General features: G+C 56.6%; 13 protein-coding genes, 1 long non-coding RNA gene and 1 pseudogene across 17 annotated transcripts; 10 read left to right on the top strand and 5 right to left on the bottom strand.

The window, feature by feature from the left end:
• Window positions 1–7,240: 7,240 nt before the first annotated feature.
• Window positions 7,241–19,256, bottom strand: TMEM8B (transmembrane protein 8B). The gene is made up of 15 exons (XM_030969467.1): window positions 19,139–19,256; window positions 18,370–18,439; window positions 16,823–16,881; window positions 13,375–13,564; window positions 12,103–12,310; window positions 11,833–11,966; window positions 11,439–11,698; window positions 10,828–11,183; window positions 10,432–10,528; window positions 10,100–10,223; window positions 8,653–8,795; window positions 8,290–8,468; window positions 8,058–8,204; window positions 7,867–7,983; window positions 7,241–7,741 (listed from the first exon to the last, which is right to left on the bottom strand). The coding sequence occupies exons 1-15, from the start codon at window positions 19,254–19,256 to the stop codon at window positions 7,385–7,387; spliced, it is 2,559 nt and encodes an 852-aa protein (XP_030825327.1). The 3' UTR covers window positions 7,241–7,384.
• A 13-nt stretch (window positions 19,257–19,269) lies between these two features.
• Window positions 19,270–23,713, top strand: TAF1C (TATA-box binding protein associated factor, RNA polymerase I subunit C). Of its 2 annotated transcripts, XM_030968724.1 has the most exons (14): window positions 19,270–19,467; window positions 19,555–19,648; window positions 19,788–19,897; window positions 19,989–20,084; window positions 20,167–20,237; window positions 20,324–20,571; window positions 20,646–20,756; window positions 20,869–20,992; window positions 21,103–21,174; window positions 21,278–21,413; window positions 21,507–21,635; window positions 21,783–21,957; window positions 22,084–22,221; window positions 22,506–23,713. In XM_030968724.1, exons 1-14 carry the CDS (start codon window positions 19,336–19,338, stop codon window positions 23,681–23,683), a joined length of 2,814 nt encoding a protein of 937 aa, XP_030824584.1. In that variant the 5' UTR covers window positions 19,270–19,335; the 3' UTR covers window positions 23,684–23,713. The 2 variants fall into 2 exon arrangements, with proteins under 2 accessions (XP_030824584.1, XP_030824583.1); XM_030968723.1 differs by having other exon boundaries at window positions 19,270–19,648.
• Window positions 23,714–23,956: 243 nt separating this feature from the next.
• On the top strand, window positions 23,957–25,582 carry HINT2 (histidine triad nucleotide binding protein 2). Its single transcript, XM_030968893.1, has 5 exons — window positions 23,957–24,013; window positions 24,827–24,985; window positions 25,072–25,176; window positions 25,254–25,326; window positions 25,423–25,582. Exons 1-5 carry the CDS (start codon window positions 23,960–23,962, stop codon window positions 25,512–25,514), a joined length of 483 nt encoding a protein of 160 aa, XP_030824753.1. The 5' UTR covers window positions 23,957–23,959; the 3' UTR covers window positions 25,515–25,582.
• Window positions 25,583–32,143: 6,561 nt separating this feature from the next.
• Window positions 32,144–43,577, bottom strand: NPR2 (natriuretic peptide receptor 2). Its single transcript, XM_030969181.1, has 22 exons — window positions 42,848–43,577; window positions 37,871–38,070; window positions 37,673–37,786; window positions 37,268–37,403; window positions 37,082–37,176; window positions 36,866–36,998; window positions 36,665–36,749; window positions 36,458–36,578; window positions 35,873–35,947; window positions 35,634–35,711; window positions 35,406–35,510; window positions 35,068–35,139; window positions 34,831–34,990; window positions 34,602–34,757; window positions 34,354–34,522; window positions 34,095–34,241; window positions 33,801–33,924; window positions 33,612–33,680; window positions 33,355–33,529; window positions 33,170–33,268; window positions 32,987–33,078; window positions 32,144–32,818 (listed from the first exon to the last, which is right to left on the bottom strand). The coding sequence occupies exons 1-22, from the start codon at window positions 43,575–43,577 to the stop codon at window positions 32,765–32,767; spliced, it is 3,189 nt and encodes a 1,062-aa protein (XP_030825041.1). The 3' UTR covers window positions 32,144–32,764.
• An 11,404-nt stretch (window positions 43,578–54,981) lies between these two features.
• On the top strand, window positions 54,982–56,427 carry MSMP (microseminoprotein, prostate associated). The gene is made up of 3 exons (XM_030969138.1): window positions 54,982–55,093; window positions 55,735–55,843; window positions 56,238–56,427. The coding sequence occupies exons 1-3, from the start codon at window positions 54,982–54,984 to the stop codon at window positions 56,425–56,427; spliced, it is 411 nt and encodes a 136-aa protein (XP_030824998.1).
• Window positions 56,428–57,309: 882 nt separating this feature from the next.
• On the bottom strand, window positions 57,310–68,969 carry RGP1 (RGP1 homolog, RAB6A GEF complex partner 1). Of its 3 annotated transcripts, none has more exons than XM_030968857.1 (9): window positions 68,815–68,969; window positions 67,349–67,488; window positions 63,921–64,057; window positions 63,474–63,557; window positions 59,776–59,925; window positions 59,550–59,696; window positions 59,048–59,175; window positions 58,631–58,808; window positions 57,310–58,408 (listed from the first exon to the last, which is right to left on the bottom strand). In XM_030968857.1, the coding sequence occupies exons 2-9, from the start codon at window positions 67,462–67,464 to the stop codon at window positions 58,185–58,187; spliced, it is 1,164 nt and encodes a 387-aa protein (XP_030824717.1). In that variant the 5' UTR covers window positions 67,465–67,488; window positions 68,815–68,969; the 3' UTR covers window positions 57,310–58,184. The 3 variants fall into 3 exon arrangements, with proteins under 3 accessions (XP_030824717.1, XP_030824715.1, XP_030824714.1); XM_030968855.1 differs by lacking the exon at window positions 68,815–68,969 and adding an exon at window positions 68,360–68,486; XM_030968854.1 differs by lacking the exon at window positions 68,815–68,969 and adding an exon at window positions 68,100–68,202.
• GBA2 (glucosylceramidase beta 2) lies at window positions 68,590–82,659 on the top strand. Its single transcript, XM_030968853.1, has 17 exons — window positions 68,590–68,780; window positions 72,550–72,641; window positions 72,840–72,955; window positions 73,058–73,276; window positions 74,103–74,342; window positions 74,686–74,788; window positions 76,069–76,222; window positions 76,490–76,615; window positions 76,718–76,902; window positions 77,239–77,343; window positions 77,981–78,088; window positions 78,568–78,719; window positions 78,871–78,977; window positions 79,122–79,264; window positions 79,594–79,709; window positions 81,477–81,668; window positions 81,752–82,659. Exons 1-17 carry the CDS (start codon window positions 68,590–68,592, stop codon window positions 81,977–81,979), a joined length of 2,577 nt encoding a protein of 858 aa, XP_030824713.1. The 3' UTR covers window positions 81,980–82,659.
• Window positions 82,660–86,106: 3,447 nt separating this feature from the next.
• LOC115915563 (avidin-related protein 4/5-like) lies at window positions 86,107–88,214 on the top strand. Its single transcript, XM_030969052.1, has 4 exons — window positions 86,107–86,178; window positions 86,273–86,480; window positions 86,876–86,996; window positions 88,111–88,214. The coding sequence occupies exons 1-4, from the start codon at window positions 86,107–86,109 to the stop codon at window positions 88,163–88,165; spliced, it is 456 nt and encodes a 151-aa protein (XP_030824912.1). The 3' UTR covers window positions 88,166–88,214.
• A 582-nt stretch (window positions 88,215–88,796) lies between these two features.
• LOC115915708 lies at window positions 88,797–89,581 on the bottom strand. Its single transcript, XR_004061511.1, has 3 exons — window positions 89,528–89,581; window positions 89,241–89,425; window positions 88,797–88,904 (listed from the first exon to the last, which is right to left on the bottom strand). It is a non-coding gene; the product is annotated as an uncharacterized LOC115915708 (long non-coding RNA).
• A 374-nt stretch (window positions 89,582–89,955) lies between these two features.
• On the bottom strand, window positions 89,956–99,443 carry LOC115915788 (non-lysosomal glucosylceramidase-like). Its single transcript, XM_030969465.1, has 6 exons — window positions 99,419–99,443; window positions 98,461–98,549; window positions 91,401–91,619; window positions 90,324–90,563; window positions 90,077–90,174; window positions 89,956–89,980 (listed from the first exon to the last, which is right to left on the bottom strand). The coding sequence occupies exons 1-6, from the start codon at window positions 99,441–99,443 to the stop codon at window positions 89,956–89,958; spliced, it is 696 nt and encodes a 231-aa protein (XP_030825325.1).
• Window positions 99,444–102,887: 3,444 nt separating this feature from the next.
• Window positions 102,888–104,962, top strand: LOC115915787 (avidin-related protein 4/5-like). The gene is made up of 4 exons (XM_030969464.1): window positions 102,888–102,974; window positions 103,069–103,276; window positions 103,672–103,792; window positions 104,908–104,962. The coding sequence occupies exons 1-4, from the start codon at window positions 102,903–102,905 to the stop codon at window positions 104,960–104,962; spliced, it is 456 nt and encodes a 151-aa protein (XP_030825324.1). The 5' UTR covers window positions 102,888–102,902.
• An 11,316-nt stretch (window positions 104,963–116,278) lies between these two features.
• LOC115915536 (avidin-like) lies at window positions 116,279–117,558 on the top strand. Its single transcript, XM_030969008.1, has 4 exons — window positions 116,279–116,350; window positions 116,433–116,646; window positions 117,066–117,186; window positions 117,516–117,558. The coding sequence occupies exons 1-4, from the start codon at window positions 116,279–116,281 to the stop codon at window positions 117,556–117,558; spliced, it is 450 nt and encodes a 149-aa protein (XP_030824868.1).
• A 1,391-nt stretch (window positions 117,559–118,949) lies between these two features.
• On the top strand, window positions 118,950–119,882 carry LOC115915786 (annotated as a pseudogene).
• Window positions 119,883–122,662: 2,780 nt separating this feature from the next.
• Window positions 122,663–124,625, top strand: LOC115915591 (avidin-like). Its single transcript, XM_030969103.1, has 5 exons — window positions 122,663–122,737; window positions 123,623–123,690; window positions 123,756–124,030; window positions 124,381–124,501; window positions 124,592–124,625. The coding sequence occupies exons 1-5, from the start codon at window positions 122,663–122,665 to the stop codon at window positions 124,623–124,625; spliced, it is 573 nt and encodes a 190-aa protein (XP_030824963.1).
• Window positions 124,626–130,340: 5,715 nt separating this feature from the next.
• Window positions 130,341–132,155, top strand: LOC115915616 (avidin-like). The gene is made up of 5 exons (XM_030969137.1): window positions 130,341–130,390; window positions 130,540–130,627; window positions 131,142–131,355; window positions 131,776–131,896; window positions 132,056–132,155. The coding sequence occupies exons 2-5, from the start codon at window positions 130,550–130,552 to the stop codon at window positions 132,153–132,155; spliced, it is 513 nt and encodes a 170-aa protein (XP_030824997.1). The 5' UTR covers window positions 130,341–130,390; window positions 130,540–130,549.
• Window positions 132,156–133,630: the final 1,475 nt, after the last annotated feature.

Below are 133,630 nucleotides of genomic sequence, written 5' to 3'. Positions count from 1 at the left end.
GTATTGGCATCAGGAACAGGACAAGGCTCTTGAGCCTTGTGAAATCCTTCTCGTAATCTCCCAATATTGAAGGAGAGGTGTAGCAAGGTGGGTGTGACTCCCCCCAGCACCTGTGCACACACCACCCCTGCATCCTCACCTCAATCCTCTCTCCCAGGCCACTGGATGCCCAAGGAGGGGCCTGCAGCCACTCGGGGAGGGTGTCCAAAGGGATGGATGCCACTGGCTTCTCAGGCAGCCCAGCTGGCCTTTGGCCCCTTCTCTACTGCACTTTCTTTTAAAATCATGATGTTTTTCAATGGAAATGGAATCACTTTCGCCAGCAGTTCTTAGTTCTTCATGTGCGGAACAGAAGGCAATGACAGAATTGTTTAGACTCATGGATGTGACCTGAAGGTCTCACGCACCACAAAACAGCACCCAGAATCTCCCCCACCAAACAGCCATCCAGATGAGATGCAGCACAGCATGGATTAAGCAGAGGTGTAATTCCAAAATCCAGAACTTAAGTGAAGCAGGAGAGGGTGTCTGAGGACAAGGAGAGGAAGCTGCTTTGATGTGTATCAGGATGTTTGTCTTGATATCAAAAGCCCTAGTTCTCTTTTTTAATGAAGTGGCTCCTCCCTTTGAAGTGGATCCTCCTGTGCTGTGCATGGCTGCAGCTCAGGGAGATCCTGCAGAGACTTCACCCTCCTCAAATGTTAATTTTTCTCTTGCAATTTGCCTGAAAACTATGAGACCAAAGTGAAAACTCAGGGATGAGAGCAGCCAAGCCGCCTTTGGACCTGCCAGACAGAGGAGGGGGTCAGACGGATTTTTGAAGGCAGGTTGAAGGCAGGGTGAGACAGAGGACAGGGTCAGACGGATTTTTGAAGGCAGGTTGAAGGCGGGGTGCAGGGAGATGCTGTGCCTGGGAGTTCTTGGCACGTCCCTGCAGCACCGACAGCCTCGGGGTGTACAAACATTTATGAGGTCCCTTGAGAGGAGGTGGGTGTTGCTCCAGGTCCTCCCCCACCACAGGGAGGAAGCCTCCAGCTCAGATTATCCATCTTCCCAACAGGAGACGGCTTCATTAGTTAATTAGAACAACAATCCTCATGGGCTCATCTGGGATTTGCGGTTGTGCTGGCAGGAGATTTGCTGACTGCAGGCAAGCCCTGGGGCAAAGCTGCTCAGGAGGACTTGGCACACGGAGCCCTCAGGGACTTACCTCCCTTCCTGCTGAGCCAGGAGCCTCTGGATTGCACTTGTTCCAAGCCCATTTAATTTTAGCCAAAAACATTCCTCTTCAAAACGCAGAGCCTTGTGTTTTAGCTGTGGAGGTGATGAAGCATATTTATGTAAAGTAAGAATAATCTGTAATATTCCTCCCATTGTAGGCGCCTCTCTCAGTCCAACAGGAAGCTTCAATATGATTTCTCTAATGCAGGCTCCATTGAGAGCTCTGTTCACACATAACAACATATTGCCTAGCACTTGGGGCTCAAGGGAAATTTTAGTGGTAGTGTTTGAGTGGGGGGAAATGATTTTTAAGGGAAAACTTTAATCTGCAAGCCATAAAGGGAACAGTGGCTTTTCGTCTATGGACAGTGTTCTCAGCCTCTGCTAACTCGATTTTATCTTCCTCTGCAGGCTTGCTTCTTAAGATAAATTTATCCAGGATTGCATTTGATGTAACAGCTTGATTTCTGTTGGTGCAAGGCTGATTTCTCACAAGAGCAACTGCCTTAATTTCCTACCAGTTGACAGCAAGTGCAGCTGCATTTTGTACTCGTAGACTTTGTCCTTGCAATCCCAGCCCTTCCTCTGCTCACCAGCCAGGATGTGCCAAGGCTGCTTCTTCAGCATCACCCCTCTGTGGGCCGTAGATGCCTGCTTCAGGGATACAAACACTTGGCTTCCTTGTCCTAGCAGAAAGAGCTGGCAGGACTCACAGATCCTACCCCAAGATTCATCCAAAGGGGTAAATCTAAGCTGCAGCACTCTGATGCACCCCGGACATCCCCAAACTCTCATTGCTATGGCAACAATTTAACAAATTTAGCACTGCAAAATTATTTGCAATTTTAAACTGTTGCCAAGATCTTCCTCAAAGGCTCTCTGCGGGTTGTTTTGCTCTATTTTTTCATGTAACCTTCCCCCCCTTTCATGTGCTCTTCATTTTGGCACAGCTCCCTTCCTTGAGGGATGACCTTTCCCACCCATTTACTCACTCCGCTCCTTGGCCATGCTGGCCTTGCAAATCTTGTTAAAGGACGTGTTCATTTACTGGAAGTCTCCAGCATGCGGATCTGAGCGGTTCTCATGCTGTCTGCAGGCAGTCTGCCCCCCTGGCTGCTCTATTAATTTCTCTTAGCAAGTTCCCTGATTTCTATGCAGTTCCCTTGATGAAGTTAAGCACGACTCAAGTGGTTTTTCCGCTCGACAGAGCAGGTCTTCAGCAGCCCTCTTCTAAATTGCCGGGGATAAAGTCCTGAGTCCAGCCCCCCCGCAGGTTTCCCCACCAACCTCTCCAAGAAACTCAATTAGCAGCAGCTGAAAATCGTGATGCTTTGCATCACCAGCACATTTTCCTGATTTCCCATGTCTCAGTGTCCCCCTTTCCTGTCTGCTGCTCCCTTCCAGCCATGTGACCATGGTAGCTGCTGTTTGTCCCTTGACACATTCCCTCTGCAATGCTCTGGTCCCTGTGGGTACAGCCAAGCCTTTGTCCCTCATCTCCACGGCCCCTGCCCCCCTATCCTGATGCCAAGCTGGGCGTGCCCTGCCACCCTTGTGCTCCCTCACTCCTCCAGGTGTTGTGGCATCATGTGCTGCTGAGACAATGCTGGCTCTCCGTGCCCTGGCCCCCTGACACCCCCTTGTGCCTGCTCTGGGCTGACTTTGCCACGCTCAGCTCTGTCTCAGTTCTGTGGGACAGGTATCCACGGCAGGGTGTTTCCCAGGAACAGGGCACTGGAGCTGGATTTTCTCCCAGTGTATCTCCCACTTGTGAGTGCCTGGCTCCCAGCTGCTTGTCACCCAGCGTGCAGCAGACTGGGGCTGAAGCTCTGAGGGGTCCCTGATCCCCTCCCCTGAAGTTTGGGGATGGCAGCTGGGAGGATGAGACCTGGAGCCAGGGCACGGGGAGGAGGAGGGGTGAGCAAGCAGGCTGTGCATGGGCTCCCCCAGGGAAAACAGGGTCCCTTTGCATGCACAGAGCTGCTCCCTCAGGCTGCCCACGGTGCAGGCACTGCCTGCAGGGCTGAGGGACAGCCAGGGACTGAGCAGGACAGGCAGGGCTGGTGCCTGTGAGCTGCACGGTGGTGCCAGGCGAGGGTGATGGATGGGGCTGTGTGGGGAGGGCAGTCAAGCCTTGCTACTCTGATGAGAAAATCATCGAGTGGCTGCAGGGTGCTTCAGGCAAACTGCAAAAATAAGAGAGCAGCCAGGGCATTCTCTGAGCCCTTCATCATCCCCGGAGCAGCACAGTGACAGCCATGTCCGGCCAGGGAGCAAGCTCTGTCTGTATCCACCGTGGGATTTACATTGGCTGGGGTGCAAAGGCTTTGCCTCCCTGGGTCTGGCGGCACAGTGAGCAGGAGGGCTGAGGACTCCCAGGGCAGTTCCAGGGGATCTGTGGGAACCTCTTGACCCGGGGTTTCATGAGGATACAGGGAGAAAATGCTGAGGCAGGGACAGCAGGGTACCATGTCCCTCCCTACACACCTGCCTGGGGACTCACCAACCCCCAGGTGACAAATCTGGTGACACTCCTGCCCACCCTTCCACCCACACCTCCCAGCCACGGCGGTTAGCGAGGGGCACAGCACCCCTGTGCACCCAGACAGACCCCAAAACCTTGGACCTCTCACCAGCCCCCACCCTCTGCTTCCTGACCAGGCACACGCGGGCAGGGAGAGGAGGAGGAGGGATGCCGGGTGCTGCCTGCGTGCGCGCAGTCTGCTGCAGGGCTCAATAATTCAGGCCTGACACATTAAAGTTGCATGGCATGCAATTGCCATCTGCAACGACACACTGCGTCAGGGCTGCTGGGTGATGAGCGCGGACAGGAGGCGCTGGGCGGGCAGCGGTGGGAGGCTCTGGCAGCCCCCGAGGAGGGCAGGGTGAGGGCAACAGGCGGAGCACCTCTTTAACGGGGGCTGGCGTGGGAGGAGGTTGTGGCAGGAAGCACACCACCAGTGTTTGGGATGCATATTTCCAAGAAACTCGTGCTGGAGCAGGGAACGCTGGCACAATGGCACTGACAGCCCAGGCAGGATGGAGCAGGGATGCAGCAATCAGGGTGATACTGCTCCCGGGGCTGCTGCCTCCTTGTGCATCCCCTGTGTCCACTGCATCCTACCTGTCAGGACAGAGGCTGACAGAGACTTATGCTCCCCCACACACGAGTCAAAAACTATACCCAGCTGTGTGTGTCCCCAGGTCCCTGCCAGCACCTGACCTGGCATGGCTCGAATCCCCGCCATCCCTCTCCAGCACCGAGGAAGCAAAGCTCCTCATCGGCTGTTCCGGGAGTTGGTTGCCATGGGGATGTCAGATGTACCTGGCTGTTATAGGGATACTGTTGCCATGGTTATGTGGTTGCTGTGCCTGGCAGAGGCAGGGATGGAACATCGGGAAAGCTGTTTACACTGGGAGGGTGGGACTCACAGAGACCCCAACTCTCTGAGCAGGAGGGGAAGGTGGGAGAGTCCAGCCTTCACCCTGAGTGCCTCCTCAAGGGGCAGGGGCTGGAGGCCATGGGGAACCATGACAGAAAAGCTCACTAGCCCCACAGGCATGGACACAAGGCATGACCTTGCCACAAAGGGGAGGTAGCTGAGGGAAACTGGAGTCCCCCATGGTGTGTCCCAGGGAGAGGTGGGAGAGGCACACATAGCCCCTGTGCTGGGTGTCCCACAGGAGTGACTGCTTCTCCATGCTTGGTGCCTGGAGCAGGGAGCAAAGACTCTTCCTGTCCTGCAGTACTGTGTGTTCTGCACTTGCACTGAGCTGTGCCCAGAGCTAGGCAGGGGAATGGGGTTCTTCCCGCCCTGGGACTGGGAGATGAGGTGAGAATGGTGATTCCCAGCTCTCAGCAGGCAGCCCACGGGCCCCCAGGGACGAGCTGGTCTGGCAGAGAGTGCCTGGATTCCCTCCAGGGCCGCTTGGCTGAGCTCCCCCCTGGGCAGTGCGGTCAGATGCGTGGCCTGTCCTTGAGATGAAAAATGCAGTTGCTGGTTTAATTAAAAGGAGAGGGAGCTCTGAGCTGCACCAGCTGCCCAGAAAAGCAGAGTCTAGCAGAGCTGGTGTGTGGCTCCTCCAGGCTTCCCAGGCAGCTCTCCTGGCTAAAACCCTTGCCCACCTCTTCCAGGACCCCTCAAGGGTCCAGTCCCATATGTGCCACCCCCGTGGTGTCCGCTGTGGGGCAGGCAGGGGCTGTGCAGCTGCTTGCACAGGGACAGCTCATCCCACCACTGGCTCTGTTATTGTAGAGTCTTCACAAATTTGACAAGCAGGAGGTTTGCACTTCAGCCCTACAGCAGTGAGACAGGGGATGAGGGATGGGTAAGGATGCTCCATGCAGCCCTGACACCTCCATGAAACTGGGGTGCATTGGTGTAGGACAAGCTGGTGCCCAGTGTGTGCTCCACTCCACCTCTTGCTGATGTGAAAGCTAAAGCTGAGCTCCTCATCCTCTGGGGGCTGCTACTGCCAGTGGGGTGCAATTGGACTTAATTAAAAAATTAATCCTTAATCTGTCACCTGGCCAGACAGGACATTCAGTATGGCAGAGAGAGGGCTGGAGGATGAGCTCAGGGGAGAAGGAAAGAAGCAGATGCGGGTTCCCCAGTCCTTGTACAAAGATGGGGCTCCTGCCCAGGCTGCCCAGCACACTTCCATGCCAGGCTGGCTCCCCATGGGCGTAGCCCCACCAAGGCCCAGAGACAGAGGCAGCAAACCCCTGAACTCACCAGCACTGCCATAGTCCTCACCAGCTCATCCCTCCTCCTGCTCTGCCAATCCCATCCCCACAGTCCCCACAAACCCCCACAAAACCCCGAGCCCACCCTGCTCTGGCCAGCTGGGGCCCAGCTCCCAAGAAGCAGTTTTAATTAGATTGCAATCCTATTACATAGCTGCCTGCCTGCCTGCAGTTGCTAATCCTGTTAAGCATCCAGTAAATCTCCCTGTGCCGGGCTCTGTCCCCAGGGGTACAGGGAGGGGGGCTGCTGGCGGGTGGGCTCTGCTCAGCCAGGATGTGGCTGGGAGGATGCAGAGCTTTGCCTCAGGATTCCACTGTGAAGACCCCTGCAGGGCTGAGGAATTCTCAGGAGATTGGGGAAGTCCCCAGAGGGGTGAGAAGTGTCAGTGAAACTTTCCCTGTCCTCCCTGGACACCTCTGAGGTGCTGATGCAGAGTGAAACCCCCTGTCCTTAAGGCACACACGCAGCCCAAGAATGTGTCACCATCCCATGGTCACCACTGGCTGCAGTGGGTGCTGAGCCCACAGGTCTGACCGTGAGCCCCACAAGGAGCAGAGGCTGAGAAAGGGCTGTCCAGCTGGGTCACAGGGTGCTGCCCATGCAGTGCCCTCCCACTGGAGCCCAGTGCCCTGCAGAGACAGCGCTGGGGGCAACAGCAGGGACACAGGGTCACTAGCCTGGTGACAGTGACGTGTGGGGTGCTGAGGCAGGCTGTCCCAGGCACTGGGGTGACACTAACAGGCTGTGGGCTCCTGGGGATGTGGCCTTTGAAGGCAGAGGCCTCTCAGAGCTCTGCACTGCCATGGCAGGCAGCAGCAGCAGCACCCAGTGACACTTACCCCCCCTACAGCTGTGGGCTCACCACAGTCCTGCAGGCTTAGAGAGGATCCTGGATGCCCTGGTATAGCACAGCTGGTCCCAGGTCAGAGGTGACAGCCATCCTGTGAGAGCACAGTTCCCCAACAAAGACATCCCAGCCTTGCAACCTGTCATGACAGCAGCCAAAACACTACAGCCTCTGCTCCCCACCTCCTGCCAGCCACTTTGCTCTGTTGGAGCTGCATCAGCTCTAGAGCAGCCACCACGAAGTGGCAGCTCTGACTGAGAGCCAGAGACTGTTGCCATTCCTCCCCTCCACACCGAACCATATCCCCTCAGCAACTCCATGGCCTGGCAAAGAGAGGAGTGTGACCTAGCTCAGATTTGAGACCCCACAGCTCTGCCCCAGACTGAGCCACAGCAACCCCTGGAGACAAGTTCAATCAGGCTGTAATTGGAAGAACAGGTTGGCACAGGTGGCTGTGTGCCTGTCCAGAGGAGTCCTGGCACCCCCAGAGAGGGGTGGCCAGCGAAGAGAGTGGGTGCCGAGCCCCACAGGGCTGCTCTCCAGGACAGAGGAGTCTGAGCTGGTGCCATCAGCTGGTACAAATACTGTTGATGGAGGCCACTGCGGGGTCGACAAGGCCCAGCTCCTCCTGCTCGTTGACGCAGAGCTGGTACCCACAGCCCTTGCGCCGGGGCAGGGGCCCCAGGCGCCGGCTGGGCTTGGCGCGGGGCGGCAGCAGGAAGCCGACGCTGCCGGCGATGAGCAGGTGCCAGATGCTGTGGATGTAGAAGTAGTTCTCCTCTGTCTCCACGAAGGCGTAGAGCAGCACAGCCGCCGCCGCGATCAGCGCGCCCGGGCACAGGTAGAAAGCCCAGCGCTTCCAGGTGGGAGGGTAGCAGTGGCGGCGACGGATGGTGCGAGCCGTCTGTGGTGGGGAGAGGACAGGCTGGAATAGGACACACAGCAGGGACAGGCACGACCTCTGTGCCATGGTGACACACCCCTCAGGAGCCAGGGTTCATGGGGAAGGGTGAGGGCAGCAGGATGGGGACATAAGGGACATCATCTTACCCAGGCGACGGCCATTATCCCCAAAGCGAAAAGGCTGGGCCCCAGAAGGTTCCAGAGCCCGTGACGGTCCATCTGCAGAGCCATGGACAGGAGCATGGCCCCCAGCAGGTACAGCACCTGTGGGGCAGTGGGGCACCCATGAGGATAAATCTCTCCCATGCCTGCCCTGCATGCTCCCTCCCCACACTTGCCTGCTTGACTATGGGCTGGAGCCGGGCCATGGCGATGACAGTGACCCAGACAGACATGAGAGAGCCCAAGAAGTCACAAAACTGCAGCACATCATACTCCATGATGCAGAACACCACAATGCCCGGCTGGTCGCAGGCATGGTAAAACTGGGGTAGAAGGGAAAGGCTGTGAGATCTGCCCTGCACAGCCCCAGCCCTTCGCCTGCCCCTCAGCTGCCCCACACACACTCACAGTGGAGAAGAACATGGTGAAGATGTAGACAGCAGCTTCTAGGAGGTAGTGGCTGCGGACAGCAATGGCCACGGGAGGCACAAACATGACATTGCTGAGGCACAGCAGCAGCGTGGAGAGGAGCTGGAAGCCGTAGGAGAAAGCCTCAGCGTTGTCCGTGCAGCCCCAGCCGTTCCAGCCTGTGACCAGGGAGAGCTGCCATCACCCCTGCAGCACTCGCAGGGTCTGGGGGGGTGAGCAGGGAACCCCCTTTCCAGCACCCTGCAGAGACCTGGCACGAATGGACTGCTGGGACACGAGCGGTATCCAAGGGGAAGGGAAGGGAAGGACGCAGGGTCTGTGGGTGCTGGGCTCAGCTCTCACCAGCCTTGCACTCGCAGGCAGCGTACAGGTAGTTGTTGGTGCGCAGCAGCTTGCACTGGCCGTAGATGCCGCAGTCGTTGATGCAGGGTGAGAGGTAGGCGCGCAGGTACACCTCAGCTGTCACGTTGGTGCAGGGCTCAAACCTGCGGGGTGGGAGAAAGGGGTCAGCCCTCACCCTGTGCCCTTGAAGAGCTCCTACCTCTAACAGAGCCACCTGTCTCACCCAGACCTGGCAGGTGATGGGAGACACTGGGACTGGGCAAGCTTGAGAATGAGATTCTTTGGTGCTGCGTGTGGTAGCTGAGAGCTGGTCCCCAAGGATCCTGTGTGCTTCAATTGTTTGTGCCAGCCTGAGGGAGCAGGAGGAACTGGCCATGCTTAAAGCCCCTCTGCCTTTAGCAGCACACCCAGCTGGTTCCTATTTCATTTGGCTTTTGCTGTGCACACACTACGCCCTGCCCTGCAATGGCCATGTGTGAGCCCATCGGGGAAGGACTGACTGTGGCTGGCAACTCAGCGTGAACTAGAAACACAGCAGAGGAGTCAGAGCAGGCACACCAACCCCACTGCCCTGGCCTGCCCCTGCACAAGGCTCTGGGCACTGCCAAGCACTCCTCAGCTCCAGCACACCAGGAGCACAGGCAGCCCCACAGGCTGACAGCATGTGCCAGATGCTGTCTGGGCACACACAGGCACCCCAACATGCACACAGTGCCAGCTGCACGTGGGTTTGCTGTCCACTGACTGTGTCCTCACACAGTCTAATCTGCACATGCATGTGTGCAGAACACACACAGCCCTGACTGCTTCAGCAAAGCCCTGACTGCTTGTGCAAACCAGAACATGCACAAAGAGCTGGCTGCACATGTGCACCCAAACATGCATGCAGCACCATCCGCTCTTGCGCATCCTTGCACGCACAGACACACACACACCAGCCTCACTCTTCCACAAGGCTCCAGGCAGACACAGAGACCAGGAACAGAGCCACAGCAGTCCCTGGAGATGCTGAGCAGAGCCCCAGCCTGACCAGAGATGGCCCCTCACAGGCAGAGCAGAGCCCTGTCCTCCCAGCGACAGCCCGGTCCCCTCCCAGGCACGGGCACAGATGGGCCGTGCCGCGGACGGGGGCGGAGAGAGAGGCGCTGACAGATGCCCGGCGCTCGCGGGCTGACAGGCACTTCCTAACCGCGAGACAGAGGGAAGAGCCGCGGGGACCCGCAGATGGCCAGGCAGACGCGAGCCGGAGCCATCCGTGCCCACGCAGCACTCGCACGGTGACACGCGGTGACACGCGGTGACACACGGCCCGCAAAGCCACGTGCACACAATGAGCAGAGACAGCAGCGCAGGGCACAGGCGCGCCCACAGACCCACGGCATGCACAGGTCACGGCGAAGACACCCCCCCTCGGGGCACCGAGGGGATGTGCTGCTGGGGCTCTTACCCGTGCTCCGTGGCACAGAGCGAGCGCAGGCTCAGGTACCAGCTGCCGGTCTGGGGGTAGGGGATCCGCAGGCGGCTGAGGCTGGCTGTGGCATTAACGGAGAGCAGGAAGCCTGCCAGAGACTCTGTGGGCCAGAAGAGCTCTGGGTGAGCAGAGCAAGGCGCAGCCCCTTGCTCTGGACAGAGCCGGAACAGGGACAGGGTACCCTGTGCCAGGCTCCAGGGCCACATGCCCCCATGGTCTCTGCAGCCTCCTCCCACCCAGCCTCTTGCCAGACACAGGGGTTGTGACCCCATGGACATGGCAGGATGGACAAGCACAGCCCAGCCTACCTGTCTCACAGGTGACCGAGGTGTTGTCACCAGATGTCAGTGGGACTCCATTGTTCAGACACCCAAACACTGTCACGTTCTCACCACACAGGGAGCTCTGATGGCAGAGGAGATGGCCTTAAACCAGTGCCAGGTGTGTCCCCTGCTCTGACAGTACTTGGATCCCAGCACACCAACTAGCAGTGCCCCAACCCACTGCCCTTCACCCAAGAACACCCCAAACCTGGACCTTGGAGCACCCTAATCCATTCTCCATCACCCAAAAACTTCACAACCACTGCCTGTGACCCCAAATCTTGTTCTTTGCCCTGCTGCAACCTTGATATCACCCATCTCCCATCCTGCCCCCCATCCCAAGCCACCCTGCCCCCCCCAGGGTGTATGTGGCCACCTCACCACGTTGAGCCGCAGCTCCAGGTTGAGCACCCCACCACTGTCCAGCACTGGAAGGAGGTTGATGACGAAGACAGCGGGGCGGTCAGGCGGCACTGACACGTTGGGCCCGAAGAAGATGTAGAAGTGGACAGAGAAGGTGTCCAGCTCGTTGCGCAGCGTGGGCCGGACGGGCCAGCACCGCTCTTCGGTGTGCAAGGTGACAGGGATGGGGAGCGGGTGCTTGGTGTCGTTGGGGCTGGTGGGAGGAGGGCTGTCCCCCAGCGCCAGCCCGCCCGCCGAGCCAAAGGAGTGGGGCATGTTCATGGAGGCGCTGGAGGGCAGGAAGGCCGGCCGGGCCAGGCTGGGTCGGGAACAGTCTGGAGGGACAAAGCCATCAGCCTGGGCACCATACAGCCCCATCCTAGTCTTAGTTCCCAACTTTCCTTCTTGCCCACCGTTCATCTCCATTTCCAACCCAGCCCCAACACCTCACAGCACTCCCATCTCAGCAGAGCTATAACATGTGTAACCCTGTGCCCAGCTGCAGACAGATCCTGAGGGCATCCTTTAGCCCCCACACCAAAGCAGAGTCAAGACCATGCCTCCATCCACACCTCCACATGCACCCTCACCTGTGAGCTGCACGGTGACCTGGAAGGAGACAGTGCCCGGCACTCCAGGGTGTTTCTCCACTAGCACGTAGTACCAGTGCTGCCAGAAGGGCAGGTCCTGTGCCAGCTGGCAGGGAGTGTGTTCCCGGCAGTCCAGGGTTGTGGAGTTGTGCAGGGGGGGAGCCTTGGCCCGCACACGCAGCCAGAGTGGGCAGCCCTCGGCCCCGCGGCACCGCAGCACCTCCACGAGCACTCGCGATGTGTAGCTGGGCACAAAGACCCTGCGGGACAGCAGTGCCAAGGTGTGCCCATCACTATTCACTAACAGGGTTGGAGGGGGAAGCCAGAGGGATGGGACACCCCCATCTCCCCACCCTGAGAATGCCCCCTCCGTAGGTGACCTTCTCACACTCACTTGTAGAGGCAGGAGCGGTTGTGGGGGGCCATGCTCTGCTCAGTGACATGACCGGGGTACAGCACAGCGATGTTCACCAGGCGCTGCACGATGAGCTGTGGCTGGAAGAGATACTGGCACTCCTCGTAGAGCCCCTGCAGCAGAGGAGAGTCAGCACAGGGCAAGGGGCACAGGGCACTGCTCCCGTTTGGGACACCTGCCCTGGGCACTGCCAGTCCAGAGCAGTCAGACCCCAGCCCTGCCCCCCCATGGTCCCTCCAGGCCCTTCACCTTAACGGAGATCTTGCCCTCATCCTTGGGCAGGTGGGCAGCCAGGAACCAGTCCCCGGGCAGTGGGCTGGTGACATTGAACACGCCTGTGGTGCGGTTGGGCAGGGTCCAGGTGAGGGTCAGTGCGAAGGAGCCAGGGACGGCCGTGTCCCTGGGGAAGTGCGTGTGCAGCGGGTTAATGACAGAGGGAGCCCCTGAGCGGAAATACCTGCAGGAGAGACAGCAGTCAGCAGGGTGTAGGCTGGGCATCCTGGCAGGGCCAGTGCGTCCTACATGTGGGTGTCTTCCTCTGTGCTTAAAGACATCATGGAAGCTGGGACCTTTCTGGAGACTGAGCTTTCCTGAGTGGGTGTTCAAGCAAAACAGTTCATCTATGAGATGCACAGAAGAGAGGAGCCTGCATTGGTCCTGGGAAGATGAATCATGGGGAGAGAGAGTACATGTTGTCTGGGTTTTGGCTGGGATAGGGTTCATTTTCTTCAGAGTGGCTGGTACAGTGCTGTGTTTTGGATTTAGTATGAGAACAATGTTGATAACACACTGACGTTTCAGTTGCTGCTCAGCAGCACTTACCCTAAAGCACTTTTCAGTGTCTCATGCTCCGCCAGAGAGCGGGTGCATAAGATGTTAGAAGGGAGCATGGCTTGGAGAGCTGACCCAAACTGACCAAAGTAATGTTCCATACCATACAGAACATATTCTGTTCCATATAGAGCCTCCTGCCCAGTGTATAAACTTGGGAGAGTTGGCATGGAGCCACCAGTCACTGCTGGGGGACTGGTTGGGCATCAGTCAGCATGCGGTGAGCAATTGTGTGATGAATCATTCATCCCTCTCGGGTTTTATTTCTCTCTCTCCTTTTTGTTACTGTTGTTATTATTATTATTTTTGTAGCTGTTTTATAATTAGTGATATTGGCATATTTATTTTGATTAGTTAACTGTTTTTATCTCAACCCACGAGTTTTACTTTTTTCCATGATTCTCCTCCCCACCGGGGGAGCAGGGGGGTAGTGAGCGAGCAGCTTCATGGTACTCAGTTGGCAACCTACTCTAGTGGAACGTGTCCCATGGTAGCAGGCTGGAACGAGATGATCTTTAATGTCCTTTCCAACCCAAAGGATTCTGTGGTTCTATGATTCTTTCACTCTATAGGTACACATGCTTGTGCAAGCAAAGAAGCAGGCAAGAGCAGGCAAGCTGAGGCGCAAATCCAGGCAGGAGTGGCAGAGGCAGGCAGGAAGGATACAGGCAGGCTAGGCTGCTTACTCACACGGTGATGCTGCGGTCTGGGCATTGATCCCCAAAGGTGCCACCTTGCTCCTTGAAGGTGATGAGGTTCCAGACGGCGATGACTGTGTCCTCGGGAATGTGGAAGTGGAAGAGCTCGATGCTGGCAAAGGAGCGGAAGGGGCTGAGCTTGCGTGGTGTGCGGGTGAAGTAGTCGGTCACAAAGAGCCCGTCTGCAAAGGACACCCAAGCGGCTCTCAGGAGGGCAAAGGGTTGGGGAGGGGGTTGTGGAGCACCCCCCCAGAGCAGGGCCACCACCCAGGCTCTGATTATGTCACAAGCATCAGCAGTCTGGAGGCAAGAGGGGCTGGGACAGTGCCATTTCAGTGAATGCCCAGGGCTGATGTCAGCTGTCCCCAGCTGTGTCACCCAGCCCTGGCACAGTCTGCATCATTCCTGCTTCAGCACAGCCCCAAGTCCAGTTCACCGAGCTGTGGGCACTGATTTGCAGTAGCCTGAGGAGCCCATGGCCCTGGCTGCTCATGCTCTGCTCCCTGCATTTTACCTGTAATAGCAAAGGGACATTCTTCATGGCTTCAGCTATGCCCTAGTAGGTCAGCTCCCACAGGAACACACCTTCCCCCTCATCTGCCTGCTGGGGAGGCTCAGCACCGAGCCCATCATAAAGTGCAGAGTTTCATCCTTGAGCCACAAGAAGGAGCAGGCAGAGCACTTCCTGCGCTGCCTCCCAGCTCTCCCATGGTTTGTGGAGGAGGAACGGTGCACATATGTGTGCACATATGCACACGTGGGTGCTGTCTGCGTGCACAGCAGAGTGGAGGCATGCAAGCCCACGCCCGTGGGGGTGTGTGCCTGTGCACAGCCCCATGTCTGAAAGACGCTTCCTGCAAGCCCACGGCACAGGTGGGGGCCACCTCCCCCTGACCAGCTGCCTGACAGGTCGATTTTCAGGGATTTCCAGGAGCCTCAGCAGCAGTGAGACAGCCACTTCTTTGTCACAAGGGAGAGCAGGACCAGAGACAGCAGCCATAACTTCACCTACCATTACCACGCTACACCAGTGCCAGCCTGGGAGACCCATCTATTTTTCTCTAGAGACACATCAAGAATGAGATACCCCTCTTCACAGGCTGCTGGAAAGGGGGAGGCCAGCAGAGGATGGGCTGGGAGCAGGTCTGTACCCAGAAGGACTTGTCCAGCATGAAGTGGGATAGCTGAGAAGAGGGTCTGCTTTGCACTAAATGTTCTTGGCCGGGAGTGTGTGCATGTGCTTTTATGCACGTGTGTTTGTGCTGCGTGTGTGCAGCCCCAGCAGGCTGTACACTGACATGCATCTGCTCCCTTGTCTGGAACAAAGGCAGCTCCCCCTCCCCTTCACTCCCAGCCGGCACAAGCCAGGCATGAAACACCTGTCTCCTCAATGCAAGAGCATCGGATCCCAATTTCTCCACCAGGAACCACCTGGTCACTCCCCAGCCCCAAATGGGGACAGCGACCTGTCAGGGGACCCCAGGAGAGTGTTGAACACAACTCCAGAAGGGGAACTGGGGGAAGGACCCGGAGCTAGCCAGTCTCAGCACTGCCCTCCCACGCTCTCTCACCCAGGGCAAGGTGAGGGAACTGGTTGCACGGAAAGGGTCAGTCTGAGGTGGCATGGCAGTGCAGCTGGAGCAGAGGAAAGGTGCTGGAGGACGGAGCAGGATTACTATCCATGGAAGCGCAGCGGATGGAAGGAGAAAAGCCAAAGCCCCTGTGCTTCAGGCCGCCAGCGGCCAGAGCCGCAGGACCCCAGCCCCGCTGCTACAGCCTCGGGTCGCGGCCGGCGGTCAGCACCGCGGACAGCTCCACGGCGGCGGTCAGCACCGCGCACAGCTCCCGCTGCCGCCCCGCCGCTGCGCCCCGGCACCGGCAGCGCCCGGCCAGCTTCCCTCCTTCCCGGGGGATGCCCCCTCGAAGCCCCCAAGTACCCTTCTGCATCTCGGTACTAAGCCAGCTCCCTGCCCCACAGCCTGCTCCTGGTCTCATACCGTCGTTGATGTATCCCCCGCACATCCTGACGCCCCGCTGGACACACACCCCCGCTTCTGCAGGCTGTCCATCTCCGCTGCCCCCTGCACGCACAAAGCCTTCTGCCCTGCATCTGCAACCCCCCGGGCCCACTCACTGCCCACGCACACGCCTCCGTCCCAGGGTGTTCCACTGCCTGTGCACTGCCTGCATCCTCCTTGCATGCACAACTCTGCACCCCACTGCTCATCTGTCTCCATGCCCCACTGCATGGGTACACCGTGCCCCACTGCATGTACATCCACGCATCCCATTCCACAGACATCCAGTACCATCTACAAAGGCACCCCTGTAGCCCATTATGCAAACAGCCCCCTGCACACGCATCTCTGTGCCCATGGCACCCACCTCATGTCCCAGTGTAGGTGTACCCTGTGTCCCATGACACCCCACACCCAGCTGGGGACATCTCTGTACTCTGCAGCATATCTGCCCCAAAGCCCACTGCACGCTGGCCCCATCCCTCGTGCCACACTCACCGTGTCCCATTACAGGTGCACCCCACATCCCAGGATGCCATCCCCCCACAGCTGTGCCTTTGTGCTCCATTCTCACCCGCATCCTGCCCCACTGCATGCAAACCTCACATCCCATTGCTCGTGTAGCTCATCCCAAGCTACGCATTCCAAGCGCATCCCCTGACCCCCACCACATGGCGCCCCGCGCCCCACACCTGCCCACCGCATCTCACCCACTCCCTGCCCCACCGCATGCACACCCCGCATCCCATTGTTCTTGTCCTCCACACCCATCCCAAGCTCATCCCTCTGCCCCGTGACTCACACCTCCAGCCCTCCTGCCCACCGCGCACACCCCCGTGCTCCATTCCCATCTGGCCCCCGCCCCACTGCGTGCACACCCCACATCCCATTGCCCGTCTGCCTTACGCCCACTACACGCTCATCCCGCTGCCCCACGGCGCGCTGTCCTGTGCTCCACCGCACGGACCCCGCGCCCCGTGCCTGCATCCCCCTGCCCACCGCGCACATCCCGGCGCTCCAATCCCACCCCCGCACTGCGCGCACACCCCACATCCCACGGCTCCCGTACCTCACACCCATCCCAAGTTCATCCCCTGCGTCCCGCCGCACGCACCCCGCGCCCCACAGCTCCTGCCCAGCGCACAGAGCCCCGCGTTCCGTCCGCAGCCGCCCCCCGCCCCACTGCGCGCACCCCCACACCCCACGGCTCTCGCGCCTCGCACCCATCCCGAGCTCATCCCTCGCGTCCCGCCGCACGGAGCCCCGCTCTCCGCTCCGCCGCCTCTCCCACCCGCCGCACACGCGCCCCCCGCGGTACCGCCGAGCCCCCGCCAGGCCGGCACCCTCGACGTGCGCTCCCGCGCCCCGTCCCGCGCTCGCCCCACACCCGCGCCCCCGCCCCGGTCTCGCGGCGGCGCTCACCGGCGGCGGGCGGCGGCAGGAGCAGGAGCGGCAGGAGCAGCAGCGGCAGCGGGGAGGCGCTGCCCGCCGCCCCCGCCGCCCCGCCGGGCCATCGCCGCCGCCGCCGCCGCCGCGGCTGCCGTGGGGCGCGCGCCTCCGGCCGCCCCGCCGCGCACCGGCGGCCCTGACGTCACCCGCCCCGCCCACCGGACCGCCTCCCGCCCAGCCATTGGCCCTCTGGCACGTCAATCACCGGCGGCCGCGCCACGCCTCGCCCGCCCCGAGAGACAATTCCCCCCCCACCCCGTTCCCCCCGGGATGGACCCGGCGCTGACCGGGGCATGGGGGGACAGCGACACGGGCGGGAATGGAGATGGGAGCCTGCGGGAAAGGGACACCGGGCAGGAACCCGAGATACGGGCCGGGAACTGGGGCACAGGGCTGGGAACAGGCACACGGCGCTGGGGACAGGGACATGAGGCTGGAACGGAGATGCGAGCCGGGAACGGGAGCACGGGGCACAGAGCCACCGTCTGGGGCAGGGACACGGGCTGAGGGCAGGAACAAGGCGCTGAGAGCGGGAACATGGTGCTGGAACTGAGATACGGGCCAGGAATGGGGTCACAGGGCTGGGGGCAGGGACACGTCTCTGGATCAAGATATGGGCGAGGAATGGGGTCACAGGGCTTGAGACAGGGACATGGTGCTGGGGACAAGGATACAGGCTGGAAACAGAGATATGGAGCTGAGGGACAGGAACATGGGGCTGCAGACACGGACATAGTTTGGGGGAGAGGGACATGGGGCTGGGACAGAAACATGATAGGGGACAGTGATGCAGGTCTAGGGGATAGGGACACGGGCCTGGGGACAGGGATATGCCCTGGGCACAGAAATATACAATGGAGAGGGACATGGAGCTGTTGGCATGCCCTGGAATTAGGTTAAGGAATGGGAGGCAATAAAGGCTACCTATGGTGCTGAAGGTGGTAAGGGCTCCCTATCCCATGGGGGGCGGTGTATGAGGGTCAGGCAGTTTTCTGCCAGTGGCTACCGCCTTCTTAAAGCAAATTGTAACATGTATCCTAGAGAGGAGGTGTTCCTCAGAGAGGGTCTGGGCACCGCCTGCAGGCACGAGGGCATCTTGACTGGAAACAATGTCATCACACTTTCCCAAACTCCCCTGACGTCATCCCCAGACTCCCCGGACATCACCATCCTCCTGGGCCATAGTGGAGGCTGCAGGGAATGCTACTGCTCATGGGAATGCTCCTCTCCCATCCTGTGCTCCCCACAGGGCACCCTGGGAGCTGCAGCAGGAGCAGCCACCCCAGCCTGACTGCCCAGCAACCCTCCCCAGAGCACAGCCTCCCACCAGGCACGGCTGGGGGTTCCCTCCCCAGTGCAGACCACAGCTCTGGGGCCAGTGGCCTCTGGCACAGGGATGTACAGGGACCATCGAGGAGAGAACTGGTCGTGCTCTCCTTAGGAAATGGACAGGGGAGCTTGTCGCCCTTCCAGATACTCTCCAAAGCTCCAGGGTCCCATCAGAGCCCCGTGGGACTAACCTGAACTCTGTGTGGGTTCCCATGGGGGCCTGGGGCCAGGTGGGTCCCTCCAGGGGAGCCAGCAATGACCCTGTGGGGAAGAAGGAGCACGGAGCTGGGGTGGGAGTGGGTTCACAGGCAGGGGTGAGGAAGGGCAGGCTGGGACTGGGGACTGGCACACCCTCAATCTTCCAGGAGCTGCACTTCAACTCCACAAACCCCAGATATTTGAGACTGTCCCATGACCTCACACACCCCACTGGAGTGTGGGGTGCCCCATGGCCACACAACCGGGTCCACGGAAAACCAGGTGTGCCCTTGGCAGGACTCACAGGGGCTTTCACTGCTCTCGAGGGGAGCAGAGGGAAGGAAACAATGACCGTCCTCCTGCCCGTGCCCCGGCGGGATCCTGTCCCGATGATTCTCCAGGGCCGGTCCTGGTCCAGCCCTATCCCGCTGTTCCCTGTGCCCAGTCCTCTCCCAGTTCCACCGCTTCCCCTGCTTGTTCCCGTTCCCGTTTCCGTTCCCCTTCTCATTCCCATCCTGTTCCTATCCCGGTCCCACCGCTTCCCCCACCCGTTCCCATTACCGTTCTTTCGCCCCTTCCCGTTCCCATCCCCTCCCGTTCCCATCCCGGTCCCACCGCTTCCCCCGCCCGTTTCCGTTCCCGTTCGCTTTCCCGTTCCTGTTCCCATTCCCGTGCCCGTTCCCGTTCCCATCCCCTTTTCCGTTCCCGTTCCTATCCCGCTGCCGTTCCCGTCCCGCTCCCTCTGCCGGCCGTGCATTTTACCCTCCGGCCGCCAGGGGGCGGTAGCGCCCCGCGTGGCCGTGCCGCCGGCGGCGCTCTGTCCCGCGCTGTTCCCGGGCGCTGATTGGTGGTAGCGGCAGCAGCGCGACGGTGACGCCATTCGCGGTGGCCGCTCCGTCCCCGTGGGTAGCGGGAGCGCCGGCCCGGCCGCGTGCAGCCCCGTCCCCGGTGCCGCGGCCATGGAGTTCCCGGCCGCGCTCTTCCCCTCATACTTCATCGCCGGCCCGCCGCGGGAAGAGGGTGGCCCCGCACCGGTCGCCGGGTGGGGCGAGCACGGGCAGGTGCTGGAGGCTGGCCCCGGCCGCCTCCAGGTGAGACCCTGCCGGGGACCGGGCCGGCCGAGGGAACCGGCAGGACGCTTAGGGACCGCTCTGACTCTCCCGCTTCGCTCCCCACAGGCGCAGCCGGCGTTCGTGCCCCGCCGCGGCGCGACGGGCGAAAGGTGGGAAGCCGCCGAGGCTGCGGCGGTGCCGGTGCTGCTGCCCAGCGCGGGTGAGAGCCGCGGGAGCGGGAGGGAGCTCGGGGGCTGGGGGGAACGTGCCTGCCGCCTCTGTCGCTGCTGCTGCTCCGCGGTGCTGAGCGGCGTCCCTGTGCTCGTGTGATGCCGAGCGGCTCTGCCTTCTCCCCACAGGCTGCTGGATCCCCTCGCCTGCGCCTCAGGACATCTTGTACCACCGCAGCGGCCTGTGCAGGAAGCTCCGGGCAGGCAAGTCTGCAGCTACTCTGGACTTCGCCAAGCAGGTGGGATTTGAGGTGTTACATCCTGGCATGGACCTGGGGGGCAGCGTGGGACCTTTGCGTGCGCTGACCCTTTCCCCTCCCTCCCACACAGCTGGGCCATTTCTTTGTGGATCACCCAGAAGATGCTTTTGGCTCCCTGGGGCATCTGCTGCACAAGAACTTCTACCTGGGAAACGCCAAGCTGAAGGTCACTGTTTGTCCAGGGATTAACAGTGCTGTTCCCCACCCTTCCCCTTGCCAGTCTCAAACTCTGCCCCCTACTCCTGTAGAGACCAGCCCGGAACAGCACCATTCGGATGACAGCCCTGGTGGAGGACATCGACCGCCTGGAGGCCCGACGGTGAGTGTTCCTCTGTCCCCTGCCCTGCAGAGGTCTGAGGGGGCTCCTGCTCTGTCCCCCCACGTGATGCAGTCCATGCCTTGCAGCGGCTGCCCCCGACAGCACTTGGCCTCCCGCCTGCGCTGGTTCTCCCACCTCTGTCGTGACTGGCTCTTCGAGGTGCCGCTGGGGCTGCTGGCAGACTGCCTGCACGAGGAGCTGGCACAGCAGTGGTCCAACCTGCTCTTTGATGACAGCCTCACTGGCGGGGCACTGGCCTGGTTGCCCCCTGAAGATGGGCAGACACCTGTGGGCTGCCTGGTGCATCCTGGAGGGCAGGCCATGAACCACCTCTGTATCCTTCCCCATGGGGTGTTCCTGGGGCGGGAAGTGGGGATTGTGTTGCACTGCCCTTAGTCAGCACCTCAGATTTCCAGGATGTGGTGCTGGAGGAGCTGCCCTACGCCCGGGGCTCCCCAGCACAGTTTGAGCTCAGCGAGCGCATCCGGCAAGTGGCTGCAGCCCGTGTAAATGGGCAAGGTGAGCCATGCCCAGGATCCACATCTTGAGGCAGCCAGGATGGAGGGAGGAAGGGCAGCAGGGGGCCCCTGGGATGCTGCCAGATCACATGCCACCTCCTTCCCTATGACAGATTTTGTTGGGGTTCGCTCAGACTATCACTGTGGTGTTTGGAGGGTGCCGGGCAAGACAGGAGCAGTTCCCGCCCCGCTGCAGGTGATCCGCACTGATGTGCCTGCCTCCTGCCTCACTGTCAGGTAGGTGCTGGAGGAAGGGGTTGTGCGAGAAGGGAGCTCTGCTGGCACAGCCCTGCTCTGTGTGGCAGGTTTTGTCACCCCAGGGTCATGCTGTACCCCCTGTCCTGCAGCCCTCACCTTCCCGGGGAGCTGTCTGTCTGCACCGAGAGCGGGACCGTCTACCTCTGGAGCGTTGAGACTGGGTGAGAGAGAACACTCAGGACTGTCTAGGGGCTCTTGCAGACAGTGGAGGCCCGAGTGACTGGGGCAGCCCTCCCCCATGCCAATACTACTGTCTCCCCACAGGCTGCAGCAGCTGCGCCATGACCCCCAGACCATGTTTTTTCGGGACCATTCACCCTGGCGCTGGAGTGACTTCACTGCCCACCCACGAGTGCTCAGCTGTGCTGACCGCACAGGCCTGCAGTGCCTGGATGCCCGAGTGAGCTTGGGAGGGTGGGCGTGGGGCTTGGGGCAGGCAGGGAAGAGGTTCCACGCCCCAAAGTGCTGACTGTGCCCTGTTCCACTGCTGCAGGCCCCCAAGAGGTGCCACGTCGAACTGTTCAAGGTGGGCGAGGAAGCAGGCTGCCAGCAGGGCGAGCGTGTGGTGCTGCCCATGTACCTGGGCAGGGCTCACCCCTCACAGTACCTTGTCACCACCCAGGTGAGTCCCACCACAGCTGGGAGCTGGGGAAGATACACCACACAGTTGTGTCTCCTAGTGCCTACAGGGCATGAGGGTCTTCCATCTCAGGGGAGCTGCCATGGTGTGTTGGGGTGTGTCCTGTCTGAGCCAAGACTTCTGTCCTAGTTCTCCATGTATGTGCTGGACGAGCGGTTGCCACTCGTGCCTGTTCTGAAGTGGGCACACATGATGAAGGCCCCTCCACTCTTTGCTCACCTGATACCAGGGAAACCTGGGAGGAGCCACAAGGTGCTGCTTGGTGCATCCCGCACGCAGGAGCTGTTGCTTTTGCAATACCGGGGTAAGAGATCAAGCTCCAGGGGTGCTACAAAGCCCTCTGTGCCCATGTCCCAGCCTCTTTGCTGCTGGGATCAGCTGCTGCTCTGGCATCTGTGCTCACCAGACAGTTTTTGGGGTGTTTCCTCAGGGGGCAGCCAGTCAGCCTGTCAGCTGGTGGGGACTCCACAGAAGCTGCACAGCATCACAGGGTGCCTGCAGCACCTGCCCACCCAGCTCCCACACCGCCACCACCTGCTCCAGCAGCGCCTCTCAGCCCCTGCAGCAGGTGAGTGTCCCAGACTGCCCCAGGCTGCAGGTCCTGGTGGGGGAGAAGGTGGAACAGAATGGAAGTGTAGCCTTTGTCATGGCCTGGCTGGAGGGTGGCTGAAAAAGCAAAAGCAAAGCCCTGAACAATGCTGCGGAAGCGATTAATGACATAAAGATGTACAGGGCAAGAGCCAGCAGTGAGGGTGACCACTGAGGGGTGGAGGCAGTCCCCATTGCTGGCCAGGCCCCTGAAATATTCCTAGGACTGGAACCCTGGTGACAATGCCTTTCCTGTTTCTGCAGGGCTGGCTGCCATGCTGCAGGAGGATGGACCCCGCAAGTCCATGTTGATTTTCCAGCTCTCTGAGGCTGGGGATGTCTTCTGCCAGAGGCTGCTCCACAAGGCAGCACAGCCTCCTGCACCCCCATCGAAGGATGAGGCCACAACAGCTCCTGGCTCCTCCCCCCTTTTCGAGGCTCCAGCCAGCAGCCCACATGGCTTGGGCAGTGAGGGAGAAGAGGAGGAAGAGCAAACATTCTACTTGCCCAACCTGGAGGTGATTTTCCATGAGGAGGAGGAGGAGGAAGACATGGGCACACCAGCACCCGTGGAGGAAGCTGAACTACTGCAGGAGCCCTGTGCCAGCCCCGAGCCTTCATCAGCAGTGCCCGGCCCAGCCGCAGCTCTGCGGTACCGCCGCTGGCTGAGGGCCCTTTCCAGGGCCTGGAGGGAGCCTCCCCAGCACATCTGGCCCCCCAGCCTCAGCCAGAGGCGCCTCTTCACCCGCAGAGATCTGGAGGGGCCGGCAGGCCCCAGCAGCCTGCAGAAGCAGATGCGCCAGAGGCTGCGCCAAACCATGCAGGAAGGGGGCCGCATCCAGCGCTGGGAGCCTTTGGCCCTCCAGACCCCTCCCCTGCCAGAGACTCTGGAGCTGGCAGGGGGTCCAGACCCCCTGAGTAACCGTCTGACAGCGGCTTGGGCTGGGGACTGGGACCAGTGGTGGGAGGAGAGGACGAGCTTCAGTGTGGCGCAGAGACAGCGGGCACTGCGGGAGCGGCGGCGGCGGCAGAAGCGAGCCCAGGGCCGCCGCAGCCTTTCAGCCAGCTTCACCTCCTCCCTCACCTACCAGTCTGAGCTGTCCGAGCTGAGTGATGCGGGCCCTTCGTTGCTCTCCCCCGGCCGCCCACCCATTCTCTCCCAGGAGGGCTCACCACCAGCAGGCAGCCCCCCAGTTCGCAGCCACCCGCCCTCACCAGCACCCGACGAAGCTCTGCTGTCTTCACAGAGCCTGCGCTGCCGCGGCATCCCCAAGGAGCGGCGGAAAACGCTGCGGGACTACTTGTCCGTGTGGGCCGAGGGGCCCCCCGAGCCCCCAGAGCTCCCTGGTAGCCAGGCCAGCCAGCTGTGCTTCCCTTCTTCGCAGAGCCAGCTGTCCTCCGCCTCGCAGCCCCGCCGCAAGCGCCCACGAATGGGCTTCTGAGTGCAAATAAACCTCCTTGGCATAGCCTTCCTCCCGGGGTCCTCAATACTTTGGTCAAGGCACCCACCCTTAGGGGCAGGGGAGGTCGGCCCGGACGCCCGGGGTTGGGATTCCCCTCGCGGAGGGAGTGACCATCTTCCCCGGTCGGAGGGTCCCCGTCGGATGCTCCAACGCGAAGGTTGCCCGCCTGGCAGGCGTGGTGGCGGGCGGGCGGGCGCTTTAAGGGGCGGGAGCGGGAACGGGGCGGGTGAAGCGGCGGGGGCGGGAGCGGCGGCCATGGCGGCGGTGCTGGCGCGCGGGCTGGTGCGGGGCGCGCTGCGCCCGGCGCAGGTGGGCGCGGGGGGACGCGGGGATGGGGGAACGCGGGATAAGGGGGCCACACCGGGGTGTGTGGGGTAACAGGGGCAACGGAGTGGGTCCGCACCATGCTTACTTCCACCTTCGGGCAAAGTCCGCGGCGGACATGAGCACCGGCCCGCGCACCCCTAGGCCACGGCCCGGGGCCTCGGAGCACCCGTGGGTATCCACCCCCAGCCCAGCCTGCTCCCCCCTGGGCAAGCCGCACCCGCAAGGCACAGATGTCTGTCAGGCCCGTGGACATCCCCCTGTTAGCCTAGTGAGCACAGCCCACTGTCTAGGACAGTCCCCTGTCACCCCTGTCAGCACAACCCGCTACCAGCCCCCTGGGCATCTGCCCCTCTTACCCCTATGAGTGTTACCTCCGTGTGCACCTCCCTGTTGCTCCATGTGGTACCCCCATCACAGCCAAGCATCACTCCCGTGGGCACCCCACCATCACCCCTGTGTGCACCCCCAGGATCCCTGTATGAATCCCACCACTTTCCACATGCATCCCCATCACATCCCCCATCACCTCATGCATTAGTCCGATCACCCCCACGTGTATCCTGCATCACCCCACATGCATCCCTGGCCCATATCCCAGCGTGCACTCCATGTCAGCCCCATGTGCATCCCCTCAGGTGTCCCCTGCCACCCCCACATGCTTCCCACCATTACCCCCATGCGCTCCCCTCCATCACCTCACACGCATGTTCCCCCACATTCCCCCACCCACCCCCACGGCGGTGTCCTTGTCCTTGTCCCCGCGGGCACAGGCTGTAAGCCAGGTATGCCCCGCAGCCCCAGCGGTGCGTGTCGGCGCCCGGCAGGCGGGACGGGGAGGTGGGCAAGGCGCAGCAGGCAGCAGCGGCTGGCGAGGAGGCAGGAGGGCAGCCCACCATCTTCAGCAAGATCATCAACCGCACCATCCCTGCCACCATTCTTTATGAGGATGACAAGGTAGCTGGGACAGCAGGAGCTGTGTCCCCACTGGGGCAGGGGGGCAGAACCCACGGGTGTGGGGCTTACCCTGCTCCCCCTGGTAGTGCCTTGTCTTCCGTGATGTGGCCCCACAAGCCCCCGTGCACTTCCTGGTGATCCCCAAGCGTCCCATCCCCCGGATCAGCCGTGTGAGTCCCCAGGACACTGAGGTGAGTCCAGAGAGGTCTCTGGGACGTTGGTGGTGGGGATCATACAATACTGACCCTGCCACTCCCCCCTCCTTCAGCTGCTGGGGCACCTGATGGTGGTGGCAGCACGCACGGCACAGGCAGAGGGCCTGGCTGAAGGCTACCGCCTTGGTGAGTTGGTATCCCCTACCATGCCGTGGGGCAGGACCCTCACTGGTGGTCCTGGGGACAAAGGGGGTGGCCTGACCCTTGTACCTCTCCTGACAGTAATCAACGATGGGAAACATGGCGCACAGTCTGTCTACCACCTGCACCTACATGTGCTGGGGGGGCGACAGATGGGCTGGCCCCCTGGCTAATGCCCACTACCCACTTGCTTCCCAATAAAGCATCTCCTTGGTGGCAACTTCAGTAGCTCTGCATCGGGGTGGCTTTTTTGGGGGTGGAGGTGGCTGGCCTGAGCAGGGCAGGGCTGGCCTCCATTGTCACAGCAGTAGAGTTGGTACTCTGCTTTTTGCAGAGGGTCTGGGCTCCCCATACCAACCCCACAGTTGAAGCAGAAGGGTTTTGTGGGGCTGCTCACAGGCAAAAGACTCATCTTGGTGCTGGGCTGGGGGAGCAGGCTGGGTGCCACAAGGTTGTCCCCAAGGTGGGGAACATCCTAGGGGTGTCAGTAGTGCACCACGTACAGGGCTGCCCAGCCAGCCCCACTGCCAGCATGCAGCCCCAGCATCCCTGAATGCCCCTGCTCTGCCGCAGGTTGCCCCCTTGCCAGCCCCCTCGTGTTGCCACCAGAGCCCTGCACTGGACACTGATGTTTCCCTGCTTTAAAAAACCAGTTAATTGCACTAGATTGATCTGAATGCCCTCGGGGCAGGCTTGTTGACTGCATGTGTACTTCTTGTCCACCCCAGACGGGCCTCTCTGGGAGCTCCCAGGAGGATCATAACCCTTAGCAGAGCACAGGGCAGGACAGGCTGTGTGGTGGGTGGACCGGCTGCCCCCTCCATGTACACATACTCGTGTACTCCCCCACCATACTGCTTGTGTGTGCACTCCCATGCCAAACCCAACTGCATTGCTCACCCCAGACCCCCCCAGCCCCCCAAGCACGCACTGAGGAAAACACACTGTACCCTTCGCTCCAGACCCCACAGCCGTGAAGCACCGGTGGAAAGTGCACACCCCAGAGCCCTCTGCACACAAAGCCCCGCTGCTCTGAGCACGCACGGCGCTGTTTACAGGCCTTGACCGGGTCTGGGCCCGCACGTGTCGGCGCCGGCCCCGTGAGGGGAGCACACGCGGGGCTCGGCGCATGCGGCCGCCGCTCCCTGCCGCGTGCCTCCCGCGCCCGCTGCTCCGTGGCCGCCTGCCGGGGCTATATTTAGTGGCAGGGGCCGGTGCTGGCGCGGTGCACGGCCCACCTGGCACCGCCGTCGGGACCGCCTGGGCCCCCGCCAGCCGCCGCGCAGGGGACCACAGCGCGCTGGGGAGAATGGCGGCTCTGTTCATCCCCCGGCTCGGTGGCGCTGGCGGCGGGGGGCCCCCGGGAGCTGTGTGGGGCTGTGGCAGAGCCCAGTCACTTCCCACACATACACACCCAGTATAGAATGGGGAATGTTTTCGGGGTGTAAATGAGCCTTAAAATTGTTGATACTGCTGCTTCCTGCCTCTGAGGCTCAGCGCGGGCTGGGGCCACTCTTGAACTCTGGACAGCCCTGAGTTCAGCCTTTGTGATATGTGCCCCAAAGAGGGTTGGGTGTCCCTGGCGAGGCGGGGACGCTAAAGAGGTGCCAGGGATCCCCAGGACATCATCCTCCTGGGCTCCCCCAGAGCAGTCCCACAGGGAGTGCTGTACTGGGCACAGGGCACGGGCTGGCACGCGAGGTCGGGGCCAGTCGCCTGCCATCGTGTTTCTTCCTGTGCCAGGTTTATTTTGTCAGTCTCCGAGCAGCGGCAGGGCAGGACAGTGGGCACAGCCCCATGGGGCCGAGGCGGAGTGGGGACGGGGCCCAACGGCTGTTTTGGTTCCTCAGCCGGAGTGGATCACAAATGACGCAAGTTCCCAAAAGAGCCGGGCGGGGGGGCTGCGAGGGATGTGTCAGCCGGCCGCGAGAGGCTGCCAGATGTGCTCCAGCAGCTCCAAGGCTGCTGCCCCGAGCTGAGGCTGCCAGAGCACAGCCCCACAGTGATGCCCCACAGACCACCCCAGGGTGGTTTGCTCCACAGTGGGTGTGCAACCCTGGGTGGCATCGCCAGGCTCCCTGTCCCACAGTGTACTTTGGTGCTGTTGGTGTCCCTTCAGTATCCCTCAGGCACCCATGCTGCCTAGCCATGGGTAAGCCCACGGGTGTTTGGTGGGGAATCTGAGGATGCTCCTAGGAAGACCACCAAGGGATGCAAGCAGGAGCAGGATCCCCAGGCTGCCAGCCCTTCAGCATGAGCTGGTGTAGGGGTGCACCTCAGGGACCACCACAGGGCCCATGGCTGAGCATGGGGTCACAACCAGCAGCATGGAACCCAGAACCCTCACAGTGAGCTGCCAGCCCTGGGGGCACCTTGGCACCAACCTCTCACCAGGGGCAGCAGGGCTTATGTGGCCCCAGCATGGGGAAGCCATGAGATAAGCTTGGGACATGTCTCCCATTTCTCCCTCCTCCCTGCAGCTGTGCAGCAGATGGGCTTGGAGGAGCCCCTGCTTGGCACGGGGCCGAGGGCCCGCAGGGAGGAGCGGTCCCCAGTGGGGCCCCTCCCCGGCCCACCGAGGCCAGAAGGACCGAGCACATCCCCAGCCAGGAAAAACAGAGGCCCCAGCGTGGAGTGCACGGTGCTCCGTCGGCACACACCGCAAAGCACTGGAATAACAGCCCTTGCTCCCGAGTCTGCCGCCTGCTATCAAAGGGCCCTTCTTCTGCTCGGCCTCTGTGGGGATGGGGCCGGGGGCCCATCGAGGGCTGGTGGTGAGAGGAGGCTGCTCCTCCACGCTGGCGGGCACGGGCTGCACCCAGCCAGGCGCCGGGCACATCCCGCCCCATCACCCTAGGGCAGCTGGGGGTCCCTGGGGCAAGTGGGCATATTCCAGTGCCAGGCCCAAGCAGTGTGGCGGTCACTTGGGTCAAGCCGTGGGGAGCAGTGTGTCCTCAGGAGCCCTGGGCACGTTCCTCCTGCTGCCCCAGTGGGGCTGTGCTGGCTCTGCCCAGGTACAGTCCACCCCCGAGAGACCTCGCGGCTAGATTTGCCCTAAGTGCACCGGGACAAGATGGTGCGGGGTACATGGACTACAGAGGTGGGGATAGCCTTGATCCTGTAGTGCAGCGCGGACACCTCTGTGTCCCTGCAGCCCCGCGCCCCCATTCCCCGACATTCCATCCCTCCGCACTCCAGTGCCCCGCACACCCATCCCTCCGTGTGCCTGCACCCCGTGCCCCACACGGCTCCGTCCCTCCTTGTCCCTGCTCCCTGTACCCCACACACCCCCGTCCCCCCGTGTCCTCGCTCCCCGTGCCCCACTCAGCCTCGTGCCCCCGTGTCCCTGCTCTCCATGCCCCACTCAGCCTCGTGCCCCCGTGTCCCTGCTCTCCATGCCCCACACAGCCCCGTCCCCCCGTATCCCAGCTCCCCCTGCCCCACACAGCCCCGCCCCCCGTGTCCCAGCTCCCTCTGCCCCACACAGCCCCGTCCCCCCGTGTCCCTGCTCCCCCTGCCCAACACAGCCCCATCTCCCCTCACCGCGCCCTCACGCTGACTACGCCCCGCCCACTCATTCGAGACCACGCCTATGATCGGTTTAACTCATGCTCTTGCCCCACCCACTTTGGGGGCCGGTCACGCCCCCTCCGTGTCTTTTCGCCAATGGGAGGCGCGCACGCGCACGGCTCCACCCCCCTCGGGCGCGCGGCGGCCGTGCACCGTCTCCATGGCGAGAGGCGCGTCCCGCTGCGCGCACTCGCAATGGAGGCGGGAGGCGGCTGCAGGCAGCGAGAGCCCATGGGGAATCCCCGGGGAGAGCCGGGGCAGGTCTTGTGGAGCGCTGGGGGCCAGGGGGAAGTGACACGATGGTGGGTCCGGTCTGTGGGGAGGTCACCAGCAGGAGGGGGCTGAGCCCAGGCAGGGGGGTGGGAAGCGTGTTGGTGCTGGAAGTCAAGGGGACAGAAAGGAGTTACGGAGCGGGAGACCCCTCGAGATGATAGGCCCAGCAGCAGGCCCTGCTTCTGTCCCCCAAAAGGAGAGGAATCCCTTGCCACAGTGTGGGGGTGACACTGCAGAGGACCCGGGGTCAGGACGCGGCCTGTGCTGGTGGCGGCTGGGGACGCGGTTGGCAATGGCGGATGCGCCGCGCTGGCTTTCTTCAGGGTCTGTTCCCGTCTGCAGGGACGCTCTGAGGAGCCATGTGGGTCCCAGATGCCGTGGGGAGAGGCCACCGTTCAGGGTCCAGGGTGATGAGCCCCTGCCCGAGGAGAGGCTTCCGTTCTACGGGGAGACGCTTGCAACCGCCACCAAGAGGCTCCGGGAGATGTCAGAGATAGCCGAGCCGCCCAAGGAGATAGCGGACACAGATGAGCTGCCCACTGTGCCCCTACCAGTCGTGCCCAGCAGGGTGTCATCCCCAGAGACTAGGAAGAATCCCTCTGAGATCAAGCTGCCTCCCTGGCTTGGAAAGTGGGGGACCGGCTCCAAGGAGAAGTCCCCCACCACACTGCCGGTGCTGCCCCCCTCCCCACCCACGCCAGCAGAGAAACTCAGCCAGGCAGTGCCCCAGCGGAACCGTGTGACCCATGACTGGCAGCAGGAGGTAACTCCATAAGGGAAAATGCCCCTCCAAGTTGGCCCCATCGTGTCCCGCATGCTGATCTTGTGAATCTCCCTGCTCCTGGGCAGACACAGCTCTTTAAATAGCCACCCGGATGACCTTGAGCCCCGCAGGATAGAAAAGGGATGAAACTCAATAGCACAAAAGGCACAGGCAGGCACGTGGGGAGTAACAGTAAGGCAGGAGAGGAGCTGGGATCTTGCTGCTGGGAAGCAGGAGCTGTGTGTCACAGCTCATCACAGTGATATGGGGATGCCTGCTTGGGCAAGCCAAGCTGGGGTGCACCTGATAGACCAAACTGGGGCACACCCTGGGGACTCCATGGGTTGTTCAAGTGCCATAAGAGTGCTTGCCCAGGAGCAGTCTGGGCACCCAGGTGCTCGGGACTGCCATACAAGGCTGGCTGACCTCTACCAGGCAGAACAGGTCAGCGCTGTCCAAGCTGTGTCCCTGCTCCAGCTTTCCCAGGCTTCTGGCCAGAAAGATGATAACTCCTCTTTACAGCTTATGCCTCTAGGGCTATCAAAAGCCTAAAAGCCAGGAGCAGGCACACGGAAGTGCAGCATGGGCTCCTGCCTCCTTCCACAGCCCCCACTGTCCATCCCTAGGTAGTTGTGGATCCCCTGGACTCTCGGCCAAGGAAGGATTTGGGCAGTGAGGACTTACAGCGTGGCTACGATGGACTGCCAATCCACCAGTTTCTCTCCTCACTCACTGACAGCTCCCCCCTGAAGGACTGCCCGCCCCTCAGGGCTGTGCTGCTGGGGCAAGGTGAGGCTGGCCCCAACAAGCCACGTGCACCCCAAAAAGGCAGCAGGGGAATCTTAGCTAGGAGGCTGATGGCACCTTCCCCTCTGCAGGGCAGCGGAAGGCCGCACTGGCATCCATGCTCTACGAGAAATACAGGCAAGCCTGCACTCCCACATGAGACCCACCCTTGGGGCTGTGCCCCTGAGGAGGGGACCTGGGGAGGTGCGGATCCCAGAGCTGAGAGGTGTGGGGTCTGCTCTGACTGCAGCAAGGAGACAGAGGAGGAGATCCGACCCCGCCCGAAGCGCATGGAATCGATCTCCACCACGCACCACGACTACCGTGCCATGGGTTTCCAGTCCACACCCCAGCCCATCACCCAGGTACAGGCAGTAGATATCCCCTCCAGCAGCTTGCAGCAGCCTCCAGGGAGGCGGCAAGGCTCTTGTCCTGCTGAGCATGCCATCTCCTCCGGCTCACATTTTGCTTCCACTGCAGCGTCATGATTACTTAACGGAGCAGCCAAGCAGCTTCTGGATGGAGCAAGCCCGTGGACGGCCGGTAAGGCCCCCACCACCCTGTCCTGCCAGTACTCTGGGACTCTCAGCTGCTGACAGAGATCTCTCCAATTCTCTCCTCTCCAGGGTGTCACTGCCCTCTTCGGCAGAAACATTCCCTTCAAGAGGAATGCAGACTTCTCCACTCCCATTACCATGTACTTAGGGCATCCTGAGCCCTTCAACCTCTGTGACCCCTATGACCCCCTGAGCAGACAGCTCCAGCCCCACAAGTAATAAAAAACAAGGGGACACAGGTGGTGCCAGCATCCTTGCCTACCCCAAGGCTGTCCTCAAGCTGGGTGCTTGGCGGGGGAGCACTCTGTCCCTGCAATCTCAAATCCCGTGAGAGCATGAAGCAAAATGGAAAACCTTTCAGCCCTGTTGCAAGTCACTGTTGACCAAAAACACACCGTGGCCCCAAGATTTCCTCCTTAGGCATGGAGGCAGAGCCCCTGGCACAGCCCCATCCCCTGGGACACGTCCCCTCCCGGCGCAGGCAGGCAGTGGGTGACAGGCAGCCGTTGTTCCAGTCCCCAGGCACAGGTGTGTTCCAGTAAGAGGCGGCAGCGGGGCGGCCAGAGCATGAGCTCAGAGGAACGCACTGCAGCCCTCACGCCAAAGCAAACCCACGGCAGCCCTGCCTTCCCAGCACCGCCCAAGCCCTCAACAGCCGCTCTGCGACCGCCCAGCACTGGCTCCCCATGCCCACACTCCTGCCCTGCACCGCAGACAGACCCCCGGGATATGATCTCTTGGGATGTTTCAGGCAGCTGTCGCCAGCCCAGGCTGAGTTCCATACTGGCATTCCCCCGGCCTCCCTCCCCACTTGGCATCCTGGGGCAGAGCAAAGTAGAGGCCACAGGACAGATGGATCTGGGGAAGTTTGTATTTCAACAAAATAGTTGCAGCGAGTCCTATATTTACACCTGGAGGGAGGATGGGTATTTACATGACCCGGTGGGGTTATATACAGGGGAAGGGGAGACTGGGGAGGGGGGGAGCTGCGGCATTGAAGCCTGACCTGGCCAAGGAGTCAGTCTTGGCAGGAATCCCCATTTCCCCCCACCCCAGGGAGGGATTGACATGGGCACAACTTCTGCTGGGGGCCAGGTACTGAAAAGAGACGGCAAAGTGCCCTGCGGGGCAGCCAGGCCCCGGAGAAGCTCAGAGCCAGCTGAGCCACAGGGGAGAGGGCAGGGGTGGCAGACCTCAGAGTGAGGGGGAATACAAGGTCTCTTGGGCTAGGTGAGGGCTGGTTACCCCACTCCAGCAGAGGCTGTGGGGAAGGTGGGCTTTGCTGGTGCTGATGGAGGGGAGCAGACGGTGCTGTGGCCGCTGCCCCACCTTGCCCAGGCCCTGCTGAAGCAGGGGGGCTGCAGAGTCAGGTGGATGCAGTGATGGGGGGGTGCCGGTGCATCCTGGAGCACCGGAAAGCACTGGTGGCCCCTTTGAGCTGGGGGCTCTGCCACAGCCACTGGGCTCAAATGACTTAAGGGTCTTTCCTCTCGCCCAGCAGCCAGTATGTCCGCATCTTTCCCTTGCCCTGGAGGCAGAGGTGAGCAAGTTAGACCCTGCCTGCCCCTGGAGCTGCTTCTTGGCTGTCATTCCCAGCACTCAGTGCAACAAGGGGTCCCAGCCCAAACCCACCTCCCCATCACATTTCCCTGAGGTTGGAAGGGCTGGCACCCCAGTGGCATCGCTGTGCCCTCACCTTCATTTCTACATCACCACGCAGCTCCAGCTCAAAACAGCCAAACTCATCCAGGACTTCTTTGGTGGCAGATGAGACATGAATCTTCAGGGCTGAGTATCACAGAGGAACAAGACAGACATGGCTGGGTGCCACAGGAACAGGACACACCCCGTGGCTCTGGATTCAGCTACCCTGGCTTACCCTGGCCGTTGGATTCCATGCGGGATGCGGTGTTCACCGTGTCCCCGAAGAGGCAGTACCGTGGCATCTTCAGGCCCACCACCCCGGCGCACACGGGACCTGCGGGCACAGAGGCACTTGGGGATGCTGCAGGGCGGGCAGGCGGGTGGGCAAGCACCCCCCAGCTGGCCGGCATGGGGGCTCACCGGTGTGTATGCCGATGCGCAGGTGGAGCTGGTCATTGGGACGGTGACGGATCTTGAAGGTTTTGACAGCCTCGAGCAGGGCCAGGGCCATACGGACAATCTCCCGGGCATGCAACTTCCCATTGCGCACCGGCAGCCCCGAGACCACCATGTAGGCATCCCCAATGGTCTCCACCTGTGGGGGCAGGTACAACCTGGGCTCCTTGCTGCCTGCCTCACTCTGGGGGGCTGTGCTTGTTCACCACACCACCACTCACCTTGTAGACGTCAAAATTGTCGATAATGGCATCAAAGCAAGTATAGAGATCGTTCAGCAACATCACGACCTGGATGGAACAAGGGTGTGTGTTTGCATCTGTGTCCCCCCAGCCCCAGGGATGGTACTCCCAGCGTGTGAAACCTCCACCAGCCCCACAGAGGTGCTGGCCCCCAAGTCCTGCTCTCACCTGCATGGGGGTGCTCTCTGCCGAGAGGGCAGTGAAGCCCACGATGTCACTGAAGTAGATGGTGACGCTGTCGAAAGCCTCAGCCCGCACTGTCTCTCCACGTTTCAGCTGCTCTGCCACAGAACTGGCAAGGATAATGGTGAGCTCCACCCCAAACCCACTCTTCCCTCTGCAGCCCTTGCCCCACACCAGCATGGAAAGCTGGCAAGGGATCCCATACTTGCACAGCAGCAGGGGCATGCTGTACCCACACCAACCCTCAGACCCACACACCCCCTTGTGTCCCCCTCTCACTGGGGCAGAATCTGGTAGAGGAGGTTTTCTGCCTTGCGCTTCTCCTCCAGGTAGGCCTGTGTCCTCTCTTCCACCAGCTTCTCCAGGTTGTTGGCATACTGTTCCATGCGTGACAGCAGGTTGTCCAGGATGCTGGTGCTTCCCTCCCTGGCAGGGTGCAGTCAGTTGGCACTGCAGGAAGAGGTGCCTCCCAACCACCACCCCCATGGCTGTCCCCACTTCTACCCAGGGCCACCATGCCCGCATGCCAACCACTCACTTGTTGAATCTACGGATGAAGATCTTGATCTGACTGAAGTCAGGGCGCTCGGCCGGCTCCTGCGCCCAGCAGCGTTCCATCAGCACTGCCAGCTCCTCACTGTGCACCCCGATGTCGATGGAGGGCCGGAAGAAGGGCTTCTGGCTGTTACGCACCTTCTGCACGATCTCTGCCAGGGTGTGGCCAACAGTGAGCACCAGACTTCCATGGTGGGGCAGGACGTCCCCACACGTGCTCTCCATCCTCACCTTTAGGGCTCAGGTCCATGCCCTCAATGTAGAAGGGGCCGTTGCGCAAAGCAACCTCCTGCACGATGATGCCGAGGCTGTAGACATCAGCTTTCTGCATGCCCGGGGTGGGCAGGTGTCCCTTCTGCAACAGCTCTGGGGCTGTCCACAGCTTCTCTGGTGGGACAAAGCAATCAAGCAGTGAGACAGGGCCACCTTATCCTCCTGGTCCTCCCAGGTAGGCACTCACTGGCATAGAGTGCATGTGTGTCCTCATTGTCGCTGGGCGAGCGGAAACTGGCCAGGCCGTAGTCGGTGATCTTCAGCACGAAGCGGCTGTCCACCACGCAGTTGGATGACTTGAGGCTGCCATGATGTCCAATGATGCTGTTGTGCAGGAAGGCCATTCCCTGGGACAGATGGACACAGTGAAGCTCATATCCCTCAGGCACCTCTCCCCATCCCCTCACACCACTCAGCTGGATACCTTGACAATGTCATTGATGAGGGAGTAGCGGAACATCCAGTCCAGGTTGATGCTCTCGTTCTCCAGGACATCCTGCAGTAGCACATTGAGTGGACCCCACCAAGCACCAGATCATGGTGATGGCAGCCTCACCAAGTGCCCAGCTCGGGGGTCTGCAGCACCCACCCCCTCCCCTCCACTGGCCTCTGACACCTGCTTGGACAGCTCAGCTGTAAGGATTATTGGGAGGGCTCAGGCAGCCACTAGCATCTACAGCCCTGTCCACAACACGCGGCCCAGCTGGGTCACTAGAAATGACATGTCTCAGTGTCACCTGCAGTGTCCCCAAGCCCCACTACCTGCAAGCTGCCCCGTGGGCAGTACTCAGTGATGATGCAGATGTTGGGGGGATCGATGCACGCCCCGATGAAGCGGGTCAGGTGGTTGAACTGGATGTCTCGCATCTGCAGATGGAAGGGGATCCAAGATAGTCTTAAGCTGTTGCTCCTCCTGCCCTCCCACATGCCCAGGACCAATCCCTGCCCTCCCAAGCAGGTTGCCCACCCTAGCCTAGACCCCAGACCTACATGCTTTAGCTCGAAGAGCACCTGCCGCGTCAGCTCGATGCGCTTCTTGTTGATGTGCTTAATGGCCACAACATTGCCCTGGGGTGTTTGGGAAGGGGAAAAGGTCAATGTCCACTGGATGAATTTGCAAAGGGAGGAAAGTGCCAACACTCTGTGGGATGGGGGTGCAGCCAAGTGGGAGCACAACAGAGCTGGGGCATATCAGGGGGAGGGCTCAGCTCCCTGCCTGCTGCACTGACCTTGAAGTGGCCGGTGTTGGCGAAGATCTGGTACTTGCCATGGGTGGTCATCAGGGAGCCATAGCTGGAGCCACGCTGTGGGAAGGAGGGGATTAGGGAGAGGAACCCTGGGATGGAGGGATGGCCTGCACCAATGGAGCAGGACAGGGACATCCAAGGTGTGAAGGGGATGGTACAAGATGGGCTCTAAGTGTCAGGACAAGCTCTGCATGCTCTGTAGAAAAGGAGAAGACTCCAGGATGAGGCACTGCACAGAGTGTAGGACATAGACAAGGTATAGGGGGTGGAGGGCAACATAGGGACTTGATGAAGTACAGTGCTACATAAAGAATTCAGGGCTGTGTAGAGGAAGGATCTACTGTGGCTCTGCAGGAAATGGAAAGTCATGCCAGGGATGGATGGAATAAGTCTCTATAGGGAATGGAGAGCTATATAGGGATGAAGGGTTGTATTGAGGAGAGATTCAGTGGGGCTGTGGCTCTGTAGGAAACAGAGGCTTATGACAGGGATCAACAGGGAGGGGTGTCATGCAGGGAGGGAGGGCAGACAGGGGCAGGGTGGTGCCTCAGGGATGGCTCCTCTCACCAGGGACAAGGTGAGCCGGCTGCCCGCTGCCTTGTGGTACCGCTCAGGACTTCCAAACTGCAGCTCATCCCAGCGGATCCTCCAGAGCATGCTGGCAAGCTCCTTCTCCAGCATCAGCTTCCTGGGGGACACATAGGGGTCAGGCCCCCATCCCCTCTCCCCTGCCTGCCCACCCATCAGACAGACGCTCCCCCAGTCCTGACTGACCTGAAGATGAGGAAGCTGGAGATGCCAAACATGACAAAGGTGAGGCCAGTGCCCAATGCCACAATGGCCAGCATAGAGAGTGGGGCTGCAGGCAGGAGAGGATATGTCAGGGTGGCCCAGCTGGCTATGACAGCCAGACTGACGTGCACCCGTATGGAAGCTTGCTGGGGTCCAAGGGATGTGGGGACCCAGGACACCCACTTTTATCACAGGAGGGGTCATCCACATCAAAGACACAGGGAGGGTTGTCCAAGGGGGGAGCCCCCTTCACCCAGGGGATGGGTCGTCCCAGCCAGTGGATTTGCTTCTCCACACCCGAGTAGTGTCCCACCACCTAAGGCAGGCAGAGAGAGATAAGGCCACCCCCAGACCCCACCATCCCATCCCCCAACCCCAGCCATGGGGAACTTCCCCCACCTCATACTGCCCGGTCTTGGGGTCACTCATGGCCCATAGGTTGAAGTCAGTGTCCCGGTCATTGTTGCTGTCCATGCTCACAAGCCCTGTGACACCTGTGGGAAAATTAAGACGCAGGTGGGATGGGGACTGAGTTCCACCGCCCCCACAGCAACCCCAGCCCCGCTGCCCCCATCCCAGTGTTACCCTGGAACTTGCGGTCCCGCATCTTCTCGATGATGTGGGTGGCGTTTTTCTTGGAGCCGCCCTCACGCAGAGTCTCATTCAGCACCATGGCGTACAGCAGCATCCCATCATAGAAACACCCCGCCACCAGGTTCATCTGCCAGGGGGAATCTGAGCACACCCACAGCCACGCACACAGGAGCATCCCAGAACCTTCACAGCAGCACCACGCACCCACCCACCCCCCATAACCACTCTGGGGCCAGCATGCACCCTCCAGGAATGGCAGTGTCTGTGGCTGTTTCCACCAGGGATGATCCCTCTGGCACTGTCTGTGGCTGTGTCCCACCCTCTGCATCCTGGTGAGGTGCCTCAGAGCCATGTGAAGGGACCCCACCACCCCAGCATACAGGGGGACTCACTCACCAGGGAGTAGTTGAGCTGCACCCCAAATTTTTGCTTAGCTCGCAGGATGAGCTGGGTTTGGAATTGCTGGTACTCAGGGTTTTGGGGCTCATAGTAGGTGATCACCAGTACCATCTGCAACCAAGCACAGCACCCTGGTTCACACACTGGGGCCAGGCTGGGGACGTTTCTGTCCCCAGGCAGGTGGGCACAGCTCACCTGGAAAGCCTCACGCAGTCCTGAGTCCTGGCCAGGGCTCTCCTGCCAAGGCTTGAAGGGGTCACGGGCAGAGTCGCCCCGCAGGCTCTCCCCGAAGACATCCAGGTAGAAGAAGACGTAGTCGCCGTTGGTGAGGTTCTCCTGTTGCGCCAGCTGCATGATCTGCCGCAGCATCTCTGGCGGCCCACAGAGATACACCACTGCCAGAGAGAGGCAGGGGCTTCAGCGGGGCAGGGACACCCCACTGCACCCCAGGCACGCAGCCAGGGATGGGGCAGGTGGGGCAGAGCAGCCCCGGGAGGCTGCAGGGGCGATGGAGCAGGCAGATGGGGCAGGGCTTGGCTCACTGCCTCCCTGCGACCCATGGCCAGACCCACAGCCCCTGCTGGCACTGACCCACTCCTGCCATCAATCACCTCAGACTGAGGGGAACAGGAGAACAGGGAAAAACTTGCTGGAAATCATGAGGTGGATGCCCCACGCACAGACCCCACACACCCTGATCCAGCAAAAGCCAGCCAGAGGATGTCTCCCCGCTACATCAGTTTCCGTGCTGCTCCATGCCAGCCCTAGCCACGGAATCAGGGGGGCTGGGAGAGGCACTGGAGCCGTGCGCCGGAGGCCCCTGGGGAACCCGGGCTGTGGAATGGGACAAACCCATGTTTGGGTTCGTGGCCGGCTGTCTGTGCGGCAGGAATGCGCAGGTTCCCAGATTCCAGCACCTTCGGCGGCCGCTAATTGGAAACAGAGCATCTGGCCGGTGTGACCTACACGGCAAGGGGGTGCCCGGGCCCCGTCAGGACGTCCCACCTGCCCCCACCCTCTGCTGGGGGCTTGGCTAGCCCCCATGGGATGCCCACCCAAGGGCTGTGTGGGGCCGGCTCGCCGCTGGCACAGGGCATCCCAGGCTGCGGGGACGGGTGCCTGAAAGCGTCCGAACCCCCCGAGCAGGGGCCCTCCGTGCCCTTGCTGAGGATCCTGACACTGCCTCCTCCCTCCCCCCGGAAAACCAGGGCCCCCGCTCCAGCCAGTCTGGCTGGGAACCCGGGATTGAGCAACGGAGGAGGCGGCGGCAGCGGGTGCTGGAGGAATGTCACGCTTGGGCGCTGGCCCCGACACACAGCTCCTCTGCATGGGGCCCAGCGCCCCGGCTGCACCCGGGGAGAGGCGGCGATGGGGACAGCGAGGAAGGGCCGCACTCCGGGATGGGGTCTCTGCTGCTGGAAGGCACCCAGCCATGCAGGCACCCAGCCATGGGGGAAGCAGGGCTGGCAGCGTCACCCACGGGGGCAGTGAGGAATCCCCCCGGTGGGAAAGAGACCCAGCACAGCCACCTTGGGCACAGGGAATCCACAGCAATGTGGGGAGCTGCTCCTGGGCACGGGGGAGGGAGAAATAGCAGCACCGTGGGCTGTGTGTGAGCAACAGCCTGCTTCAGGGCTTGAAATGGTTCCCTCTGAATGCTGCAATACTTCAAATAAACACTCTTGGCTTCTCCACTTTGCTAGTCCTGCATCAAGAAATGTCTCCAGATTTCTCATCCAGGGTGGACAGCTCAGCACCACCCCAACATGCAGAGCCTGAGGGTTCCCCCCACGGACATAGACGGGACCCTCCCCGTCCCACTGCAGGCACCAAGAAAAGGGAGCCACAGGGGCTAGGGAGCCACAGCAGCTGGTGGCAGATGGTGGGACACCGCAGGCAGCCAGCCCCTGCGGCGGCAGCAAAAGCCTGCCTGGTCAAAGGCCACCAAGCAAGGGGATGGACGGCGCCTAGATGGCTCCCTGGGGACAGGCTGCATGAGCTGTGCAGAAGGAAGGGTCAATGCTTGGGGCTCTCCCTAGGCAGGCAGCTGCCTCCAGCTGGCAGCTTCCTGCATGGCCAGCAGCGCCTTAGGGGGCTCAGGCACCCCCAGGGGCCGGCAAATGGCCAAAGGCAGCCTCAGCATCACCCAGGACAAGGGGAATGGAGTTCTGCAAGGCTGGAGTGCATCCAGACCCCTGACTGATTTATTGAGGGGGTGTCTCTGGCATAGGTGGCAGAGTGCCAGGTCCCAGGGAAGGGGCAGGACCACGAGCATGCAGATGAGGTGGCAGAACACTGCTTGACCCCTGCATGATGGAAGATAACCCTGAAATGAGGGCAAATCCCAGGTTCAGGCAGAAAATCCTAGTTTCAAGCAGTTCCACCAGCACAGGGCACTGCAGTGCAGAGACCATGGCCCTGGCCCAGGGGGAGTGTGGGGGGGAAAACCAAATGCACTCCCCTCCAGCAGCACCACCCAGCCATCTCTCCAGGCAGGGCATCTGGGCTTTCTGCAGGCAGATGTGCCGGTAATTCTCTCAACCACAGCTCTAATTATATCAGTGCTTTTGCAAATGGCAGGAGAGACGTGGGCCCCTGCACGTCTCCCAGGCACAGGTGAGAGGGGCAATCCCACCCCCCCTCGTGCCCGTTCATTAGACCTGTGACTGTCAAGACCAGCAGTGTTAGGGATGCACAGAGGGGCAGGGAAGCGGCTTTCTCTAGGAAACATTCACCAAACTCTTGCCCATGACTTGGGAGAAGGAAGGTGATGCCAAGAGGGATGATACATGGTGTTATTGCAGGTCATGGACATGGATGCAGCTGAAGACCCTGCTTCTATTTCCCCGCCATTCCATGCAGGAGTCCCAACCCCTGGGACAGCCCGGCAAGTCTCCATTTCCTGCCCCACACACCTGGGCTAGGATAGGACCTACAACCATCTCTGCAGCTCTGAGCAGCCAACTCTGTGGGGCCAAGCACTCAGGCCCACTCAGCCCCACACTATGGCACCACCTCTGAGCTGTGGCCAGAGAGGCCCAGACCGTCTCAACATCCCTGCCCATGCCAGGGGGATGGAACTGAATGATCTTTCAGGTCCCTTTCAACCCAGGCCTTTCCATGGTTCTGTGATACTATGACCCCAGCTTAGAAAGCCCCTGGGTCTCTGTCCATGCCTGGCCTTCTCCCCCAGCAGCCATGACCCCCTGCCTGCACCAAAGGGACTGATTCCCACTGGAGTGATTTACGGCACCAAGATGGAAACGTTGATGGGAATCACTGCTTTCAGTCCTTCTCCCTGCAGAGTCCTTTGCCCTCATCCCATAATAACCTCCAAACCCCATGGCTGGTGATGGCACAGGCAAGAGCTCCCATCCCAGTGGGGCAGCCATGGGATGCTCGCTCCACGGACTCAGCCTCACTGGCCTCAATCCTGACGGGAGCCCAGTCCAGCACCCCAAAGCACCTCCCCCTGCAGCCTGGTCCTGCCCAGCCTTGGACACAAGTCCTGCTGGCCCATCTGGCTCCACTTATCCGGGCTAGATGTCCTTCCTAATGACACAGCATCTCAGAATCCATTAAGAAGCACTGTGGAGTGGCTGACTCCAGGATTGATACACCCTGCTCATCAATAATGGAAGAGCATCAGGCTGCCCTTGCTCTCCCGCTGCCTCTGTAAGCCCCTCCATTTCCTCCCGCTCCCAATATAGCTGCTCTCCTGGGGCACTCGCAAGGCACCAAATTGATTTATCCCTCCATCAGCAGGGTGGGGCAATCACAGCCCCGTCCTGGGGGTGCAGCAGGGACAAGGCACAGCCCGGGGTGCCCAGGTGCCACTCTGGAGGGCTCTGCCCGAGCACGGCACAGACACCTAGGTATGCTGGCACCATGGTTCTCTGGGTATGTAACCACAGCTGATGCTGTCCTGCAGAGAGCCACATCCCCTCCATCACCTTCAGCCTCCAAGGACATGCCTGGGTCACCCTGATCCTGCTGACACAGAGGGTGGGGTGGTCCCACAGGGTGCCCCTCACAGCATGTGTCCCAAGAGCTGGGGGTCTGCCCCAGCTCTTGCTGGCAAAGGTTGACTGGACTGGGGGCCTGGGAGGGAGACACCGTGCCCCCTCCTCCTGCTGCATCCTGGCCCCTCCACTGGCACAGGGTTTGGTCCGGGGTGGGCTGAGGTTCTGTCTTGTCCCCTGTGAACTCACCTCCTGTGCAGGTCCTGCTGCTCCTCCAGCCCCACTGTGACAAAATGTGCTCAATCCTCACTGCACGCCACACAGATCCCATTTTGCCCACCCCTCCCTGTGCCCCACATGGGTCCCACTCTGCCTCCAGCCCCTCCCTGTGCCCCACATGGGTCCCACTCTTCCTCTGGCCCCTTGCCATGCCCTACCACAGGTGTCACTCTGCCCACTCCCTACTGCACCCCACAAGAGTCCCACCAGCTCCGTGTTCCCTTGCCGCGCCTCACACGGGCACCATTTTGCTCTCAACCCCTCTCAAGTCCCATTGTGTCCTCAGACCCTCATGGTGCCCCACAAAGGTGCCACTGCCTCCTTGGGCTGTTGCTGAACCGCACAGGATCACACTCTGTTCACATCCCCTTGCTGCCCCCAACATGTATCTCACTGCCCTCTCTGACACTGCTGTGCCCTGTGTGGATCTCCATTGCCCGCCAATCCCTTGTTGTGCCCCAAACAGGTCCCACTGCCACCCCTGGTCCCTTTTTGTGCCACACATGCATCCCACCGTATTCCCAGCCCTTTGCTGCATCCTGCAGCTGTCCCGCTGTATCCCCATCCCCTCTCTGTGCCCCAGATGTGGCCTGCTGCTCCCTTAACCCCTTGCTGTACCCTACATGTCATCCACGGTACCCCAGTGCCCTCCTGCACCCCATCCTTCCCCCTGCTGTGCCCCAGACGGGTCCAATGCCCCGCCCCGTGCCCCCCACAGATCCCATCTCACCCTCAGCCCCTCGCTGTGCCCCGCGGAGGATTTTGCCTCCCCCCCTCCAAGCCCTACGCAGATCTCCCGAGGGGAGGCCCCTCCGCTCTCCCTCCCTCCTCCCACTCCCACCCCGCCGCCCCCGCTCCGCGGGCGCTCAGCCCGATCCTGCCCGTGGTCACGGTGTCCCCCCCGCACCCCACGCCGCGCCACCCCACGCACCGCGCCCGTTGGCTTTGATGAAGTGGACGGCGGTGTCGGGGCCGCCCTCCTCGGGGGAGTAGATGTGGACGGTGACGGTGAGGTTGTTGCCATCCTGCAGCTCCTGGTAGACACCCTCGACGGTGAAGTAGTAGGGTCGGTCGTCGGTCTTGCGGTCCACGTAGAGGAGCACGGCGCGGGCGCTCCAGTTGAAGTGCGCGTGGAGGTGGGAGACGAAGGCGCCCAGTTTGGGTGCCGAGGGCCCGGTGCGCACCGTCGTGCTGTAGTGCTCCCGTTTGCGGCTGAAACCCGCGGCCACCGCCCCGCCGGTGATGAGGGGCAGCCGCCAGTGAGAGGCGAAGCGCCCCACGGACGCGGCGGGGTACACGCAGCCCGGCCCGAACAGCACGTCGGGGTCGTGGTAGAGCTTCAGGTCCACGGCGTTGAGCGGTGCCACGTACTCGGAGCAGGCGCCCTCCAGCTCCGAGCTCATGAACTCGACGCGCACCGAGAAGGGCCGCGGCAGCAGCGGCGGCTCGCCCCGCTCCAGCGCTTCCAGCGCCAGGCTGAGCGCCGGACCCACGCGCGGCCAAGCCCACGCGTAGCTCACGTTGCGCTCCGGCAGCACCACCGCCACCGTCAAGTTGGCGGGCGCCCCGTCGGGGGTCGCCGCCCGCCGCCCCGCGCCCGTCGGTACCGGCAGCAGCGGCAGCAGCAGCGCCAGCAGCGGCAGCGGCAGCGGCGGAGCCATGGGCCGCGCTGGCTCCTCCGCCCCGGCCGCCGCCCGCCGCTCCGGCGCCCCCGCCGCGCCCCCGCCCCGCCGACCGCCACCGACCGCCCTCCCCCCGGGGCGGCGCCGCCGGTCCCCGCCCGGCCGGCCGGGCACGGGGATGGGCGGCACCGCGACGGGGCGGGGGGCGGTGTCCCCGGAGAGGGGGGGCCAGGGGTGGGGCTAGCGGGGAGCGGGGCGCTGGTCGGGGTGGTGGGGGATGGAGGGGCGTTCGGCCTCTCTGGCTTCCAGGGTGGCGAAGATCCCCGGGGCCGGGGGTCAGAGACAGCGGTGCCCGGGTCCGACGGTCCCTGGAAGACAGGGACTGAGGGAGGGGGTGCCCGTGTTTTAGGGGGTCCGGGAGGAGAGGCAGGGAGGGGCATCCGGGCTCGGGGTGTCCCCAGTGGGTGGAGGAGCGAGGGAGGTGTGCTTTGGTCCTCGTGAGGTGCAGTGAGGGGGAATCGGAGCAGAGGGCATCGGTTTGGGGCAGGGGACTGGGGTGCTCGGCTTCTGGTGGAGGGGTTGGGGGCGGGCTCGGGGGTCCCATCGGGAAGTCCCCAGAGCCGGCGGCTCCCAGTGGGCAGGGATTGAAGAGGGGGTACGTGGGATCTAGGGTGCGTGAGGGGAATTGGGGTTTGGGGTGTCCCGACTGGGTGGGGGGTTGAGAAAGATGTACCTGGGCTCGGGGAGCTGCAGTGAGAGAGCATTCAGGTTCTAGGGTGCCCCAATGACTAGGGACTGGGGAGAGGATGTCTCAGGCTGGGGGTCCCCAGGGTTTGGGGATGCCAGTGGGGTGCGGGGGATGTGCATGATGGGGGAAAGGGGTACCCTGGGAGGGGTGCGAGGATGTGAAGGGATAGATGGGTCTGGGATACAGTCAGCTGGAAGGGGAGGGAATATCCTGGGTGTGAGTGTCCTCACAAAGGATTTTTGCGAGGTCTTTAACTGTCGGATAAAGGAGGAATCAGGCTCTGAGGAGGGGCTGCCCGGGGTCTGACTGGTCCCTTGTGGGGGCTTCCAGTGCTTTGGCCGTGGGTATCTCCCCTGGGGGAAGGGTATGAGGTTGGAGATGTCCTCGGGGATTTGGGATGCAGGGAGGTACCTGGGGAGTTGGACCCTGAGAGCGGGGATGCCCTGGGGAACCAGCCGTCCCCGAGACCCAGTGTGTTTGCCCAGCAGTGGAGGGTGCCCTGGAACCCGTGCCACAGGGACCTGGCCGACAGGAGCCCTGACGGGGCAGGGGAGCTGAGGGCAGGGGATGGCAGGCGGCTGGATGCCCCGGGCATGTCACCACGGCTGTCACTGCAGCTTTCGGGGCTTCAGCCCCTCTGCCATGGGACACGGGCCTGTGGGGTGGTGGGTAGGAGGGTGGACGCATACGAGCGGAGCACAGGGGAGCGCTCGGGGTGCAATGAGCCTTGCACAAGCCCCCGTGGCGCCCTGGGGCTGCGATAACGCGGGCAAAGCGGGGCTGCCGGTCCTCCCGGGGATTTGGGAAGGACCTAAGGGGATGTCATGGGTTGCCATGGGGGGCCGCCCAGCCAAGGGGGACACAGAGGTGCCGTGCGCTTGTTTGCAGGGCGCTTCGGTGGGGCAAGGGGAGCTCGGCGGAGGCAGCATGCCTGCGGTGCATTCCTGGCATTCCCAGCCTGCTGCCTGCTCCCATCGGGCGGGTCTGGGGGGCGATAGAGACTGGAGGGGGGTGTTGGGGGTGGTGCCAGCCCCTTCCCCACGGCTCAGAGCTGTGTGGGGCGGGATGCCTGTGTGTGGGAGCCCTGGGGAGCGCGCTGGGTGCACGGTGGCCCCGCAGGTCCCGCCGGTGCCACTGGCCCTTCAAGGTCCTGTGTGGATCAGATGCTGAGGGATGCTGCGCTGAGCGGCGGGCAGGGTGTCGCTGTCCCCTCCGGGATTTTGGGGCAGGCCACCAGAACAGAGCAGCACCGTGGGCATGGCACGACAGTGCGCCCGGGCATGGGTGCTTCCACCTCTGGGGTTGCCGGGAATCACGGTCTCTCTCGCCGTCCCTACCCTTCACATTGCAGGTGTCGCCACCAGCAGAGATGCTCGCGGGGTCACGGAGCTCGGCTCCCCCGGCTCGGCACAACCCGAGACCAAGAGATTGCATTGCTGGCTATAAATATCTCGGTCCGGTGTGGCACGGAGCTGGCAGCGGAGCCTGAGCCGAAGGACAGTGAAATCCAACCGACAGCGATTACATCCAGAAATGAGAAGCTGGAAAGATCTGGAAGAGCTTCCCCATGGAGTGTGGGGCTGGACATGGTGCTGGGGTGGCAATGGTCCCACTGGAGAGCACAGTGTCAGCGAAATCACCCCTGCTCACGGGGTACCCTGCCGGTGCTCCCAGAGCAGCCCGGTGGCTCCTGTCCTGAGGCTCCGGTGGCACAGGCCGCGGGCAAACGGGATACAGAGGGGCTGGCAACAGAGTGAGTGGGAAAAGCCTCTGCAGCGAGCGCTCCGGGAGCTGGTGCTGCTCCCGCAAGACATGCGGCAGGCGGGATGCCGCCAACGGAGGAACGACTCTGGTGAAACAAAATAGAGATATGGGGGAGAAAAGCAGAGCGGGTGGAGGGAACCAGGGAGAAGCAGGTGGGAATTCGCTTATGGAGCGATGGGGTGCGTGAGATGCCCGTGACGGGGAATGCGGGTGCGGCGGGACCCCGTGCGTGCGCGTGTGAGCCACCAGAGGGGGCCCGGCCACCGACGCGGGGACAGCGCGCACACACCATACACAACCCATACACACACCATACACACCTCACACCCCATACACAACCCATAAACACACCATACACACACCATACACACCGCACACACACCATACACAACCCATACACACACCATACACAAACCCCATACACCATACACACACCATACACACACCATACACACACATACACACACCCCATACACACACCATACACACACACCATACACACAGACCATACACACACCATACACACACCATACACACACCATACACACACCATACACACCCCATACACACACCCCATACACACACCCCATACACACACCATACACACACCATACACACACCATACACACACCCCATACACACCCATACACACACCATACACAAACACACACCATACACACACCATACACACCCCATACACACACACACACACCCCATACACACACACACCATACACACACACCATACACACACCATACACACACCATACACACACCATACACACACACCATACACACACCATACACACCATACACACACACCATACACACACCATACACACCCCACACACACCATACACACACCATACACACACACACCATACACACACACACCATACACACACCATACACACACACACACACCCCACACACACCATACACACACACCATACACACACACATACACACACCCCATACACACACCATACACACCCCATACACACCATACACACACCATACACACACCATACACACACCCCATACACACACCATACACACCCCATACACACACCATACACACCCCATACACACACCCCATACACACACCATACACACACCATACACACACCATACACACACCCCATACACACACCATACACACACACCACACACACACCATACACACACCATACACACACACCACACACACACCATACACACACCATACACACACCATACACACACACCACACACACAGACTTACCATACCTTAGGTTTTTTCTAGCTCCATTGTCCGTTCCCTGTCCCAGCACCCTGCTCCTGGTGCCTGCAGCGGTACATGGCTATCTGTGGTGGTCCATGGTGGCCCACTGTGGTGATGCCTCCCCCCGTTTTCCAGGCTGCACTGCGATCTGAGAATTGCTCCTTAGGCCTGAGCCTTGAAAACAGCACCTGGGCTCAGCTCTTCTTCAGCTTATCAGAAATACTCCCTGATAATAGTTCCTGCTTCCAGGAACTGCTGCTGTCTCACAGAGCTCCTGGGTTTTTCATGAACAGCGCTGGCAACTGTTTTTCTTCTTCCCTGAAGGGCAGAACATGGCTGTTCTCAGATATCCAAAGAAAGTGCGGGCTGAAACTGTGGCAAGGATGGAACTGTGTTACAACTAAAGCCCACTCTCTTGCCGCCTGTAAACAGTGGTCCAAAATGAGACCCCCTGAGCTGTCCCGGACCACAGCAGGCTGTGGCCAGCATTTCCCTCTGAACGGGGCCTCCCAGAGCCGGCAAACTCAAGCCTGTTGTACTTTGGGATCAACCAACGATGATGGATCCTGGGCTGGTACCCTCGCTCCATGAGGCTCAGCCCTTTGCCTGTTGCGGGGATGCAAAGGCATCCAAAGTGAGCATTTCACTGACCCCTGAGGGGAATTTTTCACAGGTACCTTGTCTTTCTGTCTGTGTGCATGCCCCCTGTGCACAGGCTGTACCAAATCTGGGAGAAATGCTGCTCTCTTAGGTGTTTAAGTATCTCAGATCTAAGTAACTTAAGCCTGTAAGCAAGGTTAAGTCATAAGTTATAAGCAAAGTTAAAGGCTGCTAAAGTGTTCTTTTCGCTAAGTTGTTAAGTTACATATGTTAGATGCTGTAAAGTGTTATTCCTCTGTCAAATTGTTAAGTTACAAGTTAAATACAAGTTAAATAGTGTTACGAGTGAGTGCTGCTAAGCTTTTAGGCCATATTCCTTTTTATCCTTGCCCTCACTGGCTTTTTGTCACACACACACACACACACATACACACACACACACACGTACACACATACACAGACACACTGACACACATGCAGAAACACAACCCTAGATGGCTCTTGGTTCATGTCTGTTTTGATTGCCTGGATTTTGTTTGTTGTTCCTTTTTTCTCCTCAATGTGACTTAATTGTCTTGTAAGTGAATCTTGCCAATGAACATTGTCACGCTGCCACTTGATATTAAATTTGGTTTTTGCTGATACCCTTGCCAGTGATTTTTTAAAGTGATCTCAAACACTTGTTAGTGACACACGTGCTGGTCCTAGGACTGCACCGGATCATGATGAGCACCGAGGGCACAGTTATACTTGTCTGCTCTGGGGGGCTCACACCCCTGAGATTCCACTCTTCTTTTCCATGTTCTCCTGGCAAGCACAACCAAGCCCCTGGTCCCCAGAGATGACAATTGTTTTTCTACCTCCTGGCGTGCAGCAGCACAAGGCCATGGGCCTTGCCAAGCTCCTTCACCTCCATGCTGAAAGTGGAGCCAGAAACCTGCCAGCCTCAGGAGGTGGCTGTAAAGAGCGTGGCAGGCACCACAAGCGAGTGCCTGCAGCCCCGTCCTCACTGCCAGGGCCAGGAGGAGCCGTGCAGACACTGCTGTGCCAGGGCACAAGCAGCACTGGGTCACAGGGAGGGCTGGCATGGACAGCATGGATGGCAGCAGCCCCTTCCTCCCGGAGGCTGCGTGGAAAGAGGCCAGGGATGGAGAAGGCACCGCCGAGGACTCACATTTCTACTCGAGTGTGGGTCAGGCTTCTGCTGGGGTCTCTATTGCCAGTGCTCACATTGCCACCATCCCTAATGGGAGGGCAACACCTTCAGAAGGTCAGAGAGGCTTCCATCAGGTGAGCACAAAGCACCCAGGACTGGTGCAGATACATGGGGTGACCTTTCCACATACGGGCTTCCTGTGCTTCTGCTGTCCAGGGAGTCTGAAGGGTTCCTTGTTCGGATTTGAAGTTTGTGTGCCAGTAATGGAAAAAACAGAGCAAAGGCAAATATTTTAAAGGGAAAATTGTGGATGAATGTGGCAGCTGTGTCACCTCCCTGGTTCAGGACAAGGGTTGTCACTGTGTCTCCATGGGGAGAGCCCCTGGAAGCCACAGCTCTCTGTGCCCCAGACCCATGGTGGGATCCTAGGAGTGTCCTTTCAGGGCACTAGGACAGGAAGTGTCACTCATGAACCCCTTCAGGTGGTTGCTGCCTGTGCCAAGCCAGAGACAGCTCCTACAGTGCTTTCCCCTCCAACTTCTCTGGGATGCCCAGGCTGAGTATGTGGGTCTCAGTCCCATACCTAGGTAATCTTCTCTACCACGAAGCCACCAGCCATTCATGGCTTTTCCTGCAGTGTCCCTAGAGCAGGGTATCACCCCAGCATGGCCCTGAGGGTGGCAGTAAAACAGCCAATGCACTGTGCAGGGGGATCCCTCTTTCAGATACCACACTGAGGCCAGGGATCTGCAGGATCCACCCAGGACATAGAAAGCCTCAGGGTCTCCTGAGGGGCTCTCCCCATCCCTGCATCCCAATGAATCAATGTGCCCAGGACCAGGCTGGGAGTCCCCTGTGGATCCTTATAATGTTCCAGGCCATTATATGCTGAGGTCAGTGCTGGTGGCATGACATTGCCACAGCAAAGTCTCCTCCAAAATGAGGGGCCTGGACCATTGACCTCCCCGGCAAGTCCTCAGGCCAACAAGTGCCTGGCATTTTTTGGCTGGTGCGGTTTCTGCGTGGCCTAGGAATGATCTCCTAGGGTTATTTCTGACTCACAGGACAGGAAACATTTCGGGGTTTAAGCCAAGCTGAATAATATGCTCATTTCCTTGTGCCAACTACAAAGCACCTGCTCCAGGGGATTTATGGAGTGCCGGCCTCTCGCAGGCACCGTGCGGCTGCCTGCCCGGATGTTTTTATTTTCCTGGTATGGCCAGCAAGTGCCAAGGCCTGTTTTCCTAAACACCCTGTGACCTCCTGGCACGTTTCTTTGAGGGGAGCCCAGGCAGAGCCACGGGCTGCAGCACACCCGTGCTGGGATACCCAGGGTGCTGGAGAGCCGGGGTGGGTGCCAGCACCCTGCCAGGGCTGAGGGCAGCAGGAATGCGTGGCCAACCCACTGATGCCAAAACCTGGCCTGATGCAGAGCAGCCACAGCTAGGATAAATGACCTGGGAAAGTCCCAAAGGAATGGAACATGGGCATGAGCAATGAGCAGGGGAGGATGAGACCATGTGAGAGAGGACAAGAGGGCACGAGTGAGCTCCAGCGTGGGACTGCCCAGGACACAGAGCCCACCCCGTGACTGGGGACCTGCAGACACCATCCCACAGCAGGCCCTGTCCCACGGCAGGGAACCCAGCCAGGGTTGCAGAGCCCCTGGGAAATGCTGTGCCTAGCCTCTAGGGTCAGAACAGCTCTTCCTGCAAGGAGGGTTGGGGTGCTGAGGCCAGGGACATCCATGGAAGACACAAGGCATGCCAACATGCCTTGCAGCCCATGGTTCTGCACCTGCACTGAGCTTCACCTAGCAGGCAGATAGTCTGCAGAGTTAGGTGACATCAATTTTTTCTCACATCCCCTCTATTTTGTCCCCTTTTTGGAGCAACAGTCTCATTGCTGGTGGGGCCGTACTCCAGCCCCTATGAGCTGTCCCATCTGGCCTGCCAGCTGTGGGATGAAGGATGCCATGAGCCAGCTATCATGCCCCGTCATTCCTTTGTCTTCCCTTCCCAGCTCCTGACTGCCTATCTCTCCCTCACTCCTCTGGTCACCTTTCCGCGGTGAGCAGTGAGCATTCACGAATGCTCATCACTCAGAGCCAGCATCTACCTGCACCTGCCCTGGTGCCCTGGGTACTCTGGCGCTTGAAACACCCTCAAGGTGGGCAAAGAAAGGTGCCCACATCCCAGAGCTGCTTCAGGGTCCACAGCAGCACCAATGCAGTTTGGTCCAATGATAAACTGGGGTTGTGGATTTTTTTGTTTGTTTTGGGGTTTTTTATTTGGTTTTTTGTTGTTGTTGTTTGTTTTGTTTTTTGGGTAGTTTTTTTTTCTTTTTGTTCAGAGAAAAAATAAAATAGCTTTGGGGACCAGGAGCCAAGATCCCCAGTGCCTAAAACAGCAATCACAGCACTTCCTTGGATTTATGGTGTTTGCTTTCACAATGCCAGCCGAGATCCTGTTTGCTTCCTGCTCCGCAGCTGCAGCTCCAGCTGAAGGCTCAGGAGATTCAGGTTTTATAACCCTCCTGGATTCTGCTGATGGCAACTTGTCCAGCATCAGTTATTACCCCCTGAGCCTCCTGCGGTGCTGGGGTGGGCTGTTGTCACCTCATCCCAGCACCACTGGCTTGGGTGCTCTTCCTTCCCCATCCATGGGGTCACATCCCTAGCACTGGGCATTCTGCTGCTCTGCAGAGGCATTGCTGGGAGAGGAGGCCAGCAGAGCTGTGTCCCTGGTGGGGTGCAGCACACAGCTTTTCTCAGACACAGCTACACTCTGAGACCCAGGCCAGGCAGGAGAGCTGGGTCCTGCTGGGAGGATGCTGAGACATGGATGTGACCTTCTGCAGGATCCTGGGATACTCAAAGGTGGTGACTGCTCCTCACTGGCACACACGTGGACAGGCAGTGATCCCTTCTGATGGGCTCTGCCTGGTAAATCAAAGGGACTGAACTTCTAGAGAGGCACTTCTTCCAGCCCCTTTATCCTCTCTGTGGTTCTTCCCCAGGTCTCAGCTGTTCCCCAAGATGTGAGACCAAAAGCAGCTGCTTTCTTTCAGTCTCTGCAGCAAAACCTCCTCCAGGGTGGCACAGCAGGAGAGGGTGTCAGCTCCTCCTGCCACAGTGCCCTCAAGAGCCCAGGCAGAAGCTCTGAAACACCAAGTCCAATTGCAATTATTGCTTTCCAAATTACAAGTTCCCTCCTGTACAACCTGGACCAAAATGCTCTGGATCACCCATGGGGTTGTGTGTGCTGGGGACGGGTGGGTGCCCAGGAATGCAGAAGTGGTGGAAGGAAAGTGGTCAGGAGGGGAAATAGCAGGATCAACAGGCTGTGGGGGACCACCAGCCCCTTTCTTTATGCACAGACACAGTGTGGATGGTGCTCCACTGCCCTGGTCCCTCTGCAGTGGGCCAAGAGATGTCCTGATACTCCTCTATTTCTCTGCATTTTCCCAGCAAAGCACTTTGAGTGAAAACCCAATAGCCATGAATGGACTCGTAGCTTTAACCCTCTATTTAATGAACCATAATGGCTACAGAAATCCTGAGAATGCCTCTCCACGTCCCTGATGGAGCAGGGGCAATGCCCTTCCCCACAGCCACGAGATGCTGTCGCCCCAGGTTTTGAGCACTCTTCTGGAAGCCTGTCCAAATCCTGTGGGCCTCTGAGTGAAACCCACCACTTCTTTTTTGTAGCATTTTCTGTTCTTGTTGATGAAACAATGATGGATTATTTCATTGCAGTTACTAGCGTGCCAGACTTCTTTTTCCAAACACACAATAGGAATATTAATTAACTGCTGTGACGATGAGCGCTTTTATCCTCCTTATATAGTAACAACTCTGCACCAAAGGGCAAGTTCCATTTGTCACTGATACACTCCACCATCCTGGCTCATGGCCCAGCGGTCAGCAGGGTGTGCCCAGCAGTTCTCTGATTTGTTATCACCCTTTCCTAACAGATCCCACACTCGTTGCCATCCAGCCACCCCACCGAGGGACACAGCATCACCTGCGGCACTACAACAGGGCTGGGGTAATTCCCCAAGGGGAAGAAGGGATGCAAAGCCAGGGCTTCTCCCTCAGCAGTGAGAGCACAAGCTGCAGGAGATGGATGCAACAGGATGGCAAAGGGGCCCAAAGCACCAAAGGGAAGGGACTATGCCTTCAAATCCAAAGGTGGTGAATCCAGAGCGGATAAAGCGGATAAAAGGAAGCATTTTTCTTTCTCACTCTGTGCTTAATTAGACTGCCACAGGAAAATGCTCGGGCCAAAATTTAGCAGGATTCAATGAGGGATTGGGCACTTATAGGGATAAGAAAAATATCCAGCTATAATAGTGAATGCCAATACAAATTCTGGAAGGGATATTAAGCCTCACGCGTCAAGGTGTAAATTTATCCCAAACTCTCAGGAACAGAGAGCTTAATGCAGGGGCAGATGACCCACATATGCCACTGCTGCTGATGCTGCCTCACTGCCAGCATGGCCCTGTGCTGGCTGAGCCCCCGGCTGGACCATCCCCAGAGCCCTGTTTCCTGCTGCTGGCAGCACCTCTGACAAGGGCTGCGAATTTCTTTTGGCAAGTCAGCCCTTTGCTGGTAGCTCTCCGGGGCCATGTGGCTCCCAGGGCTCTGACCTCCTCCCTCTTGCACTTCAGCACACCTTGCCAGCTGATAACAGACTTATCACTTCTACACAGAGGCAGCCCCTCTGGATGAGGGTCTGTGAGGTCCACAGGTACAACCCTGGGTGATGTGGCACCTTCCCACAGGTCCTTGCTTCCAGCCAAGTCCCTTGTTTACCTCTCAGGTTACCTGCTGCCCAAAAGCATTTTTGCCTCCTAATTTTATCCCTCCTGTTTCCTGCTTCTGCTGGGGCCAGTCTGTAGCCCCTGGAAGAGGATGTTCAGCCCCAGCACCTTGTGGGTGCTCCAGGTGCATGGGCACAGTCCCCCTTCACGGGCACTGCTCAGATGAGCCCCGGTTCTGCATCAGTTGTAGTTGCTGTACTGTCTGCTCTGGTCACAGCACCAAATATGTCAGAGCTCAGTAGGTGTTTGGACAGCACTCTCAGACACATGCTGGGATTCTTGGGGTGTCCTGCACAGGGCCAGGAGCTGGACATGGTGATCGTGATGGGCCCCTTCCGACTCAGCATATTCTACAACTCTATGATTCTATGATTCTGTGATTCTGTGATTCTATGATTTTGTGATCCTGTGATTTTAAACCTGCTGTCCCCATCCCCAGCCCATGCATGGCTATGAACTTGGCACAGCTGCAGCCCAGGCTGGGGTGAAAGTGCCGTGATGTGGTACTCAGGACTGGGTGCAAACACCTCCATCCCCAAATGAGGATGGTGCCATTTCCATCCCACACTGTTAGCAGAATGCTTGTGCTGCTCTGGTCACTGCGAGATGGGATGCTCCCAAAACCTTGGCTTGCTCTGAAGGAGCAGTGACGGCTCAGCACAACCAGAGGGGAGCCTGGAGCTCTTCTGGTCAGGAGCCAGGGTCTCCCGTGCTTGCTGCTTACGTGCTCAGCACACTGCAGAGGGCAACGCTGCTGGGGACCTTTGGATCTCCCCTTGCTGTGGAGCCTTGCACCCACAGGGGCTTCCAACTGGAGAAATTTCTGGAGGGCATGAATCAGCTTTTCACAGCTTGTTAAAAATCTTGATCCTACCTCTTGTTTTCATGCCTTTCAAATCAGGAAATGAGTTTTACAACTTTTCCAGTGGGGCACAGCTGGTGGCCAGGGTCGTAAAGCTGAACTTTATAAATATCTCTCATTGGGATCAGGGGAAGAGCATTAAAAAGGCAGAGAGGGAGAAAGAGAAAGAGAAGGCAAAGGAGCAAAGGCAATAGAGAAGCAAAGAAGTCCAGCTCAACCATCTATGGCCATGCAAGCACAGAAAATGAGGGGTGCTTGGGGCAGGCTGTGCCTGCTTCTTTCCCTCCTCCTCCAGCTGCCGGGGTCCCAGGCCAAATGCTACTTCCAGGCTAAAGGTAAGTGGGGAGGTGAGATGGGAAAAGGCTGAGAGGAAGAACAGGCCTCAGCTTTCTGAGCATGGCAGGGCTCTTCCCTATGCCTGAGAAGTATGGAAGGGACTGTGCTGAGCTCAGGAATGGGATCGTGGGCCAGTGGTGAGTGGAAGGAGCAGTCTATAAACCACAGAACAGCTCCCCAGGGCTCTGGCTGAGAAACAGCTTTTTGGGCCATGAAGGCTCCTGGCAGGTGCCTGGCTGGGCTGAGTGTGCAGGACTACCAGCAGAGGGAGAAGGGCAGCTCATCATCCCTCTGTTGTCTCCTCCCAGGGCTCCAGAAATGCCCAGACCTTAAGGGGTGTTGGATTTGTCCTCTCCAGGGAAGCAAGAGCCACTTGCTTCTTGCTCTAGACCCACAGGGTAGTGGTGAGAGCCACAAGGCAGGGCCAGGAGAGGATGGATGGGTACCTCAGCCATGAGAGGTAACAGGGCATTCCATACCTGCAGGATGGTGGACAGACCACCATATATCTTCCATAGCACAAGGTGGGTGAGAGCTTCATGGTACTTCTGCCCCTGTTCAGGCCACAGGGTGTCCAGGAGGCTTCTACTCACCCTCAGCACAGGCCCATGTGTTCTCATCACCACTGTTTCCTTTGCAGCTCCCTGTGAGTACGAAGGGAAACAGTTCTCCATTGGGGAATCGTGGCTGAGCACCAACTGCCTGCTCTGCACCTGCCTGCACCCCATTGGCGTGGGCTGCTGTGAGACGTGAGTGAGGGCCCGGGCTGGGGTGGCCGTCACCTCCCACCACAGCACCCTGCCCCTGCAGCAGCAGGTGTCTGGTGGCTGCAAACACAGCTGATGGCTGCAAATGCAGCTGGTATCAGAGCCTTGGGAGAGCTGCGGGCACCAGGTCCTGGCGAATAAGAGGCAGAGGTGGGCAGGACCCCACCAGGGCATTGAGGGTGGTGGGGTGAGTTTGGGCAATTGTAAAGGGTGTTTTGGCACAGCAAGACGCCCAGATGGGCCAGGAGCCACATCCCAGCCTGCCTGAGCTGGTCTGGAAGATACCCTGTGCAGGGGGCTGGCAGCAGGAAGCCATCCAGCGCAGTCAGCAGCCCCCTGGCACTAATCACTGATGGCACTGTGTCCCCTCCCACAGCACCCAGCACCCGATCGACTTCCCTGACTGGTGCGAGGCCCACTACGACTCACAGACCTGCCAGATCTCGGTAGTGCAGAAGGCCAACCCCAGCCTGCCGTGCGTGAAGAGCGTGGAGCACGAGTGGGGCTCGGCCAGCACCCCCGAGCCGCTGGTGAACAAGGTGCTGGGCGCGGGGCTCAGCAGATAGAGAGTCTCGGCAGCGCCCCGCGCCCCTCGGCGCCACCCTCCCCTCCAGAGCACACCGCCCGCATGCTCCAGACCTGCCCCACCCACCCTGTAGAGGCATCACCGCCGGCACCTCCGAAGGAAACCACTATCCACACACCATGGTACCAAGCCTTGCTTCTGCCTTCAGCTTCCTGAACCAGGGCGTCCTCCCTGTGAGGTGTTCCGCACACCGTGGAAATGCAGATTCTACAGGATCTCCTCCAGGTGGGCAGAAAACCTTCAGTGACTAAAAAAAAGGCTACAGGACTAAATCAGCCCACTCCATGGCAGTCCGGCATTCTGATATCCAGCCCCAAGCAAAGCAGCTCCCTACTCCCTCCCAGCCCAGTACCCCTCTGCACAGCAGCCGTGGGCAGCTCCCTGGGGTCACCACGGCACCTCGTGCAGGATCCCCACACCCTGTCCAGCCCCTTCTCTGCTCCCGGAGTGTGAGGGGCACAACCCACCTCTGGAACCACTAATGCCCCTGCTCCAAAAGCTCCTGGGTCCCTGGCACTGTAGGCCAGCCCTGGGCAACACTGCAACAGAGCCAGCCCAGGGTGGGTGGCAGAACAGGACGTCCCCAGGGAGAGCCCCATCCCCACTGGCAGGGGAGCAGGGTGGGGAGGGTTCAGGAGAAGCAGAAGCAATCCAAGTGCCAGGGTGGAGGCAGCCACCCTGGCAGCTGCCCCAGCTGGTGCCATGCCTGTGTTGTGCACAGCCTTGTGTAGATGTTTCTGTTCTTGCAATAAAGATACTGAACAAAGACGTCTCCAGCCTGTGACTGCTGTAGAAGGTGGGATGTGTCCAGCACTGGGAACAATGTAGGAATCAGGCTCTTGGGAAAGCGGAGTTTTGCACATTCAGATGTTTATTACATTTCCATGCAAAGAGGAAAGTTCATTGGAAAGTTCAGTAAAAATGGGGAGCTGGCTGTTGAGCAGGGAGATCTCCATGCCAGCTCTTGGATGCACAGCACGCATTCCATACAGCACCCCAAGGATCCAAAGACCAGCAGGATGCTGGAGCTCACACCAGGAGCCCAGGCAGACAACAGCCCAGGGGCTCAGTGCTGCTCAGTTTTGAATAATCGTGATTGTACTGACCCAGCACAGGCCTGCATCCTGCTCACCAGCACATGCCAGCAGCACAGGGCTGGCCTGCCACCACCTGCCTCCTCCAGGTGGGGGTGGCTGGAGCACTGGACTCCATGTGTAGGACAACTTTCCAAGAGGCAGGACACATGCCAGGACAAGAGAGCAGGGTCTCACCCAGACCAGGTGGCCACTGTGCTTCACCTGGATGCCAGACCTCTGCTTGTAGGGTCTCTGTAAGGGCACAGCCTTCACCCAAGGGTGGTATGAAGCTTCACTGGAAGAACTCCTCTCTCCCCTCCCTGGGCTGGGCCTTTCCTTCTTGGAAGCCCCATATGAGATAAAGGCACATCAGTGGTTCCCTGGGAAGGCAGATTACTTTTTGCTGAGTGCTGGGACTTGCACCTTCACCCAGGCAGGAAGGGTTCAGCTTCAGCTGGGGGCTGCAGCACAAGACACTGCATCAAGCTGTGTTTTCCCAATCATGGACAGGACAGACATGTCTGGTGCCCACCTGGACATCACCGATGGACCCAAGGGGACACTGGCATGTGTGCACCACAGCACACTGGTGACAGTCCTGCCTGCCATTCCCACTGGTGGCACACGCTTGCAGCTCTGCAAGCCAACAACCTCTATTAAGTCAGATGGTGATGGAGTTAGTGCTGGAGAACTGAGATACGTAGGAAGCCAGGATGGGGTTGGTGGGAAGAACTTTGATGGGCAAGTCCCAGCTGAAGGTGTCCACTTCCATCTGCTCCACCCCAGTCCAGGTGACAGCCTCTGATTGGCTCCCACGAACCAAGCAAGTCCCTGCTGACTCCCCAGAAGTCACAAACTCAAAGTGCAGCCTCCACTTCAGGGACACTGTGGGCAAGAGGGCAGTCAGCACATAACACTCACAAGTGTCAGGGACAGCAACTGTCTCAGCACAGTCTGTCCTGGCAAGGGGACAGCAAATGACCCCACTCACACAGGCCAGCTCCCTCCCAAGGGACACAGCTCTGCTGAGCAAGGGCAGGGCTGGGGACATCACAGTCCTCCTGCAGAGACAAGCAGGGGTGTGTCCCTTCCCTGGTGGGTACTAACCAATGTTGGTGGTGAATCCTGGGGTTGAGCTGAGCGGGATGGGCAGGCTGAAGCTGCTCTGTGCTGTGTGCAGGCAGGACTCCTGATGGCGGGCGTGCACGGTGAAAGAGACAGGCTGGCCCCGCCGCCGCTGGAACTCCTCCTGGATGCTCTCCTCTGTCTGCAGGCTCACTGAGAACTGCAGGGCAATTGGCAGGGTGCTTGCTCTCACAACCTCATACATACCTCTTGCAAAGCCTTGGGGGGTCCATTTCCCAAATGAACTCAGGACTGGACCACTGTCCGCCTCAGACTCCAAGGAGACCCCAGCTGGGTCCCACCAGAAACCCTCACAGCCCAGTGCCACCCCAATCCCTTCTCCACATCCCTCACTCTAAACCCCTGCCTCTCCCCAGTAACCCCAGACACAGCAATGACCTGCAGACATGGAATATCTCCTTCTGAGAAGTTGAAGGTCCCAATGACATCCTCTCCAATCTTATACACAGTCTTAAAGATGCAGAATGTCCCCACCTTCCCACGAGTGTTGCTGATGTTATACAGGTCTGTGGAGCAAGAAAAGGGATAAGGGTTGTGGCAGCACAAGGCTCTGCTCTGTGCAGTGCCCTGGGTTAATGACATGACATCATGCCTCTTGTTCAGGTCCCTAGAGTGGTATTTCCTTTAGGAAATTTCTGCAGTGCGCAAGGGCAAACCCTATACTGGCTGCCATGTGCCATGGGCAGAGGGCTCTCAGTCTGAAGTAGGAACAGCCAGAGACTGGCTAGGGGTCTCTGACCAAAGCAGGCCCTGATAGAGCTGCTACACAGCTATAGTTGGAACTTTGTCACAGAGAAATATTTTGCAGCTGGCCCTGAGATGTTCTCCATGACCAGCCTCTTAGGAAGGACAGCAGGTTTGAGCAGGGAATATGACCTACGCAGGCTGCGTCGGGAGGTGGCCACCATGAGCAGCTCTGTCGCTAGGTCTGCCAGGCGAGAGTCTTTCTTCAAGCTCTCCTCCTCCTCCAGGAAGGGGTTTGAGGGTGCAACAGCCTCATCCTGTGGGAACTGGTAATCCTTGAGCCCTGGGAAGGAGGTGAGAGCATCAGCAGGGCAGGGTGCAGCCCGGGCTGCCTGTGCAGGGAGGGCAGTGCGTGGCCTTACCGTGCAGCACGAGGACGCGGAAGGGCACGCGCAGGAGCTTGATGGGGGAGTTGACGCGCTGGCAGCCGATGGTCAGCTTGTACACGTACTTCACTGACTGCCCCCGGAAAGAGGGGGGGCCATCCAAAGGCAGGGTCTCACAGTATGAATCTGCAATGAGGGCAGAAAATTTGCTTTCCAAAGCCAGGAGGAAGATCCTGCAGCTGTTGTGTGCAGGCTCCCTGCACCAAGTGTTATGACCAGCAGTGCTGAGCTAGAGACAGAGCCTGGTGCTTTCTGCTGTCTCCTCTTTCCTCCAGCAGCCAAGCACAACCCAGCTCCCCTGCACAAGGCACACTGCTCCCCACATCACATGAACCATCATCCAGATACTGCTTCCAGCACATACAACCACACACACAAACTTTTGTCTCCAAAGAATGTGAAAGACGTAAAATCCAGGAATACAATCACGAGAGCTAAACTTACTCATCACGAGTTCAACCCAAATTTGCCTCTGTACACTCCTTTGCCCAGCTCTCTCACAGCACAGCCTCCTCCAGGCCCTGTCCCATGCAAGTATTGATCAGTACTTCATGCCTCTTTTTCTTTTGCTTTTGCTTTACACAAACCCTCAAACTCAGCAACAAGTAACTTTTCTCCTGTGTTTTTCTTTGAAGGACTGCAGGTAAATGATCAACAAACAATTCCTGAGACCTTCACATCAACCTGTGGTTTGTCCCCCTTGACAAGCTGATGACTTAGATCACAAAGTCTCTGATTCTGAGGGCTCTGAGGTACTGGGGCCTGGCTTTCACCACATTCAGCCCTCCTAGAGCTCCTTGGCCACCACACAAACCCCAATGCCTCTTGACACAGTGTGAACACTTCTGAAGCTTTCCCAAACCACACGCTGTATAACAAGAAAGACACAAACAGTGAACTGTGGAAAGTCTCCACCTCTCTGGCTTGCCCACCGTAATGCAGATACGCCCTGCCAGAGGAAGGGCAGCATCCTGCTCTGAAACCACAGATCCTTCCCCATGTCTGGCACACACTGAATGTTGAGGCTTAGATTAAAAGTTACAGTTACATTTTAAATATAACTTCTGGATTTCAAATAACAGGACTGGAAGAAAGAAAAAAGCCTGTGCTAGTGTGTAGTGGCGACAGGATGTCACACCTTAAAACACAAGCCTCTCTTTCTGGATGAGGGTGCAGATAAAATAGAGAACTATCCTGACAGGGAGGAAAATCAGACATTTCCAAGGAAAGAAGCAGACTTCTGTAACCCCCATACCAGACTCAACAAGAGGGCTCACAAAGACCTTCCCACCCATTGAGGATAATCTGAGCAGAGACCACCACAGTCAGAGAAGGATGGACAGTTTGCTACCTGGCTCAGGAATGCCAAGACTCAGAAGTCCCAGCTTTCGTGCATATCCCAGAAGGAAGCACATTCCTGCACTACAAATGCCTTCCTTACCCACCTGCTGTGCCCTCTGGCTGGCCTTCTGGCCTGTGTCCAGGCTGCTTCCATTTCCTCCCCTCTCTGTGATCTACCAAATTTTTAAAGGTATTACAAAACCAGAGTGGAGGCAAAACAGCCACAGAAATTATTTGAGGAGTTGAGAAAAAGCTTCATGGTGACAAATTTAAAGAGTTCAGCCTGGGCCACGTGTCAAAGGGCTGGGATATGAGTCAACCTCAACATATAGGCACCATAACAAGAGTAAGGTATTGTGGAATAAGTTGGTCAGCAAATGAAAACAAGTCCTTTTATCAAGAGACAGTCTGACACAACCTCAGCTGTATGTGCCAGCTCTGGCTGCAGTTTAATAACACAGTATATTGCTGAAGCAGAATTAAGATTTCTTGGGTTTTCTGGTTTGGTTTTTTTTCCCCCTTCCCAAACTGCGTAGGAAAACTCAAAACTTCTGAAAAACAGGAAATGAAGAATTAAGATACACACCCACACAGCCTTAACTCTCCCTCCATGGAGCTGGCAGGAGACCCCAGGAATGGTCTGCAAGTGTGCCAGCTGCCGTCTCACGTGACAGCAGCAGCACCACAGGCTGATGGTATCGGTGTGAACAGCCTGGCATGAACAAGACCAGGGCTGTGATACAGCCTGGGATTTCAGTGCTAAAAATGCAGTGCCACATGCAGCCACATCACATGTGATGCATGAAACAGACAGGTGAATCACACAGCAAAGGGGAAAGGCTGGACTGTACAGCCAAGGAACCTCAAAGAATAGGAGAGTTTGTGTCCTTCCAGAGGAGCTGTGTCCAAGCAGCAGGCAGATGCAGGTTGCTTGTGCCAGTGCCACCCAGAGGCAGAGAGGACACACACACATCACGACGTCATTGGAAAGGGTAGAAAATCCCTAGCTTAGCTGGGGGTTGAACAGCTTCTGCCTGTTAAACCAGCGCACAGTCAATCCCTCAATCCATCCCAGCCACCTGGAACTTGGGCTGTCGTCACTGATCTGTTATCTCAGAAACTGCCCAACTTGCCTAAAGTGTACCAGGAAAAGGGACTTCCCTCTGCTCCCAGGGAATGGATGCTCCAGCCCCAAACCTGCAAGCAGCAAGGAACACAGGAGAATCCAAGTGAGCCTCAGGCCAGCTAAGATTTCTGCTTCCTCCTCCTTCCTCCTGGCATGGTATCTCCTTTCCCCAGCATGCTGCTGTACAATAATAAGTGAATAACTAAACATCTTCAGACATCAGGCTCTGCAGTTTAGGGGCACAGCCCCACGATGGCACTGCCCCACCCCACTAACCACCAAGGCAAGCCAGTCTGGCTTCACCAGGTCCACCTTTCCCTCCAGTGAGGCCCCTCCAAAGCCAGAAAGACAGGAGACACCAGCTTCAAAACCAGCACGTCCCAACCCCGCGGCTGCCTGGTCTCCCTTGCAGCTTCACCTCCAGCTCTGCAGAGCTCAGTGATCCAGCAGAGCCCATCCCAGCATAGGCACTATCCTTTCCCTGCACTCTGCAGTGTCAGAGGTCTCCATCAACAATTCCCAGCAGATCCCTGGGAAAATAACAAAACTCTCCATGCACAGCCTGAGAGGTCTAACATCACTGCTGCTAATCACAGGCCACTGGAATGCAAAGGAGATCTGACATGACCTGAACAGGCTGGGTCACACAGCCACCAACCAAGAGAAAACAGCGCATACTCAGCTCTTTCCACAGCTATCGACTCAAACATGGAGAGCTCTGAGCAGAGAAGATGAGGAGTGCTCAATTTCACAGCAGGAAAACTAGAACATCCAGAAGACTGTTATTTCCAGGACAGCCACAACCTGAAGAGGAAGAACAAACCTTTGGAGGACACCAGCCTAAACTCCAAGAATACACCAGTGTGACTGAAGAAATAAAGGCAAGGAAATGCAGGTGTGTTCCTCCTGCTGCAAGTAGGTATTTCAAAAGTTTTATGGCTTGCATATACACAGTGGACCTGCAGCAAATGCCCCAGGCCAGGGGCCGGACTGAGGGACACACTGCAGTACACAGCCCTAGTGCAGCAGAGAACAGACTCTCGATGCTGCAGCAGCTCCTCAGCACTCATGCTCCAATCAAAGCACACCACGTTTTGTGAGCATCAGGATCTCACACTTGCAGCACTCAGGTCTGCAAAGCCAGTTTTGAAAGCAGAGCCCCCCAGAGAGGAGCTCTGTGAGCAGGGGAAGAGAAGACAGGACTCACAGGACTTGGACTCCCCAGGATCCAGTCGCAAGTCACAGAAGAGGATCTTTGGTGGAGTGGACAGGATACACTGACCCCGCTCTCCTGGAAGAGAATAAGAAACACATGAATGCTGCACAGCCTCAGGCTGTGTCCAGGTCAGTCAAGCTTTATCCCCATGGGGAAGAACACGGAGAGGAGAGCCAGAGAGGAAGCATCTCTTGCTCTGGTCATATTATGAGACGTTGCCACTGCAGCTGGACAAACAACTGTCATGTTTCAACCCAAGATACTGTCACTGTGATTTCAGTATTAACACTGTCCCACAACATCTATCACCAGGAAAGCAACACAACTTTGTACTCCTGATGCACGCTGCATCAAGACACACACATTATGGTCTGCTTGACTCCTGCTCACTGTGCTCTCACTGTCCCTACCCGGGTGACAGGCAGGAGTGGCACTCACCTCTGTTGGGGACAAAGACGGTCTCGTTCTCTGCCTGCACATCGTGCTTGCTGCCATCAGAGGGAGGGAGTGCCACCCGGCTCTCGCTGGCGTGAAACTGGCAGTGGATCTGGGCACTGGCCCATGCCAGCATCTCACTGAAAGCAAAGAGCAACACTCATATCTCTGCTTTAAACCTCAATTACAGCAGGCAGGAATTGGGAGAAGAGCAATTCTGCCAGCTCAGCTCCATGCAGGACTGCTTGTCTGGAAGAAAGGTGTTGCTTCACCATCACTGAAGCTGCTCTCACAGTCCCCTTCCAAACAAGCCCTGGGAGTAAGCTCAAGCTGGGATGCTGACTCAAAGCCACTTCCACCCCAGCTGCTGACAACAGCATCACCCAAAGCCTGGCTCTGCAGCCCGAGGACTCTTTTTAAGCAGCAATAATTGCAGTCTGAGCCACAACACCATCAGCACAGCACTGACATGGCATGATAAAACGTATCTGCCCTAAGAAACATGCTGTACACCCATGGCAGAGGACAACAGGCAGCAGAGGTCAGGAGCCCCTGCCCCCTTCTATGATGACAAGAAACAAGGTGGCTTGTGCAAAACTTCACAGGGATCTTTCAGCCAACATGCTGAGATCAACTGTTTCAAGATCCAGTCCAAAGCCTTTCTCATTTGTTCATCTTTCGCATCACCCACAGATTAGAACTGGCCACTCATGCACTCTTGGGAGGACACCTCAAGCTGCTGCAGGTGGACCCTGGCACAGGACTCTCAGCCATGAGGAGTTAAATCCCAAGTCACAAATCCCACAGAGCAGCACTCTGGTGACAACACAATCATTAGGGAAGTGGGCAAATTCTAAAGCAACAAATTCCTGCAGCCTGGGCTCAGCTGCCCCTGCCCACAGCACAGAGATGCCCCAAGCTCAACACTCCTCAGGGCAGGTAGGCATAGACATGCTCTCTCTGGTCCCACAGCACCATCCCCAACAAGAACATCAGCTGCTGTTTGTGCCACACCAAAGGAGGATGCTTCTGGGTCTTTCATTAGGACCTACTCACTCCTCCTTATGCAAGGACTTTGCTGACGGCAGTAGCGGAGGCAAAGGTGTCATTCTGACCCCTCTCTGTACAGCCCCAGCAATTAATGTAGGGCCACGCATCCAGCACAAAAAACACTCTTGTATTTTGGACTCTGCTGTGATGTCAGCCATTCCATAGGGCACTTCCCAGGGTATCAGTGACACCTTTCAGTTTCCAAATCACTCCTCTATTTTTTTTCCAATAGTGGTCTCTACAGTTTAGCCAGTGAATAGCTCCTCTGGTGTTTTCTAACATCACAATCTGATTAGTAAGCACCAACAACAGAGCTCTAGGCAGCACAGGGATTTTTTGTGGCACACGAATGTCCCTCCATGTGACACATCACAGCAGTTAAAGGTCTAGATGAACTCGGGAAAAAGGTGTGCTGTATTTGTGTCAGCTGACTAATGATGAGCTATTTGATCTCTTGTATGTGCTGGCTGCCCTTACCCAAGCACACCTCAGTTACTATGCCTAGTTGCTCTGAGCCCTACAGCTGTAATTCTGCATTTTCAAAAGTACCACCACGGCTTTTTCTGGTAACAACAGACATAGGGCTGCCGTATGTTTTTTTCTTGTAAAGTATCTGCTGTTTGGAAGCAGAGAACTGCTCTTGCTTGAGGCAATGTTTGCTAATTTTATATAAGCTTAGAGCTTAGCTTGATTACAATACCTTCAAACATCATATTTTGAGTATTTTTTTCTTTTTCAGTATAGCTTTACAACACGCCACTGGATTGTTTTCATTTTTTCTAGCCAGACGTCACAACAAAATTTGCATGTCCCTTCCTGCCAGCAGAGCTGGCTTGCTCAGCTAGTGCTTGTTCAGCAGTGGAGGATCCTGCACTGGTGCTGAGGTCACTTCCTTACAGTCTCACCTTCCCCAACAACTGCTGCAGCCTACACAGGACATATTCCAGGCAGCCTCTGAGTAGAAGAAATTTTTTTTTTTGTACTCCACCATCAAATTAATTTCCTGCCTTTCTTTCAATTCTGTTCCCGTTCTCAATATGTGGCCACGCTGTCCCTCCACCTGTCAGCCCCAAAACCTCCCAGACTCTGACAGGTCTCTCTGCCTGTTGCTTTGATCTGGCTCCTGCCTTTACACACAGCTTCATTTTCCAAACCACCAATCTATTTGCTGCTGCTGCCACTCATTTGACTTAGCCAGGTCTTGCCCCATTGATCACCTGGGGCTTTTTTATTATTTTAAAAACTTTTCTTTTTCAAGAGGCAGTCTTCTACAGATCACAACACATCTGAAGTTTTAAATGAAGCTCTCATGAGTGCACTGAAACCCCTCCCAAACCATGCTACTTGCTACCCTTGCAGTCCCACGTTTCAGAAGCAGACGAAACACAGGACATCTTGTCATCACAGAGGACAAAACTCTGGGAAGCTGGATGCTTATGCCACAGCTGAATTTGAAACTCGGTCTCAGCAGCCAAGAGGAAACAGGAAGAAAAGACAGAAAGTTAAGGAAGGCAATAAATACAGAATCCTTCTGCTGCTGAGACAGCAGGCACTGTGAGTGGGCCCACCAAAACAATCACATGTGAACATCATTCTAGTGATGAAAACACGCTGAACCTGACAGGGCTGGGAACAGGCACTTCCCAGGAAGGACTCAAGATGAGAAAGCACTCTCCACTCCCTAAGGAATCAGACAAGGCCGCACACTCAGCGGACACAAAGGCTTTGGGTGATTACTTGTGACATAGAGTCACCCCCTGTGAGCCAATATGGGAAGCTCCCCTCTTTTCACATTTCCTCAGCACTGAGAAGGGGAGATGCGGGGCTCAAGGGCTGGGCCGCAGAAAATGTGGTTGCAGAAGGTGCCCCCTTCAGACCCGACCCTTTGTCTGCCACCTCTGGAGGCAGGGCTCACATTGATCTGTCCAGCACTGCTGGATAAAAGAGAGCTCCTTCCACGAATGCAGGAAATAATGACGCTGCCTGGATGTTGCTGTGTGGGACTGTCACCCTGGTGTGACCAGATAGCCCACTTTGACAGCCAGTTTGGCTTCATTTTCCGCCAGTCACTGCCACTGAGGGCTCACCTGAGCAACAGAGAATCTCTAACTGCATACCTCCTTCCTTGTCTACTTCTTGGGGGCACAAAACCAGCATAATTACCTCAGCTTCACCCCCAAAATTGAGAGATGATGCAAGGCTTCTTTAAGGGAGTGCCTTGAGTTGGGAAGTCACAAGGGGCTGAGCTGGCACCACTGCCCTACAATGCAGCCATGACTACTACCCCAGAGAGGGGAGAGAGGGGGTCATTCCCTCTGGAGGGACCCAGGCTGCTCCAACACCTGGAGGCTCTGTGCATGGACTGGCACAGGCTCCTGTACCTGCTGGCAGACGTGGACGAAGCCGATAATGGGTTGGTGAAGGTGATCACACACTCCAGCACCTCCCCTGCCAGGAACACGGGCCCACGGCCCAGCTTGGCCACCACTTCAATCATGGCTTGGACAGTCCTGCTGCACACCTGCCAAAAAAAGCCAACATTGGGCATGTTATCACAGAATCACACATTCAAGGTATTACCAAATGGTTTGGGGTGGAAGAGTCCTTAAAGACCATCTTGTTCCAGCTCCCCTCCCACCACTCCCACCAGAACAGATTGCTCAGGACCCCATCTTGCAATGGGATTTATTTCCAGGGATAAAACAACCACAGTTTGTCTAGGCAACCTGTGCCAGTGCCTCACCACCCTCACAGAAAATAATTTCTTCTTAATATTTAATCTAAATATTTAATCTATTTTCAGTTTAAAGCCATTCCCCCTTGTGCCGTCACGGAAACACGGAGAGAGGGCTGGGCCATGTAACTGAGGGGGAATGGGGACAGAGACACACACACACCCAAGAGGTGTGGGGGGAAACACGCACAACCCCGTCTTTACAAACACACACATCTTCCTCCCAGGCCCACACAGGCCAGAAGTGCGGTCAGGACACACCGCGACGGTGAGAAGCACAGCCCTGACACCCAAGCCCTGCGGTCCCGAACGTAAACCCGCACACGGACAGCTCTACCCGAGGGATCAAGGACACAGGGCCGCAACCTTTCCGCAGCTCCCGCCTCGGGCCCACTCACCACCCGCACAGGCCGCACTCGCCGTCCGCCACCACTGCAGGCCCGGCTCCCCCCCGCCGCTTGGCGGGGATCGGCAGCGCTCGGGCAGAGTTCGGCAGCGCTCGGGCAGAGTTCGGCAAGGCTCGGGCCTAGTTCGACAAAGCTCGGGCCTAGTTCGGCAAAGCTCGGGCCTAGTTCGGCAACGCTCGGGCAGCGTTCGGGAACACTCGGGAACACTCGGAAACACTCGGGCAGAATTCGGGCACTCTCGGTCGGCTCACCGGCAGCTCCCGGACAGCGCTCGGCAACTCTCGCACGCCCCTCAGCAGCGCTCGCTCAGCGCTCGGCTACTCTCGGAATCTGCTCGGCGGCGCTCGGCCGCGCTCGGCCGGGCAGCCCCAGGGACCGGCGGCGGGGCGGGTCCGTGCTTCCGCCGTGCCCCGGGGGCGCGGGCGGGGCGGGGCGGGGCGGGGCGGTGAAGAAGAGGGCGCGCACGGGGCGGGGGGCGGCGATGGCGGCGGCGGAGGAGACGGTGGAGTGGCCGCTGATGCGGCGCTACGAGGGGGCAGCGCAGGGCCGCGGCGTGGCGGCGGACGGCTGGCGCGTCTGCCTGGCACACAGCTTCGAGGAGCTGCGGCAGCCCTACGGCGCCGGGGACGTGCCGCTCCGCGATGTCCTGCGGCACGTCGGCCTCGCCTTGCGGTACGGCGGGGGATGGAGGGGGCCGGGAACTCACCGGTACGAGGGAGGGCGTCCCGCGGGGGACACGGCGTTGCGCTGGAGCCGCGGGGGCCTCATCCCGGGCAGGCACCGGAGACGTCCCGGTGTACAGAGAGGCAGAGTCCGGCGGATTACGGAAGGCCCCGGGCTGACGGGAGCCGCCCTCGTCCTGCCCAGAGGCGCCGGCACTCTCCAGCCTTCCTGGCGCCGGCACCGGGAGCAATTGGTGCTGAAGGGGCAGCACCCGGCGCTTGGGCTCCTCAGAACGGGGTGAGCTGGGAGGACTGGGGGCATCGCTTGGCGATGGGGACCCCCATTTCCCACCCCTAGGGCTCATCGCTGCCGCATCCTCCCCGGCACAGTCCCCAGTGCTGGCAGCTGGAGGTTAAACTGGGGCCAGCTGGGAGGGGTTTGGAACGCTGTGCGCCGTGGCAGGTTCGGGAGCGGGGCACCTCTCTGGGCTTTGCGTCGGGGTGAGCTGGAGGTAACGACGGGGAGCGCGCCTGGAAAGCCAGAATGTCGCTTTAGCCTTTAACGCTGGAGTGCGGGTGCTGGCAGTGTTTGTGTGCCCGCCAGGCTGAACGCGGGGACCTGCCACGGCATCGCTTATTTCCTTGTGCTGGGTTTATGACTCCTGCCTCCATTTTCTGCTGGTGTCCTTGGAGGCTGCCACTTGCCAAGCTGGTTCCTGCAAAGCTGGATGAAAGGGCAGATTCTGGATTGCTTCGGGGTGCATGGCATGCTGGTCTGACCTGAGACACCCCGGTATGAGCCTGGGCACCCGGGAAGGGAGAGCATGGGTCATGCACCAGAGATAAATAAAGGCTGCTGGAAAAGCTGCTGTAGCAGGTTGGGATGAGCTGAGCATGTGGGAAAGCGTGAAGTTCTGGTGGGATGACCAGGGAGGAGAGGTGATCCTGGCCTTGTTCTCATTGAAGTCTGGAAGAGCCTTGTATCAGTCCTAGGAAAAAAGCAAGAAGCTTGACGTCAAACTACTGCCTCTTCTCCTGTTCAAGTTTAGGAGGTAATTTGGTTGTTTTCTCAAAGTACTTTTGCCATGGCAAGAGCTTCTTTGCGAGGAGATTCCAGCCACAAGAGCAGAGGAGACGAAGTGCTAGGGTCATGAGAAATACCTGTGTGCTTTTGATTTAAACCCCAAGGCCAACATTTCTGGCTGATAGGGTAGCCCGTTCAGGGATGCGAGGATATATGGGGGGCTGCATGCTCCAGGCATCGGTGGGCATCTCAGCATCTGCCTGGCTGGGGCAGCCAGCTCATGGAAACCTGCGAGAGAAACCTGGAGTTCAGTTCTGTGTCACGGTGCAGGGATCTGTGAAGCCCTGCAGATTGGCCTGCCCTTTCTTGAATGACCCCTGTGCCAGGGATGTTCTCAAAACTTGTCATGGCTTGGTGCATCGAGTCCAAAGTCACCTGGTGCAGGTGCTTGTAGCCACTGGGAGCTCCCTGGGGTCGCTGCTTGGGCTCAGGAGGTCCAGAGGAGCTCAGCAGAGGAGCCGCAGCATTCTGGGTTGACATTGTTGCGTTGAATTAAACATGATGGAGGGTGCCCTCTTCTGCAGCACCAGTGCTACGTGCAGGTGACATGGCTGGGGGTGTGGACAGCCGTGGTGCAGGATTTTTTTGTTTATCAGGGCTTGTCAGTGTAACTGTGGGTGGCATGTGTGTCTGGAAAGAAGGGCTGTGCAGAGGGCTCAGCTAGGGCTCAGCTGGGGCTGGCGAGGCAGGAGAAGAGGTGCAGGTAGGTTCCCGAAGAGGTGGCTCATGTGTCCTGAGAGGGGTCACGCCATGAATCCAGATCGGGTGGGTAATGTTCGGCTAGGTTTTAACTCCGCTGCCAATTTGAAGGAGAAGAAATGCCCTCCAGCTCTGGCAGGGCTTTTGTTGCTACAGAACACAGTCTTTCTCCTTGTTATTCTTCAGCCCTGGCAGAGCTGTTAATAGCCAGCAATTGGGCATAAACTGCTGGGCTTCTCCTCCTGGTTTGCATGATTTTGGGAGAGGCTGGCAGGAGAAGAGTTTGCATATTGAGATGATAAAATGGCTTTGGCAGTGGCAATAAATCTCAAAGCTTTTCTACTGTGTTCTCCTGTAAAAACTGCTTCCTGAAACCCATCTCCTGCCTCCTTTCCAAGAAGTCAGGATGCCCTGCTAGGCTGTGCTGCAGCCACTCTGCCTGAGCACCTTATTTCCTGTTGCCAGAAGCCTGCTGGGGGAGCAGCTGGGTTGGTTCCCTGACACTGGATTGAAAAAGAATAATAATCATTTCCTTGAGAGAGAGAGCACTGCCAAAACCTCGCCTTGGCAGGGTAAGGCTGTGACTGTCCTGTCTGGAGAAGAGCAGTTGCTGCAGATATAGCTTTAAGATAGTGGCAGGCCCTGGTTCAGGGCAGTCAAGCAGGACAGGCTGGTTCTCATCATGCCCTGAACCCCTGTGAGCAAAACGTCCACAAACAGTCAAACACAAAGCTGGGTCTGTAGGAGTGGAGAGCAGGCTGCAGTTAGGTCCTGTGTGATTGCAGCCCAGAAAATCTCACCCTGAGATGGATTTGAGGATCTTAGATGTTGGTGAATAAAGGTGAATGCCCAGTGAGCAACCAAAAAATCAGCTGTGGGTTGGTTCTGTTTGGGAAGGGTAGTAGTAGAGGTGTCGTGGGAGAGCCTCTCCCCCCTTGCTCCTGGGTGTGCATGTCCCCAGGGAATTATTGCTCATTGCCCATCACCTATGCTCTGCCTCCTGTGCAACCAGGGGCAGGACAGGCTGTGTGCTCCTGGCTGGGCTGGTTTTCTGCTCAGCAATATGGAATGGATGTTTGCGGGTAGCTCAGGGACACTGCTCACTGTGGAGGCTCCTGTGTCCCCCCTGCCCACCTGGCACCCAGGGCCATGGAGCTGCCAGCTGGGTCTTACCTGACTGTTTGCTGGGCAAGGTTCAGCACCTTCTGGTCCAGTAGCTGTTTTCCATGTGCTAATTGTCTCTGTATAGAAGGCTTAACTTGCGGCAGTTTATTAGCCAAAGCCAGTACTTTACAAGCATTGACTCGGAGCCCAGCCCTGCTCCTCTTGCCTGCAGTGGTGCTGGCACACCCAGCTGCAGGTGTGCCCCTGTTTGGGTGTCTTGATTCCCAGACCTTTGGGTGAGAAATTATCTGATGGGCAGTGCTGGTCTGTGCAACTGGTGTTTGGATGGAGGCAAGTCCCCAGGATCCTGCCAGCTGTGGACAGCAACGATCACCACTTCCAGGGCAGGGCTGCCCTTTGCCCTCTGCCCCAATGAAGTGGTAGTGTGTGGCAATGGGGAAGTGGAGGTGGAAGAGCAAGGCTCCTGTCCCTGGGGCAGTGTGTGTCTCCTCTGGGCTTGCACCTCTGCTTGCAGGCCTTCCTTAGTAGTGCACCAGGCATGGGGGTGGTGGTGGCCCTTGTGTGCATTCCCACTTCTCCATGAACGTCTGGGAAAGCCTGTGCTACATGAGCTGGGAGTCCTGCTCTTCAGTTGCCCTTGCAGTCAGGCCTGAGCTGCCTGAACTCTGCCCTCTTGTGCTGGCTGAGTGATGCATGCTCCAGGTGGGTGATAGAGCCTTATCACCCCCTGTGCCATGGGCATGGGGCACAGGTTCCTCTTGTACACGTCTGCAAGGAGGGAAAGCTCAGCCTGTGCTCATCCTGCCTGGTGACAATGAAGGGATGGTGTTGCCTGCTCCTCACTTCTTCAATACTTCTCTTTCCCTTGCAGGTACTTCAGGTGGTGGGTCAAGAAGACCCGGATAGAGAAGAAAAAGGCCTTCATTGACCTCTTGTGTGCTGTTCCTCTGCAGCAGATCTATGGTCAGCCTCCATCCACTCTGGGCACTGGGGTGGGCAGGGGTTCACACGAGGCTGTCAGGGTGCTAGATGGAATGAGGAGCTTTTGTGATTTGGGCGATACTGAGTGGCTCTGCCCTGCAGAGATGCATGGGGAGAGTTCTTGAGCCAGGTGCCACCTGGGGGAGGAATGGAGTTGCTAACTCTTGGTGTCTTTGCCAGGGTGCCCGCTCGGCGGGATTGGGGGAGGCACCATCACCCGTGGCTGGCGGGGAGAGTTCTGCCGCTGGCAGCTGAACCCTGGCCTTTACCACTACGAAACGGTCATTGCCAACCAGGTAGGGTCTGTGAGGGGAGTGACAGTCACTGCAGCAGCCTGGGCAGTTGGGACATCTGCCACAGGGCTCCTCTCACCCCTGCATTGCTCCTCTCCTCCACAGTTCACAGTGTGCCTGCGGTGCAAGGGGCAGACCATTTACCAGCAGGTCTTGTCTGTGGAGAGACCCAGCAGCCTGCAGGGCTGGAACTGGGGCTACTGCGGCCACTACGCCTTTTACCATGCCCTGTACCCCCGTGCCTGGCTGGTCTACGAGCTGCCGGGGCAGCAGGTGGTGCTCACCTGCCGGCAGGTCTCGCCCGTCATCCCCCATGACTATAAGGTAAGGCGGTGACGGCATCCCCGAGGGCAGAGCCACTTGCTAGCGCCTTTTCCAGCGTTTCCCGGCTCCTGAGGGCAGAGCTGCTTGTTAGCTGCTGCTATCCCAGCATTTCCCTGCTCCCGAGGGCAGAGCTCCTTGCTCGCCATTCCCAGCGTTTCCCCGCTGCCGAGGGCAGAGCTCCTTGCTCGCCATTCCCAGCGTTTCCCCGCTGCCGAGGGCAGAGCTCCTTGCTCGCCATTCCCAGCGTTTCCCCGCTGCCGAGGGCAGAGCTCCTTGCTCCCATTCCCAGCGTTTCCCCAGGGCGGCTCTCGCTCCCATTCCCAGCGTTTCCCCACGGCCGCTCTCAGCAGCGCGGGGGGGGCAGCCCCGCAGCCGTGCGGGAGCTCGGCGCTGCAGCAAGGGATGGCTCAGCGCTGCCCGTGCTGGCTGCCAGCCCCAGGCGAGGGTGGCAGCTGTGCTGGGACACGTCTGGCCTTCCTCTTACCCCGGCATTGCAGCAGCACGTGAGCCTGGATCAGCCTGCCCAGCAAGTGAGTGAGGAGAGCCCGGCTGAGCCCTAAAGGCCTCTTTCTGTCCCTCTGCTGCCCGGCGTGCTGCTTGCCAGCCCAGGGCTGCTTCCCTTTGCGATTTTGTCTTGCCTGCCTCCCAAACTCCTCTGTTCCTGCTGCTGCTCCTCAGCTTGGCAAGAGACTCCAAGTCCAAGTTATTATTGCCGGTGCTCTTGCTGCCGCTGCATCCTGCGTGCTGTCCCCAGCAGGGGAAACGATGCCGGGGCAGCTGCCTGTGGAGCAGCAGCCCTGGAGGCAGCACTGTGCGTCTCTGCCAGGACTCCAGCTTGCCAGTGGGAGTGTTCGTCTGGGAGGTGGAGAACGGGAGGGACGAGGACGTGGAGGTGTCCATCATGTTCAGCCTGCAGAACGGCCCGGGAGCGAAGGAGGCCGGGAGCGGCGGGCACTGGAACGAGCCCTTCACCTTCCACAAGGATGGCCAGCGGGTTGCTGGGGTCCTGCTGCACCACTGCCCGCCCGTGAACCCCTTCACCCTGGCCATCTCGGCCCGGGAGAAGGTAAAGGGCTGGCCCTGCTGCTGGGGCTCCTGCTGGGGAGGTTGTGCAGCCCTGCTGCATGTGGGGCAGCTGCCTGCAGGCAGCTGGCAGAGGATGGCGGTGCAGGGGCTTGGGGTTGGCAGCGTTCCTCAGGGCTTGCCTGACGCCAGGAGTGGGGACATGACTTCCCTGAGGGCACCCTCTTTGGGGATGGTGTCAGGAGAGCAGCTGAGGAACGAGTTGAGAGTTGCTGGGCAGCCCATGAGAAGTGAGTGTCATGTCCTGCTGGTGGTATTGGGGAGGGGAGAGCATGAATCCTCTCCTCCAGAGGAGCAGCCCCTGATGATGCTCTTCCCTCGTTCAGGCTGGCACGGGAGTCACCCATGTGACGGCATTCAATCCCACGGGATTGGGTAGAGAGGTGTGGCAGGACCTCCTGCAGGATGGCAGGCTGGATTCACCCTCTGGTGAGTGCCTCCCTCCTCCGTGGGACGGGTGCAGGGGGAGCAGGGCAAATGGGTGGCCCTGCTGCTTCTGGGCACCCAAGCCAGGGTGGAGCTCTTTCCTCCAGCCTCCTTGGCTCTTCAAAATCTCCCCAGGATGCTGTGGCTTGTTCCCAATTTTAGGCTGTATCCAAAACTTCCTACTGGTTGTCCTTGCTGTCCTTGGTTCTCCAAAAGCTGTTCATACCACTTTGGGGCTGTTCTTGGGTATTGGTTACACGTGCCAGTATCTCATTATTCTGTGTGTGATTGCACACTGAATTGAGATTTCTGCTAGGAAGCCAGTGTGCTGCCCAGCCACCTTCCCATAGCTCCTGTTTCCAGATAAATGAGCTGTGTCCTGTTGGAATTGTTACCACCAGCATTTAACAATGCTTGGGGTTTAGTGCTGCCATCACTTTCTGTCCTCTTCCTACTGTAACAGTTCTCTGAACGTCTCTGGTATTCTTCTGATAATTCTGCATCCATCCTTAGGTCTCTGCTCACTCCCTTGGGAGGAGCCTTGAAGCAGGGTGGCATCTCCAGCCTTTGGTACTCTCCTCCTATTGCCATAAAAGGTGACCATTTCCCTAATGTCTGTCAGTTTTTAAACAAGGATGATGCTGACAAACTAGTGATGCTGGGTCTTTGCAAGTTTTCTTGAGGCTTAAGTTACGTAACTGAATCGTTCACTATGTAATTTTTTCCAGAAAAATAAGCTTCCTGCCTAGATGCACTCAGAGCTCTCCAGGCTATTGGGATGTGGTTTTTCTTCGTGCATGCCAGACATTATCATAGTCAGGATCTGTGCTTATGTTGCTCTAATGAGTTTACCTTGTACATATGTCAGAACCAGCATATAATTATCCAGCCACCTAAGGGCTTTTCTTAAATACCAGGGTGGCTCAAACGCCCTGCGAAAAGATGGAAACAATGACTGTCCCTAGAAAGTCACTGTGTCTCTGACTGCAGTGCAGATACAGAGTCATGGGATACTCTGTAGCTTCCATTCATGCCTGGTGGCTTTTCCTGCCTGATCTGTTCCTGTTCTTGGATGACTGAATCCTTTTAACCACTCCTCCCATGGAAGGTTTTTTTTTTTCCCTGTGGCGACATCATCCCTTAAAACCCTGGGCTGTACCTTCCAGGTTGTACAGGAGCTTTGGTATGCCCACTCTCATCTCCCTCAAGGTGTGTGTGAACTTCAGTTACCCTCCCTTTGGTCTTCCTTGGTTGGTTAAGAATATCTCAATTTTTCCTGGCAGGTAAAAGCAGACTGACAGAGAAGGGGGAGGTGACAGCAGCAGCAGTGTGTGCCAGCTGTAGTGTGCCCGCCCATGGGCACAAGACGCTGGAGTTAGCCCTGGCTTGGGACATGCCCTGTGTTCACTTTGGCTCCAAGGAGAAGCTGCACCTCAGGTAGGTGGGTTCTCTGCACTGGTGTTTGGCTCATACCCCCTTCTCCCTGACTAGTGTACTAAGAGGGGACCTTTTGCCACCCACTCCTGGTGGCTGTGGCCCTGCCAGCTCAGGGAGAGGGCCCTGTGTCCAGGCCCTGCTCCCCAAGCCCCTGCAGTAGCAGCTGAGTCCTGCTGTTCTCTGCAGTCCAGTGTCCCTCTGTGGTGTCCCAGGTGTGGGTTTCCCAGGTGGAGCCCACGGGGGGCTGACCAAACCCTCCCTTGGCAGGCGGTACACCCGGTTTTTTGGCAGCAAAGGTGATGCTGCTCCTGCCCTGTCCCATTACGCCCTGACACACTATGAGGAGTGGGAGAGGAAGATCGAAGCGTGGCAGAATCCCATCCTGGAGAACAGGTAGGGCAGATGGGAGCACCTTCCCCGTGGCCTCCTGGGCTTGGCTGCCACAGGAGCATCACCACCTCGGCCTCCGAGGCTGAGCTTCCCTCTTTCCCACAGCCAGCTGCCTTCCTGGTACAAGTCAGCCCTGTTCAATGAGCTCTACTTCCTGACGGATGGAGGGACCATCTGGATGGAGGTGCCCCCTGATTGCCGTGCCGAGGAGCTGCAGGGGCCGGCGGGGGCGGGGCTGTCCCACCTGCTCCCTGTCCTGCGGGAGTACGGAAGGTTTGCTTATTTGGAAGGTAACTCACAAGGATGTGAGGCATTCTCCAGCCTCGAGCCCTCCCATTACTGTAGCCATGTGTTTTGAACCTGCCATGGGGGTGTTTTTCACTCTCCAGTGGGTAGGGGGCAGTGCTATTCCCAGGAAAAGCCCTTGCAGCCCTGAAGGATAGGGCATGGAGTGTTCCCCACATGCCTGGTGCTCTGTGTAGAGAATGGAACCCTCTCGGAACGGGAGCCCCTGCCTGTGCTGGGAAAGATGCCCCTGTCCAGGACCCTGTGGAGGGAGGAGCTTTGCCCCTTGTCCCCTGCCCGTGGCAGTCTCCTTTCCCTCACCACCTGCCCTGTCCTGCCAGGCCAGGAGTACCGCATGTACAACACCTACGATGTCCATTTCTACGCCTCCTTCGCTCTCATCATGCTGTGGCCCAAGCTGCAGATCAGCCTGCAGTATGACATTGGTGAGTGTCCCCAGAGCCCTGCCTTGCTGCCCGCTCAGGGCTTCACCCGGGGGAGAGACAGAGCCTTGGGGACAGCTGCTGCTGCTGCAGAGATGTGTGCCTTGGAGCCAGCATCCCCCTCCAGCCACTCTGCTGTGCCCAGGGCTTGCAGCCCTGGAATATTGCTGCCCCAGCAGCTCTGTGCCAGCACTGGGGGTGCCTTCTTGCCATGCTGGGGGCACCCAGCTGGCTCTGCCTGCCCTGGGAGAGGCCCTGGTTTTCCCAGCTCTGTCCTTGCCCCTTGCAGAGCAGACATGGAGCTGTTTGCAGACTCCCAGTGCTCTGGCTGGTTTTGGTGGCTGCTTGTTGCTGGCCTGGTTAGGAGTGTGGAGCACAGCCCTTTGCTGGGCTCTGGTAGGGCTGAGCCCACTGGGTTCCCTTTCCCACCCTCCCTTAAGGGGTTAGTGACAGTTGCATGTCCCCAGCTGAGTGGGGGATGGAGAGCAGCCTGTCCCCTCAGCCCTTTCCAGAGGGCTGTGATCTTGGAGCTCCAAAGGGCAGCCTGGCATGCGGGTGGCTCTGCCTGTGCTTATGTTTGAACCTTTCTGCAGCAGTTTCTGCTGCCCTTCTTACTTGTCCTGCTTTGTGTCCTCTGCAGCTGTCACTGTGGTGAATGAGGATGTCCAGCCCCGGCAGTACCTGATGTGTGGTCAGACAGCCCAGGTGAAAATGAAGAATGTGGTGCCACATGACATTGGGGACCCAGGTGAGGGGTCTGTTGGCCCTGTGGGGGAGCAGAGGGGATGCCAAGCTGCGGGAAATGGGTATGGTGTGTGAAATACACTGTTTATTGTTGTCAAGCATTGGAACTGCCTGCCTGGGAAGTTGTGGTGCCACCATCCATGGCGTATTTAAAAGCCTAGATGTGGCACTTAGGGATGTGGTTCAGTGGTAGATTTAGCAGTGCTGAGAGGTCTTTTCCAACTTAAATGATTGGGTGATTCTATATTTTCTGGGACTGGAAAGCTTGATGTGTGGGGTGGTGATGAAGACCATGCTGTATGGATCTTTTACAAGGGAGACGGAGGGAAGTAGCAGGAAGGCTGTTCTCGCTAGAAATGGCACAGGGTACAACAAATAATTTCACTGCTGTTTGATCACAGCACCCTTGGGTCCTCGCTCCTGTGTAGGAGGAGGGATGTTTGTTGCTTGCTGCCCTGCTGCATCTGGTCTGTCCTGGTTTAGGTGACGAGCCGTGGCAGCGTGTCAATGCCTACCTGATGCACGACACTGCTGACTGGAAGGACCTCAACCTCAAGTTTGTGCTGCAGGTGTACCGTGACTACTACATGACCCGTGACTCCCTGTACCTGCGGGACATGTGGCCAGTGTGCCAGGTACTGGGAGGTCAGGCCGTGGGGCATCACCCTTCCCCACTTCCCACTTCAGGAGCCAAGCAGCTTCCTGAGAGGATGGATGCTCCCAAGCAGAGTGTGAGGAGCTTCCAGGATGTGAGGCCTGCGTGACCATGTCCTGCCTCTCCCACAGGCTGTGATGGAGTCGGAGCTGAAGTTTGACACGGATAACGACGGGCTCATTGAAAACGGAGGCTTTGCTGACCAGACATACGACGCGTGGGTGGTGCACGGAGCCAGGTGAGCAAGAGAGGCCAGGTGGGGGTTGGAGAGGGGGGCTGTGGGGAGGGGACATAGCTCAGAGCTGGGCCCTTGTATCCCATTTGTCACTGAACCCTTGAGGTGTCCCACATTGCTGATGCTTCTCTCGTTTGGCTCCGGCAGTGCCTACTGCGGCGGACTGTGGCTGGCTGCTGTGTGCATGATGTGCAAGATGGCAGAGGTGCTTGGGGATACTGAGGTCCAGCAGAAATACCTGGGCATCCTGAACAAGGGCAAGGAGGCGTTTGAGAGGATGCTCTGGAATGGTGGGTGCTCAGCAGCGGGGAACCACACTCAGCTGGCTGTGTGTCCCTTGGGAGGGAGTGGCTCCTCCTTGGATCATGGAGCCTTGTGGGGAATGGGGGAAGGAAGGGGTGATCTGTCCCTGCAAGCTGGGGAAAAAAGGAAGGGAGATGCTGCCCCTCCAAATGAAGGGGAAGGAGCAGGTGTCTAGGAAGGAATAGGTGTGGGAAAGGGAGAAGAGTCTTGAGGAAAAAGCAGCTGTGCTCCTGCCACACAGGGAGGTGTGTAGAGACAGGTCACATGAGCCAATATCTTAATCTATTGTTTTTAAACTGTATCCTGCCTTTTCTAGGAAAATACTACAACTATGATAGCAGTGGAAGTGACACGTCCATCAGCATCATGTCAGACCAGTGTGCTGGGCAGTGGTTTCTCGGAGCTTGTGGTCTGGACCAAGGGGAGTTTGAGGTAAGAGAAGGGGCTGCCTGGTGTGGTTGTGGCAAGATGGGACCTTTGACAGGAGAGAAGCACCAGCAAGGCTGGCACGTGTTGGGGGTTACACTTTAGGGCTAGTGTGGGAGGCACCTGCCTCCTGTCTCACTCGGCACACCATAGTGCAGACTGTTGGATGGGTACAGTGGAATCCATGTCAAACCAGAACCCTCTCACAGAGAGGCCATGCAAGCAGGGATGTGTAACTGCAGCTAGCTTTGGCCCCAGTGGGGTTTGCTGTGGGCAGGGTGCTATTTGTTTAAAAACGGTAGAAAAAAGTGTATGAAACTTTCCACGTTATTTGCTGCCCTGAAAAGTCCAAAATTAATATTAGAGGGATCTATGGCTTATTCCAAGTCCTGAAGGCTGTTGCTCTTCAGTTGCAAGAGAAGAATTGGCTGCAGCCTCCTCATGTCTGCTGGGATGCTCAGAGCAGCCACTGCTGCTGCAACACCTTACAGAGAGAGGGGCCATGCAAAACCTTTGGGTTATTTATACCCTGAGGGCTGCTGTCACAGCAAAGCTTTCTGGTGAACATGGGCAGCAGGCAAAGGCCTCAGCTGAGTGAAGGGAGGAGCGGCTTTGTCTTTGGGAGGGTGACAAACCACTTCATTGTGTGTTGGGAAATGAGAGAGGAGCTTCAGGTGACTTTGGCTGCTCATTCCCTGCTGTGTTTAACCCAGTGTGGGGCTGGGGCTGTGCCCGGGGCTCCAGGCAGGGTCTGGCCCAGCCCTCCTGAACTAAATCCCTCCTGCAGCTCCTTTTGGGGAGGAAACAGTCGATGTGGTGCAGTCCAGAATGTGGCCAGCCTTTCCCCAGCCTCAGCCCCTTGCTGCTGAAGGTGGCACTTGTCCCTGCTCTCTGGTGAGCTCTGAGCTGACTGCAGGTGGGACTGGTGAATTCCTCTCCTCTGTTACTATGACATTTCATGGATTTTTCCATGTATTTTGCTCCATTGCCTGGCGCGTCACTCCTGTCTGTGAGCTTATTAACGTGGCCTTGGTGGGTGCACAAGTCAGCAATGAGACATAAGAACCACCTGTGCTCCAGTCCTGAAGAGAGCGTGCCCAAAAGCTTCTGCCAGAGAAGGGCACTCCAGCCCTTCACTGATTCCTGCAGCACCCTCTGGGCTTATCTCCAGAGCCACAGTGGGGAAAAGTGTCTTTTCTTGGAGTCTTGGCTTGAGCATAGAGAGGAGGGATTTGCTGCTTTTGCTTTGGACTGCCCAGCCTTCCCTGGCAAGGTCCTGCCTGGTGTCATCCCAGCCTCTGCTTGCCCTGGCTCTGGTGTCACCAGACTGACAGTAAGTGTCTGGCACGTCCCTGGGCTGTGCTGATGAGCCCCATGGCTCTTGTCTCTCTTGCAAGTGACAGCCATAAAGCAGATGAGGATGGTGTGGTTGGTCAGGCCCCCAGAGCAAGCCCACAAGCGATGGGGAAGGGCATTGGCCAGTGATTGTGGGTGAGAAGCTGTTTTTGGAGATCAGCTAGATAGATGAACCATCAGCGTCCTCTTGAGCAACGTGGAATGTGGTTCAGCGCGTCTCTGTAAAGTATTTTGGGGCCTTTTTTAACCTTTTGGGGAAAGAGACATTTCACTTCCTCCTGTTATTTTTTGAGGTGGGCATTTGTGTCTGTTAACCCAGCGGGCTATGTTGCCCTTTTCCTCATGGGAATTTCAATCCCGGTCCAGCCCCAGCCTGAGGGGTCCACATGAGCACCAAGCCCATCTCTGTCCGCCCAGGTTTTCCCCAAGAGCCACGTCCTCAGCGCGCTCAAGACCATCTTTGAGAAGAACGTGCTGGGCTTTGCGGGCGGCACCATGGGCGCCGTGAATGGCATGAGGCCCGATGGCGTGCCCGACACCTCCAGCGTGCAGTCCAACGAGGTCTGGGTCGGCGTGGTCTACTCCCTGGCTGCCACCATGATCCAGGAGGTGAGCGGGGAGGATGCTGCTCTGCTGTGCTCACCAGGGTGTGCTCCGTGGGCGTGCTGACAGTGCTGTTCCCTCTCGTGCAGGGCATGGTGGAGGAAGGCTTCCGTACGGCAGAGGGCTGCTACCGGACAGTGTGGGAGCGGCTGGGCATGGCTTTCCAGACGCCGGAGGCCTACCGGGAGAAGAAGGTGTACCGCTCGCTGGCCTACATGCGGCCCCTCAGCATCTGGAGCATGCAGCTGGCCCTGGAGCGCCGGGCAGGCCAGGCACAGGCACCGGCACAGCTCACCCAGGGCCACAGCCACCCTTGAGCCTCGTGGCACTGGGCAGGGCACCACGGGCTGGGGGGTGCAGATGGCAGGCAGGGACCCTCCCCTCCCTCTCTGTGCTAATACTCACATTGCTGTTTTCCTTCCCTACCTCCACTACGTGCCCTTGACCCTCAGAGAGCTTCCAGCTGCTGATGCTGAGCACAAGACGGGACCAGAGGTGTGGGGGATGTCTCCTCAGAGCGCGGTGGCTTAAGGAGTTGCTGCTGGAGCCTGTGCCTCCCCTTCCCTATCACTCAGGGCTCTGACAGCGTGCAGGCTCCCCAGCCATCCCAAACTGCAGCTGGTACCTTGCCCAGAGGCACAGGAGACCTCTCTCCTGCAGGCATTGGGCTGGTGAAGGTGGGCAGCTGTCCTGCAGGGAAAGAAAAGGGTGTGGGTGAATGTGTGTGTGAGGATATTGGAGTGGTGCACTCAGGCACACGGATGCTGTAGTTGTCCTGGGGTGACACTGCACATTCTGACTGGCTCTGCCCCAGCAGGGCCTGTGGCAGATACAATCCCCAGGGGAGACCCGGCTCCCTGGACAGTGACAATCTGAGCCCAAGAAGCAGGTCCTGGTCTGGTACCATGGCCCCCTCCCTGCTGGCGCCGGGGGCAGGCAGTGGAGCACATGAAAGGGGATAAATCACTTCAGTTTTTAATAAATCTGTCCAGCTGTCTACTCTTGTTCTTCTTCGGTGTCTTCTTTAGCACAGGACCAAACTGGAAGAGGGAGCTCTTGCAATTGCCTTTATCTTCCTGGACTAGGGCTAGGGAGGCAGGGAAGGGACAAGTCCCAGTGGTGTCTGGCTCTTGCGGAGCATTGCTGAAGGGAGCAGGATGTGCCTCCTTACCCACTTCTCCACATGTAATATCAACAGGTAAGACCAGGAGCTTCTTGTTGGCTCCTGCCTCTGCCCTGTCTTGCAGGCAGCAGAGGAGAGAGCATTCCTCCTGAGAAGGCCTCTGTGGGCAGCAGCTGAGCCACAGAGCTGCAGGCCCTCAACTACATTGAGTCCCTTCTGCCCAGAGCTGGGCACCTTGCTTCCTTCTCCTTCTTCCTCTGCCACTGCAGCATTTGAGGGCTGTGCAGTCCTGGTGTGGGAGGGATAGAAAGGAGGGAGCTCATGTTGTGCCCACAGAAACACAAATCTCCTGGACAGATAGGCACTACATCCCTAGGACAGAGAGAGGGTTACCCCAGTCCCATTTCTGTATCAGGATCCTGTGCCTGCAGTGGGGGTGAAATAACTTGAACAATTCCCTATTTGCAAGTATTTGCAATTCCCTGTTTGCAGGGGTGAATGGAGAAAGGGGTGTCATGCTGCTTTTGGTATTGAACAATGCTGAAAAGAGTCTGACTCAGCAGTCCCTGAAGTTCAACATCCTGAATAGCAATGCGAAGGTGTGATAGAACCACACTAGCAAAGAACCAAGAAAGGAAACCAGCAAGTGATACTATTGATAATGTATCTAAAGCTGTTGAACTGCCAGAGCTGACATCCTGCTGATAGCCAAGTCACATTATGCTGTAAAAGCTTGCCCCCCATTTCTAAAGTCAAGGTCTTCTAAAACCGTCCTTCCCAGAGTGTGTGTGGAGATTCCTCCCTTGCATGGGGATACCCCCCTCTTGAGGCTGAACCAGAGAGATATGCCCACAACTACTGGTATGGGAAACTTCAGGGTCTACTTTGTAATTGGCCTTGCTAGCTTTAATATAATGAATACTGCTTCAAAATATTGCATCATACCATAGAAATTGTTATAGCTTCTGATCTGTAGTAAATAATTCTTATAAAGATATTTTTGTCTAATTATCATAATAAATTATTTGTTTTTACATAAATATATCTGATTTGCCATCCTCAATGCTGTGGTACTATGTTGTATAAAATTTCTGTTACACCTGTATAATCCTTTAGATGTAATCCATTGACAAAATCTGGGGCCAAGTTGGATCTGGCTCTGCCCAAACTCTTCAGTGGGCAGGATTCTAGAATGCAAGAGAGTGCTTTCTGAGCCTTGTGATTCAGCAGGAGGGCTTATTTAATAAACATTGTCTGAAGCTCCCATTCTGCCTGTGGCACTGTCCCAGACAGATGCCCCCACAATCCCATGTCCCGCATCCCCTCCATCTCCCCAGGCAGGGGCAGATGCGTGGGCCAGTTCTGTGCCCGCAGCCAGGGCTCCTCTGGGTGCACAAGAGGCTGGAGTGCCAGCCAGGGGACTCCCCGCTCCCAGCACGGGCAGGGGGTGCTGTCACTGCTGTACCTGGCAGCTGCCACTGCACAGTGAAGCCGAAGCTGGGTTATCTCTTGGCTGCTGGGCTCCTTGCAGGGGTGACAGCAGGATCTGCTTGTTGGTAGCTGCTGCTGCGCTGTGCCAGGAGCCCAAGGAGGTCCCAGCTGTGTTCAGGGCCAAAAGGGTCATGTAAGAGCCCAGCTCGTTTCTCCACAGGCCCTGCAGGTGACTCTGGGGCTTGTGTGGGTGGCTCAGTCAGTGCCCAGGCTCAGCTTCCACGGTCAGCCTGGCTGAGCAGGGGATGTGTGCCCCATGGCACAGCCCCTCACCCTGGCAGCTGGGACCAGCACATGGGCATCAGTCAGGAGAGCAACCCTCAGTCTCTGGGCAGGGCAGCAAGCAGAGCTGGGGGTACCCTGTGGCAGGGGGAGGTGACCCACAGTAGCCCCAGGGAATCACAGCCAGAGCTGGCAGCCTCCTTGGCCAGAGACACTGCGCTGTGACGTGGGCCAGCATGGTACAGGATGGTGCACTCAGAACCTGCAGCCCCTCAGGCAAGACCTCTGCGTGCTGGGGTGGCAGAGCATGGCACAGAGAAAACACACACCACGGGGATGGCACAGCCAGGGCATCACTCCCCACCTGCACCCAGGACAGCACAGCACGGCTCAGCACGGCCAGACTGCCCCAGGGCTGCTCTCACCTCCCTGGATGCAGCACCACGGGCCATGAGCAGGGCCAGGGCAAGCAGCAGCAGCAGCGCAGGGTGCCCATGGTGGTGGTGGCCGTGTGTGGTGCCCAGGCTCTGCTCCTTCTATATCAGAGGCGGCTGAGCCTCCTGCCAAGGGACACCCATGAGATGGGAGAGCCCCGATCCCTCTGGACAGTGACAGAGTCTGGGGGGGACACTGAGTGAGCTGGCAGGGAGCACAGCGAGGGCAGCAGGTGACAAGAGCATTAAAGATACACAGGCAGGGTGTAGGAGCTTTGAGGACACCACAGGAAACACATTGGATCTCTAGGACACCACAGAAAGGGTGGAGGAGTTCTGGGGACACCACAAGAAGGGCTATCATCTCTTTCTGGCCATGGCAGGACTTCTTTAGTGCCAAAATGCATCCTTAATACTCAATAGCTATCAGGGCTGGCAGATATGAAGTAGCCTCTCCTCTCCTCTCCTCTCCTCTCCTCTCCTCTCCTCTCCTCTCCTCTCCTCTCCTCTCCTCTCCTCTCCTCTCCTCTCCTCTCCTCTCCTCTCCTCTCCTCTCCTCTCCTCTCCTCTCCTCTCCTCTCCTCTCCTCTCCTCTCCTCTCCTCTCCTCTCCTCTCCTCTCCTCTCCTCTCCTCTCCTCTCCTCTCCTCTCCTCTCCTCTCCTCTCCTCTCACCATTCTTCAGCAGATCATTATGCTGCCCCAGTGCTGCCATTGGTGACAAATGCCCTTTTTTTGCTCCCAGGGAGAATTTCTGGGCAGAGGAATAATGTTACATGGCAAGAGCAAGCTCCCATATGTGGCCCCCCTGCACCCGCTGGTATCTTGCCATGTCAGAGCCCACAGTAAATGGAGAAGGACAAAGATGCAAAGAAGCTCTCCCTTGGGGTCACTGAAGGAGGCTGGAGGGGTACTGTGGCACCACAATACTGGAGCATCTCACATGGGCTGTCCACCTGCATTTATCTGGGAACAAAGGCATTCTGGGAATATCAGCTGTCACCAGCCCCTCTGATAGCTGATAAATTCGGGGACACCCAGATGGCACAATCCCCTGGCCAGAGGCTCCACCCACAGCCCATCTGGCAGCAATAAAAAGGAGAGGGAGCAGGAGCATCAGCAGAGACTTGCAAGGAGAACATCCCCAGTTCCATCAGCTGTCTGCCTGCTGCAGAGATGGTGCAAGCATCTCCCTTGCTCCTCGCGCTCTTCCTGGCCCTGGGGGCTCACGGCCTTGCTGTGAAAAAGGTACTGTGAGGGTGGGATGCACAGGGTGGGCTGGGCAGGGGGCTGTGGCTGCAGGCTCCGCTGTGCCACAGGTGCTGAGTTCTTTCCTCTCCAGTGTAACCTGACTGGGCAATGGTGGAATGACCTGGGCTCCAACATGACCATTGATGAAGTAAAGAAAAATGGTGACTTCACTGGCAAGTACTTAACAGCTGTGTCAGGTTCCACATCAAATATCACAGCATCACCTATGGTGGAGTCCCAGCAGCTTGCAAATCTGAGCCAGCCCACCTTTGGTTTCACTGTCCACTGGAGCTTTACAGGTATTTAGTCTTTTCTTAGCATCCTTGTTGTGTCCCCAGACCTCCCTTCTGCCCTCCCTGCAGTGCCCTTGCTGATTCCCTGCCTTCCCCTGCACTATCCCCACTGCTCTCCCTCCCTGGAGCTCCCCCATCCCTGTCCCTGGAGCCCCTTGGTTGCTGTCAGCTCCCAGTGCCAGGCTGCAGGAGAGGCAGCAGGGGCTGGAGCCTGCACTGCCTGCCCATGTCCGTGTGGCACCCCAGCGCTCTGAGCCCTGCTGCTGCTTTCCCCATGCCCGCTGTCCCCAGAGGCCGCGGACAGCAGGGGTCTGCTTGGCTCTGCTGTCCCCTGCGCTGGGGCAGCCACTGACCTGCCACCTCGGCCACGCTCCCCTCCACCTCCTGTCTCGTCCCCACAGACTCCATCACTGTTTTCACGGGCCAGTGCTTCGTGGATGAGTATGGAAAGGAGGTTTTGAAGACCATGTGGCTGCTGAGGTCACATGTGGAGAACATCAAAAATGACTGGAACGCCACCAGGTGAGCCCCCTGTCCCTGCCCTGCACAGGTCCCCTGTGCACCCCTGAGGGGTTTGGGCTGTCACAAATGAGTGCTTTAGGTCACTTAGCAGTCACTCTCACAGGTGTTGGTAAAAGGAGGTTCAGTGTCTGTTTGCAAAAACAGGACTTAGCAAAGCTCCATGGCAAGGTTCACTCGATTGCTTTGTGCAGGGGTAAAACACAGGAAGGAAAAAATGGGTTAGAATCAATCAAGAATGATTGACATGGAAGCTGGAGATGGAAAAGGAGATGAGAGACCCTTCAAATGAATCACAAAGTTCAGGGAGGTGCCCACTGCTTTCTAAATGACTGATGGATCCATGCTGGGGCTGATTCTGCTCTCAGTCTCAGACCTGCTCAATGGTTTCTGTCTAAAGGATGTGGCAGCACTTAATCACTGACTAATGTAACATTAATAAGGTGATTTGGGAGGGTTTACCACAATTACAGCAGAGATTTAATTCTAGATCCGGGCTGGCAGCAGTCATAGGGCACTTGCTATGGCTTTCACATCCCTTCAGCCATGCACTCAGCAGGAGTTGGTGGCACAGCCCCTGCAGTGGTCCAGGAGAGCTGAGGGGCCTCACTTAGGAATGCTGGGGTAAAGTCATGGGATGATTGGCCTCAGTCAGTCTTCATCCTGGATGTAGTGTGAGATGGTAATTACAGGAATTTTTCACCGTTCCAATAATGATGGCATTGTTCCACTGGGCTGTGATTCAGGCAAGCAATTCCCCAAGGCTTTTGGAGTATTGGTTTTCTTGATAAGGCAACAGAAGGACTTGGTGTGCAAAGTGTCTGTGACAAGCTCAAGGGAAGCTTCACCTCCCGAGAGGCATTTCCAAAGCCAGAGGCCTAAGAAGGAATCCTGAATGGCTCCAGGGTGGGGATGAAGGGTGGTGCTCCCAGCCTGTGGTGCTCAGCATTTGGCAGAGCTGCTGCCAGTGGGAAAGTGAGGGAGGGCAGGGTGTTTGTGCACAGCTTCCCTGGGTGTCCTGACAAGGTGCAAATGTTCTGGGAGGACACAGAGCTGGGTGGGCATTGGGCCACTCCCACGTCCCACCTTTACATTTCCTCTGTCTGTGTCTCCTCAGGGTTGGCTACAACACATTTGGGCGCAACAAGACCTCATGGATTGAGGACTGGTAGCATTGGAGCTCCCAGAGAAGAGGCAGTGCCTGGTTGTAGGCCTTCCTCCTGCTTCAGCTCCTGCTTCAGCACATTCAGCAACTTTATTCTCCCAATAAAGCTTTTTTGCAAACACACACAGTCTCCTCTTTCACAGAGCAGTGTCCCCTGTTCCCTTTCCTCAGTAGTGGCCGCTCTTGCCACTGTCCCTGCAGGCCATTGTGTGACCCTCCCTGGCTTGGGCTCCTCTTTGTCAGCCGACCCATCACACGGAGCTCCTTGGGACCCCAGCTGCTGCGGGCCAGCAGGACCCCGCTCAGCCTGTGGCACATCTCCCACTGGGGGTCTGCAAACAGCTCCATGTCTGCTCTGCAAGGGGCAAGGACAGAGCTGGGAAAACCAGGGCCTCCCCCAGGGCAGGCAGAGCCAGCTGGGTGCCCCCAGCATGGCAAGAAGGCACCCCCAGTGCTGGCACAGAGCTGCTGGGGCAGCAATATTCCAGGGCTGCAAGCCCTGGGCACAGCAGAGCGGCTGGAGGGGGATGCTGGCTCCAAGGCACACATCTCTGCAGCAGCAGCAGCTGTCCCCAAGGCTCTGTCTCTCCCCCGGGTGAAGCCCTGAGCGGGCAGCAAGGCAGGGCTCTGGGGACACTCACCAATGTCATACTGCAGGCTGATCTGCAGCTTGGGCCACAGCATGATGAGAGCGAAGGAGGCGTAGAAATGGACATCGTAGGTGTTGTACATGCGGTACTCCTGGCCTGGCAGGACAGGGCAGGTGGTGAGGGAAAGGAGACTGCCACGGGCAGGGGACAAGGGGCAAAGCTCCTCCCTCCACAGGGTCCTGGACAGGGGCATCTTTCCCAGCACAGGCAGGGGCTCCCGTTCCGAGAGGGTTCCATTCTCTACACAGAGCACCAGGCATGTGGGGAACACTCCATGCCCTATCCTTCAGGGCTGCAAGGGCTTTTCCTGGGAATAGCACTGCCCCCTACCCACTGGAGAGTGAAAAACACCCCCATGGCAGGTTCAAAACACATGGCTACAGTAATGGGAGGGCTCGAGGCTGGAGAATGCCTCACATCCTTGTGAGTTACCTTCCAAATAAGCAAACCTTCCGTACTCCCGCAGGACAGGGAGCAGGTGGGACAGCCCCGCCCCCGCCGGCCCCTGCAGCTCCTCGGCACGGCAATCAGGGGGCACCTCCATCCAGATGGTCCCTCCATCCGTCAGGAAGTAGAGCTCATTGAACAGGGCTGACTTGTACCAGGAAGGCAGCTGGCTGTGGGAAAGAGGGAAGCTCAGCCTCGGAGGCCGAGGTGGTGATGCTCCTGTGGCAGCCAAGCCCAGGAGGCCACGGGGAAGGTGCTCCCATCTGCCCTACCTGTTCTCCAGGATGGGATTCTGCCACGCTTCGATCTTCCTCTCCCACTCCTCACAGTGTGTCAGGGCACCACTAATTGCCAAGAATAGCCCCAAAGTGGTATGAACAGCTTTTGGAGAACCACAGCAAGAACAAGTGTTGCGTTGTGGTATTATTCCAATAGACAAGCAATAGGAAGTTTTGGATACAGCCTAAAATTGGGAACAAACCACAGCATCCTGGGGAGATTTTGAAGAGCCAAGGAGGCTGGAGGAAAGAGCTCCACCCTGGCTTGGGTGCCCAGAAGCAGCAGGGCCACCCATTTGCCCTGCTCCCCCTGCACCCGTCCCACGGAGGAGGGAGGCACTCACCAGGGCGTGAATCCAGCCTGCCATCCTGCAGGAGGTCCTGCCACACCTCTCTACCCAATCCCGTGGGATTGAATGCCGTCACATGGGTGACTCCCGTGCCAGCCTGAACGAGGGAAGAGCATCATCAGGGGCTGCTCCTCTGGAGGAGAGGATTCATGCTCTCCCCTCCCCAATACCACCAGCAGGACATGACACTCACTTCTCATGGGCCGCCCAGCAACTCTCAACTCGTTCCTCAGCCGCTCTCCTGACACCATCCCCAAAGAGGGTGCCCTCAGGGAAGTCATGTCCCCACTCCTGGCGTCAGGCAAGCCCTGAGGAACGCTGCCAACCCCAAGCCCCTGCACCGCCATCTTCTGCCAGCTGCCTGCAGGCAGCTGCCCCACATGCAGCAGGGCTGCACAACCTCCCCAGCAGGAGCCCCAGCAGCAGGGCCAGCCCTTTACCTTCTCCCGGGCAGAGATGGCCAGGGTGAAGGGGTTCACGGGCGGGCAGTGGTGCAGCAGGACCCCAGCAACCCGCTGGCCATCCTTGTGGAAGGTGAAGGGCTCGTTCCAGTGCCCGCCGCTCCCGGCCTCCTTCGCTCCCGGGCCGTTCTGCAGGCTGAACATGATGGACACCTCCACGTCCTCGTCCCTCCCGTTCTCCACCTCCCAGACGAACACTCCCACTGGCAAGCTGGAGTCCTGGCAGAGACGCACAGTGCTGCCTCCAGGGCTGCTGCTCCACAGGCAGCTGCCCCGGCATCGTTTCCCCTGCTGGGGACAGCACGCAGGATGCAGCGGCAGCAAGAGCACCGGCAATAATAACTTGGACTTGGAGTCTCTTGCCAAGCTGAGGAGCAGCAGCAGGAACAGAGTTTGGGAGGCAGGCAAGACAAAATCGCAAAGGGAAGCAGCCCTGGGCTGGCAAGCAGCACGCCGGGCAGCAGAGGGACAGAAAGAGGCCTTTAGGGCTCAGCCGGGCTCTCCTCACTCACTTGCTGGGCAGGCTGATCCAGGCTCACGTGCTGCTGCAATGCCGGGGTAAGAGGAAGGTCAGACGTGTCCCAGCACAGCTGCCACCCTCGCCTGGGGCTGGCAGCCGGCACTGGCAGCGCTGAGCCATCCCTTGCTGCAGCGCCGAGCTCCCGCACGGCTGCGGGGCTGCCCCCGCCCGCAGCGCTGCTGAGAGCGGCCGTGGGGAAACGCTGGGAATGGGAGCAAGGAGCTCTGCCCTCGGCAGCGGGGAAACGCTGGGAATGGCGAGCAAGGAGCTCTGCCCTCGGCAGCGGGGAAACGCTGGGAATGGCGAGCAAGGAGCTCTGCCCTCGGCAGCGGGGAAACGCTGGGAATGGGAGCAAGGAGCTCTGCCCTCGGCAGCGGGGAAACGCTGGGAATGGCGAGCAAGGAGCTCTGCCCTCGGCAGCGGGGAAACGCTGGGAAAGCAGCAACTAACAAGCAGCTCTGCCCTCAGGAGCCGGGAAACGCTGGAAAAGGCGCTAACAAGCGGCTCTGCCCCCGGGGATGCCGTCACCGCCTTACCTTATAGTCATGGGGGATGACGGGCGAGACCTGCCGGCAGGTGAGCACCACCTGCTGCCCCGGCAGCTCGTAGACCAGCCAGGCACGGGGGTACAGGGCATGGTAAAAGGCGTAGTGGCCGCAGTAGCCCCAGTTCCAGCCCTGCAGGCTGCTGGGTCTCTCCACAGACAAGACCTGCTGGTAAATGGTCTGCCCCTGGCACCGCAGGCACACTGTGAACTGTGGAGTAGAGGAGCAATGCAGGGGTGAGAGGAGCCCTGTGGCAGATGTCCCAGCTGAAATAAACAGGGCAGGAAACTTTTTCTCCTCTTAATGCTTTTATTACAAGTGATCAGCTCAAGGTTGGAGGCTCGGCGGGTCCGCGTCTTCTCCGTCGTCACTCCCACAAGGTGACTCGGAGGAGGAGGAATGTGCAGCTTTGTCCCCTAGGGGGCAGAGCTGAGGGGTCCCGTCCTCACGAGAGCTGTGGGTGTACACCCCGTGTTACAACTTTTGGGTTTTGCCGTCTCGGGGTCTTTGCTCCAGCTGAGGTCTTTGCTCAGGGCGAGGGGCAACATTATAAATTGATTATAAATTTCCTGAGCACTCTGGTAATCATGGTTACTTAACTTTGTTACCCTTCTTGGTTTCTTCAGGTTAAAATTTTTTGAGGTCTTTAGGTTGGTCTGCACGGCCAATACTACTATTTTAATGAAGCAGGGAAGTAAGCATAGTAAAAAGAGCAATCTCCCAAGTATACATACAGTGAGGAAAGCTACTTTTTCCCATAAATCTTTCTTGAAAATCCATAGGTTATCCCACCAACTGGAATCAAGTGTAGGATTTTGTTCTTGGTTATTTATATATGCTAGTTTTTAAATTTTGTTTGAGATGTTTCTAATGATTGCATTCTTTATCTCTGATACTGCCTGGAGCCTGAAGATTCTGTTTAACATAGATATCGGGGTTTGAACCTGGCCCTTACACTTTTGGGTTCTCCCAATTTCTATTGCACTTTGCCTCTTCTGTTTGGTTTCTCTTAAATCATTGTATACGGGAACTCCTAAACTTGATCCGGTTTCTTTGGGTAATAAGAAGAAAGCTGGTCTTATCATTTCAGTGGTGCAACTGCCAGGCCAGTCTCCTGACAATTTAGTGTATGCTGTAGTACCAGAGATCAAAACCAGGTGTTTAGGGCTCTCTCGAAATGTGTTATTAGTTTCTGTTGGGCATTCCCAATATTTACATAGTTTTTTCATTTTCCAAAAGAGGTTTATCCCTTTTTCAGTACGCTCATAAAATTCATATACTTCATAGTGGGTACACTTGTCTCTTTCTTTTTTCTCAACAGACTCCAATTTATTTGGATCTCATGGGATCCACTGGGTAGCCGAATTCTTTACTGCTAAATGCCTTTTACAAACCATCTTTCTTACTGCTTTTACCATTTCTTTTCTTTTGACTAGATCTACTAAGCTTGCTTCAGCAGCATCATATTCAAAGCACAACCAGGCTTCTCCTACAGCGCACTCTCCCAGGAGTTGCTGCCTAAAAGTGGCAGTATTCTGGGCTATCCAATACATTCTCTTGTCTTCTTGATAAAGGACCAACTGGGAGAGGTTAACAGAATTAGGGTTAGAATTGGTGTGGACTCTCAACAAGGAGCTCACTTCTTCCTCCTCATAGAAGGGTTGGTAGCACTCACTGCACGGCTCTCCTGGGCTCCCCGGAGCACCACCAGCAATTAGAGCCATCATTACTACCCTTCCCAAGAGTCCGGTATGGGTCATCTTGCACAGCCTGCCCACCCGGCCTTGCCTCTTGGGGAATTTTACTGAAAGGAAGCTTCCGAGCTCTTTAGAGTCTCTTCTACCCGCTTCTCTGGTTAAACCTTTCTTGGTCCGTTCCCTACTGATTTTGGTTTCTCCTAGGGGAGTGCTCTGTAGAGGATTAACCTGGAGCCTTTGGAACTAAATTGGGGGAACTTAACCAGAATTACTTATTAACCTTTAACTTTTTACAAACTTATTTTAAACACAGAACTGTCTTAAAACACTTTAAGATATATTATGGCTCTTATACCACACTCTTTTCCTATACAGTTCATCAGTCTTTTTGACTCTTCCTTCTGAGAGTCAACTTTAAGTCTTTTGGTCTTTTTATAACGCTATATTCAGGTGAATTAACTCGTGACGTGGTTGAATCTTGTCCTGAGTTAGGGGGTGAGAGTAGTGTCGACTCTGGTCCAATGCCAGAGGGAAAAACTGAAGTTGAATCCTGGTCCAATGCCAGGGGGTGAGAGTGATGTGGAATCTGGTGATGTGGGTCCAACCCTTTTCCTCTGGTCTGCACAATCGAATTAGCAATGAGGAGTACCTGAAAGGGGCTTTCAAATATAGGCATTAATGATCTACTATTTTATGATTCTATCAAAACCATTTCTTGGGTTAATGTTATGTATAATTGGTTAATTTCCTTTTTTCTATAGCTTGCATATTTCTCTTATCAACTTCTGCACACTCTATATTTTGCAAGGAGTTGTATTTCTGTTAGCTAACTTAACTCCCAAAGGGCTATCTTGGGGGTATCTCTTCTAGTATGCTTTTATTCTCCCTTTTTTCTGCATCTAACTTACTGCTTTTCTGTTCAATTTTCAAGATCTTATCTATTCATCCCCTGCCTCTGTTTCTCACTTTCACTAACAGCTTAAATACAGAATCACAGAATCACAGAATTTCTAGGTTGGAAGAGACCTTTAAGATCATCGAGTCCAACCCATCTTCTAACACCTCAACTAGATCATGGCACCAAGTGCCAGATCCAGTCTTTTTTTAAACACATCGAGGGATGGTGACTCCACCACCTCCCTGGGTAGATGATTCCAGTATTTGATCACTCTTTCTGTGAAAAACTTCCTCCTTAATTCTAGCCTGTATCTCCCTTGGGGCAGTTTGAGACTGTGTCCTCTTGTTCTGTCTGTTGTTGCCCGGAGAAAGAGACCGACGCCCAGCTCACCACAGCCACCCTTCAGGAAGCTGAAGAGAGTGATAAGGTCACCTCTGAGTCTCCTTTTCTCCAGGCTGAACAACCCCAGCTCCCTCAGTCGTTCTTCATACGGCTTGTGTTCCAAGCCCCTCACCAGCCTTGTTGCTCTTCTTTGGACACGCTCAAGCATCTCAACGTCCTTCCTAAACTGAGGGGCCCAGAATTGGACACAATACTCAAGGTGTGGCCTCACCAGTGCCGAGTACAGGGGAAGAATGACCTCCCTGCTCCTGCTGGTCACACCATTCCTGATACTGGCCAGGATGCCATTGGCCTTCTTGGCCACCTGGGCACACTGCTGGCTCATGTTCAGCCGGCTGTCAACCAGCACCCCCAGGTCCCTTTCCACCTGAGCACTGTCCAGCCACACCGTCCCCAGCCTATAATGTTGCAGGGGGTTATTGTGGCCAAAGTGCAGGACTCGGCACTTGGACTTATTGAACTTCATCCCATTAGATTCTGCCCATCCATCCAACCGTTCCAAGTCCCTCTGCAAAGCCCTCTGTCCCCCTAATAGATCAACACATGCTCCCAGCTTAGTGTCATCTGCAAATTTGCTAATGAAAGAAAGACTTACCACTTTTCTTTCAACCCCTTATACCTAAAACAAACTTTTTTCTTACACTACTTTTCAACACAATGCACTTCCCTCCAAGGAGATGTGGTAAAACTTATAATGCACAATCCACATTACCTATACTTTAATTTGTCTACATTCACTCACTTTTATTTCTCATTCACCTTCACACATTCCTTCACACCTTCAAGACACAAAGTGGATCCTTATTGCCAGAAAATTACAGGTCCCTGTGGCCCCTCTTGCCTTGGGGTTGGCCTCTCAGTATCTCTGGGCCTCTTGGAAGGGCCCTGACTCTGGTTGCCTCTGTTGTCCGTTCACCTGTGAGGCTGTCTGCATGTCACTCATGCTCTTCAGCTATGGCTTCCTCACACGCCTGGGGAACACTAGTCTGATTTGCAGGTCACACACACCCTTCAGCTAAAGCCCCACCTGCCCGGGGAACAGTAGCCTGATTTGCAGGTCACACACAGCCTTTGGCCACAGCCCCTACCTGCCCAAGGACAATAGCCTGGTGTGCAGGTCACACACACCTCTTTCCACTGCCCCCGCCTTCCCACCCGCCCAGGAAGTTGAGGCTGACCTTTGTTTGTGACTCACTCTCACACACACAACAAGACAACAATAAGGTACCATTTACTTTCACATCACTTATTACGAGTTAAATGCTACTGCCCAGTCCCAGTGCTATTGGATATCCTTCCACCTAGCTATTTTGTCTAACCCCAGATGTCTTTGGGTATTTTACTATACTTTCTGGTACTTTGTTGAGACAGGACTTATCTGCTCCTGTATCAACTAAAAATTCAAATTCTTCATTTAGGGGTCCCACCTCAAAGTTTACGAAGGGCTGCTCTAGATGTTGCATCGAGTCCCCTAAAGTGTAAAGCCCTTGACACCCCTAATCGTCACCCCTAAGAATCCTCTTTAAGGCTTCTTGTTCCCTGGCTATTGCCTCGTGGAGACTGAGCTTTTTACAAAACCTCCTGATGTGTCCTGCCTCTCCACAACAATAGCAGTGTCGTTCACTCAAAGGGACTTGACTTCTCTCCATCTCTCTTGTACCTGACAGTACTGGACTATCCTTGCCTTCTGCTGGTGGTGGACCCACCCACTCTTTTGTTACCTTGGATCGTGGGATAGAGTTGCTTGCCCCACACTTCCTCTAGCTACCACAACCATGATCCTAGCCTTGGCCTTTGCTCTTTCTTCTTCCCTCCCTAAATACACCTTCAATGCTTCTCTCATTAACTCATTAATGTCCTTTTCTTGCCAATCTTCAATCTTTCCCAGTTTTCTTTGCATATCAGGCCAAGATTTGGTAACAAATTGGACTTTTAGTAGCACTTGAACTTCTGTGGTGTCTGGGTGTATTTTGGAGTACAATTGGAAGTTCCGCTTTAGGCGATTAAGCCAAGCAGCAGGAGCTTCATCCTTCTCTTGTGCACCCTCAAATGCCAATTTGGTATTAGTTCCTTTGGGAACTGACTCTTTGATCCCCCGAATCACCAAAGATCTATATTCTATCATGGCCTTCCTCCCCTCCTCCTGATTAGGGTTCCAGCTGGGATCTGTCAGGGGCAATTTTTGTTCACCGGATGGCACCTGGGGTCCCGGACGGTTATCTTTCTCCCAAATTCTTATGCCAGCCGCCCTAATCATCTGGACATCTTCTGGGGAAAATAAAATATTTAGAATGGAATTAATCTCCCCTCAGGTGTAGATATTTGGACCTAAGAATTGATCCACTTGGTTGGCTATGCCCACTGGGTCCTCAACTAAATGCCCTAAGTCTTTCTTGACTCCTCTCACCTCAGAAGCCGTTAGAGGAACATTCACAAAGCCAACACCTCCCACCGGTCCTCCCATAGGAACTTCTCTGAGGGGAAAAAGTCTCTCTACCTTGGAGGTCCTGGATCTGGTACTGAAGTATGGCCCATCTTCAGATGCCAAACTACTAATTTGAGAGATATCAGGATTACCCTGAACTTTCTGCAGATCAGCAGGTGTATTTGGTGATAACAATTTACCCGGTAAGGAGGCATTTGTGTCCCAACTAGGAGGAGGTAAAGGGAAAGCAATAGGAGGGGGAGAAGAGCTTGAGTACATATTAAGTGGAGCTGGAGAAGGGGTGGAGAATGCAGCAGGTGGAGTAGGCACTTGTGGTGGTGCAGAAGGAACTGGAGGAGCCGAAGGGGGTGGTGAGAGAGTGGTTACTAGGGCAGATACCAGGTCTACCACAGAGGAAACCAAAGAGGTAGAAGAAGGAATTAGAGGAGGCGGTAATGAGATGGCAGCCAGGGAAAAAAACGGATCTGCCATTTGAGGTGCCTGAGCAAGATGATTACAAAGTGGAGGGGCATCAGGAGGCAAATAATCCAGGGAGTCCCATCTTTTACCAATTCCAGCATCCCCTCCTTCATTCCCCTCTTTCTTCCTCTGCACCCTACAAATTCGCACCCCTTCATCTCCAATAGCACTCTTTAACCAGCAAGCTGCATACAACAATTGCTCAGGATCAGTATCTCCTCAAGCTGTCAGATAGTCACTCAGTTGTTGACACAGCCACTTGTCCCTTGTCCCACACCAAGGCCATCCTCCTTGCACCTCTAATTCTGGCCAGACTTCTACACAGCAGTGGATCATCTTCACCTTATCTAATCCTTCTGTGGCCTCTATAGAATCCCATTTCTCTAACAGTTCCCCTAAGGGGCTATTGGGAGGTATATTCCTCAATCTCTTGCCTGTCTTCTTACTATTACACCCTCCCATTTTTTGGGTCTCAACAGAAAAAATCCCAAAGGTGCCTCTACTGACAGGTAATCTCAAGAAAAATCTTGTTTGAGGAGCTTCAGCCTCCTCCACTGAACTTCAGGTTTGCCTGACACTCAGGACTTTGCACTGAAACAGCTGCCTGATCTCTTGATTGCCCAACTTTACCAATGTCAGGCCTTATATCTATCAGGACTTAAAAACACGAAACTCTGGTGTAAGTGCCTGATTCATGTCTGACTCCCCTCTGTCAGGAAAAACAGCTCCTGATTTCTAGTTTGCCTAACCTACCAAATGTTAGGCCTTACTGTATCAGGACTTAAAAACAAACCCCAGCTTTCTCACTGGGATTTGTGCCTGACCCCTTTGTCAGGACTTAATTTGCCTGCAGGGCTTGTGAGCTTGCCCGAATCCTTCTCAGGACTTGCAATCTGCCTGACTTCCCTCTGTCAGGACTTTTGGGGGTGCGTGCCACTCACACACTATTTCCTCCACATGCCCGGAGGGGAGGTGCCCTCTTTCCCCCTTAGGAGGTGATTCGCTCAGGCTGATTCCACTCGCTTCCCTCGGTTCCCGGCTGGCCCCTTGCGGGGGTACGGAAAGCTAGTACTAAGGAGTCCACACCCACGCCGAGGGTCCGGGCTGCCGGCCTTCGTCTCACTCACACTCCATTTGCTCGTCTCCTACTCCCGCTGCCAGATATTTCTCACCCGTCCGGCGCTCCTCCGCGTCACTGGTCCCGAGCTGATCTTCTCTGGTCCTGATAGCCAGCTGTCCTGGAGGTCCAAGATGGCCAGTCCTGGTGTCCTCTTCGGGCGTGGCTATCCCGGACAGAGTGCTAAAGAGATGATAAGTGACTCTTTCCAGAGCCTTGACACAGCTTGGCACGTATTGGCCAATTAGTCAAAACAGCTCACACCAGAAACCCAATGAAACAATCACCTGTTTGTAAACAATCTCCAACCACATTCCAAAGGAACAAAACACAGGAGTAGCAAATGAGATGATTATTGTTTTCTTTTTTTCTCTGAGGTTTCTCAGCTTCCCAGGAGAAAAATCCTGGGCAAAGGGATTTTTCAGAAAATATGAATGTGACATCTCACCCTTTCTCAGTATGATTAAAATAAAAAAAAACCTGCATTTGTAATTCTTCTGCCTGGGCCCATGCAGAAGAGAGAACAAACACATCTCAAGAGGTTTATCTGTTGCCAATCAAAACCTCAATCAAGTGGTGACAAGAATGAACCTCAGTCAAGAATGATCAAGGAGATTCTTTACCTGTAGAACATCAACTCCTATTACATCACTAAAACAATGTTTACAATATAAAAAACCCAAACAACAATGCAAAGAATATTCATTGTTTCAAGTCCAAACAGCTGAATTTAAGGAGAAGGTCCATTGACTGGAGATGTTGCTCTTTGACATCTTTGAAAGTCCCTTTTGGTCCTGAAACAGGCTTGCAGAATCCTGAAACAAAGAACTACTAAAGAAAAAATCACCATGTGGGAGCGACCATCTCTCATTTTAGCTTCATTTTTTACACCCAAGTTGCTTCTGCCAAAGCCCTCGCTCAGTTAAAACAATTAGCCCGTTGGACAGGGAAACAAATTAACATTACCTCCAAGGTGCTAGATAAGCTCACCGCTGATGTTGACAGTGTAGGACATGCCGTATTACAAAATCGAGTAGCTATTGATTTTTTGTTACTAGCACAAGGATGTGGCTGTGAAGATTTTGAAGGAACGCACTGTATAAATCTTTCTGATCATTCTGTATCCATTGACAAAAAGCTTTCCCAACAGCAAAATAATATGAAGAAACTCACTGTTGTTGAAAGTTCTTTTGACAAATGGCTTAAAGAATTGGGAATCACTGGCTGGTTGAGAACCTTATTGATAGAAGAAGTTTGCTTTCTTGATATTATTTTTGTTGTGCTTGTTATTCTCTGTTGCATTCTTTCTTGTATGAAAAAGAGTTTTGAATCAATTGTTAAACTAGCCTGGGTTGTCCAAAAAGAAAAAGGGGGATGTGTAGAAGAATTCTTGGCAGAACAAGGCCATGCTGTACCCTTACAAGAGTTGGACAACCCTGGCCTGAAGATTACAGAGTTACTTTGAAGACCATGTACTGTCCTCAGAACAAGATAGACCACTGTCCTGGAATAGATACAACAAGGAAGAATAAGCATTGTGCAAAAATGAAGCCGGATGCCAAATACAATATAAGAACTGCTAATTTAGCACACCTTAGCTAAAAACACTTAGAGCATGACAACCAATCAGTAAATAACATGTATGTGTGAATTGAGACACTTAACCAATGAACACCATGCAGTAGTGGCATAAAACAGTGTATAGAGAAGCATAAATATGCCAAAATTGCTTAATAAAGTAGAATGACATGTAGCCATATTGGTGTGATTGTCGTTACTCTCTGTGGGACCCCTTTCATTAGATAGTTACCAAACAATATTGAAAAAATTTCTGGAATGCCCTGGCCACAGCCCTTAATAGAACCATTTGGGCTGAGGCTGACTCATGGCTTTCCAACACTTTGAGCTGGTAGCTCTTTCCACCTTTTTTTTTTTTTCCCTCAGAAAGAACAGCAGCAGCAGCAGGAGCTTTTTTGAATGCTGCGCCGCTGGGCAGAGTGGAGTCCCTGGCCCTGGTCTTGGTGGGTGGACCAAGGACCCCAGACCTGGCCTACGGAGCGGTGGCCTGGGCCTGGGCCCCAGTGAGCAAGCCAAACAGCCAGACCTGGCCTGCGGGGCAGGGTCTTTGTTCTCACAGCCCACTCCCACTATGCCCAGTGCTTTGGCAACAGGAGGGACCAAATGCCTCCTCCCCCTCCCTCCCCCCAGAACCACCGGCGCACGCTGGCGGCTGGGAAGGAGAAGCTTTCCCAGGGATCTCCGTCCCAGGTCTGGGGGTCTTCTTTCCCCAGAACAAGCGAGCGATGTCCGCGTTCCGCTGTGCCCCCCTCCCCTATGATTCAAATGCCAGTGTTCCTGCTCTCTGCTCCTCGGCACCACCCCCATCCCCTCTGAGCTTGGGACCAGAGGTAGCCCCTCCAGAACCCACCTCCCCCACGCCACTGGCACTTGCGGGGGGAGTCAGGCATTCCGAACCCCAGCGAAAAGCCCCCGAACAAGTGAAAACGCTGTTTCCCAGAAAAGCAGCGAGTTTCCAAGTGTTCAGCCGGGAGGAGTCTGCAACCAGCAGTTTCTGTCCCTGAATGGATTCTTCTTCTGCTGGCTCTGGCAGAGGGCTGCCCCTTGCGCAAGGCAAGGTGCCCCTCCAAGGGGGCTCTCCTTCTCAGAACAGAGAAAAGAGCTACATACGCTGGAAAAATTTGAGACACTCCCTCACCCCGCTCTTACTTCTCCCTAAAATAGAGATCCAATGACTGCCAGGCTCTTGGGTCCAGGGAGGACCTCATATCTGTGAAAAAAACACAAATCTTTGCCCATCTGAAAAACTCATTGAAATGTTTCTTCACCATATGAATTCTGTCCTGCAGAGCCCAAAATCTCCACATTGAAGTAATGTCCTCCTCTGACAGAAAATTTGAACTTCTGTTTCTGGGAGCACCTCTTCCCAACCGTCACCCCACATTTTGTGAAGGACAGTGTTGTCAGGAGGGGAAGAGTATCCCTGGCTGGGGACTATGTATAAATCATGAATGGGGTGGGACCGCGAGGAATGCATCTTGAGCTGTTGTATTTTCCAGCATCAGTCTCATTACATGGTTATGAGAATGGGAAGATGCCATCAGCTCACATCCCAGGCAGCAGACCAAGAACTTAATGTTGCAACTTCAAAAGTTTTTTGACCAATCACAGAAAGCAAAAGCATATTGACAGTAGTTCTCTCCAACCACTATAAGCACACATACATTCGGTTAAAACACTGCATGCTTACTTTGAATACAATACCTGCTTGTAAGCCTTAAAACACAACGCACAGTGCTCCATTATTAAGTTTAGAACTTCCTAATATCTCGCTAGATATACTTCTATGCAGCTTGGGGAGTTATTCTAGCCAAGTGTTAATACACAGACCGCTGTTCTATTTGTCCTACTTTTCTCCTTCTTACATAACTTTTCTGCTGACCAATCTCATGGCTACTGCTTAGCTCTAATCGCTGTTCTGCTGTCTCTGAGGCCTGCTTTTTGCAGCTGTCCCAAAACCCTCTGATTTTAAGGTTTCCCACAGAAGAGCTAACAGTACTTTGCAACAGTGTCCAGTGTCAGCAGGCTGCTCAGAATTCACAGGACCCTAGAGGCTGTCCTGCGGCTCCACAAAGGGTCTCTGGATACCTCCCAAGAGGATTCAACAGATCCTTGTGTGTTCAGCCTCGGCTGTGAACTTCACCCAATTTCAGGGTCTTGGTTCTTCAGCTCCAGGCTGCAGACAACATCTGGGCTCACCACTTATTGTATTTGTGGCAACCCTTGTGGCAGGAAGGAATGATGAATCTGATTCCATGTTCTTAGAAGGCTAATTTATTACTTTATGATACTATATTGTATTAAAGAATACTACACTAAACTGTACTAAAGAATGCAGAAAGAATCCTTACAGAATGCTAAAGAGATAATACTGAAACTCGTGACTCTTTCCACAGTCTCGACACACCTTGGGACCAATTAACAAATTAGTCAAAACCACTCACACCGGAAACCCAATGTAATGATCACCTGTTGGTGAATAATCCCCAACCACTTTCCAAAGGAACAAAATACAGGAGTAGCCAATTAGATAATTATTGGGTTCCTTTTCTCTGAGGTTTCTCAGCTTCCCAGAAAAAAAATCCTGGGTAAAGGGATTTTTCAGAAAATATGAATGTGGCACTGGAGGGGTACTGTGGCACCACAATACTGGAGCATCTCACATGGGCTGTCCACCTGCATTTATCTGGGAACAAAGGCATTCTGGGAATATCAGCTGTCACCAGCCCCTCTGATAGCTGATAAATTCGGGGACACCCAGATGGCACAATCCCCTGGCCAGAGGCTCCACCCACAGCCCATCTGGCAGCAATAAAAAGGAGAGGGAGCAGGAGCATCAGCAGAGACTTGCAAGGAGAACATCCCCAGTTCCATCAGCTGTCTGCCTGCTGCAGAGATGGTGCAAGCATCTCCCTTGCTCCTCGCGCTCTTCCTGGCCCTGGGGGCTCACGGCCTTGCTGTGAAAAAGGTACTGTGAGGGTGGGATGCACAGGGTGGGCTGGGCAGGGGGCTGTGGCTGCAGGCTCCGCTGTGCCACAGGTGCTGAGTTCTTTCCTCTCCAGTGTAACCTGACTGGGCAATGGTGGAATGACCTGGGCTCCAACATGACCATTGATGAAGTAAAGAAAAATGGTGACTTCACTGGCAAGTACTTAACAGCTGTGTCAGGTTCCACATCAAATATCACAGCATCACCTATGGTGGGGTCCCAGCAGCTTGCAAATCTGAGCCAGCCCACCTTTGGTTTCACTGTCCACTGGAGCTTTACAGGTATTTAGTCTTTTCTTAGCATCCTTGTTGTGTCCCCAGACCTCCCTTCTGCCCTCCCTGCAGTGCCCTTGCTGATTCCCTGCCTTCCCCTGCACTATCCCCACTGCTCTCCCTCCCTGGAGCTCCCCCATCCCTGTCCCTGGAGCCCCTTGGTTGCTGTCAGCTCCCAGTGCCAGGCTGCAGGAGAGGCAGCAGGGGCTGGAGCCTGCACTGCCTGCCCATGTCCGTGTGGCACCCCAGCGCTCTGAGCCCTGCTGCTGCTTTCCCCATGCCCGCTGTCCCCAGAGGCCGCGGACAGCAGGGGTCTGCTTGGCTCTGCTGTCCCCTGCGCTGGGGCAGCCACTGACCTGCCACCTCGGCCACGCTCCCCTCCACCTCCTGTCTCGTCCCCACAGACTCCATCACTGTTTTCACGGGCCAGTGCTTCGTGGATGAGTATGGAAAGGAGGTTTTGAAGACCATGTGGCTGCTGAGGTCACGTGTGGAGAACATCAAAAATGACTGGAAAGCCACCAGGTGAGCCCCCTGTCCCTGCCCTGCACAGGTCCCCTGTGCACCCCTGAGGGGTTTGGGCTGTCACAAATGAGTGCTTTAGGTCACTTAGCAGTCACTCTCACAGGTGTTGGTAAAAGGAGGTTCAGTGTCTGTTTGCAAAAACAGGACTTAGCAAAGCTCCATGGCAAGGTTCACTCGATTGCTTTGTGCAGGGGTAAAACATAGGAAGGAAAAAATGGGTTAGAATCAATCAAGAATGATTGACATGGAAGCTGGAGATGGAAAAGGAGATGAGAGACCCTTCAAATGAATCACAAAGTTCAGGGAGGTGCCCACTGCTTTCTAAACGACTGATGGATCCATGCTGGGGCTGATTCTGCTCTCAGTCTCAGACCTGCTCAATGGTTTCTGTCTAAAGGATGTGGCAGCACTTAACCACTGACTAATGTAACATTAATAAGGTGATTTGGGAGGGTTTACCACAATTACAGCAGAGATTTAATTCTAGATCCGGGCTGGCAGCAGTCCTAGGGCACTTGCTGTGGCTGTTCACATGCCTTCAGCCATGCACTCAGCAGGAGTTGGTGGCACAGCCCCTGCAGTGGTCCAGGAGAGCTGAGGGGCCTCACTTAGGAATGCTGGGGTAAAGTCATGGGATGATTGACCTCAGTCAGTCTTCATCCTGGATGTAGTGTGAGACGGTAATTACAGGAATTTTTCACCGTTCCAATAATGATGACATTGTTCCACTGGGCTGTGATTCAGGCAAGCAATTCCCCAAGGCTTTTGGAGTATTGGTTTTCTTGATAAGGCAACAGAAGGACTTGGTGTGCAAAGTGTCTGTGACAAGCTCAAGGGAAGCTTCACCTCCCGAGAGGCATTTCCAAAGCCAGAGGCCTAAGAAGGAATCCTGAATGGCTCCAGGGTGGGGATGAAGGGTGGTGCTCCCAGCCTGTGGTGCTCAGCATTTGGCAGAGCTGCTGCCAGTGGGAAAGTGAGGGAGGGCAGGGTGTTTGTGCACAGCTTCCCTGGGTGTCCTGACAAGGTGCAAATGTTCTGGGAGGACACAGAGCTGGGTGGGCATTGGGCCACTCCCACGTCCCACCTTTACATTTCCTCTGTCTGTGTCTCCTCAGGGTTGGCTACAACACATTCGGGCGCAACAAGACCTCATGGATTGAGGACTGGTAGCATTGGAGCTCCCAGAGAAGAGGCAGTGCCTGGTTGTAGGCCTTCCTCCTGCTTCAGCACCTGCTTCAGCACCTGCTTCAGCACCTCCTTAAGCACCTGCTTCAGCTCCTGCTTCAGCACATTCAGCAACTTTATTCTCCCAATAAAGCTTTTTTGCAAACACACACTGTCTCCTCTTTCACAGAGCAGTGTCCCCTGTTCCCTTTCCTCAGTAGTGGCCGCTCTTGCCACTGTCCCTGCAGGCCATTGTGTGACCCTCCCTGGCTTGGGCTCCTCTTTGTCAGCCGACCCATCACACGGAGCTCCTTGGGACCCCAGCTGCTGCGGGCCAGCAGGACCCCGCTCAGCCTGTGGCACATCTCCCACTGGGGGTCTGCAAACAGCTCCATGTCTGCTCTGCAAGGGGCAAGGACAGAGCTGGGAAAACCAGGGCCTCCCCCAGGGCAGGCAGAGCCAGCTGGGTGCCCCCAGCATGGCAAGAAGGCACCCCCAGTGCTGGCACAGAGCTGCTGGGGCAGCAATATTCCAGGGCTGCAAGCCCTGGGCACAGCAGAGTGGCTGGAGGGGGATGCTGGCTCCAAGGCACACATCTCTGCAGCAGCAGCAGCTGTCCCCAAGGCTCTGTCTCTCCCCCGGGTGAAGCCCTGAGCGGGCAGCAAGGCAGGGCTCTGGGGACACTCACCAATGTCATACTGCAGGCTGATCTGCAGCTTGGGCCACAGCATGATGAGAGCGAAGGAGGCGAGAAATGGACATCGTAGGTGTTGTACATGCGCGGTACTCCTGGCCTGGCAGGACAGGGCAGGTGGTGAGGGAAAGGAGACTGCCACGGGCAGGGGACAAGGGGCAAAGCTCCTCCCTCCACAGGGTCCTGGACAGGGGCATCTTTCCCAGCACAGGCAGGGGCTCCCGTTCCGAGAGGGTTCCATTCTCTACACAGAGCACCAGGCATGTGGGGAACACTCCATGCCCTATCCTTCAGGGCTGCAAGGGCTTTTCCTGGGAATAGCACTGCCCCCTACCCACTGGAGAGTGAAAAACACCCCCATGGCAGGTTCAAAACACACGGCTACAGTAATGGGAGGGCTCGAGGCTGGAGAATGCCTCACATCCTTGTGAGTTACCTTCCAAATAAGCAAACCTTCCGTACTCCCGCAGGACAGGGAGCAGGTGGGACAGCCCCGCCCCCGCCGGCCCCTGCAGCTCCTCGGCACGGCAATCAGGGGGCACCTCCATCCAGATGGTCCCTCCATCCGTCAGGAAGTAGAGCTCATTGAACAGGGCTGACTTGTACCAGGAAGGCAGCTGGCTGTGGGAAAGAGGGAAGCTCAGCCTCGGAGGCCGAGGTGGTGATGCTCCTGTGGCAGCCAAGCCCAGGAGGTCACGGGGAAGGTGCTCCCATCTGCCCTACCTGTTCTCCAGGATGGGATTCTGCCACGCTTCGATCTTCCTCTCCCACTCCTCATAGTGTGTCAGGGCACCACTAATTGCCAAGAATAGCCCCAAAGTGCTATGAACAGCTTTTGGAGAACCACAGCAAGAACAAGTGTTGCGTTGTGGTATTATTCCAATAGACAAGCAATAGGAAGTTTTGGATACAGCCTAAAATTGGGAACAAACCACAGCATCCTGGGGAGATTTTGAAGAGCCAAGGAGGCTGGAGGAAAGAGCTCCACCCTGGCTTGGGTGCCCAGAAGCAGCAGGGCCACCCATTTGCCCTGCTCCCCCTGCACCCGTCCCACGGAGGAGGGAGGCACTCACCAGGGGGTGAATCCAGCCTGCCATCCTGCAGGAGGTCCTGCCACACCTCTCTACCCAATCCCGTGGGATTGAATGCCGTCACATGGGTGACTCCCGTGCCAGCCTGAACGAGGGAAGAGCATCATCAGGGGCTGCTCCTCTGGAGGAGAGGATTCATGCTCTCCCCTCCCCAATACCACCAGCAGGACATGACACTCACTTCTCATGGGCCGCCCAGCAACTCTCAACTCGTTCCTCAGCCGCTCTCCTGACACCATCCCCAAAGAGGGTGCCCTCAGGGAAGTCATGTCCCCACTCCTGGCGTCAGGCAAGCCCTGAGGAACGCTGCCAACCCCAAGCCCCTGCACCGCCATCCTCTGCCAGCTGCCTGCAGGCAGCTGCCCCACATGCAGCAGGGCTGCACAACCTCCCCAGCAGGAGCCCCAGCAGCAGGGCCAGCCCTTTACCTTCTCCCGGGCAGAGATGGCCAGGGTGAAGGGGTTCGGCGGGCAGTGGTGCAGCAGGACCCCAGCAACCCGCTGGCCATCCTTGTGGAAGGTGAAGGGCTCGTTCCAGTGCCCGCCCGCTCCCGGCCTCCTTCGGCTCCCCGGGCCGTTCTGCAGGCTGAAAATGATGGACACCTCCACGTCCTCGTCCCTCCCGTTCTCCACCTCCCAGACGAACACTCCCACTGGCAAGCTGGAGTCCTGGCAGAGACGCACAGTGCTGCCTCCAGGGCTGCTGCTCCACAGGCAGCTGCCCCGGCATCGTTTCCCCTGCTGGGGACAGCACGCAGGATGCAGCGGCAGCAAGAGCACCGGCAATAATAACTTGGACTTGGAGTCTCTTGCCAAGCTGAGGAGCAGCAGCAGGAACAGAGGAGTTTGGGAGGCAGGCAAGACAAAATCGCAAAGGGAAGCAGCCCTGGGCTGGCAAGCAGCACGCCGGGCAGCAGAGGGACAGAAAGAGGCCTTTAGGGCTCAGCCGGGCTCTCCTCACTCACTTGCTGGGCAGGCTGATCCAGGCTCACGTGCTGCTGCAATGCCGGGGTAAGAGGAAGGTCAGACGTGTCCCAGCACAGCTGCCACCCTCGCCTGGGGCTGGCAGCCGGCACTGGCAGCGCTGAGCCATCCCTTGCTGCAGCGCCGAGCTCCCGCACGGCTGCGGGGCTGCCCCCGCCCGCAGCGCTGCTGAGAGTGGCCGTGGGGAAACGCTGGGAATGGGAGCAAGGAGCTCTGCCCTCGGCAGCGGGGAAACGCTGGGAATGGCGAGCAAGGAGCTCTGCCCCCGGCAGCGGGGAAACGCTGGGAATGGCGAGCAAGGAGCTCTGCCCTCGGCAGCGGGGAAACGCTGGGAATGGCGAGCAAGGAGCTCTGCCCTCGGGCGTGGGGAAACGCCGGGAATGGCGAGCAAGGAGCTCTGCCCTCGGCAGCGGGGAAACGCTGGGAATGGCGAGCAAGGAGCTCTGCCCTCGGGAGCAGGGAAATGCTGGGATAGCAGCAACTAACAAGCAGCTCTGCCCTCAGGAGCCGGGAAACGCTGGAAAAGGCGCTACCGAGCGGCTCTGCCCTCGGGGATGCCGTCACCGCCTTACCTTATAGTCGTGGGGGATGACGGGCGAGACCTGCCGGCAGGTGAGCACCACCTGCTGCCCCGGCAGCTCGTAGACCAGCCAGGCACGGGGGTACAGGGCATGGTAAAAGGCGTAGTGGCCGCAGTAGCCCCAGTTCCAGCCCTGCAGGCTGCTGGGTCTCTCCACAGACAAGACCTGCTGGTAAATGGTCTGCCCCTTGCACCGCAGGCACACTGTGAACTGTGGAGTAGAGGAGCAATGCAGGGGTGAGAGGAGCCCTGTGGCAGATGTCCCAACTGCCCAGGCTGCTGCAGTGACTGTCACTCCCCTCACAGACCTTGCTGCACGCTGTGCTTTGCAATGATTCCATAGTGGCAAATTTCAGGGTTCAGCTGCCTGTAGCAGAACACACTCTACCAACCCTTTACCTTTTAGAACAGAATAAAAACTGATTGCAATTTTACATGTGTTTTTTGTGTCTTAAAAAGTCCTATTTAAATAGGTAAGGCAACTAAGACTTGTTCAGTAACTTCAAGGCTGTTGCTCTTCAGTTGTAAGAGAAGAATTGGCTGCAGCCTTCTCGTGTCTGCTGGGATGCTCAGAGCAGCCACTGCTGCTGCAACACCTTAAAGAGAGTGGGGCCGTGCAAAACCTTTGGGTTATTTATACCCCGTGGGCTGTTGTCACAGCAAAGCTTTCTGGTGAACATGGGCAGCAGGCAAAGGCCTCAGCTGAGTGAAGGGAGGAGCGGCTTTGTCTTTGGGAGGGTGACAAACCACTTCACTGTGTGTTGGGAAATGAGAGGGGAGCTTCAGGTGACTTTGGCTGCTCATTCCCTGCTGTGTTTAACCCAGCGTTCCCGACTGCAAGGCAAGATGTATTCTATTGCTGTCTGTATGGCAGTTGTCTTTTGTCAAGTGGGCAGTTTGCCTTATCTCTCTGAGTGATCACAACCACTCCTCCCTGGGAAGAGACATCTGCTGATAACAGACTATCGAATGTCAGTGCATGAGTGATAAGAACTGGAGCATCTCATTGTGAGAAGCTCCGCCCAGAGGGAGGAGCCAAGCATTCCTACCCGGATGTAATCTGGAGATTCTGGAATAACAGCACGGCTTCTCCACTGGATTACCCAGAGGAACAGCAGCTGCCTCTTCTTCCACTGGATCTTCAGAGGAAGAATACACCCTTTTCTACAGGATCTCTGCTCCAGCAGAACCACACCTGACACTCCAGGAGGACTGCAGCCACATTTCCAATTGGACTGCTACCAACACCCTGACCCACAGGGTGTCAGGTGGTGTTCTGACTCTGTCAGTGTTGTTTTAGCTTACTGCATTGTTATTTTATCATTTTGGGGTTTTTCCCTATTAAAGAACTGTTATCTCCTGCTCCCATAATTTTTGTTGCCTGAGGGCCCCTTAATTTAAAATTTATAGCAATTTGGAGGGGTGGGGGGGGTTCATTTTCTCCATTTCAGGGGAGGGTCCTGCCTTCCTTAGCAGGAAGCTGTCTTCCCAAAGCAAGACACCCAGTGTGGGGCTGGGGCTGTGCCTGAAGCTCCAGGCAGGGTCTGGCCCAGCCCTCCTGAACTAAATCCCTCCTGCAGCTCCTTTTGGGGAGGAAACAGTCGATGTGGTGCAGTCCAGAATGTGGCCAGCCTTTCCCCAGCCTCAGCCCCTTGCTGCTGAAGGTGGCACTTGTCCCTGCTCTCTGGTGAGCTCTGAGCTGACTGCAGGTGGGACTGGTGAATTCCTCTGTTACTATGACATTTCATGGATTTTTTCATGTATTTTGCTCCATTGCCTGGCTGGCATCACTCCTGTCTGTGAGCTCATTGACGTGGCCTTGGTGGGTGCACAAGTCAGCAATGAACAAGTCAGCAATGAGACATAAGAACCACCTGTGCTCCAGTCCTGAAGAGAGTGTGCCCAAAAGCTTCTGCCAGAGAAGGGCACTCCAGCCCTTCACTGGTTCCCACCGCACCCCCGGGGTTATCTCCAGAGCCACAGTGGGGAGAAATGTCTGCAGGGATGCTCGGCTTGAGCATAGAGAGGAGGGATTTGCTGCTTTTGCTTTGGACTGCCCAGCCTTCCCTGGCAAGGTCCTGCCTGGTGTCATCCCAGCCTCTGCTTGCCCTGGCTCTGGTGTCACCAGACTGACAGTAAATGTCTGGCACGTCCCTGGGCTGTGCTGATGAGCCCCATGGCTCTTGTCTCTCTTGCCATTTGATGCTGTGGTTACTCCATGACTTCTGCAATGACATTACCTGTCTTTATTGACGATAACAAAATTGTTGCAAATGCTGTATTTATTTTCTGCTGTGTGCAGGGGATTTTTATCTCATCGTAGTCCTCACTGTGCCACTGCTCTGCTGCTTTTTGCTGAGCTGACCGGTTGTTTCCATGCTGAGGAGCTGGATGGTTGGTTTTGGTTTTGCTGGTTTGCAGCTTTCTTTTTGTTTACCTCGTGTTTCTTTGTTCTCTTTTTCTCTTTTGACAATAGCCTGCTCAGCCTGTTCTGGTAAAGATTTTTAATTCTTACACCAGTTTTTTGATATTTTTTTTCCTTATAGTCAGAGAGAAGTTTTTACCATTTCCTGATAATCTCCTGAAAGAAGTGCTTAACCAGCAAGCACAGCTGACCTTTCAGAAGTTTTTCACCTTCTCTTGAGAGAAAAGTTTCAGGTGTCTGCAACCAGACACAGAAAACCACCAGGGGTCATGTGTACCTCAGTCTGACCTCTTCATCCCCAGTCTGCCTCTCCTCTCTCTCCAAGCTGCCCACTCTCAGTCACAACCCTTTGCATCATGATCCAATTGCAAAACTAAAAGGATTAGAGTACTTTTAGAACTCACTCAGACTAAGCTGTTTTTTCCTTGACCTGGAGCTGAATTTTTCTTGTAATTCCTTTCCCCAAAATTCCCAGTGGTTACACAAAAAACTGAACATTATCCACAACATCGACTTTGCAGCTGCAAAATAAATCCTGATGCTGCCAGATCGGCTTGGCCATCACTTTTGCCTCTGGCAGAAAAACACCTTCAGCCCTACTAGTCCTTTGTCCACCTTTAGCCAGGGTCCCACCTTCTGAAGGCATTGTGATGCTCCCTGTAGCTGGTGCAGAGGCTGAGAGGACAGAACAGTGAAGGAGAAAATGTGGTCCTCAATTAGTCCTCACCCTTAAAAAAAGCATCGGTAACCAAAAACTTGTTGAGGGTGATCTGGTTGGCGAGGTCCCCATAGCAAAATTTCCAAAGCTGGGAGGGCTTTAACCAGGGGCTGTGGGAGTGAAGGTGTTTTTGGAGATGCGCTAGCTGGACGAGCTGTCAGCCTCCCCAGGAGGAAGGTGGAATGTAGTTCAACATCCTTCTACCGAGCAGAATTTTTCAAAAGCCTTTTGGGGAAAGTTTTTTTCCACTTCCTCTTGTAATTTTCCTGAGGTCCTATTTAGGGACAACTGACCTAGCAAGCAGTGTTGCCCTTTTCCTCAGGGAATATTTATTCCTGCTCTGGACAGAGCCTGTGGGGTCCAGATGAGCACCAAGCCCAAAGCCCCCATCTCTGTGCACTCGGGGCTCTGACAGCGTGCAGGCTCCCCAGCCATCCCAAACTGCAGCTGGTACCCTGCCCAGAGGCACAGGAGACCTCTCTCCTGCAGGCATTGGGCTGGTGAAGGTGGGCAGCTGTCCTGCAGGGAAAGAAAAGGGTGTGGGTGAATGTGTGTGTGAGGATATTGGAGTGGTGCACTCAGGCACACGGATGCTGTAGTTGTCCTGGGGTGACACTGCACATTCTGACTGGCTCTGCCCCAGCAGGGCCTGTGGCAGATACAATCCCCAGGGGAGACCCGGCTCCCTGGACAGTGACAATCTGAGCCCAAGAAGCAGGTCCTGGTCTGGTACCATGGCCCCCTCCCTGCTGGCGCCGGGGGCAGGCAGTGGAGCACATGAAAGGGGATAAATCACTTCAGTTTTTAATAAATCTGTCCAGCTGTCTACTCTTGTTCTTCTTCGGTGTCTTCTTTAGCACAGGACCAAACTGGAAGAGGGAGCTCTTGCAATTGCCTTTATCTTCCTGGACTAGGGCTAGGGAGGCAGGGAAGGGACAAGTCCCAGTGGTGTCTGGCTCTTGCGGAGCATTGCTGAAGGGAGCAGGATGTGCCTCTTTACCCACTTCTCCACATGACATGGCACAAAAGACCTGACCCTTGCTTTGTTTTCTGCTGCCTGCAAGGCAAGGTAAGGCCAGGAGCCAGAAAATACCTCTGTGGGGAGCAGCTGAACCAGTTAACCAAACCCTGTGCCCTTCTGCCCAGGGCTGGGCACCTTGCTTCCTTTTCGTCCTTTCTGTGCCAGCTCAGCCTTTGAAGGTTGCACCAGCCTGCTTAGGGAGGCATGGGGATTAGTGAGGTCTGCTGCCCTTCCTGTTGTGTTCCCAGACAATGCTGGGAACGGTGACTTTTGATGGATGACTTGGTCACTGCTGAGTCACAGCCGCTGCTCCAGCCTCCCTAAGCAGTGGGAGATGGGTCCTGCATGTGCAGAGACAGCATGGCCACTTTTTGTGGCACCAGGGAGCAGTGGCATGAGCACCAGCTGGGACAGCACCTCTCCCTCCCCAGGCAGAGCAGGACAGAGCTCAGAGTGCTGGGCACTCCCCTATACCAGGGGTAAGTTGCCAACAGCACCGACAGAGACAGCACAGCCAGAGCTGGAAATTCCCATGGTCATAGATGCTGCATCATGGGATGGCACTGGAATGGGGTGGAATGGCGTGGATGGCACTGGATGGCATTGCAGGGCACAACAAGAGCAGACAGCGTGGCACAGCGCAGCCAGGGCCTGCAGCTCCTCACCCTGCACCCAGGACGGCCCAGCACGGCTCAGCTCAGCACGGCCAGGTTCTGCCCCAGGGCTGCCCTCGCCTCCCTGGATGCAGCATCACAGGGCCAGGGTGAGCAGCAGCAGCAGCCTGGGGTCCCCATGGCAGTAGTGGCTGTGCCTGATGCCTGGGCTGTGCCGGTGCTGCTGCCCCACACCCACTCGGCCCCTTTTTTGTAGCAGAGGGGCTGAGCCTCCTGCCAAGGGACACCCGTGGGGTAGGACAGCCCTGTCCTCTGTGGGGATGCACCTGTGCAAGGCAGGGACGGGGAGCTCACCTGATCTCGGATAGAGCTGGACAGAAAAAGAGCATGAAGGACATCACAGGGAGGGCAGTGGATCTCTGTGAACACCACAGGTAGGGCAGGGCATCTCTGGGGGGCACCACAGTGAAGGGCAGGGGGGCCCTGAGGACACCACAGGGAGGGCTATCAGCTCTTTCTGTCCACATTAGAGCTTAGTGTTCCCTAAGTCCATAGCAGCCTTTAGGGCTGGGATGGGAAGCAGCCTATCCCACTTGCTGTGAGCATTCTTCCCCCACTTTTCTGCCTTGGGAGCTGCTGCAGGCTGGGGATCGCCACGGTGGCCCAGGGCTGTCACTGGGTGACAAATGGCCTTTTCTTCACTCCCCAGGGGAGTGTTCCTGCAACCACATAGGCAGACAAGGAACAATACCCCGGAAGGACAGGTTGTCCTGGATGCAGCACCCCCGGAGCAGCCGGTGCCATCCTCACATGGGAAAGCCCACAGACAATGGAAAGGGATGGAGATGCCTTAGGGTCACCATGGCAAGGCTGGTGGGACAGGGTGCCAGCACATCAGTGAGGCACACCTAGGGTTCCCGCCTCCATTTGTATCCTGTTGGCAGCTTCCAGCAATAGCAGTGATGTCTTGATTCAGCTGGCAAGGAACAAGAGCAGGCATTGAAGACAGCACAGCTTCTGGCTGGACTGGTATTGCTTTGATGCATCAATCCTGCTCCTTAACACCAGGCAACATGCCTTCCAAATATTGGGGTTCAGTCTGTATAAAGGGATATTTCTGATTTCTCTTTCACTCTGGGCTGTATCACCTCCATAAATCTTGTGTCTGATAGGCTCAGCTTTTGTCAGCTTCTGCATGGATGGAGCTGAGGGCTGAGAGGACAGTCCCTGGTCACAGACATTTTGCCTGCTCCACTGTTTTTCAAGGCTGACTCAACCCCAGTTTGAGCAGCAAGTTAATTGTTCATTAACTGGTTTTTATTATTATCCACCAGCGCTTATTTTTCACAACACCCTGAATGTACATGGGTTTTAAACACCACAGGCCTGATGACTTTTAACTTCTTCAGTGCTTTCTGCTTTGGATTTCTTCCCTGCCTGCTGGTTGCCCCCACTTTCTGCTGTGCCAGGGCTCAGGCATGGCATTGCAGAATTTAATCCTGCCGATGGTTGCCAGCTCCAAGCCACTTTACTCTCTGATCTTTGGAGGGTGCAAACCCCCTGGAGACACCTCAGCACTCAGCTGAGATCACTCAAGAAATCTGCCTGCTTGAGCACTGAGCTGGCCCCTGACCCTGCGAGATGAGCCACTGCGGTTGTTAAGTATGGGGAAAATAAAGATTATGCGAACAAATAAACAATACTGTCTGTGTGATGCTAAAATAAACCTACACCTGTGAAGGAGCTGTGGGCTGCCATCAGCAGCATGGAGACTTTGTGCTGTGCATCCACAGGGTTCCTGCAGGACCCCCTCTGAACCATGGTGATGGACAGGGGGTGATTGGTGGAGAAGGGATGATGTCTGCCCCTCCTGGCCCCCACAGCCTTCCCAGATTGACCTTACTCGTTATCCCAAACACTGGCAATGCTCTGGGCAGTGCCTGCTTGCCAAAAAACTGCCAGAACAAATGGCAGCTATGTGGGAAAACACACCTTGTTATGCAATTTATTTCTGTGACAGAAAACACTGGGGCAGGAATGGGCAGCAGCCAGCCAGCTCTCTCACCAGGGATTTCTTCCAGGCAGGGAGCAAGAGGGCTGTAGCGCCCCTGCAGGGAGGAGAGGGGGCTATGGAGATGCCAGCAGCACAAATATGATGCTCTCCAGCCTGGATAGCAATGAGTTTTGCTGTCAGAGGGAAACCAGGGCTAAAACGTGAAATTTAAGAGTAAGCAAAGACTGAGAAAAATAAAAACAAATGCTTATTTTCTAGACGTTGCAAAGAGCTACCTTGTCTCCAGTTTACAAAAAGTATTATTTTCTGGTGAATAGGCTTAATCAGCTTTTGCTATGATGACTTGGGGAATGAAAACATGTATTTTAGGAGACTGCCTTGAAAACCATTTAGAAATGGGTGAGAAACTCTGGGCTGAATCCATTCACTTCAGCCTCCTTGGCCAGCAACAAGTATAACATAAGGGGAATGACGAAAATTTGTTCTTACAGTTGTCTAAGAATCCTTGTGTAAAATCCTTATAAATAACTTTCATCACTATTAAGATCTAATGTCCCAGATATTCAGTGAATGTTGGCTTCTCATCAAGTAAATAATTCCCTTCCAACACAAACCAGTTTGTGAAAACAACAGCTTAACGTGGACATCAGACCTTTGTAGACCCATCAGTCTGGGGGTGGGGGTGATGGGAAATCTGAGTCCCAAAAGAATCTGGGTGGTGGGTGAGTTCACATGGGCATGCCTGGTGAGGGAGAGCAGGGTGAGCTGTGCACTGCAGCCAGCCCTGAGGTCACCAGGCTGAAGGAGCCTCAAACCCTGGGTACAGAGCTGATGTGGCAAATGAGTGACGCAATGGACAACAGCTCCAGAGAGGGGTTTTCCCCACTGACCATTTCCCAGCAACCACTGATCAGCAGGAGCCAGGGCCTCCCTGCAAGGTGCCAGGGGAGCAGGAATGAACATTTTCAGAACTTCAGTGCTCATTTCTGGGAATGTTTACTGCAACTACCTTGTCTTATGGCTGGGAACCACAGATTGGGAAACACCCAGATTGCACAATGCCTTGGCCAGAGGTGCCACCCCCAGAGCTGGAAGCAATAAAAAGGAGAGGGAGCAGGAGCATCAGCAGAGACCTGCAAGGAGAACATCCCCAGCTCCATCAGCTGTCTGCCTGCTGCAGAGATGGTGCAAGCATCTCCCTTGCTCCTCGTGCTCTTCCTGGCCCTGGGGGCTCACGGCCTTGCTGTGAAAAAGGTACTGTGAGGGTGGGATGCACAGGGTGGGCTGGGCAGGGGGCTGTGGCTGCAGGCACCAGTGCTGAATTCCTGCTCTCCAGTGCTCCCTGACCGGGCGCTGGGTCAATGACCTGGGCTCCAACATGACCATCACGACCGTGAACGGCAATGGTGCCTTTGCTGGCTCCTACCACACGGCTGTGACAGCCACCTCCAACGAGATCAAGCTGTCACCGCTGCAGGGATCCATGCAGAAGAGCCCTAACCAGAAGGGCCAACCCACCTTTGGCTTCACCGTCAACTGGAGCTTTTCAGGTACTTCTTTCCCAGCCTCCTTATGGTTTCCCGGACCTCCCCTGCCCTCCCTCTTCCGCTCTTGGAGTTTTTCTGCCCTCCCTGCAGTGCCCTTGCTGATTCCCTGCCTTCCCCTGCACTATCCCCACTGCTCTCCCTCCCTGGAGCTCCCCCATCCCTGTCCCTGGAGCCCCTTGGTTGCTGTCAGCTCCCAGTGCCAGGCTGCAGGAGAGGCAGCAGGGGCTGGAGCCTGCACTGCCTGCCCATGTCCGTGTGGCACCCCAGCGCTCTGAGCCCTGCTGCTGCTTTCCCCATGCCCGCTGTCCCCAGAGGCCGCGGACAGCAGGGGTCTGCTTGGCTCTGCTGTCCCCTGCGCTGGGGCAGCCACTGACCTGCCACCTCGGCCACGCTCCCCTCCACCTCCTGTCTTGTCCCCACAGACTCCATCACTGTTTTCACGGGCCAGTGCTTCGTGGATGAGTATGGAAAGGAGGTTTTGAAGACCATGTGGCTGCTGAGGTCACGTGTGGAGAACATCAAAAACGACTGGAAAGCCACCAGGTGAGCCCCCTGTCCCTGCCCTGCACAGGTCCCCTGTGCACCCCTGAGGGGTTTGGGCTGTCACAAATGAGTGCTTTTGGTTGCTTGCAGAGCCACTCTCACAGGCATTGGCAAAAGCAGGTTTATTATCTCTTTTAAAAGCACAGCTTAACAAATCTCGGTGGTAGGGTTCACTTGATTGCTTTGTGTATGGTTAAAACACAGAAAGGAAAACCACCATCCCCGGGGGTCCTGCCAAGGTGCAGATGTGGTGTGGTTATACAGGGCTGGGTGCGTGTTTGGACGCTGTCACATCCCTCCCTCACATGTCCTCCTCCGTGTCCCCACAGGGTAGGCACCAACGTCTTCACCCGCCTGCAGGCACTGGAGTGAGGGGGCAGCGGGGGCTGCCCGGGCTGGCAGCAGCACCAGGGCGTGCCCTTGCTCCTGCAGCACCACCTGCTTCTCCCAGTAAAGCTTTGCTGCAAAACACACACAGTCTCCTGTCATGCTGTTGCAAAATGTGCGATAAGTAAAATATTTCTTTAAAAGCTTTGTTCTTTGGTGTTTGAGGTTTTTTATGCTTTCAAGCGTAACTGACAAGGAAGGACATTTAGCCTGTGAAACAGAGAGCAGCAAACAAGCTCTAAGCTGTGTGCAGGTGTTAGAAAGAGGTCTTACTTGGTAGAATTGCCTTGCTAAGGTTTAGGTCTTGATGGGCTTTAGTGATCTCAGACCTGGCTGCAGGTTACAAAACTTGGGATGAGCAATATACCACTGGTAATGGGCACAAAGAGTGCAGAATGTACAAGACTCTTGGCAGAACCCCCAAGACAAAAAACTAATAAAGACAACTGGGTCAGGAAAAACTCAGTGCTGAAGCAGCTCTGACTGGGTAGAAAGTAAATTCTGGCAGGGGTAGATCACGACTTATGGCCCACTGAGTCAAGAAACCCACCAAATCAAGAGAAGAGAAAGGCTGAGCCTGCAAATTAATTAGCATCAGATGCAAGAGAATTCTTAACCAATAGGAGAGAGAGTCGGAATTAATAAAAGAACTAAATAACTTGTTGTCAATGAACATTAATGCCTTTGTTTGCTAGATGTGTAAATAGCAAAATGTTTTGATAGTTGGTGTGCTTGATCTTTGGAATAACACTGAGTACTCAGGCTTGTGGAACTAAAACAAAAAATCAATGTCTCTCTTGGGTGCGTAATTACTGCCTTGTTATGCACCAACAAATGCAATTTTTCTGGACAACTCTGTCATGCTCAGCACACACATTCCCAATACCCCCCATGGCATCTTACTGTCCCTTCTGTCACCATACCCGAGGCCTCATGCGTATCCATTGCTGTGACCCTCCACGGCACAGAGTCCTCCTTTGCAGCCTGCCCACCCCACCATGGTCCTTGGGACCCCGCGCCCCAGCCCAGGGGAGCAGGAGCCCGTTCAGCCTGGAGCAGTGTCCAGCTACCATGTCCCACGGGTGTCCTTTGGCAGGAGACCCTTTGGTTTCAGCATCCACTGCCCAGCCACAGCCCCCTCTGCCATAAAAGGGCACCACACACGGCCACCACCCCCATGGGCACCCTGGGCTGCTGCTGCTGCTCGCCCTGGCCCTGCTCATGGCCCGTGTGCAGTGTCCACGGCCAAGGAGGCTGCCAGCTCTGGCTGTGCTGTCCTTGTGGGTACTGTGGGTCTCTCCTCCCTGCCCAGGGAAGGAGAGGTGCTGTCCCAGCTGGTGCCCATGCGCTGGTCTCGGCTGTCACACAGAGGGACCATGCCATGGGACACACGTGGCACTGCTGTGAGGGAAGGGGGAACTGTGGCTCGGCACTGCCCAAGCCACCCACACAACCCCCAGTCCCCAGTGCGCAGGGGCCTGTGGAGAAATGAGCAGGGCCTGTGGAGAAATGAGCTGGGCTCCAATATGACCACCTTGGCCACAAACAGAGCTGGGACCTTCTCAGGCTCCTGCCACACTGCAGTGGCAGCCACCAACAAGTGGATCCTGGTGTCACCCTTGTGAGGGGTCCAGCAGCATCCCAGTGCCAAGAGACCCCCACCTTTGGCTCCACTGTGCAGTGGCAGCTCTCAGCTACAGCAGTGACACTGATCCTCTGCCCATGCTGGGAGTGGGGACCCCCCTGTCTGGTGCCCCAAATCCCCTGTGGCACCCAGAGGAGGAGCCCTGGCTGTGGGCACAGATTGGCCACACGCACACATTCCTGCCTTGGGAAGGGGTGGTGGGAGAGCTTGTCTGTGGTGGGTTTCAGGGCTGTCTGGAAGAGGTGGTGGGGGTGTCCATCTGTCTGTCCAGAGGCAGGGCTGATGCCCAGCTCTCTATCCAGTGATGTGGAAGCAGTCCACCTGGCCAGTGTGGCAGGGAAGTCCATCTCTCTGTCCAGGGCATGTTTGTCTGTCTGTCTGCCAGGACCAGGTGGCCCAGGCTTCCCTGCCTTGAGCTGCAGGCTCCCACCCCGCTCTGCCTCTCAAACCTTGCCAGACTCCACCACCACCTCTGTGGGCTTCGGGGATCACCCAGGGAAGGAGACACTGGAGACCACGCGCCTCCTGCAGGAAGAGGTTCTGTGACACAGGGACACCTGGAAAGCCACAAGGGGAGCTCTGTCCCTGCCATCTCACCCCACAGCCCTCCCTCTCCCTGCTGACACATTTTCCCTGCAGACTCAGCACTTCCATCTTCAAGTGATGGGAACAGGGACCAGTGCTGCCTGCACCCCGCTGTCCTCCTGCACCCGCAGGTGTCCCCACTGTCCCAGCCCCAAGCTGAGCTCTTACCAAGGAAACACACCCTCACTTTGCCCTGCTTCTTCCCAGTGCCTCCCAGCAGCCTCTTGGTGGGGCTCCCCACTCCCACACTTGCTGCCCTCCCACATGGAGGCAGATAAACGTTTCCCCACAGGACAGAGAGCTGTGTCCCTCGTGTCCCTGGTGCACCAGCAGCCGCGTGTGGGTGTCTCCCCATCTGTGGCCATGGGGAGAGCAAAGTGCTGCTGGGGGAACACAGGGAAGTGTTTTGGATGGCATGGAAAAGATGGGGTTGGGGGACAGTGATTCTGCTTCCTGATCATGGCTTCAGGCCTCAGCAGGGGCCTTCTTGCCTGTGCACCCATCTGGGACATTCACAGGGCTGGGTGGCTCCAGGCAGCGCCCCCAGTGTGGGGCAGCAGGACACCCCACAGCTGAGGGTAGGGGGAAAGCTGCATGCAGGCAAGCCAGCACTCTGCCCTGGCCTCACCCCGTGCCTCTGCACCCCTCTCTGCCCCATCCTCCCATCAAACTCCAATCCAGCTACTGCTCGCCTTGGGAGTCTCGGTGCTGCATGCACATATGGGGGAGAGCTGGGTGCTAGCCCTCACAGAGGGAAATCTGGGGTGTTGGAGCGGTCCAGAATCCAGGCTGGATGCTGGGGGGATCGGGAGAGAGGCCTGGGACTCCAGGGGGAGCTGCAGGGCAGAGCGGGTGGCTGAAGCCAGGTACTGCAGGTGTGCCTGTTGCATGTATGCGGGCATAGTGTACTTCCCACTGACTGGCTGTCCCCTGATCAGCTGGGAGTGGAACAGGATGCGGATCCTTTCTGGTGTTCATGTTCACAGGATGTTATCTGAACATTAAACTTTATCAGCCCCTTAGGAAAGGAAACAAATCAAACAAGGGCCCGATGCCCTTTGCACCGGTCTGACACTACAATTCACTAATCCATCATTTCAGCAGCTCATGAAGTTTCCAACTCATTAGTTACGTAATCCAGGATGCACAGCTCCGAGCTGCTGCTCCTGAGCACCACGGGGAGAAGCTGTGGGCAGGGAGAGGTGCAAAGGCTGTGAAGGACAATGGTGCCTGGTGGCTGCAGGGCTGCTGGGGCAAGAGACTGATGGAAGGGGCAGAAAGCACACAGTGCCCTGAGAAAGTGTCAGTGCCTGTCTGCCATCCTCTTCCTCTCACAGCGTGCCTGTCCTTCCCCAGCCTCCCTCAGCCTTTGCTCTTTTCCCTCATTCCCTGCTGGGTTCTGGGGCTGCACACAGAGCACACAGACCTGAGACTCTCCAGGGTAAGCTTGTACTGACTGACCACTGGTTGATGCGCCCGCTGGTCCAGCTTTTGGTCAAAAGTCACCATGCATCCTCATCCTCACACTTGCTCGCTCATCCTCATGCCTGCATTCTGCACAAAGCCCTCAGTTCATCCCCACTGATCCTTGGCACTGCCCTGGTTGTGCTGGGGTCGTTCTCCTGCTCCCCTCCCCAAACACCCACTGTGGCTGTCACCAGCACCACAAGCACACAAAGACTTCCCTGGGTGGCCTGTGAGGTTAAAGCCTTGGGACCCCGGTGTGAGTGTGGGATGAGGCTGGGAGCCCTGCACAGAGGGGCACGAGGCCACTGACAACCATGTTGGCCAAAGACACAAGATTTCATTTAATTTCTGTCATTTCATTACCCCAACAACTGCAAATTCCCTGGCTTCTGGTCCCTCCTAAGAAGGCAGCCAGTGGGACAGAGAATGATTTTGCTTGCTTAATAAGAAAAATGAAAGTAAAACTATAGAGTTTTATGAGAAATCAGCAGTGGGGGCGGCACCCCCTGTGTACCACAATGTGTGTTCATCAGCTCTGTCTCACATCCTGTCCCCGACCTTGGTGTGATCCTGTCCTTTTGTTGACATTTCATTCTCCTTTTTCTCTGGCCTAGCACATGCAGCCTGGGCTGCTCACCTCCAGCCTCAATGCCCTACTCAGAAGTTTTCCTACTGCTATTGGAGCCAGTTTGCTTCATTCACCTCCCAGTTCCCTGCACCCACTGCAGATCACCTGCTGTCCCTGCACACATGCCTTGCCCAGTCCTCATGACTCTCTGTCCTTCTGTCCATCCCCTGCAGTGACCAGAGGGTGCTTTGGGACACAGGAGCTCCAGCAGGGCAGGATGGAAACTTGGACTCAGTCCTCAACCAGCAGACATGGGGCTAAATACCCCCGGGCTGGGTGATGTCAGTGGGCAGCCCCACGCAACCCCTCCTGCATTCCTGTTCTGCCCATACCCATTCCTGTGTCCATCCCTGCTCCAGTCCGGCTGCCTCTCTCCATCCCTGCCTCTAATCCTTCATCCCTGCCCCGTCCCCATCCCTCCCACCCTTGCTTCCATCCCCATCCCTGCCCCTGTTCCTGTCCCCATCCATGTGCACATCCCCCATCCCTCATCCTTGCCCCCACCCCAGGTCCCTTTCCCATCCCACCACAACCTCTTCCTGTCTTCATCCCCAGCCCTGTGCCCATCCCCATCCTTGCTCCTGTCCCTGTCCCCACACCTCTTGCCCTCCCCGTCTCCTTCCCTTTCCTTGTGCCAGTATCGCTTCCTCTCTCAGGTACCACCCGGGGCTTTCCCGGAAAGCAGCGGCGGAGCCGAATATAAGTCTGTGACTCACGGGCACGGCGCGGTTCCCTGCCTCCGCTGCATCCCGAGCTGCATCCCGATGAGCCGCCGCGTCCTCTCCGCTCTCGCCCTGCCCGCAGGGGTGTCCGTGGCCGCGGCTGCCGCGGGCTTCCAGGTGGGAGCTCCTGCTGGGAGCCAGCGTGGGAAACTCGGCTCCGGGGAAGTCTGGGTGGGAGCACGCCTGGGATCCCGGTGTTCGGGGTGGGACACGAGTGGGAGACTCGCCGGAGAGGTGGAACTTGATACGGGAGCTGCAGCCCTTGTTGGGGATGGGACACGCGCGGAAGACCCATCTGCGGGGGGAATACTCGGCAACAGGAGGATCCCCTGCTCCAGCGGGTACCCAGACGGGAAACCCACTCGAGGGAGGTGAGGGAACTGATGCTCCAGGGTAGTCCCTGTGCCCGGGAGGGATGTGCATGGAGATTCCTTCCCTGTTGCAGAAGCGATGGATGTGGAAATCCCCCGCTTCCTTCCCAGGGACTTGGAGGGGAATTGGGGTAGGGGCAGCATGGGGATCCTGCCCCCGGGGGTGCCTTGCCCCTGTCTCAGACAGTGCAGTGCAGCAGAGAGCAGGCAGTGCTTAGAACTGCGGGTGGGATGTGCAGGGCTCTGCCTGAGACAGAGCACACTGCGGACCTGAGGGCTGTGCCCATGCCAGAGAACTTCCCTGTCGTGCTACACGTGTGCTGAGCACAGCACAGGTACCCACAAACACGGGCAGACGTGCCCTGGACTCACACAGCTCACCTGCGTGGGCTACAGCAGGGGTTCCACCCATGTTCCTGCCTGTCCAAGGCTCCCCACCTTTCACTTTTCCTCTTCACCTCTACCCTTTGCTTGGCTTACCCCAGCTTTTGGCCCTCTTGACGTAGCTGAGATAGCAGCAACTTTATGAATCAAGTATTTAGAAATGAATGCTTGAGCACTCTCAGGACTCCAGAAACACTCAGCTGTGTCACCATCCACAGCCTGACCTGTGTTTGTGTTCTTTTCCAAGATCCTCTGCCAGGGAGTTGAGCACCCTGGTGAGAAAAAGGCCAGCAAGAAGGAGGAAAAGTCGACCGTGTGGAAGAGCAGAAGGCACATCAAGGTGAGTGCCAGCACTCATGGGCATTGAGAGGTGTGTGCAGGGGCTCAGCCTGTAAGGGCTGTATACAGGCAGCCCCCAGGGACACGCCTGCTTGTCCCCAGCCGTGCAACCTGACTGGCTGGTGGGAGAATGACCTGGGCTCCAAGATGCAAGTGTTCGAGGTTGGCAGGGACGGAACCTTCTCTGGAGAGTACCACACCGCCGTGTCAAGCACCCAAAAACCCATCCAGCCGTCCCCACTGACTGGCTCCCAACACCTGGATGAGGATGGACAGTGCACCTTTGGCTTCACTGTCAACTGGAAGAAGTTCTCAGGTCTGTGGTTGCATGATAGATGTTGTTGGGTGGAGTGGTGGGATGCAGAGGGGAGCTCAGGTAGCTCCTGGTGCTCATCCCAGTTCCTCTGTTCTCTCTGCTGTCCCCTGTCTCTCCTTCCCTGACCTCTCCTCACTGTGGATGGTGTCTGCAGACAGCAGTACACCTCCCAGAACAAGGTCTGGGGGAGGCAGCACCAAGGGTTGCTTTGACAACCCCTCTGCCACGCACCATTTCCCTCAAATATCAGGATCCACTCAGGCTCCATGAGCACTAAACTCACTGATGCCTGGGAAGCTCCAAAGTCACCTGGGGTCATGTTGGGATGCTGACAGCCACCACTGTTTCAGACTCCACAGCTGTCTTTGTGGGCCAGTGTTTCAATGGGGATGACGGGAAGGAGGTCCTGCACACCTCCTGGCTGCTGCGGGAGAAAGTGGACTCGGAGCCGGATGACTGGAAAGCCACCAGGTGAGCCAAGGAACCCCCAGTCCACCTGGGATCCCTGGGATCCCTGCCCTGCTGCTGGCTGGGCACCAATGAGAGGCTGCTTCCCCACAGGACTGGGCGCAACACCTTCACTCGAGCGGGCTGAAAGAGGGAGCAGCATCTTATCCTGGGAGACTGGAGCCCCCTCAGCAGGATCAGTGTGTACTGGCATGCCCTGATGTTTCCAGCTCTGGAGGAAGATATCCCAAAAAACAAGAAATAAAATTAAAGATATTTAAGCACAGCCTTGTGCAGTCTGTGGATATGTCCTGGAAAAGCTGAGCTAAAACACAGTGGAGGGTGGGTGTGGGATGAAACTTTCATTCTCTTATTCTGGGAATACACTGGCCCCAAGAAAGCCCCTTTTCCAGCCCAAACAGGATGGTGCATCCCCAAAGCAACCCTGTGACACTAACTGTGACCAGCACTCACTGTTTCCTGCTGAAAGCCTGGTGAGTGTGATGGGAGGGCAAGCTGGGGAGCTCCTCTGCATCCCAAACACCTGGCTGGGAGGCCCCTGGCTCGGCACAGCCCTTAAGCAGGCAGGTGAGGGGCCTTGGCTGAATCCACACTCCTGAAAAGTGCCAAGGGCTGCTCTGTACCAGCCACACAGGGCCAGTAGCTGCAGTACCCCCAGCCCAAAACTCTTTCTGGGCAATGTGATTTACTGAAAAGCTAATGGCCAGCAAATACAGCCTCTCAAATCTCTGCCCAATGGTCTGTGTGACTGACCAAAACAGGGAGTGCCTGTGCTGCCTTAGGCACCCCTCTGAGCCAAAGAAAATTACTTCCAGGAAATCAGCTCTTGGTCTGAATCTGAAACTTAGTCCTTGTGTCTTTGATTCTCAAAATAACCCAGGACAGTGCTGCATTCCCTGAGCTGGCACACTGCCTGGGATTTGATGGGTTTAAAAGTAGGACTGGGCTGCTGGGGCTGCCACCCACCTCTGCTCCCCTGGCTTTTCTGCCACAAGTGCTGTGGGTGGGAGAGCTTTCCTAACAACACCTGTGGCTTTAGCAAGTTTGCCTGCTCTCTGTTGTCAGCTGCCTTGTTGCAAACTCACATGTGGTTTGCTTCTCACCTCTTTCTCCCTGGGGCTCATCTTCCGCTTCCAGAGCAGCGCTGCTGCTCCCTTCTCCGTGCCTCGCTGGCATTTCTCCAGCTTTTTCCATTCCCTTACAGCATTTCTGACCAGAATGTCTTTACACCAGCCCTCTGCTATGCATTAATGTATCTGCACAGCTTTTTCCCTGCTTTTAGAGGAGTCTGAGAAGCGGGAAAGTGAGAGGCAGAGGGACCACAGGACTGTGCTGTCACCCAAAGTGTGACCAGCTCGGCAGCGAGGTGCCCTGCTAAGCCTCCAGCCTCACTGCATGCATCCTCCGGTCCTCATTACTGCCTTCATGCCAGCATTTCCCCAAGGCAGGGCTCTCCCAAGGCTGTGCAGCACTCTCAGAGTGCTTCAGCCAGGCAGCACTGCTGACCACAGTTGGAGCGTGCTGCAAACCCCAGCAGGCAGCCACAGTGCTGGTGAGGAACACGGCTGGCATGAGCTGGCACAGCTGTTTCCAAGGCCAGTCCCTGCATCAGGGCACCCAGCCTGGCTGCAACGCATCCCCGGCACAGCTCGGGTTTGGGGTGACAGCTGATTGGACATGCAGGGGGTGCCTGCAGGTGGCTGGGAGTGGTTAAGGATGGGGATGTTTCTCCATGGACATTTGGCGCCCCTCGGCTCTGAGTTTTATTCAGCTGCAAATCTGCTCACAGTGTTCTGCAGAACACTGCTCACAGTGGGATCTGCAAACCCAGCACCGTTTCCTTCTAGCACGGCCTCATCAGCCAGGCAAACGTGAGCAGGGCTTCCCCTTCAGCCCCACTGCAGGAAAACCACTGTTTCTGCTGGATGGCAAGCCTTGACCAGGGTCATTCACACACTGTGGATGCCTCCAGGGGCAGGAGGAGCTGGTGGAGGCAGTGAAATCACATGGGCATGGCTGTGTGGCACAGCTTTTCACACATGTAGTGTACCAGTTAAAAAAAAAAAACAAAAAGTGAATTTATTAGGATCTTGGCATGGGGTGATGCTTGCATAAGGATCAAACCCCTTCAAGCACTGAAGTCACTGTTAGAATAGAGAAGGAGCTTCAACTGCAGGCGTTCCCCAGCACTGAGAGGTCTTAACCACATGTGGGAAACTGTCCTGCGCAACCATTTCTGTGGGAACTGCTCCTGTCGGCCGTTTACAAATGTCTCAACGCTGAAATTCTTGGTGTCCAACATCTCCCAGTGCAGCTGTTGACCCCTCCTAAGCAGACAGAGGCAGGGAATTGCCAGGTCGTTCAAGGGACTGCATGGTTGGTGGGTTTGGGTGTACCAAAACCTGGTACCCTCCACTCTGCAGCAATGACAAGGGAGTAAATTTGATTTTCAAGCCATAACTTCACTGATGAGTGGAGACACATAGCTCCCATCTCCTCCACTACTGGTTCTCTGGTCAGGACCACACATTGTTCTCTGCTCTTCTGCCTCTCTCCATGGCCCTGTTCCAGCTGTAGCCTTGCCAGCCACAGACTGCCCATTCTGAGAGAACGGAGATATGTTCTTGGCCTTAGTTATGTTCTTGGCCCTTCCTGGGTCTGGCTTGGAACCAGGGCACCCTCCCAGATGTGTTTTGCCTCCCCATCCTATAGATGAGCTCATCAAATATGTCAGTATAACCCTTTGTGTGGATGAGGAGCCTGCAGTTTGTCCAGCCTTGCCCTACACGGCTCAGGGGGTTACTCACTCCTGCCACCCTGCCCCACCCAGGCTGTGCTGTGACACCGGGGCTGAGTCCCCTCCAGTGCACGGCACCCTGGCCAGGCAGCGACTGACCTCAGCTCCAATGGAACTGTGAAAAACGCCAATCACTTGTTTTTAAAATTTTAAAATTTTAATAGTAATAAAGCGGTTATAAAAATAGTAACACATTTAAAGTAATAATAATTTGGACAATTTGAATTAGGACAATATGAGACAACAAATACAAAGAGTTACGGACGTCTGGGTACCTTTTTCTGGGTAGCACGAGCCTGAAAAAGGACACCCGTTAACAAAGGATTATCCCTTAAAAACAATAGCCTGTTGTATATTCATACACTTCATAAATGATGCATAAATTCCACTCAAATACAGGATTCTGTCTGGTCAGTGTCAACTTCTTCCTCTGAATCCTAACCCCGCCTTTGAGGTGGGAAGAAGTTCATTTCTGCTGATAAGAGGGCAATAAATTCTTTTTCTCTGAAAGATTTAGGTGTCCTGCGGCTGCTATCTCACTGCAAGTCCTTTCTTTAAAAAAAAGTATCCTACATAGCATAGTTTCTACTTTAACATTATGTTATAACCTAAAACTATATTTAACACACTACTTAAGAGAATTAATACAGCATTACTTGCTAACACAACACATATAATATTCATTTTAATATTTGCAAAAAGCCAATCATAAAATGAGCATTTTCCACATAACCATCTTGGCTGTGAGCAGAAAAGGCAACCCCACTGGCTGCTGCCACACAGCATGAACGAGGCCTGGGTGTCACTGCTGCAGGTGACACACTCAATGAACCAGAAGAGCCAGCCCACCTTCTGCTGTCAACTGGAGCTTTTCAGGAGCTTCTCCTTTCCCAGCCTCCCTCTTGTATTCTCAGAGCTCCTCTAGCATCCACTGGATGACCTTGGAGCATCCCTGCCCTTCCTGTGCTGTCCAGCTCAGCTGGGCTCATGCCACCACACTCTGCATATCCCACGCCTGTTCAAGGTCCCACAGCACAGGAGGCTGGGGAAGGAAACATCACCCACCCACAAGGAGCCTTTCCCACTGACAAACTGGGTGCCTGAGAGGGACAGCCCCATCCCCCCCACCCCATCCCATCCCACCCCATCCCATCCCACCCCACCCCACCCCATCCCATCCCATCCCACCCCACCCCACTCCATCCCATCCCATCCCATCCCATCCCATCCCATCCCTGGCTGCAGACTCCGTCATCGCCTCCATGGGCTAAAGCTTCACAGATGAGGAGAGAAAGGAAATACTGAAGGACAACATGGATCATGCAAGATGAGGCTGACCTGCTCGAGGATGGCTGCAAAGCTATTGGGTGTGCTGCAGGGCGCTGTCCATTCTTGCTCTGTGCTGGTGCTGCCCCTGTGGGTGTTGGATGGAGCCCACAGGGGAGTGCCAAGTCCTGGCTGCTGAGAGCCAGCTGGGCAGCAAGCAAGGGACAGCAGTGTCAAGACCCCAAAGCTTTTGCAGCGAGTCCTGTCTTGGTTTGGAAAGACAGGAGTCTGCTAAGGAAGGCAGAAGCCTCTCCTGAAATGGAGAATGTAAACCCTCCCCACCCCTCCTAATTGCTATAATTTTAAATTAAGGGGCTCTCAGGCAAAAATATGGGAGCAGGAAATAACAGTTCTTTAATAGGGAAGAAATACAAATAATAAAATAAACAATGCAGTCTACTAGAACAGCACTGACAGAGTCAGAACCCAACCTGACACCCTGTTGGTCAGGGTGTTGGTGGCAGTCTGATTGAAAATGTGGCTGCAGTCCTCTGAAGTATCAGGTGTGGTTCTGTTGGAACAAGGAGGATCTGTAGAGAAGGATGTGTTCTTTCCTCTGGAGATCCAGTGGAGGAAGAGGCAGCTGCTGTTCCTCTGGGGAATCCTGTGGAGAGAAGCCGTGCTGGAGTTTCAGAATCTCAGAGTATATCGGGGCAGCAATGCTTGGCTCCTCCCTCTGGGCGGAGCATCTCACAATGGGATGTTATAGTTCTTATCGGCCATGCAGTGACATTCAATAGTCTGTTATCAGCAGAGGTCCCCTCCCAAGGGAGGTGTGAATGTGGTCACTCAAAGAGAGAGATAAGGCAAACTGCTCACTTGACAAGGTAATCTGCCATACAGATGGTAATGGAAAACATCTTGCATGCAATCTTCGACAAGTACCCAGGATGGGAGCAGAACACAGCCCTGTAATTTTTTTATTAAAAGTGAAGTACAATTTGAACATAGGATCCTGCTCCCTGAGGAAGAGGAGAGTGGGTTCCCTTGTCTTCAGGCCCAGGAAAGATGAGCAGGATTGTCAAAGCAGATCTCACCCCTTGTGCTTGGGCAGGGGCCAGAGAGGCACCCCATGATCCAGACACAGCCAGATGCCGCTCCTATCTTCCATGTATGCAGTGGCATGTTCACCTGGTTAGAGTGGTGTCTCAGGGGATGTGTCCCTGTGCAAATGCCAGGCAGTCCGAGCACCCTCATTACAGCCTTGCACCATCAGGAACTCCTTGGGAAGGGTCAGACAGGGCCCTGCCCAGCCTCAGAGCATCATGCATATGGCATTGCCTCCCATGGTGTCTAGGGAGGCACTGCGCACAGAACACACCCTCAGACAGGAACAATCGAATTTTAACATCTACATTTCTTCCAGGAAAACCCTTCTGCACTTGCAAGAATGGCTGATTCAAGAGTGCCTGCTGCAGTGACAGTCTTAGGTCCCAAACCCGAGGAAGAAAAACAGTTTAGAAAGAGCAGCAGACACTCACAATGCAGGAGGGGACGGTGACAGGGATGAGCCCTGCGGGCATTCCCGTCACCAGCCGGCGCAGCAGGGCACAGCTGGCCGGACTGCTCTCGCTCCCGGTGTGTTTAGGTGGCAGCACTGGCTCGGTGGCAGTGGGACTGTATCAGGCCGTGTCCGCCCCCCGGGCTCCGGCACCGAGCAAGGAACGGGGTCGGGAGAGCCTCTTGGACAGTGGCTGTGTAAATCATCCCTGCATCCCCAGCTCCCTGCGCAGCCGTGCTCATCCCCGCGTTCCTCCGGCGCTGCCCAGGTCAGGCTGACCTCGTCACCTCCCCTGGCCCGGGCACGCTGACATCAGGACACTCAAGCCGCAGCTGCCTGCCGCCGTGGCTCCCGTTACAGCTCTATAAAGGGGTTTGGGATGCAGGCAGAGAGGCAGCTGGGCCGGGCATTTCGCAGCCCCGCAGCCATGGGGGGCGGTGCCTTCATCCTGGTCCTCGCCCTCGCCGTGGCCCTGGCAAAGAGTGCTGCTCCTGCAGAGAGGAAGGTACGGGGATGGGTGACAATGGGAGCGCGGCAGACATGGCAAGGGGATGCAGTGTGGGCAGCCAGGAGCTCTCCCTTAAATGCCATTTTAGGCTTAGACAAGCAGGAGAGCCTTGCAAGAACCAAGTCCAGGCAGAGGGCAAGGTATGACTGGATCACCCTCAGCCACCTGGTGCCACCTCCAGAGCGATCTGTTCCCACAGGGGAGCCAGGCAGAGGGCATTCCTTCCCTTGGGGTTTGTGCCTGGGAGCACCATGCCTGCGGCATCCCCTCGAGGTCTGGGTCTGTGTCTGGGTGTACCCTGCGCACTGCAGGGCTGGGATATTCTGGCCTGGCTCCACCATCCCCTCAGCAGCACCCTGGGGCAGCATTTCCCCAAAGTGGGATTAGGGACAGCCAATGCCCTGCAGCTGCACTCACAGCAGGGCTTTGGCTCCCCCAGTGTGGGGCAGCAGCAGGGATGGGGTCCCTCTGCATGTGGGGGCACAGAGAGGATGTGGCTGTGTTCCCTCAGTGCCAGCTCAGCGGACTCTGGAGGAATGACCAGGACTCACTGATGGAGATTTCGATGCTGAGGGACAATGGGGACTTCCATGGACAATACCTCACACGAGTCACCGTCTCTGGAGGCTGTGCCCAAGTCTCCCCCCTGAGGGGTGCCCAGCAGCAGCTTGGAGGGGAGGGCTGGCCCACCTTTGCCTTCACTGTCCGCTGGGACAAGTTCTCCAGTAAGTGCTGGGACACCTGGGGATGGTACAGCAGAGTCAATGGAAGCCATGCTTGCAGCCAGCAGGAATTTTCTTTCGCCAGGAGTTCAGCTGGGTGATGCTCTGGTGCAGCTAAGCAGCCACAGCTGCACAGCATGGTGCTAAGGGGCAATGCTGGGCTTGAACAGGGGAGCCTCTCCTCACCCAGCATCCTTGGGGCATCCACGGTGTGTCCAGACCGTGTTAGCACAACTGGGATGTGATGCTACAAATCCTGCCTTACCTGAAGGAGCCACAGGGAAGGGAGGAGCCCCCCAGCATGGGTTTGGTGGTTGTGTGGCCATTGGAGCAGGAACAGGAACACAGCTGTGTCTGGGAGGACATGGGGGAGGGGAAGAAGCCAGTTTCCCCACGGATCTCCCAATAAGTGCTTCCCCCCAGATGCCACCACCGCCTTCGTGGGGCAATGCTTTGTGGATGCAGGTGGAAAGGAGACGCTGAGCACCATGTGGCTGCTGCGTGAAGCTGTCGGGTCCCTTGAGGAGGACTGGAAAGCCACGAGGTAGTGGGGGGATATGGGAGACACTAATCCCACAGAGGGGTCCTCACTTGAGGAAACTTGGGGGGAATTCGGGGACACCCCATCACTGCTGCGACCGCTGGCAGCTCTGAGTGGGCAGTGTCTGTGGGTCATCCTAGCAGAACTCTCATCTTCTCACAGGGTGGGCAGAAATGTCTTCACACGCAAACGCACCACAAAAGGAAAGATCCTGCCGAGCTTGTCCCCTCCCTGTGAGGCTGTGTCTTCACCAGGCCCATGATGGGATGGTCTGGCTGCAGCCTAACCCCCAACAATGCAAGAAAAACCTGCCTCCCAGCCGAGAATAAAATTTTAAAATCATCAGCTGTTGCTACCTTTTCTTAGAGTCTGTCCTTGCTACACCTTCTGTCCCCAAAGATGCCCCTGCTGAGGTGAGGCCTCGCCACTGCCCTGCTGCAGGGACATCTGCATTAATCCCTGATCCCACCCATCCGCCTCCCTGGGCTCATTTCCCATCTCATTTGAACGCAAACTTCCCCCCTGTGTCATCATTCCCCACCTGCCTAATGGTGGCAGGGCTAGCAGCAACATCCTGAATTCAGCTCGCTTCCTTGCAGTGCCTTCATATCCATTCCCACCAGACCCTTTCCAGCACTGGGAATCACTCTGTTGGATTGGGCAATGGAGGCAGCATTATCAGTAGATTTCAGATGCTGATTAACTTTGTGCTGTATGGCACCTCAAGTAAAATGCACACAAGTTAAAGACCCCATCCCACCAAATCCAATCCCATCCCATCCCATCCCCCTGGGTTACACTCAGGGATTTTCCCCTTCTCTACTATTGCATTTTGGCAGTGTCTCTCTATATGCCTCTGTGGACACTTGCCAAACTTAGTCAGCTCTTTTGGCCCAAAGATTTTGGCAGGTCCGTGGGTGAAGGGAAAGCCTCTTGCAGAAGTGTTATGAAAATACTCCAGCCCCAGGGATGACAGCACTGCAGCTGCGCAGTCCATTGAGCCTGGCCCAGCTCTAGCAAAGCTGCAGCATGGTGCCATGAACTGGGGGGAAACCTGGCACCGCCCTGGGATCTCTAACAAAGTGGCTTGTCCCTGCAAACATCACAGAAAGGCAGGAGCTGGTGTCAGGCCAAAAGAACAGGGTGTGGCAACCAGGACAACAGCAAAAGGCTCCCCAGGGGGAATTTTTCAGAGTACCTATGATAGGCCAGGAGTTTGGGACTGAAAAAGACAAACAGGAGGAGGGACGTGCTGGGAGAGGGATGTTTTCCACTCAGCCCAGCTTTTGAGGTTACCTAGATGAGAGAGATGTGTGCTGAGCGCAGGGTGCCAGCATGTGCCAGGGCTAGCAGTGGGCACTGAGAGGTGCCACCCCAAAGGGGCACTCCCCACCCCCAGTTTGCACACTGCAGCCCTGTTGCCGCGCCCTGCCCCAAACATTGTTGTCTTGAACACAGCAGGTCTTGATTCAGCTGAGTCCCACCTGAATTTTCAGCTGCCACAGCCATATGGCTGCTCCAGGCACCACAGCAAAGGCATGGCTCAGGGAGACAGGGACAGTGCATGCTGCATTTTTCACATCAAAGATCCTTTAGAGCAGCCAATACAGGGAAGAAGTGTGAATACAATGCTGGTTATCACACTCTGTGTTTAGCAAACACACTCACTGGGACCTCAGTAACGTTGCTGCGGTTACTTCTTCCTCCAACTCTTACAAAAGTAAAAGCAAAAGCATC

This window comes from Camarhynchus parvulus, chromosome Z (assembly GCF_901933205.1).
Source record: "Camarhynchus parvulus chromosome Z, STF_HiC, whole genome shotgun sequence".
Lineage (NCBI taxonomy): Eukaryota > Metazoa > Chordata > Aves > Passeriformes > Thraupidae > Camarhynchus > Camarhynchus parvulus.
The sequence above is the reverse complement of the archived record's forward strand: the minus strand, read 5'-3'. Positions and strand labels throughout refer to the sequence as shown.

Excerpts from the sequence above, each read along its gene's own strand:
- TMEM8B (XM_030969467.1), bottom strand. The coding sequence starts at position 19,256 with ATGGCGTCACCGTCGCGCTGCTGCCGCTACCACCAATCAGCGCCCGGG. Across the intron at positions 8,796-10,099 it reads CTCTGTGCCACGGAGCACGG|GTTTGAGCCCTGCACCAACG; the intron begins GTAAGAGCCCCA and ends CCCACCCCGCAG. Across the intron at positions 8,205-8,289 it reads TCACCATGTTCTTCTCCACT|TTTTACCATGCCTGCGACCA; the intron begins GTGAGTGTGTGT and ends CTTCTACCCCAG.
- TAF1C (XM_030968723.1), top strand. The coding sequence starts at position 19,336 with ATGGAGTTCCCGGCCGCGCTCTTCCCCTCATACTTCATCGCCGGCCCG. Across the intron at positions 19,649-19,787 it reads GGTGCTGCTGCCCAGCGCGG|GCTGCTGGATCCCCTCGCCT; the intron begins GTGAGAGCCGCG and ends TTCTCCCCACAG. Across the intron at positions 21,958-22,083 it reads GTTGCTTTTGCAATACCGGG|GGGGCAGCCAGTCAGCCTGT; the intron begins GTAAGAGATCAA and ends GTGTTTCCTCAG.
- HINT2 (XM_030968893.1), top strand. The coding sequence starts at position 23,960 with ATGGCGGCGGTGCTGGCGCGCGGGCTGGTGCGGGGCGCGCTGCGCCCG. Across the intron at positions 24,014-24,826 it reads GCGCGCTGCGCCCGGCGCAG|CCCCAGCGGTGCGTGTCGGC; the intron begins GTGGGCGCGGGG and ends TATGCCCCGCAG. Across the intron at positions 25,177-25,253 it reads TGAGTCCCCAGGACACTGAG|CTGCTGGGGCACCTGATGGT; the intron begins GTGAGTCCAGAG and ends CCCCTCCTTCAG.
- NPR2 (XM_030969181.1), bottom strand. The coding sequence starts at position 43,577 with ATGGCTCCGCCGCTGCCGCTGCCGCTGCTGGCGCTGCTGCTGCCGCTG. Across the intron at positions 36,999-37,081 it reads CCAAGACCGGGCAGTATGAG|GTGGTGGGACACTACTCGGG; the intron begins GTGGGGGAAGTT and ends TGCCTGCCTTAG. Across the intron at positions 35,712-35,872 it reads CCAACACCGGCCACTTCAAG|GGCAATGTTGTGGCCATTAA; the intron begins GTCAGTGCAGCA and ends CAAACACCCCAG.
- MSMP (XM_030969138.1), top strand. The coding sequence starts at position 54,982 with ATGGCCATGCAAGCACAGAAAATGAGGGGTGCTTGGGGCAGGCTGTGC. Across the intron at positions 55,094-55,734 it reads ATGCTACTTCCAGGCTAAAG|CTCCCTGTGAGTACGAAGGG; the intron begins GTAAGTGGGGAG and ends TTTCCTTTGCAG. Across the intron at positions 55,844-56,237 it reads GGCGTGGGCTGCTGTGAGAC|CACCCAGCACCCGATCGACT; the intron begins GTGAGTGAGGGC and ends CCCCTCCCACAG.
- RGP1 (XM_030968857.1), bottom strand. The coding sequence starts at position 67,464 with ATGATTGAAGTGGTGGCCAAGCTGGGCCGTGGGCCCGTGTTCCTGGCA. Across the intron at positions 59,176-59,549 it reads CACCTCCCGACGCAGCCTGC|ACCTGTATAACATCAGCAAC; the intron begins GTAGGTCATATT and ends CTTGCTCCACAG. Across the intron at positions 58,809-59,047 it reads GAGATATTCCATGTCTGCAG|TTCTCAGTGAGCCTGCAGAC; the intron begins GTCATTGCTGTG and ends ATTGCCCTGCAG.
- GBA2 (XM_030968853.1), top strand. The coding sequence starts at position 68,590 with ATGGCGGCGGCGGAGGAGACGGTGGAGTGGCCGCTGATGCGGCGCTAC. Across the intron at positions 78,720-78,870 it reads ACATGTGGCCAGTGTGCCAG|GCTGTGATGGAGTCGGAGCT; the intron begins GTACTGGGAGGT and ends CCTCTCCCACAG. Across the intron at positions 79,265-79,593 it reads TGAGAGGATGCTCTGGAATG|GAAAATACTACAACTATGAT; the intron begins GTGGGTGCTCAG and ends TGCCTTTTCTAG.
- LOC115915563 (XM_030969052.1), top strand. The coding sequence starts at position 86,107 with ATGGTGCAAGCATCTCCCTTGCTCCTCGCGCTCTTCCTGGCCCTGGGG. Across the intron at positions 86,179-86,272 it reads ACGGCCTTGCTGTGAAAAAG|TGTAACCTGACTGGGCAATG; the intron begins GTACTGTGAGGG and ends TTTCCTCTCCAG. Across the intron at positions 86,481-86,875 it reads TGTCCACTGGAGCTTTACAG|ACTCCATCACTGTTTTCACG; the intron begins GTATTTAGTCTT and ends TCGTCCCCACAG.
- LOC115915788 (XM_030969465.1), bottom strand. The coding sequence starts at position 99,443 with ATGTCCTACACTGTCAACATCAGCG. Across the intron at positions 98,550-99,418 it reads CTACACTGTCAACATCAGCG|GACAGCTGGCTATCAGGACC; the intron begins GTGAGCTTATCT and ends TTGGACCTCCAG. Across the intron at positions 89,981-90,076 it reads TGCTGGGCGGCCCATGAGAA|GCTGGCACGGGAGTCACCCA; the intron begins GTGAGTGTCATG and ends TCCCTCGTTCAG.
- LOC115915787 (XM_030969464.1), top strand. The coding sequence starts at position 102,903 with ATGGTGCAAGCATCTCCCTTGCTCCTCGCGCTCTTCCTGGCCCTGGGG. Across the intron at positions 102,975-103,068 it reads ACGGCCTTGCTGTGAAAAAG|TGTAACCTGACTGGGCAATG; the intron begins GTACTGTGAGGG and ends TTTCCTCTCCAG. Across the intron at positions 103,793-104,907 it reads AATGACTGGAAAGCCACCAG|GGTTGGCTACAACACATTCG; the intron begins GTGAGCCCCCTG and ends GTGTCTCCTCAG.
- LOC115915536 (XM_030969008.1), top strand. The coding sequence starts at position 116,279 with ATGGTGCAAGCATCTCCCTTGCTCCTCGTGCTCTTCCTGGCCCTGGGG. Across the intron at positions 116,351-116,432 it reads ACGGCCTTGCTGTGAAAAAG|TGCTCCCTGACCGGGCGCTG; the intron begins GTACTGTGAGGG and ends CCTGCTCTCCAG. Across the intron at positions 117,187-117,515 it reads AACGACTGGAAAGCCACCAG|GGTAGGCACCAACGTCTTCA; the intron begins GTGAGCCCCCTG and ends GTGTCCCCACAG.
- LOC115915591 (XM_030969103.1), top strand. The coding sequence starts at position 122,663 with ATGAGCCGCCGCGTCCTCTCCGCTCTCGCCCTGCCCGCAGGGGTGTCC. Across the intron at positions 123,691-123,755 it reads AAGGAGGAAAAGTCGACCGT|GGGCTCAGCCTGTAAGGGCT; the intron begins GTGGAAGAGCAG and ends AGGTGTGTGCAG. Across the intron at positions 124,502-124,591 it reads GATGACTGGAAAGCCACCAG|GACTGGGCGCAACACCTTCA; the intron begins GTGAGCCAAGGA and ends GCTTCCCCACAG.
- LOC115915616 (XM_030969137.1), top strand. The coding sequence starts at position 130,550 with ATGGGGGGCGGTGCCTTCATCCTGGTCCTCGCCCTCGCCGTGGCCCTG. Across the intron at positions 130,628-131,141 it reads CTGCTCCTGCAGAGAGGAAG|TGCCAGCTCAGCGGACTCTG; the intron begins GTACGGGGATGG and ends GTGTTCCCTCAG. Across the intron at positions 131,897-132,055 it reads GAGGACTGGAAAGCCACGAG|GGTGGGCAGAAATGTCTTCA; the intron begins GTAGTGGGGGGA and ends ATCTTCTCACAG.